The following is a 144,179-nucleotide window of genomic DNA, read 5'->3' on the forward strand; positions in this document are numbered from 1 at the left end:
ACCGGGAAAGGATCCGTGTGATTTTACATTTTTGCGTTGGCTATTCAAAAACAGCAGCTATACAAGCTCACAGCGCATAACATCGCACCACGCTGGGAGCTTGTACATCTGCTATTTACGATGCTGTGTAAAGCGTGAGAACTACTGGTTTAGAAGGCATTTGTAGAATTGGCCTCGGGTCTTAATGGGTTTTAAGAAAAAGGAAAACATAAATAGATCTCTAGTTAATTAGTATAACAAATGAGCTGCCACGTGATTCGACTCCGTCAAAGGGGATCAATCGCCCGTTCGCCTGACAGGCGTCGTCGTAGCCAATAACAAAAAAACAAAAACACAAAATGTATCTTTCCTCACCTCCCCCCCATTTCTCTGGGTCCAAGGGCGAGGCGGAGAGTGGAGTGAGTTAAAAAGAGCACCCGTCAGTCCATTATAGGGTGCACAACAGCACGGATGGATGGGTGAAAATAACACTTGTCCGATCCACACAGGGTGGGTGTACAGTATCAACTGTTTGATCCACACAGGGTGGGTGTACAGTATCAACTGTTTGAAGAGGTGTTGCTTTGACAACACAAGTCTGTTCGGGGGGGGGGGGGGGTACAAGTATCCCCCACAGGAGAAGGGGGGGGGGGGGGGGGGGGGGTTCACTGCTTCTGAATGTCGAGACCATCCTACAGACCAAGGGGACCGCACACACGCATACCTTTACCGGCCCACTTTGCACGCACTCTTCAGTCTACGCTGGTGATTTTACACTGTAGACTGATTTGTTGAATTCGTAAGCCAATAATTTCATGCCTATACGATTTTAGATGACTAGGATAGCAGATCGACAAGCTCACACGACGATGCGCTGCAACGCGTTGTGAGCTTGTAGATCTGCTATTTCCTGCCAAAGCTTTCCCTACCATGCAGATGCTGGGGTTTCAGTGGTTAAGTGATTCTCAGCCTTTTTTAATGTCAAGGACCCCCACAGCTTGTTATGCATTATATACCATCGTTCATCCCTGGGTTTGATTTAGAGCAGAAAGTGCATATCAATTTGTACACTCTCAATCAGTTACAGAGCTCTGTAAGGGTCCATTTTGAACCCTTTAAGAACCAGTGATCGAGTGTTAATTTGACCACTTGTGCTCCGCTTTATAGTTTGTCGACAACGGTCCGCACACTGGTGTAGATTATTAATATAAATAAAGAGTTATGACTTGATAATCACTGCATATTATTGAAACGAAATATTATTAATTACATCATTTCAATCATAGAAAAACTTAGTTTTTCATTCTGCCCTAAAAAACTACATCAGTCAAAAGACTAAATTGGCATGTTTGTTTATGCTTATTATTTAAATGTACTTCTGTACATACGTTTCTAAAGCAATAACAAAGTACAGATACTCAAACAATGTACTTAAATACTCAAATAAATGAACTGAAAAGGAAAGGAAGACCGCACAAACAGCTTCTGCCGAATGTTTCACCTATTTCTTCTGCCGAAATTCCTCGTATCGTGACTATTATTGAGCTCATAACATGAGAATAAGGACACTCAGTGTTCATGTGGTTAAATTAACAGGACGACTTGCTGTGCGGATCACAAGGATCACCTGGCGGTAGTGGTGGGTGGGGGTCCGAGGTTGAGGTCTGTTGGAGGTCTGCGGACCCCCATTTTTATCTCTGGGATCCCCAATCCACACTGTAAAATCTTCAGTTCCAATAGGCTATATGCACATACGCCATTTTGGAAAGAACTCCTCCTTCCGGGGCCGCTTCCCTACTTTCTTCACAGGCGTTACCGATGATACCAATTAAGGCTCTGTTCCATTTAGTGGACCCACATAACTCCAAGGGTGTACAAATAGACCCCCATAACTCCTAGTGTACAAATGGTTAAATTTGTACACTCAGAGTTACAGACCCATACAGGGCCATTTGGAACAAACTCAAAGATACTTTGATACCCACTGGTGTAGCAGTGTTTCCAATGAGCCAACACGCACAATAGCAGCACCCTGACTCTGTTTGACCAGAATGGAACAGAGCCTTAAATGAGTTATCGTCGGTGACACCTGTGCAGGAAGTAGAGAAGGGGTCCGGAAGTAGGAAGAGTTATTGACTTAGTGTGCATAGAGCCCATTTAACTTGGAGTGTACAAGGCCCTCTGAATCCCCCCTCAAAGACCCTCGTGGTCGCACCCCTCGTGGCCTCTCAGTCCAGCGAGATGATGTCCGAAATGCCGCCGGAGCCGCCACTGCTGCCCAGTGGCTGGCCGGCACTCCCGGCCCCGCCCCCCGTGATGACGCGGGTCTCGTGGTGGGTGGAGCTGGTGGCGACGTGGGCGGAGCTCTCGTAGTGGCTGGTGGAGGAGGAGACCAGCGCAGAGCTGGTGGAGGAGGCCGAACTCTGCAGGCTGCTGCTCAGGTTGTCCAGGAACATGGGAGCACGGTAATGCTGGAAATATAATTCACATAAGTTCAATAATATAATGTTGTCCAGGAACATGGGAGCACTGTAATGCTGGAAATACATGGAAATATAATTCATACAAGGTAAGGGTAAAGTGATGATAATATAAGGACATATTCAAGTATCTGTATAAAGGTAGGTACCCTCACAAAAAACATGCAGTAATCCTGGTCTCTAAACTACCTCCCCCTGGCCAGCCGGGGTGCCTGATGGAGGGGAAAGGAACTGGTGGGAATAACGTGTTCCACGCGCTATGTCCGGCCGGGGAAATTCCCCCGTCAGGTGAAAAGAAGCAGCTTGGACTCCTCAGGCATAGAAGGAAGCATGAGGTCAGTCCGCTGCCCCCCCTGGTTGGCAGAGGAAGTGTAGCGCCCAGGATTACATTAAAAAATAAAATAAAAAATTGGGTGAAAAAGATGGGGTGCAAAATTGTGGGATAAAAATGTAATAAAAAAAAGTATCTGTATAAAGTCACTGTACCAACTTTGATGAGGGAGTATCGTTCTAAAAACATTTTTTTTTCTTTCCTGAAAGGTTTATATTTTTGACATAGCTGGTTTCTGCCCGACAGCAGAGATATACTAATGGTAATGCTGAAATAATTTTAATAAAACTCATAAGTACAATAATAGCCATAGTTCATAGTGCACTTTAAATTTGAAACAAAACTTCAAGTGACACAGTACATCAACTGGTTGTTCAGTTCAGTAGCAGTAAATAGAATGCAGGGTGTTTTTGCACCATCTCCTGGAAATGATGTGCAAGTGCCCTTGTCTCATGACAGATGATATTCAATTATTCCACATCTCGGCACATTTCTGCCTATTGTTAGACTTTGCTTGTTGTGTAAAGCTGACACAGTTTCTGATATAGAGCTAGTTACAGAGATTGTATAACCTTCCTGTGTCTATTAATACATACTGTCTAATTTATAGTCCTCTGTTAGTGGAACTAACACAATACCATCCCTGGACTGGAAATTACCAACAAAATCTTCATGAGGTTAAATAATGACAACGTGCTAAATTCAAGACAAAGTACCTGAGAATCTGCTTGAAGAAAAGAAAGCAGATCCAGACCTAAGAGAAACCAAAACAGACATTTTGAAATGTTACACAAGGATTATACAAATAATTTGCAAACAGTAGCAGATGTGAACCAGCGATCCAAGGACTTAATGCCCATCTTGTGCCGCATTCTGTAGGAGCAGTGGTTCTCAAAGTGGGGTCCGGGGACCTACAGGGGTCCTTGAGAGAGTTCCAGTGGCAACTCGGCAAGATAATTGAGTACCCCTGGTATAGAGGGTGTTAAGTGATTCAACTGAAGAGATATTGATGAATTCCAAATGTTATCAGAGCATTCTGCAGCACCGCTGGACTTGTGTCAGGGCACCCACTTTGAGAACCACTGGCATAGGGGTCATATTTACTCCTTATTACTGGGGAGACATGCAGTCATAGAGGGTCATATTTACTCCTTATTACTGAGGAGACATGCAGTCCACTGGCATAGAGGGTCATATTTACTCCTTATTACTGGGGAGACATGCAGTCAGCACATGGGGTTACATTGCCACTCACTCTGCATGTCAGCAGGTATGGTAGCCAGGGTGGAGTGGTGGAAAGGGTAGTCTGACAGCGAGGACGTCAGGTAGGGCGTGTCCAAAGTCTGGACGTTTGGCACTCGCACCGTGGAGGGCTGGTAGGTCAGTACCCTGGAGAGACAGACAGACAAACAAACAATAAGATATATTGTGGGTAAAGACATGGTCCGATTCAATCATCCATTATTTGTGCGCTGTGGATTGCACAGCCTTATACTGGTCTCAGCTATCCAATAGTAGAAATAAAGGAAATTATTTAGTATGCATGTAACTCGTATGCAACGAGTTTGGCTCAACATCGCCACATCCTTTTCTACAACTGGTATATCTATAACTGTATAAAAAGAACCACATACAGTCGTATAAACAGATTAAACACCTGGGAAAATTGTCCCTTGAATGCTATTAAATTGTAGTCATTTTGGCAGTGTAGTGTTACGTGAGTAACACTACACTTAGGGTGCGTTCGGAAATGCGCCCTGAACGCACTGGTGTGCTCTCTTGTCGTTCGTTTATTCAGTGCACTCGGTGCGTTGTCGTTCGAAAATCCAGTGTGCTGCGCACCGGGTGTGTCGAGTGCCCGCACTGAGTGACCCTACCCTGAAGCTGGGGTCGTCCGGTGTGAATGCGTCACAGCTGTGGTCGTTCGTAAATAAGGCACACTGAACGCACTCTGTGACATCACCGCCCACCACACTCAACAAACTACATTCCCGGTGCGCATTTCCGAACGCACCCTTAATCTTAATATTTTGGAATCTCTGTGTGGAACCTGCATTTCCAGGGGCCGGATTAACAAAAACGCCTCTGGTGATGAACCCGCCGCATAATTGCACGCTGGTCCCCAATTGGTGCCCCACACAATTTCGGGGGCAGCTAAATCTAATCACCAAGCGGGGCCAGACTAATTCTGCCATGGGCAATTTTTGTTTTTGCACTGGCCGTTTTGTCTGGTTTCCAGGCTAACTAGCTAGTGCAGCATGAACCTATAGATGGGGTGTGGAAGTGGTTGATTACTACAACAGCTGGCAATGAGTGTGACTCTGCCGTCTGTTTCTGTATAACATGCCAACAGACCATATTCACAAATTGCGGCCATCTTGCCATCAAGTTAATAGCAGGGTGGCAAGTTGGCAACTCGCCACCCTGCTATTAACTTGATGGCCGCTGTGTGAATACGGTCTATATCATAGATATATATATAAGAAAGCTAGATGGCTCACCCGCGCAATGGCCAATGGAGAGCGACGTTGCTACGTGGCGGCCATCTTACCTCGGGGCAGCATAACATTGTGTCTATGGGGCATGTGCTTTTAAATAACCATAACTTGCTCAATTTTCAAATGGTTTGGTTTGTTATAAACATCAGAGACGTCCGCATACTTATATGCTTTTATACGACGTTCATATAAAAACAAAATTAAGCAGATAAGCTGAATCATAGCCACATTGACGTTTGTAATAAACCAACCCGTTTGTAAATCAGTCAAGATTTGAGCGAGTTATGACTACTTGTTTGAGCTGCCATTGAACATACTGTACTGTAGCCCCGAAGCAAGATGGCTTCCGGCTGAACTACGTCAGAGACTCCGCCTTGAGCCATCTAGCCTTTATATAGGTCTATGGTCTATATTGCCTGTTTGTGTCAGACCTGATCTGAGACACAGCTTCCCCCTTTCTCCAAGGTTTGGAGACAATGACGAACACCACTGACCCCTTGCTGTGGATCTCCTCCGTCTTGGTCATGTACACGCAGCGCTTCTTCATGGGCAGGTCGGGCTCCTCGTCCTCTGACGACGACGAGGTCTCCAGCGTCAGGTCGATGACGTCGGCCTTCTTGGCGGAGCCGGACTCGCCCGTGGGCAGCGCCATCGCACACTGTCGCACGGGAGTGGACGCTGTGGGGTGATGGAGGGGGAGGTATGGGACCCATTAAGGCCTGAGACCAGATTCTACAAATGTCTTCTAAATCATGACAGTTTTCTGAAAGACCTATGTTCCTATATCAGCGGTGATAAAAAATATTTCATGTCAAGGACCCCGTAAATGATATGGATTCGGCCGCCGACCCCCATCAAAACATATGTTGTTCCAGGGACCCCCCAGAAGCAAGTGAAAGAATATAAATTCAAAGAATTGCTCACATTTTCACAATTGTTCAAAAATAGCAGAGCTACAAGCTTGTAGATCTGTTATTTTTCAACAGCTAAAGTATAAAATAAGGGTTCATGTGGTCGCTAAGGTGATACAGATGCGTTCCAGGTCTTAGTGGGTTAAGACAACTATGACTACAGTTTCCATGGACGAGAGCAAAGAAAATCTCACAACGCGACTGAAAGATTATGTTGGGCTAATATAGTCTAAGTCTGCCATTTGTGAAACCGTGTGAAAGGAGACCCCTCCCCCACAAATTAGTGCTCTGTTTCATAAACAATGACCACAATATGTCAAATGATGTTTTGGTAGCCATGCAACCAACCAAATGCAGACTGTGGCCTTAAACCTTTGCTTTTATTAAATATACGAGATCAATAGGGTCTTTCTGAATGTATTCTATTTCTAGTTTGACCGTCACCACATCAAATACTCTTATGTTAAAATAACGAATAACTAGAGCACCGCTGGCCTAGCGGTTAAGGTTATAGGTTCTAAAGCAGCCTGATAGTGAGTCGCAGGTGCAATTTCTGAGCCCGGCGACCATGGCTGCGTGCCACTGTCCCAGTTTCCTGTCTCTCTCTACTATCAATAAACACACACAAAAAAACAACAACAAACAACCGAAGATAGGCCATCTTGTAGATAGCAGAATTTCGGTGTGTGAGGCGCCTTCTAGGGAATGGCCACTGACAACTTAAATCTGTGAGTTTCAACAAAAACATAAATAAAGTTGTACTTACGCTCAAGTTTTGGAATGGACTGGGAGGACACCTTGACTGACTCTTTCTTGGGTCTCATGGGACACCAGCTGCCATCCTCCTGGAACTTGAACCTTTGCTTCTGTAGAACGCCACAACGGTAAGGCCTTCCGGTCTTTTCGGATATGTTATAGAGCTCCCCGAGACGCACGCGTGGAACTGTAGTACGTCCTCGGGCGACCTTTCTAGTCAACATGGCGTGCGCGAACGTAAAAACCTTTGCCTCTATAGAACGCCACAACGGAAAGGCCTTCCGGTCTGATTTTCGGATATGTTATAGAGCTCCCAGAGACGCACGCGTAGAACTGTAGTACGTCCTCGGGCGACCTTTCTAGTCGACATGGCGCGCGCGAACGTTCCACTACACCGAGTGGCGCGCTACGAGCTTGTAGATCTACTATTTAAAACCTTTGCTTCTGTAGAACGCCACAACGGTAAGGCCTTCCGGTCTGATCTTCGGATATGTTATAGAGCTCCCCGAGACGCACGCGTGGAACTGTAGTAAGTCCTCGGGCGACCTTTATAGTCGACATGGCGTGCGCGAACGTAAAAACCTTTGCTTCTATAGAACGCCACAACGGTAAGGCCTTCCGGTCTGATTTTCGAATATGTTATAGAGCTCCCAGAGACGCACGCGTAGAACTGTAGTACGTCCTCGGGCGACCTTTCTAGTCGACGTAGACGCGCGCAAACGTCAAACCTTTGCTTCTGTAGAAAATAGCAGACCTACAAGTTCACCGCGCGGCACTCGGTGCCGCACTGTGAGCTGAAAATCAGGCCTTCCGGTCTGATCTTCGGATATGTTATAGAGCTCCCCGAGCGCGGCACTCGGTGCCACTTGTAGGTCTGCTATTTTTCAAAAATAGCAGACCTACAAGTTCACAGCGCGGCACTCGGTGCCACTTGTAGGTCTGCTATTTTTCAAAAATAGCAGACCTACAAGCGGGAAATATTGAGAACCACTGATAGAGAAACATGAGGTTTTTCATTTTCACCATTTTTCAAAAATAGCAGACCTACAAGAGGGAAATATTGAGAACCACTGATAGAGAAACATGAGGTTTTTCATTTTCACCATTTTTCAAAAATAGCAGACCTACAAGCTCGTAGCGCGGCACTCAGTGCCGCGCTACGAGCACCCTGGAGTCGTTTTTATGTGCAATGGTTTCTTCCTGGAGGCTGAACCCTTGACAGTCAAACGGGCCAATGAAATAAACAGTAATATAGTGACATCACACTATCAGCCCCTCCCCTAACCACTCCCCCTTTATCATACAACTACAGCTGTGGGTGTGGCTTCAATTTAGGTGGATCACCACCCATCACCACCCACCAGGCAAACTTAATGAACTGGTGGGCGTGTAACGAATATTGTACACTTTTTGGAAAAAGTTCTTCCTCCTTATATTGTAATAATACCCGATGATCATGTTTTAGGGAGGAAAAAAATCATGGCACTCCATCTTTAAACTGCATGTTCAACTACACAAACATATTTATGCACACATCTACAATATGTTTAGATTTGTGAGACGCACACACGCAAATGAAGGTGCGTGGTATGCAAATTAAGGGGCATGGTATGCAAATGAAGGGGCGTGGTATGCAAATGAAGGGGCATGGTATGCAAATGAAGGGGAGTGGTATGCAAATGAAGGTGCGTGGTATGCAAATGAAGGGGCATGGTATGCAAATGAAGGGGAGTGGTATGCAAATGAAGGTGCGTGGTATGCAAATGCAGGGGAGTGGTATGCAAATGAAGGGCATTGTACGGATATAACTAAACTTTGCTGTTTCATAGCTTTGCTTAATTACTGATTCAGACCCTCCGCAAAGGGGTTATAACAAACAGGTCTGGTAACTGTGATTTAACACACACCAAGGTAACATTTATATTACTCAAACACACATAGCCTCGACGTTGCAATAATGCCCGTAAACAATCACTTGATTTTGGCCATTTTATTACTATTATCTCATAACACACTCACACACGTACAAACATACTTCTACTACACTTGTGTACAGTATAAAGCCTTATTTGCCTTGTCTGGCCCGTGTTAGATCTAATACAATAGCATGATGATCATTACAACAAAGGAATCTGAGACCGTGGCGTTTAGGTAATAACTGCGAACACAAGGGAAACACAAGATACATACTATTAATTCACAGATATAGCGACTGCATAGATGCATCATTTATGACTGAATTTAGAGCATTTAACGAACATATAACACATTAAAAGGACTTACTTAAACGCGTCATCCCGTTTGCTACATTGTTTCTGTAGGAATGAACGAACACATCGTGCCCCCTGGTATAGCTCGCCCCTTCCTCTGTCACCCGACACTTCCTATCCCCATACCATGTCCTGTCCTAGTATGAACTCGCATTCCTGGTATATAGTATTAGTAACACATTGGTAACACATTTACCCCCCAATTAGCTGTATTAATATCTACATCCCTGAGATATACTGCAATTGGTTGATAAGAGGATCTCTGTTCTTATATAACACAGAGTATTTACTGTATAGGCAGTGAACTTCATAATAGCACCAACACTCTATACATAAATGACACAACATGAAGTTACAAATATAAGCTGGGCCGGCACTTAATATTATAATGATCCCACTCACGGAATAAACTCGACACCTCCCACTTTTAGGCTACGGTTTGAAATAAACCCAGTAGGCTAAATAGATTCCCCACAATCATTTGCAAACAAAAACATTCAAACAAAAATAAAAAATAAGTATATCAATCATGCTTCTAATCGATGAACGCCTCCGGATGGCACTCACCAGTTGAACTTATGAAATAATAAACCTAGTTTACTTTCATGCACTGAATTAATTTTGATCTCAATCTGACTGTAGGAGGTAGGCACCACCGCTTTGCTCCTTACTGAGTGACAAGTATGCCTCATCACCCAGCTGCCTCAAGTAAATACCCAACTGACTAGTCTTACTCGCGCAGCATGCATATGGAAGAGTTCGTTAGGGTATTTCTCAAGAGGTCTTTCTAGTCTAATTCACTGATCTTCAACCGGGATTAGGACAACCAGCCGCCGCACATCACGATGGAGGATGACGGATGGCCATGCCACCACGTCTTTCACCACCTGCGACCAACTGATGGGCAGACTTGGACATGTCCGCACCTTTACGTCCCTGACGACACCCTGGTTATCTGGATTCACCTCCACGACACGACCCATCCGGAATCGACCTCGTAGAGCATTCTGGTCCGCGACCCACACCAGGTCGCCGACGGCCACGTTCCGTGCTGGAACGTGCCATTTCTCTCGGATGAAGAGATGAGGGCCCGCCAGCTGGCTCCACCGCTTCCAGAACTTGTCCACCTCGCGCTGGACCGCCCGAAGACGACTGTACGGGTAGCTAGGGAAGTCAAAGCCCAGGATGTCTCCCCTGGGCCCTGCCCGCCCCAACAGCAGAGAGTTGGGAGTGATGATGTCCACGGAATCCTCGTCGACTTGAGTTCTGGCTCCGATGGGTCTTTCGTTGGCCAGGTTAGCAGCAAGGTAGAGTAGAGTCTGGAACTCCAACGCCGACAGATCATCGGTGTCGCCGACGCTGCTCAACGCCCTTTTCAGAACATGGACGGCAGCTTCGGCCGCCCCGTTCCGATGCGGTGAGTCCGCTGGGCTAAACTCCCATGCCCAGTCGGTCCCTGCAACTGCTGCTCTTTGCTGGATCTGCTCCTTGTCAATGTCCCCTAGGAACTTGTATAGATCCTCCAGTGCTGGCCTCGCGCCAACAAAGTTCGTACCCTGATCAGACCACAACTTTTTTGGATGGCCTCTCAGAGCAGTGAATCGCTGGTAGGTCTGCAGAAAGCCTTCTGTAGACAAGTCCTCAACTAGGTCTGCATGGACAGCCCGTGAGGCCATGCAACTGAAGACCACGCCCCAGACTTTTCTCTTAATGCGTCGCTTCACAGTGCCCCTGACAGTGTAAGGACCGAACAAATCCAGCGTTGTGTACTCGAACGGAGCTGCTGGACTTGTGCGCACTGTAGGAAGATTAGCCATCACTTGACTGGATAGCTTAGCCCCCCGTTTGCGACAAAACAGGCAAGAGTCGATCACCTTACGTGCGACCCTTGGCCCCTGAACCACCCAGGCTTTCTTCCTGACTCGCAGGAGTGTCCCAGCCACGCCCTCGTGGTTTGCACGATGGGCCTCCTCACACAGCAGTGTGCTGAGTCGTGCCTCGTAAGGAATGATGGGCACGCCCTGGCTTTCTTGGTCAACGGTCTGAACCCGGCCTCGGCATAGCAAGAGACCTGTCTTGTCGTTCTTACTAACTACAAGACGGTTTAGTGTCGTTGTCGGGAAAGAAATTCCCTCTTGGGCGGCAAGGCACAGCTCCTTAAATGCTGTGTCCCGCTCTCCGACAGAGAGCACCGCCCCCCACTGTACACGACTGCCGGACTTGAATAAGCCTCCGTGGCCGTGCAACACTCTGCGGACGTAGCCAACTGCCCCGCAGAGTTTTGACAGTGTGCTGCATCTAGCCAAGTCCATTTGGTTCACAAGGCCTGACCCCCACAGCTGTTCAGTTTCGTCATTAGATGCTGCCACAGAACCCCCATCACTGACTGGTGAAGGACCCCTGCTGACCGCTGGAGACCCCCCATTGTCTGGTGAAGATCTGCCACTGACTGGTGAGGACCCGCCACTGTCTGGCAGTGGCACGGACCCCTGGTTCTTAGTTTGGGATCTAGTAACAGCAGCAGAGAATGCTTTCATTTTGAACACTTTTCTCTGCAATGTACTCACGATTTCTCGCGAGGAAGCAGCCACCTCAGCAGCTGACTTCATAGGCCATTGGTCGACTGGTCTGGCTAGGAACTCTGGTCCCTTTTGCCACAGGGAATCACTGTCTAATTGCTCAGGAGAACCCCCCCTCGTGACTAGATCAGCTACATTTTCCACCCCGGGAACCCACCACCAGTCAGTCACAGGCCCCGCCTTCTGGATTTCCCCAACCCTATTGGCGAAGAACGTTTGGAACCCATAACTGTCCCTTTGAATGGCACCCAGCACTGTCTGGCTGTCGACAAAGTGATACCACTTCTCGATTGTCAGCCTGCTATGCTTCAGCACGTACCCTTTCAGTCGTGCGGCAAAGACAGCACCGCAGATTTCAGCTTTCACTGCATCACCCTTTTGGTCTAGAGGAGCCAACTTGGCCTTTGACTCCACCAGACGAGTCTCCACCCCGCTAGCAGTTTCCCACCGCAGGTAGAGCACCGCTCCGTAGGACTCTGAGCTCCCGTCGGAGAAGGTGATGCCCCAGGGTTTCCCCACCCATCCGGGCGGAGTGATACACCTGGGGAACGTGATCGCACTCAGCTTTGCGTATTCCTCAAAAAGTTCAACCGCTCTCACGCGGAGATCGCTAGACAACGGTTGATCCCAAGTGTCTTTGGTCAATGACCCCGCCTCTTGGAACGCCCTCCTGACTAGAATAACGCCTTTCTGTTTCAGAGGCGTCACAAGGCCAATGGGATCATACAGCCCCGCTACTTGACTCAGCAACATACGCCGAGTCAGAGGATCTGGCGTCTTCTCCGCCACCTCCCCCAGAGCAAGGTTTTCCTCGCTCCGCACTTTCTTTTTTCTGGCGGAAAAGTTTATGGCAACCATGATGAAGAGGCTGTCCTCCTTCACATGGTAACCAACCCCCAGAGCCTTATTGTCCTCCTCTCTCATCTGATTCGGAAACAACATAGTCTCTGGTTTCATTTCTCCATCTCCTTCCCTCCCACTTTGGCCTGACCGTACCCAGGGCTTTAGGTGAAACCCCCCGGTAGCCAGAATGGTTTTAACCCCCGCCAGTACCTCCTCCAGCCTCTGGGGGCAGTTGTGAGATAGAAAAATGTAATCTACGTAAGCGTTCTCCACGATTACGTCCCTCTCGTCAACCATGTGGGTGAACTGAGGTAGATACGCTGTCTCGCGCATCGCTATTTGAGCTATGCTACCCGCTGGACGGTCTCCCATATTGACCCGTACAACTGCATAGTCTTCAATCTTGCTGTCAACTGAGTCTCTCCATAGGAACCGGTGCAAATGTACCTCCCGCTCTTCTAGCCAAACGGAGTGGTACATTTTGCTTACGTCGCCAATGGCGGCGTATTCCCCCTCCCTGAAACGCAGCAACACTGCTCGGATCGGGTTCAAAACATCGGGCCCCTTCAGCAGGATACTGTTCAAACTCACGCCCCGGAATTCTTGACTACTGTCCCAGACTATCCTAACTGGCGTGGAAACTGAGTGTGGGTTTGGTGCCATAAGATGGTTGATCCACCAAACAGCCCCGTTCCACATGTCCATGGCAGCTTTAGACAGCTTGACAGCAGCACCTCTTTTGAGCATTTCATGCACCTGGCTAGCATAGGCCTGGTACCACACGGGATCTCGCCTGAGACGTTTCTCAGACTTTAAGAACGTGGCCTCAACCGCCGCCCTATTATTTGGTAAAGTCGACGGGTCCTCTTTCCAAGGATAGCTCGCGTCCCAATGCGACTCATCGCTGTGAGAGTCGCTTGTCTTAAAAGTCAGGCCCCTCTTGACAATCTCCATTTCTCTCTCGTCAGCGAGAGACATCTCTTTGCCACCAGGGGCGCATTTTCCACAACGACAACCCCCACACAGGGGATCGCATGCCGCGCCAATACTGTCCCAACGCCACCAAGACAGTGCCGCGCTGGTGTCGGTATGGCATGTAGCAGCCTTAATTTCAACGGCTCCACCTCTCATTGAAAGAGCAAAATGGGTTGACGCCCACTGTCCTGTGATCATTTCACTGGCGTCGAATAGAGACGGATGACATCCGCTAACCGTCTTACCCAAAATCCCCGACCACAGTACCAAATCTCCACATCTAGCCAACCGCTGTGGGGCTAAACGACCCTCACGCGCACTGATAAGTATTTCCACTTCCAGTGGACGTCTCAACTCCTCCGGATCGGTGCCCGGGAAAAGATCTGCAATGCGCCTAGGATTAACTGGACAATTGATCTTTGCAATCTCATTCAGACCATAACAAGTCATGTCATGGTCCAGTGGAGAAGAGCCCTTTTCCCCCATTGTCTTCAACTTAATGGAGTATTTTTTCGTCTTGAATGTCTTTCTCATCCCCCCAACGCCCTGCACGCTCAGAGTGACAGGTCTTCCTTTCAGCCCGAGCCTGTCTGCAGCTTTGTGGGTGATATAATTCGTATCAGAGGCGAGGTCAATCAAAGCCCCCACCCAATCACCGCTTTTCGTGGTTACTTCCAGCGTCATCATCAGAGCAGGCATCTCTCCGCCCTCAGTGCAGCCTGTCGCGGCTGTATTGTTCGTGTAAGCTTTGCGCACTATAGCTAGTTGCTTTGGCGTCAACTCGGCCTCAGCAAGCTTAAGTTCAATTTCATGTGTAGGCCCACGTGAGTCCCTCCCCACGCTACTAGCCCCCCCTCTCGCGCTGTCACTATTATTATTATTACTAGTGCTACTATCCCCATTACGTGGACGCGCCTTGGGGCACAACTTGAAATTATGAGGAGGCGACGAGCCGTCCCTTTTGCACTCACTTAACCTACACAGGAAATTGTCATTGCGCACTCTGCATTGGCCGTCATGTAGATATAAACACTTAAAGCATGCTTTATGTTTTTTCGCATACGCACGCCGGCCTTCCACGTTGGCTTTCATGAACATTTTACAACGGAACAATGCCCCTGAGTGATCGCTCTCCCCGCAGATTACGCACGAACCCCGCGCCTCCTCGCCGCTAAACGTAGCCCTTGTCGAAGCACGCTTCTCGCGCGCCCCGTTCCCCGGCTTATCATTCTGTCGGTCATTATTACGGCTACGTGGGCTCGGATCACTTCGTTTGGTCCCTATGCCTTTTGCATTTAATTGTTCTTGTTCAACGAGCACCTTTGTATGCTCGCGTAAGAAGGCAATGAAATGCGGGAACCTGTTTTGGCTATCAATATTATTATTTGGATTACAACGCATCACAAGCCACCGTTCTTGCATTTCTGGCGGCAATTTAGCCTCTAAATTGTGAATGACGAGCTGATTCTGAATGACGTCGCCAGCATTCAGATCCGCTAGATCCAGCACCGATTGCTCTATTAATCTAACAAGATGTAATGTCTCCTTTGGCTGGCCACTGCTTACAGCGGGCACACTTTCCAACTTCATTATAATCTCCTTGACAATCTGTCCTACGTTTCCGTAGTGGAGTTCTAATTTCTGGTAGACCTCATCTGAAGTCTGGCAATAATCAAGCCTTAATTCATCATTTATCCTTTTATCAATGGAATCAATCAGTAGCTGGTAACGCATGTCATCACCCCATCCAGGATTGTCAAAGAGTGCATAAACCCTATGCCACTGTTTCTTCCATCTGAAGTATTGCATGCGTTCCCCACTGAATTGGGGTAATTTCATAGGCTGAGCAGCCAGTTTGCTACCGGCTGACTTCTTTCCTCCATTGTCAACGGCGAGAGGTACACTTTCTTGTTTAATTTCCTCTTTCATTTCTATTACTATTTCGCCTTTGTGCTTTAAATCCTGGAGATTGGCACTCTTAAGTGCTTTCAAAGCATATATCTCAGCTAATACCTTGGCCAAATTCTCGTCAGAAATGCAACCTTCCCAAGAGTTTAGTAACGTCTGCATGTCTGTTAATGATCGCTCGATTACACTCTCTAGCCCGTAAATAAGACTTAGGTTAATATCCTGTTCTTCGTAACGGGCAGGACGCGCTCTGTCTGCTGCCTCTGCCGCCCACTTGAGGGCGCGCCGCACAGACTCTTCTATGAACCGCTTCCATAAGTTTTCCTGCAATTCTGTCCGAGCCAACAGATAGGATATCTTTGCGGCATTGAGTCTCGTACTAACGGTAGCTATGTCCATAGCGTTTTCATCAGCCTCTTCCAGTGCACTTTTATAATCCGTGCTACAGGTTAGAAGCTCATCAAAACCTATATCCATGTCTTTCAGTAAAGCCTTAAGTTCACTTTCGGACTTATGGGCAGCCGTACTTTTGGCTCTGGTCGTTAACCTTGTTAACGCGCCTTGGCTCGCCGAGCGCGCTTTCTTTAACGCATCTAAGGCTGCCATGGTTACACGAGGCTACTCGCTCGCCCCCCCCCACCAACCTTGTCTCTCTTTTTAGATGGCCGGTTCGGCGTTCCTCTCTGGCGGCCAGTCGTGCTGTGAAACATACACAATGCGTAGCCCCAATTCCTATGCTATTAGCGTTAGCATTGGCTAGGCTAGCCCCAACAACATCCAACTGGAGTTAACCTCCTTTAGCTTAGCATTAGCGTCAGTCAGCCCTCCTTTAGCTTAGCATTAGCGTCAGTCAGCCAGTTAGCCACCGTTAGCCTAATGCTAGTTGGTTGCTAGGCACAATGCAATGTCAATGGGAAGGTGGCTAGCTTGCTTGTTTACAATTTAGCTTGGTCTGGTATACCCCCCAAAGTCAATGCACAGTTCCTTTCTGCAACACACAATCCCAGCGATATTCCCCCCAATGCACAAGCACTCATGTGGGCACTGAAACTCTTTATTTAGGTCGGCAAAACCGGATGCTTCCTAGCACCCAGGGCTCAACCTCCTTAGCAGCAGGATCACGCCACTAGCATCCTTTCCCGAGTTAACTCAGGTCACCTCAATACGGCAACGGATGATTCCCGCAGATATCAGCTACTCCGGCAGCCTACGGGTTTCGGTCGCTGGTCCTTGGACACGGCGATCGATGACGGGTCAGCGGTGCTCCGCAAACGCTGGATGGCCGTCTCTCGTTGTCTTGCTTCACAGCTAGCGTCACGCTAACAGCAGACAACCACCATTGATCACGTAGTAGCTAAGCTAACAGCTAAGCTAACACGGGCCAATGGCTTTCATTAGCATTGCGGATCACACAATGCTCGTATTACTTTGAATAGCTACGGTGAATTAAGTACCGTTGCTTCAGTAATACGTCGGTGGGTTACACCGCAATGAATTATTACTCACCGGTGATTACACACGGTTAATTATTACTATGGTGAATTACACCACATTTAATTATTACTCTGGTGAATTACAGAGCATTTAATTATTACTGTACGGATATAACTAAACTTTGCTGTTTCATAGCTTTGCTTAATTACTGATTCAGACCCTCCGCAAAGGGGTTATAACAAACAGGTCTGGTAACTGTGATTTAACACACACCAAGGTAACATTTATATTACTCAAACACACATAGCCTCGACGTTGCAATAATGCCCGTAAACAATCACTTGATTTTGGCCATTTTATTACTATTATCTCATAACACACTCACACACGTACAAACATACTTCTACTACACTTGTGTACAGTATAAAGCCTTATTTGCCTTGTCTGGCCCGTGTTAGATCTAATACAATAGCATGATGATCATTACAACAAAGGAATCTGAGACCGTGGCGTTTAGGTAATAACTGCGAACACAAGGGAAACACAAGATACATACTATTAATTCACAGATATAGCGACTGCATAGATGCATCATTTATGACTGAATTTAGAGCATTTAACGAACATATAACACATTAAAAGGACTTACTTAAACGCGTCATCCCGTTTGCTACATTGTTTCTGTAGGAATGAACGAACACATCGTGCCCCCTGGTATAGCTCGCCCCTTCCTCTGTCACCCGACACTTCCTATCCCCATACCATGTCCTGTCCTAGTATGAACTCGCATTCCTGGTATATAGTATTAGTAACACATTGGTAACACATTTACCCCCCAATTAGCTGTATTAATATCTACATCCCTGAGATATACTGCAATTGGTTGATAAGAGGATCTCTGTTCTTATATAACACAGAGTATTTACTGTATAGGCAGTGAACTTCATAATAGCACCAACACTCTATACATAAATGACACAACATGAAGTTACAAATATAAGCTGGGCCGGCACTTAATATTATAATGATCCCACTCACGGAATAAACTCGACAGGCATGTTTCGGCTACTTTGTGGGATTATCTTATGCAAATGAAGGGGCGTGGCATGCAAATGAAGGGGCGTGGTATGCAAATGGAGGGGCGTGGTATGCAAATGAAGGGGCATGGTATGCAAATGAAGGGGCGTGGTATGCAAATGAAGGGCATGTTTCGGCTACTTTGTGGGATTATCTTATGCAAATGAAGGGGCGTGGTATGCAAATGAAGGGGCGTGGTATGCAAATGAAGGGAATGTTTCGGCTACTTTGTGGGATTATCTTATGCAAATGAAGGGGCGTGGTATGCAAATGAAGGGGAGTGGTATGCAAATTAAGGGGCATGGTATGCAAATTAAGGGGCATGGTTCCGGCTACTTTGTGGGATTAGTTTATGCAAATGAAGGGGCGTGGTATGCAAATGAAGGTGCGTGGTATGCAAATGAAGGCGCGTGGTTATGCCAAGTAGCCGACACACGCCCCTTCATTTACATGAGCCACGCCCACAAAGTAACCGAAACACGCCCTTCATTTGCATACCATGCCCCTTCATTTGCATACCACGCACCTTCATTTGCATACCACGCCCCTTCATTTGCATAAACTAATCCCACAAAGTAGCCGAAACATGCCCTTAATTTGCATACCACTCCCCTTAATTTGCATACCACTCCCCTTCATTTACATGAGCCACGCCGACAAAGTAACCGAAACACGCCCTTCATTTGCATACCACTCCCCTTCATTTGCATACCACTCCCCTTCATTTGCATACCACTCCCCTTAATTTGCACAACACGCCCCTTCATTTGCATACCACGCCCATTCATTTGCATAAACTAATCCCACAAAGCAGCCGATACATGCCCTTCATTTGCATACCACTCCCCTTCATTTGCATACCACGCACCTTCATTTGCATAAGCACTCCCACAAAGTAGCCGGAACCACTCCCCTTAATTTGCATACCATGCCCCTTAATTTGCATACCACTCCCCTTCATTTGCATACCACTCCCCTTCATTTGCATAAACTACTCCCACAAAGTAGCCGGCACCACGCACCTTCATTTGCATAAACTAATTCCACAAAGTAGCCGGCACCATGCCCCTTAATTTGCATACCACTCCCCTTCATTTGCATACCACTCCCCTTCATATGCATACCACGCCCCTTAATTTACATACGACGCACCTTCATTTGCATAAACTAATCCCACAAAGTAGCCGGAACCATGCCCCTTAATTTGCATACCACGCACCTTCATTTGCATAAACGAATCCCACAAAGTAGCCGGAACCATGCCCCTTCATTTGCATACCACTCCCCTTCATTTGCATACCACGCACCTTCATTTGCATACCACGCCCCTTCATTTGCATAAACTAATCCAACAAAGTAGCCGAAACATGCCCTTCATTTGCATACAACCCCCCTTAATTTGCATACCACTCCCCTTCATTTGCATACCACGCCCCTTCATTTGCATAAACTAATCCCACAACGTAGCCGAAACATGCCCTTAATTTGCATACCACTCCCCTTCATTTGCATAACACGCCCCTTCATTTGCATACCACGCCCCTTCATTTGCATAAACTAATCCCACAAAGTAGCCGAAACATGCCCTTCATTTGCATACCACTCCCCTTCATTTGCATACCACGCACCTTCATTTGCATAAGCACTCCCACAAAGTAGCCGGAACCACTCCCCTTAATTTGCATACCACGCCCCTTCATTTGCATAAACTACTCCCACAAAGTAGCCGGCACCACTACCCTTAATTTGCATACCACTCCCCTTCATTTGCATACCATGCCCCTTTATTTGCATACCACTCCCCTTAATTTGCATACCACGCACCTTCATTTGCATAAACTAATCCCACAAAGTAGCTGGCACCATGCCCCTTAATTTGCATACCACTCCCCTTCATTTGCATACCATGCCCCTTCATTTGCATACCACTCCCCTTCATTTGCATACCACGCATCTTCATTTGCATAAACTAATTCCACAAAGTAGCCGGAACCATCGGAACCATGCCCCTTAATTTGCATACCACTCCCCTTCATTTGCATACCATGCCCCTTCATTTGCATACCACTCCCCTTCATTTGCATACCACGCACCTTCATTTGCATAAACTAATCCCACAAAGTAGCCGGAACCATGCCCCTTCATTTGTATACCACGCCCCTTCATTTGCATACCACGCACCTTCATTTGCATAAACTAATTCCACAAAGTAGCCGAAACACGCCCTTCATTTGCATAAACTAATCCCACAAAGTAGCCGGAACCATGCCCCTTCATTTGCATACCACGCCCCTTCATTTGCATAAACTAATCCCACAAAGTAGCCGGAACCATGCCCCTTCATTTTCATACCACTCCCCTTCATTTGCATACCACGCACCTTCATTTGCATAAACTAATTCCACAAAGTAGCCGGAACCATGCCCCTTCATTTGCATACCACGCCCCTTCATTTGCATACCACTCCCCTTCATTTGCATAAGCCAATCCCACAAAGTAGCCGAAACACGCCCTTCATTTGCATAAACTAATCCCACAAAGTAGCCGGAACCATGCCCCTTCATTTGCATACCACTCCCCTTCACTTGCATAAGCCAATCCACTAAAGTAGCCGAAACACGCCCTTCATTTGCATACCGCTCCCCTGCATTTGCATACCATGCCCCTTCATTTGCATACCATGCCCCTTCATTTGCATACCACGCCCCTTCATTTGCATACCACTCCCCTTCATTTGCATAAGCCAATCCCACAAAGTAGCCGAAAGTGCCCTTCATTTGCATACCACGCACCTTCATTTGCATAAGCCAAACCCACAAAGTAGCCGGAACCACACCCCTTCATTTGCATACCACGCCACTCCCACAAACTAGCCGGAACCACGCCCCTTCATTTGCATAAGCCACTCCCACAAAGTAGTCGAAACCACACCCACAAAGCAGGTGGGACGCAGCCCACTAATTTGCATAAGCAAAATGTGAGGTGTGTGAAATGCCCCCGGAAATATGATCCATCCATCCATCATCCATCCATCCATCCATCCATCCATCCATCCATTTAATTAATTAATTAATTAATTAATTAATTAATTAATTAATTTATTTATTTATTTATTTATTTATTTATTTATTTATTTATTTATTTATTTATTTATTTATTTATTTATTTATTTATTTATTCATTCATTCATTCATTCATTCATTCATTCATTCATTCCCCCCGGAAATAAATAAATAAACAAGGATAATCATCCATCCATGTGTGACAATTGTTTGACACACATCATGTCATGTCATGTCAAGTCATGTCTGTCTATAGCAAGAGGTGGGTGGGGGGGGGGGGGCGCCAAAGCATATTTTAGACTGATTCAGTATTGACCATATTAAGCCAGGTATCACGGCAGACAGCACTAATATAATAAACAAACGTGAACGGAGCACTGCTGCTCACGCATATAGTGGCCATACTGGCATACTCACCATAGCCTGGTCAAGGTTTCCCCTTGGTGGACGTGACATTTCCAACTATTGCCAGCGAGAGCCCCGGGAGCGAACGAGTTCGAACGAGATTCCCCCCATCCGAAACGGACAAGGGACGGCCGAGATAGGGCCGGGGACCCCCACGGACCCCCTCCGCGGACCCCCGGCGGACCCCCTCCGCGGACCCCCGGCGGACCCCCTCCGCGGACCCCCGGCGGACCCCCGGCCCTATGGAGGGGCCGGGATTGATTTATCCTTAGTCCTTAGTCCTTAGTCCTTGTCTTGACTTTTGACTTGTTGAATAAAAGGTAAAGAGTGATTTATTTTGATTTATTTATTCTGGATCCTTAGTCCTTGGTCCGAGGTCCCGAATCTTGACTCGAACCAGCGTCCTCTGGCAGGCACCGTAGAAAGCTGCCCAAACCACTGAGCCATCGTGGAATACTCTTAACCATGCATTTTGGGTAATTTTATCTTTTTGTTTTTTTGGAAGGGAAGGAAAAAAAAGAAAGTCTATTTTACCAATGCAAAGGGTGAAATATTGTCATAATGTACGTTGTGTTTGTTTTGGAAAGGAAAAAGTGTTTAATGTACTTTTTAGTGACGTTAGGGTAGAGTTCTTTTTAACAGTACTTGTGAGAACTCTCTCTCTCTCACACACACACACCAGAGACTGACAGCTGATTGGCTCATTCAGGGTTGCCAGGTTGGTGGCTGTCAGGTTGTCTAATGCCTGCTGCATTGTGTGTGTGTGTGTGTGTGTGTGTGTGTGTGTGTGTGTGTGTGTGTGTGTGTGTGTGTGTGTGTGTGTGTGTGTGTGTGTGTGTGTGTGTGTGTGTGTGTGTGTGTGTGTGTGTGTGTGTGTGTGTGTGTGTGTGTGTGTGTGTGTGAACCAGCTACACTGGCATTTAAACACATTCATATTGTAACTGTTGCCACTATAGGTGATATAGTTTGCTTTATTCCTAAAAGGTCATAATTAAGTCACATTTACGTTTAAAACATTATTTCATGTATTTGTGTCAAGTTGTTGTAATGCTTTTATTTTGAAGAGTCAAAGTCACGTTCCGTGTCTCCTTTGGTCTGCTCATGTAAATTGGGTACACAGGTTTTTTGTGTAAGCAATCAAGCCACAAGCAGCTAGCAGCAGCAGGATGCAGCAGCTCCGTTTGCACTGGTCACACAAAGAGACCAGGGGCTGTATTTTGCGTGTCTTAAGTACCAGGTCTTATTACATAACTGGAGGCGTGATCAATGCCATTTGGCTATTCTGAGTGGCCAAAGAGCATTAACCACGCCTCCAGGTCTTAAGTTATGTAATAAGACCTGGTACTTAAGACACGCAAAATACAGCCCTAAGTTACAAGAGACTGTCATAAGAAAGGTGGTACCAGGTCGACTCGCCCCTTTTCCAACTCGCCCTCACGAAAAGTGAAGACGGCTCGCCACAGAATTTCGAAAAGTGAAGACGGCTCGCCACAGAATTTCGAAAAGTGATGACGGCTCGCCCCGAGCCGTGGAGAGCCCGCCCCCATAGTGTGGACAACATTTTAGGTACTTTTACTTTACTGGAGTATTTCCAATTTTCACTACTTTTACTTCTACTCCATTACATTTCAGAGGCAAATATTGACATTTTACTCCACTACAATTATTTGAAAACTTCTGTTATTTGTAGATTTTGATTATTATGACAAAACATACATTAATTAACTACTTCAGCCCTAGACATTTCGGCCATTTGAAAATGTACAAGCTCAAAAGGAGTCACGATGCGATGCATGTGAGCTTGTAGATCTGCTATTTTCAAAAATAGGAAAAATAGGGTATAGGCTACTTTTACTTTTGGTACTTTAACTACATTTTGATGGCAATACTTTTGTAGGCCTACTTTTCCTCAAGTACATTTTGAATTCTGGACTTTCACATGTAAGGCCTCACTCAGACCTTTACTGCATTGCTGTATGCTTGTTGGATGAATGTTGTGTAGTGTCATGGCTGCCCAATGCATTTCCAATGGAGGTCACATGGTTTGACACAACATTGTGTTGTATGAGGGGGAGGGGCGCAGTCGAATGCGCCCCTCCCCCTCACACAACACAAGTGTGAGTTTCAAGAAAATACAATGAAACTGAAATATCAAAAATGCATTTATTCAAAAATCTTAATAATACATGCAAACATAAACCCCTGCCCATCCCATATGCAAAGGGAACATGGTGCAGTCCAATTACCCAGCTCCTTATGAGCCAATCTGAAGCAGCTGGTCATTTCTGTGGCCAGCATTTAAACTCCAGTACTCAAAACAAAATAAACTTAAATACAAATGAAATAACTCCCGATTATACCACAGATATAGTTTCGAGGAAGCAATCTGATTGGTTGAAATACCCTGCTTCAAACCAGCATCACCTAATCAAAACAGAAAAATCACACCAATGTGAAGTGAGCGGTGGCTTTGGAGTCAAGCACGGTTGTTGAGTTAATAGAATGTTCGACCTCTGGATGTAACGCAAAAATTAAAAAAATCCGTACTCAGTCATACAGACATACATACACACATTGCCATAATCAGACATACGCTCTTCTGTGCTGCTTACGGAACTTGCCTATCGGCTCCTTCCTGCAGCAACCAGCAACGCAGGTGTGCAATTAATGACGGTAACGCACACCCTGTCGTGTAATATTGCTTTTTTCTTTAAAGATTTGTTTTTGGCTTTTCTGCCTTTATTGATAGTTGAAGTAAAGATGGACAGGAAAGATGCAGAAAGGGTTGTCATAAACGGGACTCGAACACACGACGCGTCAGATCAGAGCCTATATGTGGCATGCGCCTGGACCGCTAGGCCAGCAGGCGCCCCCATGTAATATTGCTTAATTGAACAACTTGGCATTGACAAAATATAACTTATGGATGTACACCCCAGTCCGCCAGAGTCTTGAGCTCATCCTGATCCTTCACATACTCCAGGCCTCCTCGGATCTTCAGGGGGTTGTCCAGGACCTCGATGCTGCACGTGTACGGATCGAACCTCACGGAGAATGGTCGCTTGATGCCAGCCAAGTATGTCCTGTCGGAGAACGGTTTGATTTAGTTTTAGTCATAGTCTTTTGAATAAAATGTAATTTAGTTTTAGTCACGTGAAATATTTTAGTGTTAGTCTAATTTTAGTTGACTAAATATCATACAATTTTAGTAGACTAAATCTACAAAAAAGCATTTTGGTGGGCCTTGATGCGTTGTAAATGGAGATTTTAGACTTTTCATGATCTCTTCTCCACTAGTCCCCCCCTAAGATTTGAGTCTAGTTTTTATTTGTTGATGAAATTGTCAGTATTTACTATTTAGTCTTATAGTATTAGTCATCATGGCAATTTTTTTCCCAAAATCGACACTGGTGGTCAAGTTTAGCATACTGAAACTGAATATTCTTTTCATCATGGCAGAGCCATGGTTTCAGGTGTGGTCAGGCTTAGCATATTGAAAAAGCACCGTAAGCACCCGTGCTTATATGCATCTTTCAGGGGGAAGTACTTAGATTTAGCATGCAGCCTCCAAAAAACAAATTATCATACAAATGCATGGCCTCAATTATCATATGCATGGCCTGGAGAAAGTTTGTTAATTAGAACCTAATTGTTAATTAGGCCTTTTAGCGACGGCACGAAGACTGCTCATAAAAATGCTTAAATAACACTGTGCGCAAACTGCACACACAAGGACGGAAATGTCAAACGTTAAGTCAAATGTTCACATGATTCTGGTCTTTATAAATCTCAATCATTGTGTTAGTGGCCACACCTACAGCCCGACAGCACATTTCACTATACATGATATAGAATCAGCATGACATTTTAATTCCATGAGAGACATGCATGCACAGTCAGAGAGCAAATCCGTTCACACTAAAACCCTATAGCATTAAAGTAGCACAGTCTACTGTGCCAGTCTTGTCACAGATTTTGCCTGTCTTGTCTAGGTCTTGTATTGTCTATGACTGTGTTATGTTCATGTTCTAGTTTTCATATAGTTCTATGTTAAATTGTTCATGTCTTCCCCAGATGTATCTCATTTGTAATCATCCCTGTTCCCCAGTCAGTCCTTGTCAGGTCGTTGTTTATTGTCACATGATGTTAGTGTATGTTTGTGAAGCGTTCTCTGTTCACCTGTATTAAAAACTCTGAAACTCTAGAAAACAAATGTTTAATAAGTAGCGAAAATAGTCGATTTACAAGCTCAGAATGCATCACAAAGCGACGGGTTGCGCGCTTGTAGATCTGCTTTCTTCACTAGTTTGGGTCCCATGCTAAAGTTGAAATTTCTCTTTTAGGTCTCGAGCTAACATGTTTGGGAACTGCTGGTCTGTTTGACACGCGTAGCAACACAAGAGAACTCAAATAGGCTACAAGTGAGTTTGTAGATTTTGGTGAAGAGATTTCTATGTGGGGGGGGGGTGGACCTAGCACAACCCTGGGGGGGGGGGGGGGGGGGGGGGGGGCAACTATACGCAGTATATGAGGTTTTTAAGCAGTTACAGGCAGCCAAACAAAGAGACAAACGGAATGAGGCGAAAACCGCAACCCAACCGCCGGACGTAACGTTAAAAACAAAAACGTATAAGTCGGTCAACCTACAGGATTCTCTGCTCGAGTGCATTACCGGCAAACTCTCTGAAACCTTCTTGTAAACCCAAATATTTGTCTTAGCCGGGGGGAAATTCCCCCTTTAGACGACCAGTAGATGTTTGGGTTCCCCGTGTCAGAAACCTGGATCTTGAATCCTGTCTGACCTCTTACATCCACAAAGGCTGTGCGTGCGTGTCTGTGTATGTGTGCGTGCGTGTGAGAGAGTCTAGGACAGGTGGTATGTGTGCGTGCATGTGAGAGAGAGTCTAGGTGGTATGTGCATGCGTGTGCAAGCGTCAATGTGCACCGTGTACCTGAGTTTCTCCTTGGCGTCTGCAAAGCTCTCAGAAACAAAGTAGACACTGTTGTATTCCTGATCCTGGTAAGGCTGCACCGCAGCCGCCTCAGGGTCAAACTCCCTCCTCTCAGGCTCATCGGACAGGGCGTGCTGTCAAAGACAAAGAGAGGCAAAGAGAAAAAGATTCAAAGTTCCACTTCACCCATTTTCGCTCTGTGTCTCAGAAGAGGCCTGAGGACAGGTTCAAAAACCCACCGACCAGTGACATTATCGGTAGGCAGCTTTGTTAATTTTGAGGTTTCAAACCTTGTTTTATTATTATTATTATTAAAATGGCTTCTATTTCAGCCTGCTAACTTTCCAAATGACTATGAAAGGCTGTTGTTTCTATTAGCTTGGAATCCCCGTCCATGATGTCACTGATAGGCAGCTATTACTGAACTGGACTATTACTGAACTGAACGGACCAATTTGAAGATCAATTTGAAAATGGATTGGGAAAACTTTGAATTAAGAAAAAGAAAAGAAAGTGGGTGAAGCGCTCTCCTTTTAATGTTCCGGACAGAGAGATAAAATCACAGGACGAAAAGAGAAAACGTGTTGGGCACTGGACTGTACGTACCTCGAGCTCCCCAAATGAGGAGAGCAGTCCAGCTCCGTACGCCTTCACCTGGCCGTTCTGCTTGCACAGGCCAAACTCCACCGTGAACCAGAACAGCTGAGGGACAATCAGACATGTAAACATTAAGTTAGCTGATTTCACTTTACTTTTAAAAAGTAATCATTGCTATAGTGTTTCTTCAGTACCAGGGGTTTCCCCTTCTCTCCAGCTCTTTAGGAAAAGTAGAAAATACATTTTCTGGTGGGACACCAATTTCATCCAGTTAGGCGAGAGAACAGTTCATAACTCGTGATCTAAATCATAATGTCTAATTCTAAGAAAAGATCATGTGTTAGATGGCCCACCGTGGTCCAGATGCTAGTAGCGGTAGATTTAATCATACCTCCCGTTGTTGTCGATCGCCTTTAGAGTGTTTTGGCTACATTTAGCTGCTACATCCACATCCGGGATAACATCCAATCCGTCGGTAAAAGTGCTCCGCTGCTATAAATCGCTGGGCCCACTGATTTAATGGATTAAATAACCCTGGGCAATTAATGTTTTATTATATTTTTTAAAGAAATCTCGTGTTTGTTGTGGATGGCCCAGATGGTAATAATAGCTTTCCTCGAGATATTTCGCGGATGGCTTGGATTGGGTTAATTTATTGGATTGGATTGATTGGATTGATTGATTGGATACAATTTTTACCCCAACCTGAAAATGTATTTTCTGTTTAAAAGCTGGAGAGACAAGAAACTGTTACTGAGCAAACACTCTAGTAGTACACTTTAGACTAGAGTGATTATTCAGTAATAGTTATAGAGTCTATAATGTGATTGCTATGTTAATGTAGAGCTATTTAACACTTGTTTTGACATAACATATAACTTTTACAGCACCTTTAACTCTGAGGATATAACATTACAAATGGGAAAATGAACAGAGGATTTTACTAAACAGAAATACAGCATCAAATTGGAAAGGATAGCCACTCACTGTGGACAGCTTCTTAATATCTTCCTCTGAAGCGCCCAGCGATGCCAGTCCGATGTTCTACAACACACATTTGGCAGACGTTATCACACACCTGGCTCTCATCATATCAACTTCATCATAACAAGTGCACGGAGCGGCAAGAAAAGAGTGAAATGTTGGATGTAGCGAGTGGTGGAAAGTTACCTAAGTACGATACTTAAGTACAATTTGGAGGAATTTACTTGAGTATTTCCAATTTCCAATAGGCCTACTTATACTCCACTACATCTCAGATACAAATATTGTACTTTTTACTCCACTACATTTAATTGAAAACTTTACTAGTTAACTTTGTAGATTGTGATTATTATTACAAAACAAACATTAACCACTTCAACCCTATCAGCCATTTGAATATAGCAGATCGACAAGCTTTCATAGTGATTTGATGCATTGTGAGCTTGTAGATCTGCTATTTTCAAAAGATTTGTATACATTTGAAAACTTGAAATGGGACATTCTGCTTTAAGTACATTTTGATGCCAATACTTTTGTACTTTTACTCAAGTCAATATTGAATTCCGGACTTTTACTTGTAACGGAGTATTTCTACACTGCAGTAAGAGGAATGTGAGTACTCACCTGTAAAAACTGGGCGAAGGTTCTGTCTGCCAGCATGGGCACATGGCCCAAAAGCTCATGGACACAGTCTCTACAGAGAGAGAGAGAGAGAGAGAGAGAGAGAGAGAGAGAGACACACCACAACAACATTATGGCCCCAGATGAGATGAGAAGATAAAGCAACAGAGACAGAGAACATCTGAAGAGCAGCATGATCGGATTTAGAGCATAGCAGACCTAGAAATATCTGTCTTGGAAAACTAACAAAACAAAACGTGCTTGCACGTGCATGTGTGCTGTGTCAGGCCAACTCTACAAATATCATCTAAATCCAATTTAAAAACACAAAAAACAACATATCGCTATAGACGCCAGACGACGTCACACTGATAAGCAACAGCATGCGCGCGCATGCCGGCAGCACAAGAACACCACTAAGATGCAATGGAAAGGTTCTAGCTCATGTAAAAACATGTCTCATCAAACTTTCTGATGCTGTTTTCCTCCCAGTGTGGAGGAAGAATGATTATGATTTTTATTGTGATCTCTCACTCTTGAAATATATAATCCATTGGTTTCTGTTGTGTGTGAACAATAATAGCAATTCAAAGAAGTTGCAGACCTCTAAGCTCACAACAGTCACGTCCGCGACGCGATGTGAGCTTGTATATCAGCTGTTCTCTACTGTTGCGCAATGAAGTATAAATGTCTCCTAGGGCAGGGGTTCTCAACGTTTTTGGCCGGGGACCCCCGGTAATGCTTTGGCAATGTCTCGGGACCCCGCCCCGCCCCCTCCCGACCCCCAATATAAATTGACTGCTACAATAACCTTAATAAAAGAGACAATACACCATAAATAAATACTGAAACCAGATATAATCATTAGGGAAGGTGTATGCATGTACTATGTGTACTATATGTAAACTCTTCATTTCCACTTTCCAGCCATTCAGTTGCAAAAAGATTCTTTTTTTTTTTTTTTTTTTGAAAATAATTTGGGACCCCCCAAAATAATTTGGCGACCCCCCGAGGGGTCGCGACCCACGGGTTGAGAACCCCTGTCCTAGGGTGCACCTCACTAGTCAACACACAAGAGGAGGTTGAATGGACTGAAACCAGTGCTCCTCAAAACAACAGGCTTGGAGATCTGTTGGGAATTGATTACATGAAACAGTCACCCTGTGCCCAGTCCCAATGTTTGTAAACAAATAATTGGTCTATATAGCTAAAATCTAAAATGACATAGATGCTTTCCTGGTTCATATTTTCAATTGGCCCCTCTGGCGCCCCCTTGTGCCTCCTGTGGTTTTTACAGCGTGATGTGACTTGATGGAGCGCACAGAGGATTGGTCCTCAAAGTGGTGACCAGTTACCCTCAGCATTCCTTGAGGGGGTGCGACATAGACCCTTACAGATCTATAACTCTGAGAGAGTACACACGGAACTAAATGGACCCTTACAGGTCTGTAACTTTCAGAGTTATGGGGGTCCTAAATATATTTTCTGGGCTTTTTATGCCTTTGATACAGTATATATAGAGAGAGTGGCACAGAGGATTGTCCTAATTGGGGAGAACAGCCCAAAGTGTAAAGATGATGATGAAAGAGATGAAGGCATGAGGAAGAGGAGGGTGGTGTGTAGTGTATTCACAGCTCTGGGGAGTGCATGGCGGATGTACTGTAGTGTACTCATGGCTCTGGGGAGTGCATGGGAGAGGAGGCATGGCGGATGTACTGTAGTGTACTCACGGCTCTGGGGAGTGCATGGGAGAGGAGGCATGACGGATGTACTGCGTGCACTGGAACACCCGAAACGCCAGACTGGCCAGGAAATCCCTGGCCGAGATCAAACCTGCGGCTGGACGCAACTGGAACCCTGTGCGCTCTGTGTGTGTGTGTGTGTGTGTGTGTGTGTGTGTGTGTGTGTGTGTGTGTGTGTGTGTGTGTGTGTGTGTGTGTGTGTGTGTGTGTAAGAGAGAGAGAGAGAGAGAGAGAGAGAGAGAGAGAGAGAGAGAGAGAGAGAGAGAGAGAGAGAAGTTAGTGATCAAGGGAAAAATTAAACATGACATTATAACTAAGGATTCATCCGAATAGGGTTTTCTCTATGCAGTTAAGAAATTAAAATGAGATGAAAATGTTAGGGAGGGACTAGTGGACAAGAGATCCAGTCAAACGAAGACAAGTCATTTTATGCTTGGCTGCGCGTGGGTGCCGCGCTCCGAAAATAGCAGATGTACAAGTAGTAGATCAGCTATTTTCGGCACACACCTATAAATCAGGCATTACAACGCCCGGCAAAATAAAAAACATTTCAGATGACTAAAAATATTACTACAACTAAATCGATTCAAAAGAATACGAGTAAAATTACAGCAAAGTGTGCCGTCAAGTATGTACCTTTGAGGAAGCGCGAGACGTCCTCCAGCTGAGGGATGTTGTCTGGGCTGTACACACCATGCCTCTCCAGCAGACGGAAGGCCTCCAGGTGCTCTGTGCAGGCGTGGATGTTGTACAGATCCCTCAGGGTGTTGTACACCGTTCTCCTGCACAACACAACCGCGCAATCCATTCATGAGGATTACAGATTGCAGAAATGATTTGAACGTACTAAAAAGCATGTTATGTTATTTTGTGAGTGAGTGAGTGAGTAGTAGGGCTGTCACGATTACAAATTTAAGTTGACGATTGGATTTAATTGTGTTTTTAGCATTGAACATTGGAACTTTACAATTGTATTTCTGTTTGCCTTTTGGGCTTCTTAATCAGAAATTGCACAGTGCAGATATGACAAAGAAATCACTGACACATTTAATAATTTGTAATGTTTTTGTTTCCAAAAATGTACAAAATAGCAGAAATAGTTGATCTACTAATTCTGCTATTTTTGAAAAATCTTAAATTTTTTGAAACGATTGACAATTAATGCAAAAATAATTGTAATTATCTCAAATAAATAATTGTGATTAGGCGATTATGTAATAATTGAGTGAGTACAGCGTCTGATTGCTTGATGTCAATCTAGACATTGGAATGTTGGATACAGCTAGGTGTCAATGTGTCTTTTAAGTGATGACACATGCTCAAACCCTTTTAATGCTACATCCACACAACCCAAACGGAGTTGCACCACTTACTTCACACGCGTGTGATTTTTTAGTTAACGGATGAGCAGTGGTTTATTTCACAACTCTTTAAAAAACAAATCTGTGATTATTTTTTCCCAAAGCAAAACAACACCACCATTTGCTACACTGAGTGGCAATCCATTCAATCACTGCACCCTCGCTGACATTTTGCACTTAGATGATCTAAAGCTGATGTCTAGATTGCTTTAATAGCACCCTCCACCTGTAACTAATTTATCAAAATAACCATGGAGGCCAAATCATATTGCCATGACTCACAAGCATGTGTGTAACAAAGAAGCTTATGAAGCTGACTCATTGAGGAATAAATTGGCGCCACATGGGGAAAAAACAAATTGCCCGTAACATAAGATTTAACATAACATCTTTGCCAATCCCATTGTGTCACTGACCCATATATATATACATATATATATATATCTATATATATATATATATATATATATATATATATACTGTATATATATATATACAGTATATACGGCCAATTTGAGAGAGAGAGAGAGAGAGGGAGGGGGGAGAGCTACCACACAATATAATTATTAAACAATAGTGGAATTGTACTAAACGTTAATTATGTAAACACACAAGCAGAAGGATACATAATAAATCTCATAAATCAAGTACCAAGTGCTTATCTCCTCTTCTGTGTACTCCAGTTTGGGAATGATCTCCCCGCTGAGGACAAGAGCAGACAAGCACACTTTTAGTAAATCCTCAGGTTATGTCTAGTCACTAGTCACTAGTCACTAGACCAGACAACAACTAGACTAGTGGTGGACTACGTACTCAACAACAGTACTCGAGTTAAATATTACTACAACTACAAGTGCTCATTCAAAGTACTGCAGTACTCAATATTAAAAAGTATACATGCTTTTAAAATTACTCAATTATTCAAAATTAAAATTACAAAGTAACTTACATTGAATTGTTTTGGGAGTATTTGTCACTATACATTTATTTATATTGTGTGAAATGTGTCCCCTGCATTCCAAATAACAAACGGACAGCATCTGAATGACATTATCTAGTATGTATCTGAATAGGCAGCACTAATAAGTAAGGAGCGCCAGGGGCATGAGGTTGAGTGTGAAGAGATTATAGTGTCTTACTATCTGTATCTGAAGGCAATCTCTCCAATCATCTCCCGCCTCTTTCTGTAGACAATGTCTGTGAAGCCCTGTCCACAATGGATAAACAATGGGGTCACGCCACAAATCTGTATGTGTAGAGCCCCTCAAAAAGGGATAATAATACTTTACATAGTACACATAGTGCATGCAATTTTCCATAATGATTATATCGGGTTTCAGTATTTATTTATGATGTATTTTCTCTATTATTAAAGTTATTGTAGCGGCCAATTTGTATTGGGGTGGGGAGGGGGGCGGGGGGCGTGAGACATGGCCAAAGCATTTTCGAGGGTCCCCAGCTAGAAACGTCGAGAACCCCTGGTCTAGACAACCACATGTCCACTGATAGACAGTGAGGAGTTTCACCAGTGTATAACATAATCTAGGTGTAATGTTAGAGTCCACAGAAGTGAACCTTTCAAGCCTTTCTCAACTCGCTGTTTTCTGCAAGACATTACTCTATATATATACGCCATATCTCCAAAACTGGTGGGTCAAACTGAACAACCAATATGTCAATTTGAAGCTATGATTCCCTGCTTTCATATGACATGAAAAAACGAAAATTCTAAAAAATCCAATGGCAGTTCTTCAGTCAAATTTGGACACATATGTGGAGGAACACGCTATAAACCAAATGAATCATCAGGAAATCACCACAACCAAAAATGTATTTACAGGTTGAAAACTCTGGTGTTTGCATTGGAGCAGTATTCAATAACCCCATTTCTAGACAAACGGGACACTATTTTTACTATTAGAAATACATTATTTTTATCTTCAGGTTGACAAACTAGACATAGCTAATGTTCTGGACACTTTATTTTATATTGAGTAAATATCCATAGAGATTCTACCCATAAATACCTGCTCTACATGTCTGTTTAAAACATTCTGATGTGGTCTATTCCTCCCAAATCCTGCTCTCTGCTGAGCAGGCACTCCGACTGGGGACCCCCCAAAATAATCATATTAGAACTGGACCCCAACCCTGAATTTCCGAGCGAACATAAGAAAGAGACATTTTATATACTCACGGGATGTTCTTGATCTAATTCCGGATTATAGTTTGTGACGAGGTGGTGACATTTGTCCAACTCAGCTATTCTCTTTGGGAATAATTCTCTCTCTGGAGGAGAAAAGGGAAATTGGGCACAAATATGAATGTCTCCAGGTGGACAGTTGGATATTCCAGTGACATAAAGCAGTGCTTCTCAAAGTGCTAGGAGAGATGCCTCATTGGCCGCTGCAGTTCATTGGAGCGACGTGTCTCCAATGAAGGCTGGAAGTCAAGCGGAAGTGCAGTTTTTTTCCCTTTTTTTTTAAACAAATCTTTACAGTCATGACAATACATTACAATACAAAACAAGACAAACAAACATCATGCATAAAGTAAGGCTGCACCCTAGCCCTGTTTTTAGGACTCGAACTTCGGCAGGCATTTTCGAGCGAACATCCGAACCATTCGTTTCTAATTCATTTAAAAAATAACCTTCGAGCTCCGAACCTCCGCTTTTAACCAGGCTGCAATTCATAAATAGATCCTATGGGGTGGCGACATTGCATACAGACTATCAGTGAAATATGGCTTAAGTTCACAACGTGTCCCTGGGAAGGATTTAAGCACCATTATTAATAACATCTAAATCTTATAAAAGCCTATATAAATCCAAAATAGTATTAATAATAAGACAAGATATTTCCAACAGCCTTAATAACAGTTAATTAATGAACATAGTACTCTTATTATGCATATCGCATTCTCGCCAAGATATATTTTCGAGTTATTTAATGGGTTCAAGCCCATTAATTAAGATTCGAGTGCCAATCCTAACGAGGGAACGTTCGAACCCCCGAATGTTCGGGGACAGCCTTAGCATAAAGTGAATGGCAGATCGAGTGGCAAATCAAGTGGCAAAGTGAGTGACAAAGTGAATTTAATGTTGTTTAAAGTAATTTAATGCAATCAAATAGGACTTTGGATGTATAGGCTGTCAAGGCCAGAAAGTAGCTTTTTGCCACTCAGTAGGCATTCCCGCATAACTTCCGGGTATGATGATGATGTCACACGCATACCCTCTATAGTACAATTGTATAGCATCACTTAATAATTCCAAATACAAACGGGGAGGGTCTTACCTTTGACCTCTTTGGTGGTCTTGACGTCGTCTGCAATCCGCTTGATGGCGCTGATGAGCGTGCTGACGTCATGCTTTGTGATTAAAACCATATTTCTCTTAGTCATGACACACAATCAAGCTACGTACGTACGACACACCCTATGAATAGAAAATTAAGCTAAAAATAAATAAATAATAATCTTACACTTACAGATCTGCTATTTTCACTTTAAATAGGGCTTTATGTGGCTAATGAGTGCATGTGAACAAAGCTGTTTTTCTGAAAATGCCTTTTTTTAACTGCCAAATGGAGAGAATAGCCTATTCATTCCAACAGTTAAAAAATGATATATATATATATATATATATATATATATATAGTAAAATATGCGTCTTTAGTTGATATGCACTGCAACTTGATAGACTGAATTCCACCTATTTCTAAGTCATGGAAGAAAACCTCTCAATCATTCAAAGACCATGCTTTACGCCGATGGAAAATAGCCTATATCTGAGATAAGATTCTAAGCGAAAACACCCCGACAGGCTCATCATGCTTACAGGTACACACTAACACAGTGTGTTAAACACACACACACACACACACACACACACACACACACACACACGCGCTAAAAAACCTACCAAAGTGTATCACCTGTGCTGCTGTGCGTAACAGGCGCATGATACACCCATTGCACCGCACCTGGGCTTTGTATACGATTTCAGCAGCACTGACTGTCTGGCACAGATCACATTTTTGGGGGATCGGATCGACAGATTGGACATGCATGTCCATGCATGTCATAATATATTAGATTCAAAGCAAAAAAGATCAGTGCGGTTCCCAAAAAGTGGGGCCAGGAAACCCTCAGGCTTCCATCATCATAGCAGGTCCTTATCTCGGAGCTCGTGTAGCCTACAAGTGGAACCAAATGGACCCGTGAGGGTCCATTTGGTTCCACTTGTAGGCTACACGAGCTCCATGGGGATAGCCTACTTTTGGAAATAACTTAAAACATGTTCTAATGAAACTTACCTTGGTGTACTGGATCTCCGCGTTGGGCACCGGCTGGGGCATGAGGTGGAGCTGTGCCATGAGCGCAGCGGGGTCACTCTTCACTCCGCCGGGGATCTCTACTTTACTGGAAGTCATAATAATTATAATAATGCTATGTTCTGTTATACTACAAGTCCGTCCGTCCGTTCCGTGCGTCTATCTTGTTTTGCTGTGGCAGCCAGTCAGTCAGTGTAGTGTTTGTAGTGTGGCGTCTTTTCTGTTTCTGTTTTTTTTTTACCCTTAACAATTTCTCCGGTGTAGGACTTTGGAAGTTGGAACCCTTCCTGGCGTTTATAACCAGGTGTCAACTGCGGTGCATTTATATTGGGTGAAAAAAGTAGGCCGTCCCTACTCTTGGAAAATTAAATCCTGCATTTACATAAAGTAAATGCAGGATTTAATCTCTTGTATTGAGGAGGAGAGATACATGTCTACACCCCACCCCCTCCAGACGAGAGAGAGAGGATTTTACTTTCACTTACAGCGCTAAAAGGGACATATCTTAGATAGCCTATATAATATTGTATAAATGCTATAAATGAAACCACAACTCAACAGTTATTTAGATGTAGCCGGCCTATATCTAAACATATAGTTGCCGACATCAATTTAGCAATCAAAATAATTTGTCCTATGGCTTGAAGAATAATTTGGGACAGTCTATAACGTGAAACATGAGAATTAGACTGTATAGGGCATATAGGATATTATAGTTTTTATTTGTTGTTTTGGTGAGACAAAAAAAATAACATTTGTGTGGGTGAAGCAGATTAATGTATGATCTTCGCATTGGTGTGTATAATCATCGCACTCGCAGGATATCTTAAATGAACATTAATTGCTTGACATGATTGTGCTAAATGTCTTTGGTTGGCTTGCCACTGCTTAACTGCTATGATTTAGCATAATCGACACGCCTCTGTGTGTGTGGATTAGCAGTCCAAACTATTTCCTATGGTGTGTTGATCTCTCCCCAGCCAGGTGAGTCAAACCGGTATATAAAAAAGCAAGTACATTACTTTCACTAACATTTCAAATAGAAATATTGTAGGCTACTTTTGACTCCAGGTGAAACGAATCAAGCTAAGAAACAGTGTAACTGCCATGACCAAATCAGCTAAAAGTAACTTCATCAATGATAAAGCACAGGAAAACAAAAACATTAATTTATTACAGATTCAATGAGCCATGACAAAGTCCTCAAACTCTCTAGTGGTAGTAATAAATAGGTACTACTGTCACTCTTCTGGTCAGTGGTCCGGGGACCACCAGTGGTCCTTGAAGGGATTCCAGGTGGTCCCCAGCTATATGAAGAGTTGGTAACCAAATGGATCCTTATAGATCTTTAATTCTTGAGAGCGTAACATGTTGTCAAATGGACCCATAAGGGTTAAATTATTGTTAAACATCTGCATTACCTAATGTACATCTACACAATTAGAGCATGTAGAATAATTATTATTTTGATCAACGTTTGTTATCTCTCTTAATGGTACCACATACAGCATGGAATTGTAGACAAATTATCTCCAACGATAACAAAATATTCCAAGTCTTAGGACTGAGAGGCTAAATCTCATCAAATGGTGATCCGTGGCTCAAATGCCGAATAAATAATGGATCTTGATATGAAAAAGGTTGAAAACCACTGTCATAAAATCATACAGGACAGGAAAAGAATGGATGTGGTATACTGTAATATGTCCACGTTTATTCCCCCCAGGAGGTGTGGCTGGTGAGGTCGTGATTGCGCTTGCAAAGTGTGAAAATACAGCTGCCAAGTGGAATGGTTAATCACACTTGCTCATCCATTAAGCTGTTTATGGGTAAGTAACCTTAGAGTCATATATCCAACCATTTGTTCTGTTGCTTGGGTCAGGGGAGCAGCTTTAATGACATTGCCCCCACCCCTCCAGCGGTGACACGCTGCACTGTGAATGGATAGATTCCTGATTAGATTTACCTTTGTCAGCCACCTGCCCTTGGGGGCACAATTCTAGATCCACCACGTGATGTGACAACATCCACCCTGCTGAAGCCCATGCTGTGTTTACTGTGTCACTCATGTACACATACAGCATAAAAGAATCCTATAATAAAAAAGGAGCGGGCCCAGAATAGAGCCCTGAGGGACGCCGGTCGGGTCAACCAGGCTTCACAACCTGGTTTGGAACAAAGGGGGTTCCATCGCGCCACAAGCCAAATTCAGGCTGGTCAGGTGCATCTCAGGAGCAGGACTGATAAGAGTGATGTCAATCAGGCCATGACCTGATGAAGATGTTGACATTGAAACACTCCCCCCCCGAGAGTAATGACTGCAGCTGGCCACTCCGTCCGTGTGTGTGTGTGTTTGTGTGCGTCCGTCCGTCCTTCCTTCCTTCCTTCCGTCCGTCTGTTACCAGCTAATCTCCGGCACCGTTGGCCCGATCCATGCCAAACTTTGCACACACACTCTCTGGATGCCAACGACGAACCTCTGCCCCAAATATTCCTCAACGGCCTGTTATAGCGCCACCATGAGGCCGATTTAGGCAAAACACATTTCGTACACATTGTATCCATACATCACACAATTCGGTATACACTGTCTCCATAGTCATGTGATCAACACGGATCTGCACCATTTCCCATCTTCCTTCCTGATTGACTAAGATTCGCTTCCAAAGCTCACATGATTGGTCGTTTCGAACAAAATGCCACAAATCACAAACACAGTGTACAAATTTCCGTGAAATTATACACGCACATTTCCACTAGGCTGAGGACGACATGACACAATTTATTTTCCAAACCAGCCTCATGGTGGCGCTATAACAGGGCAATTCCTGTTTGTACCTTTAACTGCATCGATCTGTGTACAACTTTGTATGCGCACTCCCTAGAGGCCATGGAAAAACATTTTCCCTGCATCCCTCCACATCTGCCGGTTATAGCGCCACCATGAGGCCGATTTCTGCAAAACACATTGTTTATATTAGTCCCACAGATTTCATCCAAATCTCATGCAAATCAGTATACATGATCTCTGTAGTCATGTGATCAAGACGAGTCTGTTTGATTTCTCAGATTCTACACTGATTGGCTAAGATTGCCTTCCAAAGTCTTCAGGAGTGGCCCGTTTTGTACAAAATGCTGCACATGTCCTGCTCATCCAGAATTCTATCCTCAGAGATGCTATGAGTGATCTGGCTCTGCATTTCCTCAACAAAATGAAGAAAATTGTTGCAAAAAACAAACAAACATGTTTATATCACATTTTGCCAAACATCACACACACTCCTATCCTCCTGGTGCAGACCTGTGCCCAGAAGGGCACTTTTTCTAGTTCCTTTTCTTTTTCTCCTGTGTGTGGGCAGAGTTTATGGTACTTCCTTCTTGGCAGCTTTATAAACCATGAGGACCTCCTCTTGCTGCTCAGAGACCAGTGGCTGAGTTTCATCTTCCCTCCATCCTCGTCAGAAGTCCCCTATCAGGATGCTGCTGCTGAAACCAAAGCATGTGTTGACGGCCCTGGTTGTCTGCTGCGTGGTCACCCTACATGGTGAGATAATGTTATCTGCCCTTTTCATACATTAACAGCTCACATTTCTGATTAATGACATAATTAATATTATTGATGACTTTGATGTACTTAGGCCTACTGTAAATACAATAGATTATTTATTTTTTTTACAAAGAAATGTGATTTAGCAATCAAGAGCCAAGAACCACAGAAATATTTAATGAATTGTAATGTCTTCCAGACAGTGGTAGAATAAATGACCTCTCTGACCTCCAGCCTTGCATCAACAACCAGGATATAACATCAAATCAGCGTTTTGCTTTCCTGTCTTTTTCTTTTCACAATCAAAAGAGATAAAGCACATCAACAAATAAAGCTTACAGCCTTAAATATAGCCAGCTGAATGCGTGTCCCATCAGTGTTTAAAGGCTATGGAAGTGTTGCTGTGTACACATTTGTAAATAGAAAAGGTACCTATACTTCTGTTGTCAAAATCTTAATACATTCACAGGCTAGTATGCCTTTCAAAAACTAATAAATCACACTTTGGAAGAGAGATTGGCCCTTTTTCAGTTGTGGACCACACAGTCCCTTCCTGCAACCCAAATAAGGGTCTCGACCCATAGTTTCTCCGTTGCATTATATAAACGACAACTCTACACCTGAGCCACTAAAGTTAGTTCACCCAAAAAGTGACTTATTTTCTGTCAATTACACACCCCATGAAGCCTTGTATTCATGGAGTATCAGTTGTTGGAGCACTCATGCTCAGACTACACCAGACTAATCCTCCCACAGCTGTCACAGTAGGGCTGGAAATATATAGAAACCAATAAGTATGAGCAATAACCACCTTAATCTTGCTCATGTAGGTTCATTGAATAATAGCCTCGGAGAATCGATTAGTCCGATTAACAACTTGACCCTGTAGTGCTATAATTCATTGTGCAATGGCAGCATATATACAGATAGTAAAAATAGACAATCTGCAAGGTGACAATGTATTGCACCGCAACACATTGTAAACTAACCTTGTAGATCTGCCATTTCACCTTTTCTAAAATAAAAACAAAAGGAATCATGCATTAATTGCAATCGAGGCATAGGTTTGAAATAACCGTCATATTGATTTTACGGACTTTCTTCAAAGTCAGTGCAGTTGCATTGAGCTTCATTTGTCAAAGGCAACATCTATTTTCGGCATCCGTCACCGTTGTATGGCATGGTATAATTTGGGCTTCTGTGATTACTGGATGTCAGATGTCCATAAAGCAAAAAAAAGGAAAAAAGCAACAAGAGATGACATAGCATTTTAAAGATACTTTATAACAAAAGACGGTATCAAAACAAAAAGGTAACCAAGAGTTCAACTGAAACTGTATTGTGACGCGTGGCAACACCACAGGCCAGGTCGCTACAACCAACATGCTAGCAACGGCTCGGCCACTTGATGGTGCACAGCAAATTAAAAAGTGTTCATTTTACTCAAGAGTTTGCTCTCAGAGAGGGTGGGCATCCGGGTGGTACAGGGGTAAACCTCCTGCCCACCACCGTCGAGTCTGTGGTTCCATTCCCCCTCCATTTCCAAATATCGGCTTCAACAGATCTTGGGTTCATTTCCCAGAAGAACTAGGTGGCATTGCATTCCGTTTTCCTGATATTTCATTTGATTGGCTCTGCAGTAGATTTGAACAGTAAACGCACAAAGGTGTGTTTCCCGTTCAAATCCGCTGCAAAGCCCATCAAACCAAAGCTATGGAACACTAAACGGGGATCAGGGAATGGGTGTGCCACCTTCTGGTAACCTGGGAGGGATAGCGTGTCCCTCTGCATGCGTTCACGTCCTCTGTGAAAAGCAACAGCTGGTGACTCCATAGCCAGATCCCGTTAGTCTCAAGTCTGCTTACAGCAGCGGTTCTCAAACCTTTTCCACGTCAAGGACCCCCAAATTAACATTCCATTTGGCCACGGACAGCCATCTGAAAAGATGACGTGACCCCCCCATAAACGATTTGCGTTTGTTACAATGTTCACAACAAATGTGTTGCAGTGACACGTTGTAGATCAGACTATTTTTCAAATTTTGAGAAGCACTGCCATGCATTCCCCGTCGGGACCCAGCTGATGGGACGGAGAGCTTTCAAAGTGGCATCTGAGTCTAGCAAGTATATTCAAACTAAATTAACTCCATCTAAACATCTTTGTTCAAGAGATGGTTCATCAGTTAAAATGTCACAATGATGATAATTGCATAATTAAAGGCTTTCTAAAGATTACCCCCCATATTCATTTGCAAATATCTGACTTAAAAAGGAAAACAAAATAGAATGTAAATGTAGTGTAAGTGATATTTACTTTATGCTCTATATTATGACAGTCAATATAGTAATCATTGCTATAGTGTTTGTTCAGTAACAATAAACGTCTATTTTACAGCATCCTGTAGTCCTGAGTCTTCTCTCCCAGGTAGACGTAATTGGTAGCCTCTCAGTCTGAATTTTCATTTCGTTTCACTACATAATTGCCAGAACATATTTTCTTAATGGGTATGGATAGTGATTCAGGGCTGGAGCCAGGCAATGCATGTTCCATTTACTAGAGACCCTTGCTCCTGAAAAAACACTAGTCTACAGCGATGATTACCTTTAGAATTAGTTTCAACAGTTAACAAAATCACTCACAGCACCTTTAAGTTGCTTCGATTGCTTTAATTTGCGCAATAAAAAAAAGGAAATAAACAATACTCAAGGTTCTGATACCACAAAATGTCCTAAAGATAGCCAGCCTTAGATCAGGTGAATTAACCCATTAAAACCGGGAAAGGATCTGTGTGATTTTACATTTTTGCGTTGGCTATTCAAAAACAGCAGATATACAAGCTCACAGCGCATCACATCGCACCACGCTGGGAGCTTGTACATCTGCTATTTACGATGCTGTGTAAAGCGTGAGAACTACTGGTTTAGAAGGCATTTGTAGAATTGGCCTCGGGTCTTAATGGGTTTTAAGAAAAAGGAAAACATAAATAGATCTCTAGTTAATTAGTATAACAAATGAGCTGCCACGTGATTCGACTCCGTCAAAGGGGATCAATCGCCCGTTCGACTGACAGCCGTCGTCGTAGCAAATAACAAAAAAACAAAAACACAAAATGTATCTTTCCTCACCTCCCCCCCATTTCTCTGGGTCCAAGGGCGAGGCGGAGAGTGGAGTGAGTTAAAAAGAGCACCCGTCAGTCCATTATAGGGTGCACAACAGCACGGATGGATGGGTGAAAATAACACTTGTCCGATCCACACAGGGTGGGTGTACAGTATCAACTGTTTGATCCACACAGGGTGGGTGTACAGTATCAACTGTTTGAAGAGGTGTTGCTTTGACAACACAAGTCTGTTCGGGGGGGGGGGGGGCGGGGTACAAGTATCCCCCACAGAAGGAGAAGGGGGGGGGGTTCACTGCTTCTGAATGTCGAGACCATCCTACAGACCAAGGGGACCGCACACACGCATACCTTTACCGGCCCACTTTGCACGCACTCTTCAGTCTACGCTGGTGATTTTACACTGTAGACTGATTTGTTGAATTCGTAAGCCAATAATTTCATGCCTATACGATTTTAGATGACTAGGATAGCAGATCGACAAGCTCACACGACGATGCGCTGCAACGCGTTGTGAGCTTGTAGATCTGCTATTTTCTGCCAAAGCTTTCCCTACCATGCAGATGCTGGGGTTTCAGTGGTTAAGTGATTCTCAGCCTTTTTTAATGTCAAGGACCCCCACAGCTTGTTATGCATTATATACCATCGTTCATCCCTGGGTTTGATTTAGAGCAGAAAGTGCATATCAATTTGTACACTCTCAATCAGTTACAGAGCTCTGTAAGGGTCCATTTTGAACCCTTTGAGAACCAGTGATCGAGTGTTAATTTGACCACTTGTGCTCCGCTTTATAGTTTGTCGACAACGGTCCGCACACTGGTGTAGATTATTAATATAAATAAAGAGTTATGACTTGATAATCACTGCATATTATTGAAACGAAATATTATTAATTACATCATTTCAATCATAGAAAAATTTAGTTTTTCATTCTGCCCTAAAAAAACTACATCAGTCAAAAGACTAAATTGGCATGTTTGTTTATGCTTATTATTTAAATGTACTTCTGTACATACGTTTCTAAAGCAATAACAAAGTACAGATACTCAAACAATGTACTTAAATACTCAAATAAATGAACTGAAAAGGAAAGGAAGACCGCACAAACAGCTTCTGCCGAATGTTTCACCTATTTCTTCTGCCGAAATTCCTCGTATCGTGACTATTATTGAGCTCATAACATGAGAATAAGGACACTCAGTGTTCATGTGGTTAAATTAACAGGACGACTTGCTGTGCGGATCACAAGGATCACCTGGCAGTAGTGGTGGGTGGGGGTCCGAGGTTGAGGTCTGTTGGAGGTCTGCGGACCCCCATTTTTATCTCTGGGATCCCCAATCCACACTGTAAAATCTTCAGTTCCAATAGGCTATATGCACATACGCCATTTTGGAAAGAACTCCTCCTTCCGGGGCCGCTTCCCTACTTTCTTCACAGGCGTTACCGATGATACCAATTAAGGCTCTGTTCCATTTAGTGGACCCACATAACTCCAAGGGTGTACAAATAGACCCCCATAACTCCTAGTGTACAAATGGTTAAATTTGTACACTCAGAGTTACAGACCCATACAGGGCCATTTGGAACAAACTCAAAGATACTTTGATACCCACTGGTGTAGCAGTGTTTCCAATGAGCCAACACGCACAATAGCAGCACCCTGACTCTGTTTGACCAGAATGGAACAGAGCCTTAAATGAGTTATCGTCGGTGACACCTGTGCAGGAAGTAGAGAAGGGGTCCGGAAGTAGGAAGAGTTATTGACTTAGTGTGCATAGAGCCCATTTAACTTGGTGTACAAGGCCCTCTGAATCCCCCCTCAAAGACCCTCGTGGTCGCACCCCTCGTGGCCTCTCAGTCCAGCGAGATGATGTCCGAAATGCCGCCGGAGCCGCCACTGCTGCCCAGCGGCTGGCCGGCACTCCCGGCCCCGCCCCCCGTGATGACGCGGGTCTCGTGGTGGGTGGAGCTGGTGGCGACGTGGGCGGAGCTCTCGTAGTGGCTGGTGGAGGAGGAGACCAGTGCAGAGCTGGTGGAGGAGGCCGAACTCTGCAGGCTGCTGCTCAGGTTGTCCAGGAACATGGGAGCACGGTAATGCTGGAAATATAATTCACATAAGTTCAATAATATAATGTTGTCCAGGAACATGGGAGCACTGTAATGCTGGAAATACATGGAAATATAATTCATACAAGGTAAGGGTAAAGTGATGATAATATAAGGACATATTCAAGTATCTGTATAAAGGTAGGTACCCTCACAAAAAACATGCAGTAATCCTGGTCTCTAAACTACCTCCCCCTGGCCAGCCGGGGTGCCTGATGGAGGGGAAAGGAACTGGTGGGAATAACGTGTTCCTTCCACGCGCTATGTCCGGCCGGGGAAATTCCCCCGTCAGGTGAAAAGAAGCAGCATAGAAGGAAGCATGAGGTCAGTCCGCTGCCCCCCCTGGTTGGCAGAGGAAGTGTAGCGCCCAGGATTACATTAAAAAATTAAATAAAAAATTGGGTGAAAAAGATGGGGTGCAAAATTGTGGGATAAAAATGTAATAACAAGAATTGATTCAAATCAATTAATAACCAGCTGATTACAATCTTCAGAATTGTGCTATTATCTGAAATGTATATCTGTGTCTGTTTCTGTGTGTGTGTGTGTGTAAACAACAACAGGATCTGTCCAGGTGAGTGTAGGCTAGTACAAAATGGAGCCAAACATTGGTGACTCTCAAGTCATTAGAGGAAATGGAGGTTATTTGGAATGTGTTGTCTGTAGCTTGATTTAACAGACCGAAAACAAAGTAGAGGGAACATTGCCGCGGACCACCGCACCAACCTCCGCAGGGACCCCCCTTATATTCAATCAATTCAATTCAAGAATTGATTCAATATGAATAATAACCAGCAGCTTCTGTATAGATGTGTGTTTAATATAAGGGGGGTCCCTGCAGAGGTTGGTGCGGTGGTCCGCGGCAATGTTCCCTCTAATTTGTTTTCGGTCTGAGTAAACACTCAAACCTCCTGAGCAGACATCAGCAACTGCTGAGCAAACATACATCACCTTGACACCAACTAGCCCAACATGAGAGCCAAATGGATTTTGGGAGTGAATCAATGAATAGTTAGATAAGGCAACAAGTTACAACAATTTTTTTGGTAATATCAAGGTGGTAGGCTAGCAATTTTAGGAGCCTTTTCAGGCTGTGACCCGCCAAAGTAATCATATTTGAACTGGGGACCCCCCTACCCAGACAAGCAACAGAATGGTTCCACAGATAAATGTTGTGAAATAGCAGATGTCCAAGGTCGTTGTGAACTTGTGGATTGGCTATTTGCACAATTGTTGCCTCTGTCTTATATAATAATAGGGCTGGCAATCGATTCAAATATGTAATCGCGATTAATCACATGATTGTCCATAGTGAATTGCAAATTAATGGCATATTTTTATCCGTTCTAAATATACCTTAAATCAGTGGTTGTCAAGATTTGTCATATCAAGGCCCATTATTTATTCTGCATTTGAGCCACGGACCACCATTTGATGACATTTAGCCTTCCAGACCCAAACTGAAGAACGGTATTGATGTTGGTACCATTAGGAGAGATAACAGGCCAATGTTGCTCAAATTAAGTTGGCTACATTCTCAAATTGTGTAGAAGTAATGCAGATGTTTAACAATTTTTCAACTGTTGAGTGTGAAATTGAACCAAAAGGACCCACTTGGTTTAATTGTACTCGCAAGAGTTAAAGATCTCTAAGGGTTCATTTGGTTACCAAGTCTCCATCATTACCACAGGTTCAGAAGCACTGCTTTAGTGCTTTTCAAAATACTCTTATCAACATGGGAGAATGGTTTTTGTGTTGCAAATGCCATGGAAGAGGGCAGAAATTATCAAAGCATAAACGCCACACACACGCTGCGCGAGACGAGACCCCTCCGCTCCGCCTGCCTCTCTCTCCTGCAAGGCATAGCTGCAAGCACGCAAACACACAGGCTGTCAACATTAGCTTTAGCAGGCATTAGCATGGTGCAAAAGTAACTGCTGTTTGTCTCCCGAAACTGTTCAGTTCAGCCTGCATGAACAGCGCTCGAGCGCTCGGTTTCTGCCCCCTCAATGTCGTAACTCTTCTATGAGTTGGCTCTGGGTCAAACCACCGCGCTGGGAAATGGCTGTGAATGTGCGTGGCAATGGAATTGGCCAATGCGAATTATATAATCGTAATACTTTGGCACAAACCAACTATTGGCGAAGAACAATATTGATGTAACTAAGAGTTTCGATGAGTTAGCTATATTTTATATACAGAGATTTAGAAGGAATAAGCTAAATCGTGAGGCGACAATTCCTCCTCCTCCTCCGCTGTTTCTCTTTCTCTTTCTCTTCTCCTGAGGAGAGATCACAGTGGGCGGTGGCTTCCAGGCGTGTGTGTGTGGGTGTGTGTGAGTGTGTGTGTGTGTGTGTGTGTGTGCGTGTGCGTGTGTGTCTGAGCCAATGGCGCGAGGGGAGGCAGTGTTGCCAGGTCCGCGAATTATAAGCGAGTTGGAGTGTGTGTAAGTGGTGTGTTGAAAGGTGTTTTTTGTGGGCTTGTGAAATATGCAGACTTGGCAACACTCAGCAAGAAGTACTCGCAGTATGGTTGCCAGTGTTGCCAACTGTCGTGACAGAAATAAGCTAAGCAGCCTCCACGTTAGGCTGGAACTATGCAGGCAGGAAATATGCAGACTTGGCAACACTCAGCAAGAAGTACTCGGAAGTATGGTTGCCAGTGTTGGCAACTGTCGTGACAGAAATAAGCTAAGCAGCCTCCACGTTAGGCTGGATGGAAATATATGCAGACTTGGCTGGAAATATGCAGACTTGGCAACACTCAGCAGAATGATCTACGTGGACTACCAGTGTTGCAAGCAGTGTTGCAAGTTTCCCATGCTAATATAGACCTGCCGATACTTCGTATCAGCTGGTAAAAAAAAGTATCTGTATAAAGTCACTGTACCAACTTTGATGAGGGAGTATCGTTCTAAAAACATTTTTTTTTCTTTCCTGAAAGGTTTATATTTTTGACATAGCTGGTTTCTGCCCGACAGCAGAGATATACTAATGGTAATGCTGAAATAATTTTAATAAAACTCATAAGTACAATAATAGCCATAGTTCATAGTGCACTTTAAATTTGAAACAAAACTTCAAGTGACACAGTACATCAACTGGTTGTTCAGTTCAGTAGCAGTAAATAGAATGCAGGGTGTTTTTGCACCATCTCCTGGAAATGATGTGCAAGTGCCCTTGTCTCATGACAGATGATATTCAATTATTCCACATCTCGGCACATTTCTGCCTATTGTTAGACTTTGCTTGTTGTGTAAAGCTGACACAGTTTCTGATATAGAGCTAGTTACAGAGATTGTATAACCTTCCTGTGTCTATTAATACATACTGTCTAATTTATAGTCCTCTGTTAGTGGAACTAACACAATACCATCCCTGGACTGGAAATTACCAACAAAATCTTCATGAGGTTAAATAATGACAACGTGCTAAATTCAAGACAAAGTACCTGAGAATCTGCTTGAAGAAAAGAAAGCAGATCCAGACCTAAGAGAAACCAAAACAGACATTTTGAAATGTTACACAAGGATTATACAAATAATTTGCAAACAGTAGCAGATGTGAACCAGCGATCCAAGGACTTAATGCCCATCTTGTGCCGCATTCTGTAGGAGCAGTGGTTCTCAAAGTGGGGTCCGGGGACCTACAGGGGTCCTTGAGAGAGTTCCAGTGGCAACTCGGCAAGATAATTGAGTACCCCTGGTATAGAGGGTGTTAAGTGATTCAACTGAAGAGATATTGATGAATTCCAAATGTTATCAGAGCATTCTGCAGCACCGCTGGACTTGCGTCAGGGCACCCACTTTGAGAACCACTGGCATAGGGGTCATATTTACTCCTTATTACTGGGGAGACATGCAGTCATAGAGGGTCATATTTACTCCTTATTACTGGGGAGACATGCAGTCCACTGGCATAGAGGGTCATATTTACTCCTTATTACTGGGGTGACATGCAGTCAGCACATGGGGTTACATTGCCACTCACTCTGCATGTCAGCAGGTATGGTAGCCAGGGTGGAGTGGTGGAAAGGGTAGTCTGACAGCGAGGACGTTAGGTAGGGCGTGTCCAAAGTCTGGACGTTTGGCACTCGCACCGTGGAGGGCTGGTAGGTCAGTACCCTGGAGAGACAGACAAACAAACAATAAGATATATTGTGGGTAAAGACATGGTCCGACTCAATCATCCATTATTTGTGCGCTGTGGATTGCACAGCCTTATACTGGTCTCTATCCAATAGTAGAAATAAAGGAAATTATTTAGTATGCATGTAACTCGTATGCAACGAGTTTGGCTCAACATCGCCACATCCTTTTCTACAACTGGTATATCTATAACTGTATAAAAATAACCACACAGTCGTATAAACGGATTAAACACCTGGGAAAATTGTCCCTTGAATGCTATTAAATTGTAGTCATTTTGGCAGTGTAGTGTTACGTGAGTAACTTAGGATGCGTTCGGAAATGCGCCCTGAACGCACTGGTGTGCTCTCTTGTCGTTCGTTTATTCAGTGCACTCGGTGCGTTGTCGTTCGAAAATCCAGTGTGCTGCGCACCGGGTGTTCCGAGTGCCCGCACTGAGCGACCCTACCCTGAAGCTGGGGTCGTCCGGTGTGAATGCGTCACAGCTTTGGTCGTTCGTAAATAAGGCACACTGAACGCACTCTGTGACATCACCGCCCACCACAGTCAACAAACTGACTACATTCCCGGTGCGCATTTCCGAACGCACCCTTAATCTTAATATTTTGGAATCTGTGTGGAACCTGCATTTCCAGGGGCCGGATTAACAAAAATGCCTCTGGTGATGAACCCGCCGCATAATTGCACGCTGGTCCCCAATTGGTGCCCCACACAATTTCAGGGGCAGCTAAATCTAATCACCAAGCGGGGCCAGACTAATTCTGCCATGGGCAATTTTTGTTTTTGCACTGGCCGTTTTGTCTGGTTTCCAGGCTAACTAGCTAGTGCAGCATGAACCTATAGATGGGGTGTGGAAGTGGTTGATTACTACAACAGCTGGCAATGAGTGTGACTCTGCCGTCTGTTTCTGTATAACATGCCAACAGACCATATTCACAAATTGCGGCCATCTTGCCATCAATATAATAGCAGGGTGGCAAGTTGGCAACTCGCCACCCTGCTATTAACTTGATGGCCGCTGTGTGAATACGGTCTATATCATAGATATATATATAAGAAAGCTAGATGGCTCACCCGCGCAATGGCCAATGGAGAGCGACGTTGCTACGTGGCGGCCATCTTACCTCGGGGCAGCATAACATTGTGTCTATGGGGCATGTGCTTTTAAATAACCATAACTTGCTCAATTTTCAAATGGTTTGGTTTGTTATAAACATCAGAGACGTCCGCATACTTATATGCTTTTATACGACGTTCATATAAAAAACTAAATTAAGCAGATAAGCACCCTGAATCATAGCCACGTTGACGTTTGTAATAAACCAACACGTTTGTAAATCAGTCAAGATTTGAGCGAGTTATGACTTTTTGTTTGAGCTGCCATTGAACATACTATACTGTAGCCCCGAAGCAAGATGGCTTCCGGCTGAACTACGTCAGAGACTCCGCCTTGAGCCATCTAGCCTTTATATAGGTCTATATTGCCTGTTTGTGTCAGACCTGATCTGAGACACAGCTTCCCCCTTTCTCCAAGGTTTGGAGACAATGACGAAAACCACTGACCCCTTGCTGTGGATCTCCTCCGTCTTGGTCATGTACACGCAGCGCTTCTTCATGGGCAAGTCGGGCTCCTCGTCCTCTGACGACGACGAGGTCTCCAGCGTCAGGTCGATGACGTCGGCCTTCTTGGCGGAGCCGGACTCGCCTGTGGGCAGCGCCATCGCACACTGTCGCACGGGAGTGGACGCTGTGGGGTGATGGAGGGGGAGGTATGGGACCCATTAAGGCCTGAGACCAGATTCTACAAATGTCTTCTAAATCATGACAGTTTTCTGAAAGACCTATGTTCCTATATCAGCGGTGATAAAACATATTTCATGTCAAGGACCCCGTAAATGATATGGATTCGGCCGCCGACCCCCATCTCAACATATGTTGTTCCAGGGACCCCCCAGAAGCAAGTGAAAGAATATAAATTCAAAGAATTGCTCACATTTTCACAATTGTTCAAAAATAGCAGTGCTACAAGCTTGTAGATCTGTTATTTTTCAACAGCTAAAGTATAAAATAATGGTTCATGTGGTCGCTAAGGTGATACAGATGCGTTCCAGGTCTTAGTGGGTTAAGACAACTATGACTACAGTTTCCATGGACGAGAGCAAAGAAAATCTCACAACGCGACTGAAAGATTATGTTGGGCTAATATAGTCTAAGTCTGCCATTTGTGAAACCGTGTGAAAGGAGACCCCTCCCCCACAAATTAGTGCTCTGTTTCATAAACAATGACCACAATATGTCAAATGATGTTTTGGTAGCCATGCAACCAACCAAATGCAGACTGTGGCCTTAAACCTTTGCTTTTATTAAATATACGAGATCAATAGGGTCTTTCTGAATGTATTCTATTTCTAGTTTGACCGTCACCACATCAAATACTCTTATGTTAAAATAACGAATAACTAGAGCACCGCTGGCCTAGCGGTTAAGGTTATAGGTTCTAAAGCAGCCTGATAGTGAGTCGCAGGTGCGATTTCTGAGCCCGGCGACCATGGCTGCGTGCCACTGTCCCAGTTTCCTGTCTCTCTCTACTATCAATAAACACACACAAAAAAACAACAACAAACAACCGAAGATAGGCCATCTTGTAGATAGCAGAATTTCGGTGTGTGAGGCGCCTTCTAGGGAATGGCCACTGACAACTTTAATCTGTGAGTTTCAACAAAAACATAAATAAAGTTGTACTTACGCTCAAGTTTTGGAATGGACTGGGAGGACACCTTGACTGACTCTTTCTTGGGTCTCATGGGACACCAGCTACCATCCTCCTGGAACTTGATTTCATCCACATCCGAGCACTCATTCAGAATCTCCATGAATAAGCTGAACACAGACAAGACAAAAATTGATAATAATTTGACATTTAATAGAACTGGTGGTGAATAATCATTAATTTCATCAAGTCTGTCTATTTTTGCCTAATGTTCGGAATCAGGGACGCTACGTTCCAAAATGGTCACCACAACAAGCTTGTAGACAAGTAAACGAGCCCACTGACCCGTCGATGATGAGGCTCTCGTACGCTGCCTTTTTGTCACAGACGGGACATATCCACGTTGGCTTCTTCTCGTTCATCTGCAGGTAGAGGGCGGCGTCGAAGCACTGCAGGTGAGAGCAGGTGACCGCTCTGCATGGCACCGTCAGGCGCATCTTACCTAGCTGGACCGGTCACACAGTCGACAGTAACACACAAACCAAACAAAAAAACATCACTTACAGCAGTGGTTCTCAACCTTTTCAGGCCGCGAGAATGCAGAAATAATCATATTTGAACTGGGGACAGCCCAAAATGATCATATTTGAACTGGGGACAGCCCAACATGATCATATTTGAACTGGGGACAGCCCAACATGATCATATTTGAACTGGGGACAGCCCAAAATGATCATATTTGAACTGGGGACAGCCCAATATGATCATATTTGAACTGGGGACAGCCCAATATGATCATATTTGAACTGGGGACAGCCCAACATGATCATATTTGAACTGGGGACCCCCCCAAAATGATAAGATTATATTTATAGTGCACATTTAAACATTTGAACAACAAGCACTTGGAAATGTGGGACATTACATTGTCTCATTCAAACAGATAAAGCTTGCAAGGCTAGAGGTTGTGACTGTGAGCTTGTAGATCGGCTATTTTCTTATATTATTTGACAATTTGGTCATGTTTGACCAGATTTTATAGTATAATTTGTCGATTACTTTTGATGCAGTAATGGTCTTATTACTTCTTTCTTTCATTATAAAGGCTTTAAGTCCTTAAATTGTCACTTCACTGTCATCCGGGGTCCCCCCCCCCCAGAAAATTCAACCCACAGGTTGAGAACCACTGACGTTACATTAATTTTGTAGAGAATGTGATATGGTTGTCTTACCGGGCACATGAGCGACACTCTTAGACTGGTCGTAGCGATCTCACTGTCTGGGTCTGCAGTAAGCTTCTCTTTAACTGAAACACAAATTGAACTGAATTGAAAACACACTTTAGGCAAAACATTATGAGATCGGTAGAGGTAGGATTTTGTTCAGTGACCAGAGTAACCAAATGCAACTGAAGACTGTCACCATTGTGGTTCATGGTTAGGCAAAATTTAACAAAGGCCATTCATTCTATCTAGACCCAATATTAGACAATACATGAATACAATATTACACATACATTTCTTTTTTCCTTCTTTTTCATCTTTCTAAACAATAGCTAGAGGAACAAGCTTGTAGTTTGGCTAGTCTCGCCATTTGTCATACAAAACAAGTATATATAGGGCATGTCCACTTATGCATTTTCTCTGTACACCAAATCTCATTGCTGATAATATACAAGCTTAAGTGTTGCATCATCACACATTGAGGTTGATGCTTGTAGATTGACTTTCGACTATTTCCAAAAAACTTTTAATTAAGGAAAAAATATGTAACAACTTCACTTTTAAAGTGAAAACTGAATTTGAATTGAAATATTTTTTTTAATTGAATTTCCCATCTTTTCTAACTGGCCTTCCTGGCGCCCCCTGGCGGCCGTGGCCTCACATTGAAGAGCACTTACTCAATGCTCTGGAGTGATCAGGGTTTCGGATGCCCTTCATTCGCAGTCTTTGTAGAAGCAGTGGTGACGTCAGCTGTCTCACCAGATATACAGACATGGAGTACGTCTGCAGGAAATAAAACACACCATCAACACAACCTCACATATTTTCATCGTTTCAGGAAATGGAAGAATAACCTTTAGTTATTTATTGAGTCACAAGCTCGTGTTAATTACATTGTACAAATAGTACACTTTCCCTTTCAAGATTGTTCAAAAGTAGCGAAACTAGCAGATCTACATTCTCACAATGCCTTGTGAGCATGTAGACTGTCCATTTCCCCTACTTTTCCCTGAAACTGTCTGAGAAAAATCCAAGAGAAAATGTAGAAGAATTGATTTTATGAGTAGCTAGTTTTTACTTTTCCGATTTCAGGTGCCCACGTAACCGAAATCTGATTGGGTACGGCAGACGACAGTCTGACCAATGAGGTGATGTTCAGAGGTCTTCCCGGCCTCTTCTGTTCCACTCCGTTTTTAGGTGGCGGTGCATAACCCTACACACACACACACACAAACACGTTTGACTTTGTACCCATTGTTAGTATGCATGAGAAATTACTATGAATTAAGTCCAATGTTTACCACGGCCAATGTGAGCACTTACTGGCAAAGGAAAAAGTTTCCCGTTGACTTTTATACACAGACTGTTTGGGTAATTGTCCTCCTGAGGACAACTCGTCTCCGACAGGCAAAATCTAAAAATAGAAGAGAAACTTTAAGCAGGTCAAGCTAACAAAAAACCTCAACCACATAAACCCCACACGTTGTAGACACATACTAGGTCATTCCCCTCGACACCAAATGTGGGAACGCAATCGTAATATCTCGGATTCTTCTTTTTGGATCAAAAGCTTGATTTGTGCCTCATTTCTCTAAACGATATGATCGCCGGTTACAAAATGTATGTTTTGGGTGAATTAACCCAATCAGGCCTGACATCGAAATTTAAAAAAAAAAGTTTTCTAAATCATGACAATTTTCTGAAAGATTTGAGGCACATTTTAACAATTTTTCAAAAATAGCAGACCTACAAGTTCATAGCGCGCTATGAGCTTGTAGATCTGCTATTTTTCAATAGCTAAATTATAACATAATGTTTAAAACACCAAAAGGGGTTCCCGCCCAAAATGGGTTAAATAACATTCGCAGGACCTGTTACATAGCGATTATTCACTTCCTGATCTTGGTTTCCGAGTGAAACGGCTTTCAAAATAATAGGATCCCAAATAGAGAGAATGAACTAGCCGTGGTCCTGGAGTATACAATTAAGCCACCAGATGAGGTGATGGCGGCGGGTGAGTTAAAAGTAATTAGAAATCATTACAACTCGGCTGCATAATTGCGGACACAGATCACACAAAAAGTCAAATAATGGCTGATATGTCAGCCAAACCCAAAATGCTGCTGCCAGGCTACTGACCAGGTACACATCACTCCCATTCTGGCCTCCTTGAACTGGCTCCCAATAGATTTTAGTATCAAGTTCAATGTTCTAGAAAAGGTAGAAATGGTGAACCATCCATGGTACTTACATGGGTCTGGCTGTAATGCATATAACGTCAGTTTCAAGACGACAACGTCGTCAAATCCCCATTATGACAATATAACGAAAGCAAACCCGGTGGCCTGTGAACACTATGGAGGTTTAAAAAAAAAAAAAAAAAAAAGGCTGGTCACCGTGGATATGTACAGCAGTCAACATTTCACACATTCTTACCTCATTTGAATTTGAACCATGTAGTCCCTCCTGCCACCTGGTAGGAAGTCCCTGAAAAAAGAAAGGGAACATTTCAGACTTACCTACCATACCCTTACCGGTTCTGCATTAAGTAAACCACCCCGGTCACGTGAATTCACTGTATCATTGTTTTCTGCAGACCAGTCTGGCCCCAAGTGCTGGGTGGGCATTTTTACAGAAACCAAAAAGTAAAAGATCCAGTCAACGTACGTCAATCACAGGGCAGTGAGCGCAGATGCTGATTGGCTACTTATCCAACTAACTATAGCGATTATTTGATCAATTACTTTATCAATTGAATAATTAGTGGATCAATGCAGAAAGATTGTAATGGACATTTCATAATTTATTGACTATGTAGACGACCTAGAGATGTGGATTGTTTAGTCTAATTAAACACTTACACCCTATTTTATACATCTTTGTACAAGGGTGTGAAAAAAAAGCATATCTATAAGCACACAACAGGTCGAATCATGATGAGTTGTGAGCTTGTAGATCGGCTATTTTCTATTTGATTATTTTAGCGATAATTTTTATAATCAATTATTTGATTAGTTCAATTGGCTGTTGCATGTCTAGTAATGGCATGATTAGGTAGTAAGTAAGTGGTGTTGAGGAAATTATACCTGGATATGCATACTTCTCGAACTTGTTGCGGCGTCAATGCAAAGATGAAGTACTTTTCTTGGTGGTATCTCTGAACTTGGCTTGCTCCTGAAAAATTGTCTCAGTTACAATCACACCTTGACCAGTTCTGCAGGTTTCATTCCATTGAGCATCAACATCTCAGAAATGTCTTTTACCTATGACATAGCACAAATTTACTGAGAACATTCACCTTGGTTTTCCAAAATTATACACGATCATACATTTTCTCTTTTGGAACAGATTAAGCTCAATCATTGTATGATTGCAAGAAATCAGCCATTAATATAAAGGTGCTCCAGGCTCAAGATTGGTGATTTGTTTATGCTTAACCACTTGAATAAAAAAAGAGAAAAAAAGCTCACAATGCTATTTTCCCAAATGTTTGCCCCAGAATAGGCTCTGTGTGTAATTGTAGCCTCAGGTTTGTAGAAGCTTTGTTTCATTGGCTCGGCAGCAGATTTGAATGTGAAACACAGCGTTTCATTTTGAACATAAACAACAAAAACATACAACTCAAATCTGCCCCTGGCAAAGAATCGTTCGGTGTCCGTGGCAAAATACACATCACTCGGGGATGGGGGACCCTGCTGCAACAAGCCTAAAACAAGAACACCGACCTAGGCTTGAAGGTTTGATGAGAACATCCAGGACGTCATAAAAGGGCAGCGACTTCATCTGGACGTCCGGGTGGACCGGGGGGATGAGGGGCGCGGGCTGCTGCAGATTCATGCTGAATTTGGATTCGTGGAAGACGAGCGGTCTCCCACTTCGAGAAGGGACGTCAGAGTTCGCCAGGCTTCCGCCGGCGCCCTCCGCAGCGGCGAACAACAGCGACTTGATGGTGGCTAAGTCGGGGATGCAGGCGTCCAGGATCCTGGGGTAGCGGTGGCGATACAGCTCCCTGATTTTGCCTCGCACCGCGGGGCTGCAGTCACTCTTCAACAAATGCAGCGCCCTCACCTGGAGCTCCTCCTTACGCCCGCTTTTGTTGTGGCCGGCGAAGCCCAGTAACACTTGTAATTCAGACACTCTGAAACTTGATACCATACTCTGGGAGAAGAAAAAAAACGCAACAGAATTAATAGGTACAGCAAAAACGTGCGGCAAGTGTATATTAAAAAAACTGTTGAATACTACAGAAAAGTGCAAAAAGCTACAGCAACAAAAGAAAAACGCTTCAGCAGCACCCAGACCAAGTTAAAGGTTTAGTCCAAGCTTACTTTGTAGAATGTGCCCAAATAATCAGGTTATGTTAGCAAGCCAATTAAGAAGCTACAAATCAATTGCAAAAAGGAATATAACAACCCGATACATCTGTCATGTAGAAACCTTGTATGTCCAGTACTGGAGAAAATCTGGCTTAGTGTCATATATATTGGATTCGCCGTGGTGTAATGACACTTTCTAAAAGCAAATTTGTATGTTGCTTCTATCGTTTTGTTACTTGCTGCTAGTTCATGTCATCTTTGGAACAGTCTCACCTAGCCAGACGATCACTAGATCTCCCAAAACTATACAGTAAACAAAAATAGCAGCTTTAAAAAAACAATACAAACTGCACACACATTGGGGTAGATTTTTTTTGTGTGTGTGTGTGTGTGTGTGTGTGTGTGTGTGTGTGTGTGTGTGTGTGTGTGTGTGTGTGTGTGTGTGTGTATTTTGCCATCCAAGCCCATTCAATGTAATTTGATTTCCCCAGATGTATCAGTAAGGCCATCTCTGATAGTCTGACTAGGTGAGAGACTATCGCTTGGATTGGAGAAGTATGCAACAAATAAGGTTTCTGCAGGACAGCAATGACTGATGAACTGATAAAGAAAACAATGCCAGTTAACCTTAAATTATATGAATTAGCAAGAGTTAAGCAAAACCTCTCGTGCAATTTGATGTACCAAGCAATATTTGATAAGTCAACACCCTCCCACAGAGTGACCAACCCCAGAGAAAGGTAAGAAAACCCCTACTGACCCTTCATTATATGGTCCATGCTGGATTGGTCTTACGTGAATATCCTTTTCTCTTAACATATCATGTGCCCGTTACGAATCTAAAATGTTGAGAATAATTGTGAGACCCATTAGATAAAAATAAAAAAAACATGGAGAGCATGAGACAAGGCAGATAAATGATAAGCAGTGGAGCAGCTTAAGTTGGGGGTGAAAAAAGACAGGTATTATAGTTATAAAGCAACAAGAAACAGGCACAGTATGCAACTTTGCCTTGTGTTACATACCGGTATATATATATATATAACTAATTGTTTCCCTCTACTCTATACCAGCAGTTATCAGCCAGTTGTAGTGTGGCGGTGTTAGGGCCGATTCATACTCCTATTTTAGAGCCGAATAAAAGTCGGTTCGGCTCTGTAGAGCCTATAATGTGAAGTCATTTGAGTTTCGGGGGTACTGAAAATGTACGGCACTACAGTGCCGAAACAGCGGTAAAATAGGAGTATGAATCGGCCCTTAACCTGCACAAACACATTTCCGTCTCGCTGTGTTTTAGTGTTTTCACTGTTTTGGTAGACAGGGATGTTTTTGGAGCTAACACAACAAACAGTGAAAACTAAGACCAAAGGTTAACACTGCAGGTTAACACCGCACAGCGGCGCACACTCACTAGTCCAGTGGCTTCTGACTGCTGGCATAGAGGGAAACTGATGGGTAAAAATGTATTTATTGTTTTGTTATGCAAGCAGAGTAACACAGGGCCAAGTTAAATACTATGCCGTTAAAAACAGTGTATAGATGGAATCGTATTATTGGGTCGGCAAAAGTTTCCAGCTAGAATCATAATATAAACAGTGCATAGAAAAGGGGAATTACCACACGACTGAATGTTCATGAAACTAATGATGGTTTAAGTCTTAAGACTAATAACTCAATATCTGTGAACCTGGGAAATTCCTGAAAGAGGGGAAAAAAGCACTAACTTCAACCTTTGTCCCATACAATGTTTGAGCAGCAGTTAGCTTAAGGTAAATTTCGGTGCTTTCAACATAGAAATAAAATATTATGGGTATAATAAATAAGGATAACTCAGTGATGTCCTAATTGCATTGTCAATAGTCTGGGCAGAGCCATTGAGTTATACAGAGTTTCGCCATGAAAGGGGTGGGGGGGGTGGGCAGAGAACAGCGCTCATGCAGCCCTGGAGAGTGACAAGCTGGAGTTTGAAATACATTGTTTTTAACGAGGGCGGTGCGAATATCAGCAATTGTAGGCATGTGCGCAACATGACAACTGTTTTAAAGTATTGTACAGTAACAACAAAATCCCCCGTAATGTTTATGTTGTACCATTACTAAAAAACTATCTAAAATAAAAGGGATTTAAGATCCAGTGCATTCTGCCAACTTCCGGTACAGAACGTTGTCACTCTTCGCAATGCTCTTCGCCAAAGGAAGACTATGTAGAAGAGGCCATTGGACTGGCCTCATGAAGTGAACGGAGATGTCGTAACTCTGTCGTCTTCAATGGCTCCGAGTCTGGGAGTCCTTGAGGGGGGTTGAACTTCCATGGGGTCCCAGCTAAATCTGGAATAGTTTACTTAGAGAAATATCTCAAATAGGCCAACTAGCTATTTGTGGCCTAGAACTTTTTGTTCTCCAATTATATGCCCAAAACAGGGACACCAGCATGTTGAGTTGCTACTTAATACCATTGCATTCTTTAACATTTTCGAAGAAATAGACAATTTAACTTACATTGCTCGGACTAAAACTAATGGTGTTATTCAAAAGACTAAAAAACTGAATTTGCTGTCAAAATTTGAAATACTCCCGCCTACAGATGACGCTTAGTTGTGACATCACTGTCGCATATCCTTCAGCATTTACCGCTATGTTCTTCTCCTCATCCACTTTTCAACATCTCTGCAACACAAGTTACACAACCAACTGTAGCCTGCTAGCCTACTCTGCAACGACGTTAACTACGATTAGTTCAATGGCACATACACAAGTGTAAATACAGCAACAACAAACAATGTCAGCTCGGTAGCTAGCAGGTTAGCCGCTGGTGAACCAGGAATATTGTTAGCACAACAGCTAGGCGGCTAGCTAGCGGTCGTCTGGGCTGAGCGTGCGTTTACTTTACATGAACGTTGGCTCGTCGAAAACGTTGTTGTCGTGCCGCGCGTTACGTTATCTGGCACAATGTCCGTGTTTTTTAGGGGCCGCGGCGCGATCGGAACGGCCCGGCAGTGTTGTGTTGTTCTTTTCGCCTACCCGAAGCTCCTCACGATCCGCCATCTTCTCGTCGCGGTCATCGTCGTTGAGTGACACGCGCGTGCGCAGTGCGTCGCTTGTTGTACAAGTAGCACAGGGTAGTTTTTGGCCTTTGACAACAAGCTCAGCAGGATTTGCCAGATGTAGGCCAGTCAATCTATAGATTTGACCCAAAATAAATTGCAATAGTAATCGTTCAAGGTTCCTTGGGGTCACCTTAGGGCAAGTGGCTATGGCCTATTTTAGCCCAATTAGTGTTTTTCGTGCAAAACTAATGCTTGGAATGGATTCAGAATCATGAAAACCCCCTAGTTTGACACATTACATGCTTTCAACCCCTGAATTGACCATGATCCAAAATGTATATAATACTCAATTTTTAATATCTTATTTGGATGACGCTAAGGATCATAAAAAACCTTGGAACGATTACTATTGCAATTTATTTTGGGTCAGGCCATTTGTTTAGCTTAGATTGACTGGCCTAATTGTGTCAGAGAATTAGCAACCAGATCTATGAAAAAACAAGCCCAAAGGCTATTAGGCTATTTGAAAATAGCCGATCTACAAGCCCTGCTAAAAAGAAGAAGAAGAAGAAGAAAAACGTAACATTTTACACAAATCTGGTTTGGGCTCCCGTGGTCCCTAGTACAAAATATTTGTAGATGTATGTACTTCTTGAACAACATTAATCTGGGGGTCCAGACTCCACAGAACCTCACCTGAAAAGATTTTCTGCCAGGGACCCCCCATACAAAATGTCACCTGCATACAAAAATATAAATAATGGGGATAGCCATAAAGTGGTTTTGCTGGGGACCCACTGGAACCCTCAAGGACACCTGGCGTCCCTGGACCCCACTTCGAGAACCACTGCCATGGGGTAATTTTTGCCTTTGACAATGTCGAGACATACTGGTAGGCCCAGAGCCACAGAGTTACGCAAACTCTGTTCACTTCATGGGGCCAGTCCAATGGCAGCTCTTCTACATAATAATAATAAATAATATTCTATTGGTTTGTTCCTATTTGAAGGCTTCAAATAGGGACAACCGGAAGTTTAATGCATTGGAGTTTATGGGCTCGCACGAGTACATGAACCACGTGACCAGGCTGTTTTCTGCCCCTTCTAGGTCGTCCTCAGACGAGCCCTCCATCGTTGCTTCCAGTCATCCCGGTTCTCCATACATCTGGCCAGCTCGTTGGTGCTTTGCGCTCCTGCGTTGTTCTTGAGTACATCCACATATGTTAGTGTAAATGGTAAATGGTGCATTTGCTTTACAGAGATTGTGCATTACATTCACCCATTCACACACACATTCATACACCGATGGCAGCGGAAACCATGCAAGGCATCAACTAGCACATCGGGAGCAATTAGGGGTTCAGTGTCTTGCTCAAGGACACTTCGACAGTAACTCTGGGGGAGCCCGGGTTCGAACTGGCAACCTTACGGTTACCATCCAGGCACTACAATTTACAATTTAGGCATTTAGCAGACGCTCTTAATCCAGAGCGATTTACATTAGGCAAGAACAAAAGCATGGGAATACATCACATATAAAATGCATTTATCATGAAACATGCGAAAGCTAAGAACGTAACTAGAACATATCTATATAATGACACTATACATATAAACATATAAACTATACATATACATACATATGCTATACTATGCTATACATATGTACTATGAGGTGCTATGACTACATACAATGCAATTATTGTGCTGTCTACATGACATGCTATAAGTCTGTTTCAAATGCTATCTAAGTCTAAAAAGTGCTATCTAAGGGGGTAGGATAAGTGCTATGGGCCATGATGGAGTCTGAAAAGGTGGGTTTTCAGACAACGGCCGAAGATCGGGAGTGATGCTGCAGTTCTGATTGCAACGGGGAGTGCATTCCACAGTTTTGGGGCCAGAAGGGAGAAGAGTTTGGGACGTGTGGAGCGTTGTCCCGGCGTTTTTAGTGAGGGTACTTCCAGCTTTCCTGCGTTGGCTGATCTGAGTGCGCGGGAGGGTTTGTAGGGTTCAATCATGCTTGCAAGATATGGGGGAGCCATACCTTTGGTTGCTTTGAATGCCAGCATCAGAGTTTTGTATTCTGTGCGGGCAGCGACCGGGAGCCAGTGCAGGGAGCGGAGCACTCTACCCCTGAGCCCTGTGGGACGTCTGTGGGACGTCCTCGTGTGTTGGTTCCCACAGCACTACTTTGCTGGCTGGCAGCTCTTGGTGTCTTTGGCAGTGTCCTGCTAGTCTCATTCTCCTGGCTGCTATTTTCTGGCTCACCCTTGGAATTCCATCATACAGAGTTGTGTTGGTAACATGTGTGTTCTTACTGATGTTGAGTGCTGGTGTAGCACCCGTCTAGAGACTTCTGCATGGTTGGCTTCAGGGTCCAGCACTCACTGCCGTATAGGAGAACAGACTCTACCGTTGCATAGCTGAGTTTGGTTTGACGGGGGAGGTTGGAGTTCCATACACTGGCCATGTCGTTTAGGGCCCTCCATGCAAGTGCCTTCCTCACTTTAAGGTCTTGTTCGGTTGAGTTGACCCATGAGCCCAAGTACTTGAAGTCCTTGACTTCCTTCAAAGCAGTGCCTCCTGTTGTCAGAGGTGGATGCTCTGATGGGAAGCCCCCTCAATATCGCAACTGGCCTAAACTGCACTCATCGCTTTTTTTCTGTGATCATTTGGGTTGGTTTTCTTTTAATGAATGAGGTCTGTTTCACAACCTGAGTCTACTAGGTAGGCAGTAGTAGGCTACATTTACTTACATAGCATATAGTAGGCTACTTAATAACATTTTGGGGTCCTTTTACTTTACTGTCCATTACACTTCATAGACCTATACTTTTACTCCACTCCACTCCACTCTCAGAGGCTATTTTTTTTTTTACCTTTTACTCCACTACAATTATTTGAAAACTTGAATTAGGGCGTTATTATCTCTCTCTGTAGAGGCCTATACAAAACATACATATGTTTACATATGGAGTACATTTCCTAATGTTAAAATGTCACAGACCGATAATAATATGAAGAAAACACAAATAACAACTCAAATAAGTAGAATAAACCTTACCTTTACAAAACAGTAGTTTGTGGCTTGTGAAAATACCTCTTTTAAAAATAACACCACTAGCTCCAAAAGGGGGTGGGGAAATGCTGTGAGATAGGCCTAGTGTGGTTGCCTTGCCTATCTATACATATTGTGATGTCACCATATATTGTCCAATCATATGGGGCAAAAAGGTGTATCCTGTGGAATTATAGGCAGGGGGTGTAATCGTCATCTAATCAGAGGAGAGAAAAAATACTATTTTGCCTATCAGCAACCACACTAATAACAAGAAATGATCATATAGTGATATTTGTCAGGTGAAACAAGCTCTGTCTCCGTCTCCCCCTCATATTAGTATGATTATTATTTTAGTAACTTATGCTTGTGTGTCACAGCCTCACGTTAATGGCTTAATGCACATCGGACCCGCATTTTCAAACCGGATAGCTGTAGTAGGCAGCATTGGCTCCGCCTGTAGCAGTGCTTGCTGTCCCATCCCATTGGGTCCCATCCCATTTAGTGGCAGCGGTGGCCGAACGGATAGCGGCGCGGTCTTGATACCGGAAGGTTCCTAGTTCGAATCAGCCGTCCGACACGTTAAAATTACCACCGCTGAAGTGCCCTTGAACAAGGCATTGAACCACTATGATGAAATGTGTTCTATGAGCAGGGCCTGGCTGGAAACAAGTTCTTGAGCTTAGCCCAGATACCCTGGGTAAATATAGATTTCATTTAATTTCATTTCATTTCATTGGCCAGAGGTGTGTGTGTGCATGGATGCAGACGGTAGGCAGCATTGGCTCCCCGATTGGCTCCCGCCTGTAGCAGGAGTGCCTGCTGTTCCACCCCATTGCCCAGAGGTGCGTCAGTATGACTAGGGCAGAACAGGTCGTCTAGTTTTCATGAGCTTTCATTAAAGTCAGGTGGTTTCACCTGACAATAATAATGAAACCACCTGGTTGGACCAGGACCACCCAAACCTTGCCCAAGTATGGCGTCATACGTCATAGATGGCTGACAACACGGACTAGCCTCATGAAGTCAGAAAAACACATTGGACCCGCACCATAATTAGACGCCAACTTCTCCAAAAGTAGTTCTTCCCCTTTATATCTAAATTAAAACTTTCAGGAATGAAAGCTGAGAAATGTATTGAATGATTCGAAGACACATTTTAGCTTTAGTAAATATAAATAGATTTTTGAGCCTCAACTGCACCTGTCGTCGACAGCTGTCCGATGGGAACGCAAGAGGTAGAAAGGGATTTTGTGGATTTGGCGAATGGCCTACTGAGCAGGTGTCACATGCACCATGTATGGGTGAGGAGGTTGACGGACTGCGATGCCAATCTGTTTGTTTGTTTGTATGAGAAGATCCTCAAGGAAGAAGTTCCAGATTACATTGCTGCCCCGGACAGTCAGGAGGACCACACACACAACGTTCAGTCTGTCATCGACTCCCTGGCTCTCGACTTCCTTCAGACCAGCCTGTCGCACATCACAGGGGAGAATATTGTCAGAGGGGACGAGCAGTCCATCAAGAACCTCTTGGAGATCTTCGATGGCCTGTGGGAATTTCTCAACGAGATGCGTGACAGAGAGATAGCTGACGAGATGAGTGAGTGCCTGCCAGAAGATCCCAGTTTTCAAGTGGACAGTTGGCTGTCACAGAATGGACTGTCTACTGGAGAACTGGGGTCTTCAAGTGAGGAATCACCAAATGACCCCAGTTCTCCGGTGGACAGTCCGCTGTCACAGAACCGAGAACCGTTCAGTGACAGCAGTCTGTCCGGCAGAAGACCGGGGTCTTCCAGTGGACAGTCCGCGGACTATTCCCACCATTCATGGAACACAGAAGACATGGGATCACTCGATAAACTTGTTGGGTCAGGGGACACTGCGTTCACATTCACGGCCAAACAAGATGCAGTGAATGTCCCTCCCTCACCTTTCGCCCCCTCTGACCGCCTGGACCATCAGGCAACTCCGCAGAGGGAGCCCTCTTTACAGTCCCTTTACCAGACCTCGACGCCCAACAGGTCCAACGCAGCCCCACACTCCCCCAGCCAGTACCATCCAGACAACAGGCTCAGTCATGGACACTCGGAGGAGGAAACCACTCCTGTCACTACAGAGAGGTCAAGGCGAATGGCCGACACACTTTATGCAAGTGGACAGCTGTCTCCTATCCTGAGCCACTCGCCTGTTCTGAGTGAGACTTTTGCCTCCAGTCAACAGAGATCCAGGGCAATGGCAGAGGAGGGTGAGCAACTAGAGCCAGCTAGCAGTGGCCCCAGGAGGGCCCTGTTCGGAAGCCAGTCAGACGTGCACTTCCCCACCCTTCAGGATGACATGGAGGCCACGGCGCAAAGCTTGGCCATGTATGAAGCCAAAGAGAATATAAGGCCCTCACTATACCAGCAGGACAGCTGGACACCTTATGCGGAAAGGAGCGGCCTCTACAGTAGCAGGGCAGGGGAGGACAGTTCCAAGGAGCCTCTGTCGGAGCAAGAGCTGCATGACATGTCTGATGAACTAACTAGGCGGCTGGACAACCTCGACCAAATGGTTAATAGGGTGCTGGGTGAGAAGGAGGAGCTGCGGTCCCACCACCACAGTGACAGTGTCATGGAGTATCACAGGACCCCCGGACCACACATGGGTGCATCTCAGCTTCAAGCCACTCATCGCTCACCGTCTCCACAACGGGCTCATCGTTCCCTGGAGGGTGTCACGAGGGAGTCGTTGAGCCTGAATGACAGGAGACAGGAAGCCAACCATATGCTGCGACAAGAGCTACGGACACGTGAAGACAGTCTCATAAGATACAGTGAGCCGGTGAGTACGGCCTACGAGGAGGAGCTGAAAAGGGGAAGGGCACACTTGGCCGAGGACCAACTGAACGCCCAGGAGCGGGAGTATAGAGGGGCCAGATTGAAAGACATGTCCCAGACCCACAAACTGCCCCCGGCTAAAAGACAAAGTCATCGATTGCCACACACCAGGCAGGCCACACAGGGTCGCAGGCAATATACCTACCCCAGAAAAACTCAACCAATGAAGGTGAAGGAACATGACCTCCTCCTATCCCTACTGGACGAAACTCCCAATCTCCACATCTCGCCCCATACCCTGGGCCATATGTGGGAACAGCAGCTGGAGCAGGTGGACAGACTCCATGCCATCTCGTCCCCCCACAGACACCATCGCAGCATACGGGACTTGGAAGAAGCGCAGAAGAAAAATGACCTTATGGAAGACATAGCCCGCAAAGAACAAGAACACAGCAAGCGCCTGAGGGACTTCAAACAGAGTTTCCAGCAGCAGAAATCAGCACAGAACAGACTTAAAGAACAGAAGCAGCAGGATATCAGAGCCAAAAAGTACCACGGGCAATTCCACATGCAGTTCCGCGCACACCTCGTGCGGGAACGCACAAGGGAGGAGGGTATGTTTCGCAAGGTGTTTGAGGATGGCCTGAAGCTGCAGAAGACTCAACTGCGGGAGCGGAGGGCCCACGAAAAGGACCTGCAGCTGCAGCACCGGGAGCGACACCAGGACAAGATCATGTCAATGGAAACCTACTACAAGGACCGGCTCTCGTTATTGGCTGAATCCCTTGCACAAGAAAGGAAGGAGATCGAGATTAGGAAGAAGGTCCAAGAAAAGAGTCTGTTCAAGATGAAGCGTGAGCTTCGTTCCAGGATGGAACAGGAGATCGGCGAGCTGCAGAAGATCATGATTCACAACGACGAGGACGACTACGTCCGAGATATGGAGGTCGAGAGGCTCCGTAACCGCATTCAGACGGCCTCCTTTCAGTTCAACCACATCGCAGGTCTGCACTGACCCCACAGGGGCTGCAGTGCATGGCTCAGGGGGTAGAGCAGCCATCTTAGAATCCGAAGGTTCCACATTCGATCCCCTGGCTGTGTGTAAATAAATAAAATGCCACAAATGAGCGTATCAAATTTTAATCACACGTTAAGGACCTTTAAACCAGGGGTCCTCAAATGTAAATCCACAAAGAAAATAATCAATAACTAACGTCAGTCTAACTAAGGTTAGTCATTAAGCTGCTTAAGATCGATAAATGTGTGTTTTTATACTACAACGAAGTAACATTAATTAATATAGGCCTATAAAGTACATTGTATGTTGATCTATTTCATTTTATTCCCATTAGACTGCTTTTTTGTTTTATTTTTTTATCGTTTTATTACTAGCCTGTTGCTGCAATGCCTAATTGAATAATTTATTGGCGGTTTGCAAAAATCAATACAAGGTCTGTTAAATTATTTTAAACCCAAGAAAGCCTATGGCTTTTACATGCTGTCATGTCATGTCTAGTCATGTCAAGTTATAACATCCCGCATCATCGGGAGGAGAGCACAGTGCGTACTGTGTAACAAGTGAGAGGAATTAAGTGCTGTTAAACACACAATTGATAAACGGTTATTGATAAATTATGCCTCCTTATATCCTTTCCGCGCTGTTTCAGCCCTGACACAAACTGACAAACATAATTTGTTCCCGTGAAATTTGAGGAGGCTACATTTCCATTATTGCTCACTTGCCCAGGGACTACAGATTATCTTCTGGCACATTTATACATACATGTGAAAACTGAAATATTCACTGATGTGCATTTAACAAACAAACAAACAAACAAACAAACAAACAAACAAACAAACAAACAAACAAACAAACAAACAAACAAACAAATAAATAAATAAATAAATAAATAAATAAATAAATAAATAAATAAATAAATGATGATAGATAAAATAAATAAAAAAGAATCTCCCAGAGATTACAAAATAATGCATATCAAACTATGGTTGAGGTTGCTCTAGCTGTCTGCCACACACTGTTGTCACTTTTTTGTTTGTTTTGTGAGAGGACGGAAATGAGATTGTAGATCACTATACTTCCACATTTTATTTTTTTCAACTTTTTTACATTTTGAAAGTTTCTATCTATCCTGAGCAGGACGTGCAGGGCCCACGTTAGGTTCGGGGCACCCTGGCCAAGACCTACGCTGAAAAGACTATCAGCGGAAGTGGCGGAAGTGTTGCGTGTAAGATAACTACGTCACGCGGTGCGGCTGTGTTTACTAGTCCCCACCCAATGATCATTTCAGCGGGAATACATTTTCGGGAACACAACGCTGCGATTGGTCAAAAAACGTTAACTTCCGGGGGGGGGGTTACACGGCGGAAGTCCTGCCTTAGATAGCTTATTTGTCCTAGGTTGTGACCAGGCTCTTCTTTTTCGCAGTTAAGTGAGCCTGGGACCGAGGCTAGGTTCGGGGAAGCTTATCTGAAACTGAGCCGTATTGGAAACAAATCCAGAACCTAAATAAATATACTTTAATTACACCACATCGCATGGTTCACCTATAATTCTTCAAAGAGCCACCTGATTAACCAACACAACCTAGCGCATTGCAGTGGCCATTTTGTAGTGCCACAATTTGAAAGCCCATTCATTTTTTCCATGAGATTTCATAAAATATTTATATTCATTATTTCAAGCCTGGAACCATGCCATCTAGGCTCCTGGTGAATTATTATGACCATAAATCATTCTGTGTAAAAAGGTTTGATGAGATCACACCCATGTGAAGTGAGGGGCGCTCTTATCATTATACATCATCATACATCATCTCATGAACAACTGAATTTATGTGATTGGTTAGCCGATTTGCTCATCTACATACATTTACATACATTTTCCCTTCATTGTCAATGGCATTTCATGTTTGTGTTGACACAAATGTTATGTATGTCATAGTTGGCGGACATTTGACCTAATTTCTCCTTTCATTGTCAATGGCAAATATGTGTGGACAAAAGCTGTATATATAGGGGGCCACTCATATGAAGTGAAGGGCGCCCGCCACTGCCCACTTTGATGGTATTGACAGAGTGGAAAGTGCTGAAAACGGGGAGGGCCTGCTTAAAGAAAACATTACAAGTCCATAGACTTGGTTGCCACATGGCATCACGAGTGAAAACCATTTGAGGGGATAGTGAACTCTCAAAAATCACACTTGTGAAGTGAGGGGCATGCACAATATGTCATAGTAAAAAGTCCATAGACTTGGCTGTCACATGACGTCACGGAGTGGCACACACAAAGCCAGGCGTTGGAGGGGTCCCTCAAAAAATATTTTAAAACCGCAAAACAAAGGGTATATTTATTAAATATAGTAAAAATGCAACTATAAATACACAAAGTCTCTTTCTGTCTGTCTGTCTGTGTGTGTGTGTGTGTACTGTTATAATCCATGTAACTCGAGAACCGTTCGCCCCACCGACTTCAAATTCGACAAACGCGTTCCACACCACCACAGGGAGTGCAGTGCCCGGTGTCGGTCGGACCCACGGTTGTCCAGAACCGCCCCAAAAAATGCCTCTGCCTGGGCTCTGGACAGAGCCCCTGCAGCGGTGGCCGAACGGTTTGCGGAGCGGTCTTGATACCGGAAGGTCGCCAGTTCGTATCCCCGGACCGGCACGTTAAAATTACCACCGCTGAAGTGCCCTTGAGCAAGGCATTGCACCACTACCATGAAATGTTCTATGAGCAGGGCCTGGCTGTAAACAAGTATCTGATGCTTAGTCCAGTTACCCTGGGTAAATATAGTAACTTTGCTTAACTTTGCTTTGCCCATGGTCCATATATGGAGCTGGCCTGTTCTGACATCATTCTGACGTCTGCATAGATTCCATGCCTGACAAAGAACTCCATATATGGGCATAAAAATGGACACAGACATAATATTTGGGTGGGGCATGCATTTCCAACTTGCATCGTTCCAAGTAGGCCAGTGCCCAATGGGCACCGCTGTAGAGGCTCCAACGCTCTAGTATAATTAAATATTAAAATATTATTGGCCAGGTGCCAATACTCACCTGGCTTTTGAAATTACGTCATATGGCAGCCAAGTCTATGGACTCTTAATGTTTGTAGAGCACTTTTAACAAAAATCTATGGACTTTTAATGTTGGTTTAGGGCACCACACGTGATGTCTTGTGGCAGCCTAGTCTATGGACTTTTAATGTTTGTTCACAGCAGTTAAACTTACAATAAATACATCTTGTGACTGGTTTCGTTTTAGCCTACAATAACACACTGCATTTATGTCTCATAATGTAGTGGCAGTGAATCTGCAATGAATGAAAGTGACTCGGTTCTAAAACTCAAAATGATGCTTCATTTCATACCTGCATAGCTCTGGTGTGATGTTTGTGTGATGTTTTTTTTTCTTCTTCTTTTTACACAGAATCAAATGTTTTATGGTCATGATTCACCAGGAGCCTTTCGGAAATCTCTATTGAGGCACTCTATTGTGGCACCACAAATTCACTATGAGGTGTGGGCTATGCCTTATTGGCTTTACAGACTGGCCAACCTTTGTGTGACGTTTGTGTGCCACTGTACCAATATAAAATGTTTGTGCGTGGAATCTAACTCCATCCTTTTACAGAGCGACACTCGCACAACTGTGGTCAACCACAACAGTGTCGGAGTGAGTCTGTGATGTTGTGCTGGGCGGTGCATCTCAAAGGACGACCGAAGAGGGAGCACCATGCTGCAGTGGCGGTTGGGCACAAGGTGTACTCGTTTGGAGGCTTCCATTACGGGGAGACCTACCGGTACGACGGTCAGATCGAGATGCACATCTTCAACACGATATCGTTGCGCTGGGTCAAGTTACCGCCTGTGACAAAAGGAAGGGGAGGACATCCCCCTGAGGTTCCCTCCATGCGCTACGGCCACACAGCCGTGCTGATAGAAGACATCATCTACATCTGGGGGGGCTTCACGTACACGGGCGAATACTGCAACGTGCTTTATGCGGTCGACGTCCACAACCACAGATGGTTCCAGCTCAGGGCTTCTGGGTCTGTCCCGGAGGCGAGGCGAGGACACTCGGCCTGTGTCTTGGAGAACGTCATGTATATCTTCGGAGGATTCAACATGCTGACCAGATACACTAATGACATTCACAAGTTGGATGCCACAACAATGGTGTGGACTTTAATTGACACGCGAGGCACTCCCGCACCGGCTTCGTCATGTCACTCTGCCACCATCGTTGGGACGAGGATGTTTGTATTCGGGGGCCGAGGGGACCAGTTCAACTACAACAAGAACGCCAGCGTGTTTGACACGGAAACAAACCGCTGGATGAGCACACCTTCTGTACAGCTTCTCCCAAAAGGACGCGGGGCACATTCAGCCTTTGCCTACAATACAGAGCTGTACATATTCGGTGGTCGCAACTTTCTTCTGGACCAGAGCTTCAATGATCTGTGGAAATTCAATACAGAGACCTTCTCCTGGACGAAGGTTGAGCCCAAGGGGCAAGGCCCCTGTTGGATGTCTAGGATGTGCTGTTGCATGGTGGGAGATCGTATCATCCTCTTTGGAGGCTACAGATACACATACACGCCCATTACAGTGGAGGATCTTGAGGATGAAGATGACGGCGAGGTGTCTGACATGTACATCTTAGACTTAAGTCCTAGCCTGAAGACGCTGTGCAAGCTAGCAATTATTCAGTATGGTCTGGAACAGTCAGGACTCCCACACGACATCAGGTGGGAACTGGCAGCCATGTCTAACAACGGCAATAGAAAAGAAAGATGGCTATGACTCCAGACAATGGAGCAGAAAAGAGAAAGAGGAGGATGTTGTCTCTATTAAAAAGGATCCCTTCATTCGGATGTGAAAGAAAGCAGAGCACAGGAATGTGCTCGGTTGACACCATGCAGCCAGGAACTTATCAGCTGCAAAGACGAACCGTTATGGGAGAGTTCAATAACTAAAGACGAACTGGGAAGGAAGGGGAGAGGAACAATTTATGCAAAAGTGGAGACCTTTGGGTTTTATTGTGTTTCTTTTTTATTAATTTATAGGGGAGAGAGAGAGAGAGAGAGAGAGAGAGAGAGAGAGAGAGAGAGAGAGAGAGAGAGTTTGTAATCTTCAAATAGCGGAGACTGACACACGAGAGCACAGACCATTTTGGGGAGGGGGGGGGGGGGGACGTGTGTGCTATGTGTTGCAGAATGTGTGCATGCATTTCCACACGAGTCACGACACATGCTCAACTGTTCTGGGCTGCATGAAGTGATATTTTACCATGTCTGCTCATAACCTAGAATGGGTTTTTTTACCCCTGCACCAGCGCCTTTGCCAATCTGGGAGACATTGCTGGAGGAAGGCTTGTTCTTTGCATGCCTAAAATGTGCAAATTGCCCTTTCTCCTGACATCAATTATTATCAACCCATTAAGAGGCAGATTCTACAAATGCCTTCTAAATCAGTAGTTCTCAAATATTCTCGTGCCAAGGACCCCACTAATTGATATATATTTGGCCGTGGACCCTCATCTGAAAAGGTTTTGTACCAGGGACCCCTAGAAGAGATTTGTTTTAAACATTTCAAAATGATTCAAAAATGCCAGATGTACAAGCTCACAGCGTGGCACAAAGTGACGCTCTGTGAGCTAGCTGTATATCAGCTACTTTTGAATAGTCTTAAATGACAGATACTTTACCCGGATAATTTTGGTCCAAGCGTCACGTGTACTGTTTTTTCATGCAAAACAAGTGTATTTGCTCACACCCTTTATGTCTATTATATTATATACACGCTTAACCATATTTTACACTTTGGCTATTTGAAAACCAGCTCAGTGTGGCCTTGTGATTAGAGTGTCTGCCCTGACCTCTGAGACTGGAAGGTCATGTTTTGATCCCTGGACGGGCCATACCGGGAACCAGTGCCTTCCCTGCTTGGCACTCAGCATCAAGGGTTGGATTGGGGTAAGTCCCTGCGACATACTAGCGTCATGTCCAAGGGGTGTACTTGTACATGATATCCAGGGGGTGTCACTCTACAGAAACAGGAGAGGCTCCTGCCCTATGGGCCTCATGGCTCGGCAAGGCTTACTTAATACTTTATTATTTGGAAATAGCATAGGCCTATATACAAGCTCATGCATCGCATTGAAACGCGTTGCACATTTTTTTATAAGAATACCTATTTTGATGCCAATAATCTTGTACTCATGTCAAATAGTGGATACTTTTACTTGTAAAAGAGTATTTTTATATTGTGGATATTTGTTTTTAGTTTTTTTTAATATTGCTCAGACACAAAATGTTCCACCACTGCATGGTTCCTATATGTACGTTTTGTCAGTTAGTATAGGCATTGTAGGGGTTAACCTCAAACAAATTGCAACAGAAACTCTTTCAACTTTTTTTGTTTCATGAATATGTTAGTAACAACATATCAAAAGTCCTAAGAAATCCCAGTAGGGGAACACACACACAAAAATGCTAAAATAGGTGATGGTGTACCATTTACAACCTATATAGGCTAAGGCAAAATTCTGTTTTAAGTAGCATGTGACGTGTCAAACTAGGGGGTTTTCATGAATGTGAATCCTCCTTTGGCTAAAAACGTCCATAGCCGTCATCACAAATGTGATGGTTTTCACATTTGGGCAAGTGACTACATGGCTTTTAGCCCAAGGAGTGTTTTTCGTGCAAAACAAATGCTTGCAATGGATTCAGAATCATGAAAAAACCCTATTATTGGCATTATTATCATTATTGGCCTCCAACGAATTGTTTAGTGAAGGTTTTAACGCCTCAAATCATCCTGAAGTGAAGCCATATTGGGATTTTGAATGGCCAGTGCCTGAGAGTGGAGTATTTTGCCAAATGTCATGCTTGCATTACAAAGTGAATAATTCTTATGAAAATGAATCTGCTGCGCTATGAGTGTAAAAGTGAAAAGTCTTTGGCATAACGGCCAAACCCATGGCAAATTGGCAATGTATAGAAAGTTGGAAACACTACAAGGAAACACTTAGTTCAGGTGTACTTCAAAACAATACAAATAAAATAATCATGTTTAGTAGGCCTAGCCTGGCTAATAAGCCAGACTAATATCACACAACACTGTCGCGGTATATTAGTCTGGGCTGGCTCCACTTGGATTTCATTTCCCGGGGGGCGGGTTCAAACATTTTCTCTTTGACGCAATTGGTCAGAGCTACTGTCAGTCAAAGGTCTCAAGCGTTGAACGTCACTGTACCAAAGCCCGCCCATATTGCATACCGTGTCCCGATTGGCCCGACCTGTTCTCTGTTGTAGGAAAGAGGCGTGCTACTGAGCCTCGCCAGACCCTAATCCGCTGGCAGGCAAAAAAAAAATTGCCAACGGCTGATTCGGTCTGGTTTATTAACCAGGCTATAGTAGGCCTACTCGAGCAACCACTGGAATTGGACCATTAATATCCAATGCAATTTAGTTGTTTTAAATATATGGTGGTTCACATAATGATTCTTCTTCTTAGTGTTGCCTTGAGTTTGATTCTATCGTGGCTGTCGGGTGGAAACCTTGTATGCCATGTCTTACGTTTCAGGAGATGAAAACATAACCGGTGTTCCAAAGGATCCAATGTAGATATTATAGTCACAAGCTCTTGTTAATACTTTTCATTCATTATTCAGAAAAACCCACAGACTCACTTGACCACTTTCATAATGTTGTAAACTCATGACATTGTGAGCTTGTAGATCGGCTATTTTCTTTACTACTTTAAGACGAGGCAGGGCACTAATTTGCAGAAAACCACAAGTTGAAATATGTCGATGACAAGGTTTATGTCCAACAGCATAACCCAAATAAATTGTATAAATTCACCACCACATCAAACACAGTAGAACGTGCTATACTTTATTTGCTGTTAGAATCAACTTGGCACTGGAAGGACTATTACAAATGTATATTGATTCTCTCCGCTATCTACAAACCTTCATCCCATCTGTGATACCCACCCCACGTGTAGGTGTTAATTTACATGTTATATTGTGTACGTAGTATTGCATTGTCAGCAAGTGACCGGTTGCACTTGGAAGCTGTCCAGACAGCAGTCTACATTTTGTCCAGGTAGTTGTCGAGGGCGGGGATGCCTTCCTTGAGGCCCTTGCGGTGACGGGTTTCTTTCACCACCTCGGCAGGCCGGGTCTTCTCGTCGAAGGGGTCGCCTGGCAGGACCTGCCAGTGGTCGAACACGCACTGAGGGAACGCCTGGCCTCCCGTGTTGGACCTCAAGTCTGCTGTGAAACCTGCCGGACACAAAGATGAGGTTATAAATCAATCAATCGAGCTAATAACATTTATTGTCACAAAAACACAAATACAACGTAAAAGTTAAATTCTTCTAGGGGGCACTCGCTGCGTGTCACTCCACGTCTCTCGCTCCCTGTTTCCTGTCAATGTCCACTGGTACTATCAATAAAGGTAGAAAAAGCCCCAAAAATATTGTAAAAAAATAAAATAAAAGTTTTCACTGTAGCAGTTTGAAAGAAAGTAGTGTCTTCCGTCTTCCAACCTACTGATTAATGACATGTCCACGATACATTTTTTCCTTTTCCGAACAAACTTTTATGGTTTGGAACATACTCATTTTCATACGAAACACTAGTCGGGAAGAAAGAACTGCTCCGGTTCAATACCGGTCAGAGTAGACAAAAACGGTATCATATTATTATGAGCATTAGTTAGGAATCCTAACTAATCCTAACTAGGAATCCTAACTAATGCTCAGGATATGAAGATAGGTTGAAAATGGGTGAATTCATCCTTTACTTTAAGACGGTGTCAATGGACCGTCTCACGATGACAGCTTTGTTTTCTACTGGTAATTACCAAAGGATTCATTGACAGGGAGATATGCTTTCACCACAAAGATGTTGTTGGTTTTTTTGTTTGTTTTTTATAATATTTTATTATTTTTATGACATACATTACATAAACTACATCCACACTCAGACACATAGATATTGCACGTGCACTTGCGTGATGAAGATGATGTTAGTTAACTTACCAAAGGATTCATTGACAGGGAGGTATGCTTTCACTATAAAGATGGGCGTTCCGGTGACCTGACACTCTTCAAACACATGTCCCCTCTTCCTGTTCAGCACACCATAGATTCCTCCCACCACTTGTTCCGGACACTGTCACAATGACATCGTTTAGGGGACATTTTTTAGGACAGTGTTTCCCAAACATTTTAATTTCTAGGTCCCCCAGATTGATATGCAATAGCCCCCATCAATTATTTGATATTTAATTATGACAGTTAATATCTGGGACTCCAAACTACCCCAAACTATGTGAAATCCTTAGTGTTACTCCAACTGCGACAGTGTACCAAACGGGTCCATTTGGTTCCATTTGAAAACTGGCAGAGTTACAGACCCCTACGTTTTGGTTAATAAAACATTGGTTCATAGATATCAGTCATTTAGCTGGGGACACCCTGTAACCCCCCCAAGGACCCGTGGGGATTACCAGATTCCACATTGTGAACCAGGGTTTTAGCAGATCGTACCGTCTGATTGATTGATTGATTGATTGATTGATTTATTATTTATTTATTTTCTGTTTACTCGAGACCCCTGTAACTGATAGCAATGATTAGGCCTACTTTTAAACACAAAAATATAACATACACCCCCTTTGATTTAAACTTTTGGCCAAAAAATAGCCGATCTACAAGCTCACAACACACTGCGCTATGAGCTTCTATATCTGCTATTTCTGAATAGCCAAAGTATAAAATAATGGTTAAAGTGGTTAAAATCTAAAATGCCACAGATGCTTTCCCGGTCTTAATGGGTAAAGTGGTTAATTCATTAGAGTTGGAAAGAAACTAAGGACATTTACATTTACTAAGTTCTTTTGAGGTATTTGTAGCCTACTTTACTTGCTTATTTCCAATTTCCAATACTTTTGCTTCTACTCCAATACATCTTAGAGGCAAATATTGTACTTTTACTACATTTATTTGAAAAAGTGAGTTACTTTGATTATTATTGCAAAACATACATTAACCACTTCAGCAATATATTTATTTTAAAACTTGAAATGGGACATATTCTTCATAATGACTTTATATAATGACATTGATTGAATTCTTAACCTGTAACAAAGTATTTCTACATTGCAGCGTCGCTCATTTTATACTTAAAGTTAACACATTTGAGTACTTTTTGAGTTGTGCAAACGACTCCAATAACCAGCTTTGTCTGTATCTATGTATGTGTGTACCTGTACATGGGGCCACGTACAGATGAGCATGGTTGCTATGGTTAGTGTGTGACGTAGTGTGTGAACAGTTGCACCACTCAGTTCACACGGGTGTGATTTTTCCCCCCACCACTGATGAATTGCGGGTGTATATACCTGGATCTCCACCAGGTAGACGGGCTCCATCAGCCTGGGCTCGGCAGTGAGCACGGAGGCGTAGAGGACGCGGCGTGCGGTGGGAATGATCTGCCCGCCGCCTCTGTGGATGGCGTCCGCGTGCAGGGTGACGTCATGGATGTCGAAGCGGACACCCCTCATGTTCTCCTCGCACAAGGTGCCCTGACGGTGCATGGTAGGATAGGGGGGGGGGGGGAATGACAAAATGACAATGCTTTCTTTCACCGTGGTTTCTTGAGTGAAATTGTGCCACTTTATAATAATGAGCATTAGTGAGGACCAGTTATACTGTATGAAGATAAGGTTGAAAACTCACCTCCTTGGTGGCCCACTGGAAGCCGGCCACAACGCTGTCCTTAATCTCGTTCAGGTACTGCACGCCCTTGGACACGTCAATGACCATGTTGGGTCCCGTGCCGTCGGGCCCGAAGCACCAGATCTTGCGGGCCTCCGACACCTCCCACTCGTACTTCTCGGTCAGGTAGCGCGCTCTCAGCTTGAGCTCCTGGCGGGCGCTCACATCTCCTTTGTCTATGTCCTCGGCAAGGCCGTCAGGGAAGGGCCGCGCCTTCATGAACAGGCGGTTGTGCTTGTTGGGAGACTTGGACAAGCACACCTGGTTGGACTCCTCGGTCACAGTCTCGCGGTAGGACACCACAGGGTCCGATTTCTGTCGAACAATGAACACCCAAGATGTGACAGATTTTAATGCACAAACGTATTTTATGCGTATAGGTAACCGCCAACCAGTGTTAATTGTGTCACCTAAAGCTATGAGGACTGCCTTTTGTTTGTTTAGTTTTTATTTACTTACTGTAGTTTTAGACAATGAAAAACATTGTCTAAAACTACAGTAAGTAAATAAAAACTAAACAAAAACTAAGCTATGGTGTAAAAGTAGATTTGCTATTTTCAGCACTTTTTTCTCTCAGCAAAGTGTAAATCAAGCATTACAGTGTCATATCATGGCTTGCCAAAATACATTTTACCAGGCTTAAATCAATTGATTCTAAGGAAGGAAGCATCACACAGTGCTTACCTTCAGGGGGATTCCTGCATGGTCCTCCTCCAGATCTTTCAAACAGATCTCCAGGTGCAGCTCTCCAGCTCCAGCCACGATGTGCTCCCCTGACTCTTCAATGATACACTGTTGGATTGATTGATTGATTGATTGATTGATTGAAGAATTTATTAACAGTTTGCAGAATTACAGTACATTTCAAGCACAAACTCAATACAAAGGCTGTTAACTGTGAGTGGACGACCCAATTAAGCATTACACTTGTTTCCAACAGGGTCCACCATGTTCAAATCATCAAAACATTTAGAGACGTACAAATAGACACTTCTATAGACAGAACAGGAATTCATCAAAAAAGAATTCATCAAAAAGGAGGTAAAAAGGGAAAAGAAATATATACAGTGAGGGGAAAAAAGGGGGGGGCGGGGGGGGGGGGATTCAGATTTTACGGGGGCCAGTTTCGAATTGCAGCCATCCGTAGGTGCCCTTTGAGAGCGGTTTTGAAGGAGTCAAGGGATTCGCATGTCTTTATGACAGTTGGTAGGGCGTTCCACATTTTGGTGGCATAGGAGCGAAAAGACACAAAGTCACAAGGATTTCAAGCTGCTTTCTCATTTGAAAAGTGGAAAATGGTAGACTTTTTAGACAAGAGGGTGTCATTAATGGCAGTAATTAATGGCATTAATTAATAGCCTTTCTGAAAAAGCTTGACACATTTTGAAAAGGTTTAGCTCATTTACATTGGTGCTTGAATAAAGGCCTTCAGTATTTCTACATTGAGGTATTACTACTTTAACTTGAACCCCAGCATGCCTATTCTGGGGGAAATATTCAACCAGAAATATTAGATCTACAAGCTCACAAAACGACAGACCACAAATCACATAATCTCTGCTATCGGGAAGAAACCACCTAACTCCAATTTTTTTCAAAACATTAAGAAAACCTTATATTTTGAAAACAAAGGAATATTGCCTCATCACCAAGTTGGGGTTGTGACTTTTTATATTGTTAATTACTTGCATGAGAGGGGGAGAGTTGGTGGAGTTAGCTGTTTTAGCAGACAGTTGAGTGTCCAATGGAGTTAAGAGGTTTTGTCCAAAGCACTTTTTACTACTTTTCATTGGTTAAATATTGTTTTAACCAACACACAGACGGAAAGGGTGTTAGAACTGCTTTGTGTGTGTGTGTGTGTGTGTGTGTGTGTGTGTGCGTGTGTGTGTGCGTGCGTGCGTGCGTGCGTGCGTGCGTGCGTGCGTGCGTGCGTGCGTGCGTGCGTGCGTGACCCCAATGCGACCCCAATTAGCTGACTGCTCAAAACGGGTGCAGGGGTCAATAGGTCGTACTCGGACATAAAGGGACAGATAGACATCCAGACCTACACACACACACACACACACACACACACACACACACACACACAAACACACACACACACACACACACTCTTGGGGAGCGCTTGGCACCGTTCAAACACTGCGCATACCTGAACCATGGGGTCTGACTTGGCGAGGCGCTTGAGGCCCTCCACCAGCTTGGGCAGGTCGGCGGGGTTCTTGGCCTCCACGGCCACGCGGACCACGGGGCTGACGCTGAACTTCATCACGCGCATGTTGTGGGCGTGCTCGAAGGTGGTGATGGTGCCCGTCTTCACCAGGTACTGGTCCACGCCCACCAGACCCACGATGTTCCCGCAGGGCACGTCGTCGATGGGCTCCGTGTAGCGGCCCATCATCAGGATGGTCCTGTGCGTAGTGGTTGGGAAAAAAAGTACTCACGTTTCTTAACCCATTTTAGGACTGAGACCACGTTCTACATGTCTTCTAAATCAGACCCCCTTTCCACTGGTTGGTTCCCAATGGGAACCGGTTCAGTTCTTTTTGGTTCTTAGTCCATGAGCCAGAGCTCCAAAATTGGTGGGAAAAACTAGACCTATATTAAATTGTTTATAGAATCAATACAAGTAAATTAATACATGATAACCCTTCCACAACCCTTCCACAAATAAATAAATAAATGCCTCATTTGCATATTTAAAAATGTAAAATTTGTAATACAATAAATCATTGTCTTCGTGTAAATACTCAATTTTCATGGTGATAACAATCTAATATAGGTATGGTTTTGCCCACTCAATTCATAATTAACGTTCCAATTTTGGAGCTCTGGCTCATGGACTAAGAACCAAAAAGAACTGAACCGGTTCCCATTGGGAACCAACCGATGGAAAAGGGGCGGGCCTCAGTGGTTCTCAAACTATTTCATGTCAAATGTCTGAAAATATGTTACGCTCAAACCTCTGAATGGGTTTCAGATAGAGGTCGTCCTTCTTTCCAGGAGAGTAGTTGGGGCCCATGATGCGAACCTTCTGCCCCGTGGACACCGTGCCGGAGAACACGCGGCCGAAGGCGTAGAAACGGCCTTTGTCGTTGGTGGGCACCATCTTGGAGATGTACATCATGAGGGGAGCTTTGGAGTCACAGCTCTTGATTCCTGATGAGGGGTAAAGACATTGTAAATAAGACAGAAAATCTATCTATGTAGTGGTTTCTGAGGAGCGCAATGTGACAAGAAAGAAATGAGTTCCTTTAGCATTTATCTCGATAGTTCTACTGAAACAGCAACTCCCGACTCCGTGAACCCCTCTTTGCAGAGGTTATTGTAATATTTAAAGGCATTGTGTGAGCTTGGAGATCCATTGTCAGCTGTTATCATCAATGATGGACAAAATCTCCTAACTCCACTTGAGCTAGGTTTGGGTGGTGATAATATAATGCAAATGCAAATATCATTATATACAGTCACAATACCAACAACTTTGAAGAGGCAGGTATTAGCATTTGTTATTCTCCATTCGTTTTCAATGGGAATTTAATGTTTGTGTAAAACGAAAATCTACACTAATAGCTGAATATATAGGAGGGGCTAGTGCCCCTCAAAAATAAAAATAAAATAATTTCCTGAAACATTTACATTTTGGAGTTAGCAGTGCCGAACAGCAGAGATATAGGCCTATAGTAGGGGTCTTTTTTCAGCCAAAGGACCCTTTATCTGAGAGAGAGAGAGATGTAGCAGCTAGGGATCCCCCCACTACATATTGTATAGCATATACATATCGTATCATATGCCATATCGTGGCAGCGGTGGCCGAACGGATAGCGGCGCGGTCTTGATACCGGAAGGTTCCTAGTTCGAATCAGCCGTCCGACACGTTAAAATTACCACCGCTGAAGTGCCCTTGAACAAGGCATTGAACCACTACGATGAAATGTGTTCTATGAGCAGGGCCTGGCTGGAAACAAGTTCTTGAGCTTAGCCCAGATACCCTGGGTAAATATAGATTTCATTTCATTTCATTTCATTTCATACAATTATGTTGCAGATTAAATTCGTAGATATCTCTGCTGTCGGGAGGAAACCTCATAACTCCAAAATGTTCATTTTTCAGGAAATTAAGAAAACCTTGTATTTTTTAAACAAAGCAATACAGCCTCATCAAAGTTGGTGTTGTAACTTTATATATTGTCAATTACTTCCATGATAGGGGGAGAGGTGGTGGAGTTAGTTGCTTTAGCAGACATTTTGAGGGTCCAATGGAGAATGGTTTTGTCCAAAGCACTTTTTACTACTTTCAATGGTTCAATATTTTCAAAACAACACACAGATGTAAAGGGTGTTCAATAGCACTGATTTATGTCAAAAATTCAAAAACCTAAAAAATTTAGTTATGAGGTTTCCTCCCGACAGCAACGATAAATAGCTTCATAGACTTGTTTGACAAAACTGTGACACAGATATTGGCGGCCCCCCTGTAGTAGCCTGGAACTCACCTATGCTTTTTATGGCATATAGGCAGCTCCCGGCAGGATCCGCCGGGAGAAACTATGCGCAGCTGCTGGACAATTAGAGCGACAGAGAGAGAGAGGAGTGTGTGTGTGTGTGTGTATACGTGTGCGTGTGTGTGTCAATTTAACAAAGGTGCAGACGATCAGAAATCAGCAGAGAGTGAGTAATGTTTGCGCTACTCTGCCGAATTGAAGTGGACTCGGACCCAGACTTTTTTTTCCTCCCTGGAAATAAAAACGTCTGGGTTTCCGAGGCTACCCCTGTAGTAACACTGAGGACCCCCCAGGGGTCCCAGAGCCTTTGTTTAAGACCCCTTAGTATTTCTATAGTATGTAGGTAACGAACCCATGGCCGCCTCGTCGTCCATGGGCCCCTCGTACAGCAGCTCACATCGGTACTTCTGTGACGTCACTGGGGATGGGAGGTGGATGGTGATCATCTGGAGCAGAGCATCCCCTGCTGGCAGCCAGCGGCGCATCACCGCCTGAGGTGTAAAAACATAAGCAGTTAACCTCTTAAACCCTAAGATGCTTGGCACAGAGCAGACGATGTGCATGGAGCCCTCCAGTTCCCCGGTATAGATCCATCTTATAAACAAGGCCTGTCCAGGACCTGTTTCGCTTCCTAGTTTATGTTCACTTCCGGAAGTCTGGAAATGTGGCTTTTCAAAATAAGAGCTCAACTGGGAAAAATGCTGGCGTGAATTAGATCCTAATTTGTCAATAAATGCTAGCGGGAAAAGTGTTAATTTGACGTTATTAAATGCAAACTCTAGGGGTGGCAACCAAACAAAATGTGCTGTGAGGTGCAATGCTATGATGATAAATGCCACAGCTGGGAAATGGTAATTATCGTATTTGAAAAAAATTGTATATACACAGCCAAAAAAGAGAAATCACTGGTGTAAATAATAAATATGTAATTTCACAAAAAAAAAGAAAAAAAGCATATTTATTGTAAGAAACAACCTTGTTTGAGACACCTACATGACAAAAACACGGCATCACATATGCTGCGTGGAAGCAGGCAACTTCCTGGACCTTACACAAACAAAAAGCTGAAACTGGACTGCATGTTTGTAATGCCTTTGTAGTGCCTGACAGATCTAGGGTCAGATTGACTGATTTATTTTGAAAGGCCAAACCGGATCCCGAATCAGCCGCCATGGAATTTATTAAACATGCTGTTTTTGTGATATGCGAAATTATCGTACATTTGGAATTATTGATCGTATACATCGTACAGACGGTAAAACGCGATAATTTTTGTACATCTGGTAGCTAGTGCGTGACAAGCACCTTCAGAAGGGGTTTGCCTTCTTTCTCTTTGTCTTCCGCATCCAGCTTCACGTCCAGCTTCTCAATCAGCTTCTGTGTTGCTTCTTTGTTGAAGTTCATGATGGCGTCGAAAACCTGGTGAATATCAGAGGCAAGATACTTAACCATGCTTAATCCTTTTCTTCATGTAATACGACTTTGGCTGCTTATATAAATCTGAGCTATTATTATTATTAGACATACATTTGACCAAACTTTTGTTAAAAAAAAAGAATTAATAATAATAATTGGCGGCGGACCTTGAAAATGGGGTCCAGCACCAGTTGGCAGAATGTTCTTGGGAGCTTGGCGCCCTCTGCGTTGGTGGCCGTCTTGCTGAATTTACCAGTCGCTGGATCAAAGTACCTGCACAAATGGCATGTATGCACTCCTCAATCAGTGACACTGCTTATATCTTAGTCTGCGTAATCTCAGTGTGTATGCCCTACATCGTCTTAGCTGGTGACCCAAAAAAAGAGACATTTTAGACTTTTTTTATAGGGACCCAAACTATAGTGAAAATAGCAGATCTACAAGCTCACAACATCGCCTCATGCCGCGTTGTGAGCTTGTAGATTGCCTATTTTCACGTCCGCTTAAGTTACATTTGTGGAATATCTGGAATAAATGTCTTTTCATTGTTGTAATGTATTCATGAAAAAAATATTTGTTAATGCATGAAAAAGGAGGGGTGTATTTACTCGTGACCCACAAAAATCGTTCTGCGACCCACACAATTGGGGGTAAATATCTTTGGTCCGACGTACTAACAGTCCAACACTACTTTGACACTATATATATCATATAGGTAATAGGCCTATACAAAAATATATTACTCCAGGATGAAAAAAAAGGAAAGAAAAAATTTCCTTAAACCAGAAACCTGACCGTAACCCTGAAGACAGGGTTGAGTCTTAACCGGCCACGCATGTCGGAGCCACGGGTGAGTCTTAACCGGCCACGTACTGTAGGTCGGACTGTTGGTACGTCAGACTAATGTCTGTCCCCCACAATATTGGGTCCCATGTCAGAAACACACAGACTCACTTGTCTCCCCACAGCTTCTTCATCATCTCCTCGACCTTCTTGGCGCGCTCTTGTGCCGGCAGCGGCGCCTTCTTTTCAGCCTTGGCCGCAAACTTGGCTACGTACATCTCAGCGAACTGCTTGAGAGTGAACGCCCAGCCGTGGAGCCCTGAGCCGAAACCCACGGTCCCCACCACTGGATCCAACTGCAGAGAGAGAGAGACAGAGAGAGAGAGAGAGAGAGAGAGAGAGAGAGAGAGAGAGAGAGAGAGAACCATCATCAATATCCCACCTCAATGGCTACTACGTTATGCAACAACAACATAACAGCTATAGTGGTTCCACTGCTGTAGTGCACTCCAAATTTGCATTCATTTATTTTCAGGTTTGGTTTTCAGAGCAGTGGGCATAGGTTTGTGTGTGCGTATTTCTTTGCACATGGAGGGATGTTTTTCAGTATAAAAGTGGTGGTATTAGCCAGGGCTTGTTTGTGTGCCTCGACAGAGCGGGGCGGTAGAGTATCTGCCATCTGCTTGCGCCGTGTGGTGGGCCGGTCTGGGCCAAATGTCAGGGCCGAATTTTTGACCCAGTCCAGCCCTGGTAGGACCTATCAGTAATCAAGACAGATGTGAGATATGCACCATTTGTGGACTGGAAGTACTGAACCCCTAGCCTGGTTTCCAGCCCATATAGACCCCACCCACTCACTGAGTGAACTGCTCGGAGTCTGATAATAAGACTACTGAACCCCAGTACTTTTGTTAAATCCTTTTTTATTTTTTTAATCTTTTGATATATAATAATTTTTATTTTGTTTTATTTTTTTTTGAGTGGTGCAACCACTCCAAGGAACAGCAATGTCTGTTAACCTATGTGACTATGTGTGTGTTAACCTATGTGACTATGTGACTATGAGTACCAGTAGGGGCAAAAGTGGCGCTGTTGTGCCAGAAACAGAGAGAGAGAGAGAGAGATAGTGTTGCACTGTAGCCTAGTGCTAATTACACACAGAGAGAGAGAGAGAGAGAGAGAGAGAGAGGCAGGGGGAGAGGGGAGTTGCTCAGTTACTGAGTTGCTCACTCAGTTCACACAGGTGTGATTTTTTATTTAGGAAACAGGGGAAACTAGAAAAAGTGCCCTTCCGGGCACAGGTCTCCACCAGGAGGATAGGAGTGTGTGTGATGTTTGGCAAGGATGTTTAGGAGGATGTTTTTTTGTTTTTTTGATGATTTGAGGCATTTTGTTCCAAAAATGTGTTTTGCAAAAATCAACCTGTTGGTGGCGCTATAACAGGCCAATGTGAAAAGGGTGGGATATATTCCTCAGCCTAGTAAGAAAAAGTGTGAAAGATTTCACGTAAATTGCATGCTGCGTTCATGATTTGAGGCTATTGTTCAAAACGGGGCAATCTTGCAAACTGTGAAAGCCAATTATAGCCAATTAGGATGGAATATGAAATATCGGACAGATCCAACTTGAGCACATGACCATAGAGATACTGTGTAACGATTTGTGAGATTTTTGGACAGAATCTGGAGGAGTAATATCAAAAAATGTGTTTTACAAAAGTCGGCCTCCTGGTGGCGCTATAAAAGGCAGATGCGGAAAATGCAGGTCAAAGGTTTGTCCTTGGCCTCTAGGGAGTGTGCATGCAACGTTTCACGCAGATCGGTGCAGTTGTAGGTCAAAAATGTGAAAAGCTGCCTCATGGTGGCGCTATAACTGGCCGTTCTGGAAAATGTGGGGCAGAGGTTCATCGTTGGCATCCAGGGAGTGTGTGTGCAAAGTTTGGCATCGGCCGGGTTAACGGTGCCGGAGATTAGCTGTACACAGACGGACGGAAGGACACACACACGGACGGACGGACACACACACGGACGGAGTGCAAAACATACTCTCTCCCCATGCCTTCGGCCTGGTGGAGACAAAAAGGAGATATTATACCCACTGTTTGGGAACCAGTGTGCAGAAATGCCTCTCGCCTACAACAACTGCAGACAATTTTTCGGGCCGATAATGTATATATTTTGACCGCAACATTCGGCATGGCAACGGTTACTGTACGACATCTCTGTGTTTGTGACATGTATGTGTGTGTGTGTGTGTGTGTGTGTGTGTGTGTGTGTGTGTGTGTGTGTGTGTGTGTGTGTGTGTGTGTGTGTGTCCGTCCGTGTACAGCTAATCTCCGGCACCGTTAACCAGGTTGATGCCAAACTTTGCGCACACACACTCCCTGGATACCAACGATGAACCTCTGCCCCAAACGGCCTGTTATAGCGCCACCATGAGGCAGCTTTTCACATTTTACCTATAACTGCACCGATCCGTGTGAAACGTTGCATGCACACTCCCTAGAGGCCAAGGACAAACCTTTGACCTGCATTTTTCACATCTGCCTTTTATAGCACCACCAGGAGGCCGACTCTTGTAAAACATTTTTTTTTATATTACTCCTTCAGATTCTGTCCAAAAATCCCGCATTGGCCCATTCTGAACAAAAAGCCTCAAATCATATGCCTCAAATCATATTTTTAGTAATAGTACAACATAAACATAAAACAGTTGGCCTGTTGCACACATGCCTAAAATTGCTGATATTTGCACCACTCTCATTGAAAACAATGTATTTCAAACTCCAGCTTGTCACACGAACAGCGCTCAAGCATTTTTTCTACCCCCTCAATGACGACCTCAATAACGACCGACCGTCGGACTTACCGACCGCCGCGTCGGACTACCGACCGACGCAGCGGTCAGCTCCATTGGATTTCGCCCTTGCTGCCCTCAATGACGCCACTCTCTAGTCTACACCTGCTTACTGTAATTCGCTCTGGATTAAGAGCATCTGCTAAATGCCTCAATTGTAAATTGTACACCACTCTGGTGGTGCCTCACGTGGCTCAAGTTCAATTGAGCCGACATTGCACAATTCGCGTTGCGTCCCGATAGGCACAGAATAGTAAATCATGTTTTGGGGTGAGCGTTTGCCCCAACTGCCACTCAAAGTGACTACTGGCCAATCACAGCACATCCTTGCACAAGTGGTATAGGCTCTGGGTTGTCACCACTGATCATGATGTAGCCACGCTATGCTAGCGGGCGGCGGCAGCACTGACCATGATGTTGCCCATGGGGCCGTTCTCGGACTCCCCGTAGGTGCAGATGATGACGTTGACATTCTCCACGATGCGCTGGAAGGTCTGGAAGAGCGCGTCGGGCTCCAGCTGCAGCTCCAGCAGCGCCCGGTCCATCTTGTTCATCATCAGGACCGGTTTGATCCGCTCGGCGATGGCCTGCCGCAGCACCGTCTCTGTCTGGACGCACACGCCTAAAATAAATTAAAATAAAACGCCATCGCAGGCCACCGTGTTAGGTCAGGTCTGGAATAGAACACTTTATATATACTGCCCTACAAAGCCAAACGTGCAGAAACTATGTTTTTGGACACTTATTCGTGTATCCCAAATTTGCCTTGGTGATTTTGGGAGATAAGCAACTTATTATTAACTTAAGCAACATATTTACAATATCACTAATTTGCCGATATCTCATTTGGCTGACCAGTTGAAACACACGTAAACCTATCGGCCATTTTGTCCCCTGTATAGTTTGTAGGGCAGTATAGTCCTCAGTGTTAAATGAACTCTGAGAGGGTCCAAATGGGTCCATTTTGGTTACATTCTATACAATCTCAGTTAAGGTCCTTGCAGGTCCTTTTTCTGCCATTTTTTCCACTGTTTTTCCGAAAACGCACCAATATGCAAGGACCTTTACAAGTGGATAGATTAACACTTGAGGATTTTACCGTGAACAATATAGGATACATATGAACATGGAAAACAAACAAACACACACAACATAACTACTGTGCAATGCAATGCAAAATCATGTAGTAACACTGGAATAATACAAGCTTTAATACTATGGACAGTTAACAGACAGATCATGCACATGCAGCATGGAGTCCAATGGGGTTTTCATGTGTATTTTATAGTAAACTTTCCGGGTTAGCATAAACACAATATCTTAATAATAATAATAATAATAATAATAAATAACCCAACGCAACAGCACACTGTCCTTCTCAGTAGCACGATATGCCTTCCTCCCTGATAATAACTCACAGATCAAATATTGGGGCGCAACTAATCGATTTAATCAATTATTAAAAATAGGAATAAAATAGGAAAATACTCAATAGTTGCAGCCCTAAGTCCCCTTGCACTCAAGAAAGTGCCCCCAGGCCGTGCTATTAACACAGCCGCTAAACATGTTCCAGTTTGTCTCCATACCACGGAGCTGTGTTTGTGCATTATTGCTCAAGTTTCAACACCAGCTGCAATGGCGTTTCGGCACCATTATCATGACGCATTCCCTAGTGCAGGGGTGCCCAAAAGGTAGATCACGATCTACCAGTAGATCACAAAGGTTGTGCAGGTAGACCTGCATGACATGGCCCTAAAACATATATAATTTAAATAAAAATATATATAATTTGGCATCTGACACATGAATTAAGGTGACTTGATTGATAGACATAAAAAATGGCCTGTTAACCCACAACAGAATACTTTGTTTTCAAGAGTGTTGAGCACAAATATCCGTAGCATTAGAAAGTTACATACAAAAACAAAAACTATTTCCATTTTCCCCCTATATTTCCCATTCCAAGTGTGTTTGTCATGTTCTTTAAACTATTTTCAGCAATGAGATCCTATTTTTTTGGTGGGTAGATCTTGTTGCGCTGGTCATTTGGAAAGTAGCTCTCAAGTCAAAAAAGTCTGGGCACCCCTGCCCTAGTGGAACGGGAGCTGGGAGCTTCTCTGCCAATCACAGCGATGGGAGCGGTGGGGGGCGGGGTCTGTTCACTGCCTGAACCAGATTCAGCCGACTCACTGATGCCATGGCATTTCAATTCCGTGCACAACGAGGCAGTGCTGCATCAAGCTCAAACATCAGTGTATGGGTTGGCTGCGTCTGTATGTAAAAGATGGCGTCCGACTTTTATATTATTCAACGGAGTAACACTGTCCTATAGTGGGGCTTGTCATCATAGGCCTACTATTGGTTGAAAAAAATGTTTTTAATATGAAACCTTTAGTAACTTTAACATTCCTTTGGGTGCATCTACTGTTAATTAAGACCACAGTTAAGACCAAAGTGTGAAAAAACAAACAAACATATTTGTTTCATTTCAGCTGGTATGTTACAGTAACTGCATGTCTTGCAAGCCAAAGCTGTTTTCTGGAAGCGTTACAAAACCTTAGCCTCGTAGCATAATTGCCTAAGACCCTAAGTCATATTTTAAGGTTTTCTGCCTAAGCTAAAATTAGTATACATATTTGATCTGCTTTTATTTATATCGGCATATCACTGCTGATTCATCCTGCCTTATCAGAATGCTTGTTACATTCTATGTCATCAGCCTATCAGAATGCTTGTTACATTATATGGCCTCAGCCTATCAGAATGCTTGTTACATTCTATGTCCTCAGCCTATCAGTTTCCTTTACATTCCAAAATCACTTTCTGCCTAGCCCTAATGCTGCGTTCACTTGGGCAGATGCAAAGATATAGTCCATTCTTTGCACGTGCATTTTGCGCACCCCCTCCTAAACGTTCAGCACCTGCTACTGCAAATACCGTCCCGCGGCCCTGATTGCGGCGGTGGCGGCGGTGGCTCAGGGGTAGAGTGGCTGGATGGTAACTGCAAGGTTGCCTGTTCGAACCCCGGCTCCCCCAGAGTTAGTGTCGAAGTGTCCATGAGCAAGACACTGAACCCCTAATTGCTCCCGATGTGCTGGCTAGTGCCTTGCATGGTTTCTGCCGCCATCGGTGTATGAATGTGTGTGTGAATGGGTGAATTGATGCACAATCTATGTAAAGCGCCTTGGATAAAGGCGCTATATAAATGCACCATTTACCATTTACCATTGTCAATGGAAGCCAGCGACATGAAGATACAAAGATGCATCCGACGTTTGTAGCTGCTGCAAAAGCTACAAAGTTACAACTGTAGCTGCAATGATACACGTCACTACGGACGCATGCTTGATGGCGTCAATGACCGTGTGAGCAACAGATATGCAAAGTGACAAATGTCCTGTCTCCTGTGATTTTTGCATCTTTGCATCTGCCCGTGTGAACGCAGCATAATGGTGCATTCAGACGGGCAGATGAAACGGAAAAAAAACGACGCATCACAGCATAATTTGCTGCAGCTTCACGCGTCATAGCTGCTTCGTAGCAGGGGGCACGGTGGGACAGTCGGTAGTGCTGTCGCCTCACAGCTAGAAGGTCCTGGGTTCGATTCCCGCTGGGGACGCTGTGGGCATGCTCTCTCCCCCGTGTCATCAGTGCCCATAACCGAGGCGGGGTTGGCGAAAGGGCCCCTCTGTGTGGAGTTCTCCCCGTGTCCCCCAGGGTAGGCACAATCACAAAAAACATCCTGGTCTCCAAACTACCTCCCCCTGGCCAGCCGGGCGCCCGATGGAGGGGAAAGGAACTGGTTGCAAAAAGCGTGGGATAAGAATGTAGGAATAGCTGCTTCGTAGCTTCATGTCGCTGGATTTCATTGACAATGAATGGTAGAGTGCATCGTTTCATCTGCCTGTGTGAATGCAACATTAGTCATCTCTTTGATTTAGGCAGAAAGTGATTTTTGAATGTAAACAAGCATTCTGATTGGCTTAGAACAGGGTTATTCAACCAGTGGTGCATCCCAGCACCACTGGTCTTTGAGGGGGTTCCAGGTGGTCCCCAGCAAAACGATGGAGAGTTGGTAACCAAATGGACCCTTTAACTCTTGAGAGCATAAAATAAAACTTTAATTTTACGCTCTCAAGAGTTAAATAATTGTTAAACATTTGCATTAGTTAATTTACAAGAAGTCTACTCTACCCAATTAGACAATGTAGAAGAATTGTTATTTTTGATCAACGTTTGCCTGTCATAATATCTCCTAATGGTACCAAGGTCAATACACAGAATTAAATTGTGGACAAAATCTTATCCAACAATAACAACAATATGTTTGGCTCCGAGAGACTAAATCTCATCAAATGTGGCTCAAATAAAATAATGGACCTTGATAAGAACAGGGATGAAAACCACCGGACATGGGCAATAAGGCACAATGTGATGCAGCAGTGTCAGGAGAGTAGAGTTAGGCAAACATGTCAATTTGGCCAAAAAGTGACTTAGTGGCAAATATGCTATGAGGCTAACGAAATATACGACTACAGCACACACAGCAGCGTGTAGCGATGCGCGGCCTGGCAGTGTGTATAGCGTGGATAGCGGCCCAACTAATGCTCGCTGTCGACCACCGTACCTGAGACACAGTCTAAATGTTTTTTAATATGAAACCTTTAGTAACTTTAACATTCCTTTGGGTGCATCTACTGTTAATTAAGACCACAGTTAAGACCAAAGTGTGAAAAAACAAACAAACATATTTGTTTCATTTCAGCTGGTATGTTACAGTAACTGCATGTCTTGCAAGCCAAAGCTGTTTTCTGGAAATATACGACTACAGCACACACAGCAGCGTGTAGCGATGCGCGGCCTGGCAGTGTGTAGCGTGGATAGCGGCCCAACTAATGCTCGCTGTCGACCACCGTACCTGAGACACAGTCTAAATGTTTTTTAATATGAAACCTTTAGTAACTTTAACATTCCTTTGGGTGCATCTACTGTTAATTAAGACCACAGTTAAGACCAAAGTGTGAAAAAACAAACAAACATATTTGTTTCATTTCAGCTGGTATGTTACAGTAACTGCATGTCTTGCAAGCCAAAGCTGTTTTCTGGAAATATACGACTACAGCACACACAGCAGCGTGTAGCGATGCGCGGCCTGGCAGTGTGTATAGCGTGGATAGCGGCCCAACTAATGCTCGCTGTCGACCACCGTACCTGAGACACAGTCTACAACTACAAGCGCCCCGTCGGTGACCCGCAGGGCAGCCGTCACCTCGGACGAGAAATCGACGTGACCGGGAGAGTCAATCAAGTTTATGAGGAAGCCAGCACCGTCCTTGCTCTGTTTGATGAAGGCCAAGTCATTTTCTGGGAGCTCATAGAACAGGGAGATTGCGCTGCAAGGGGGAGGAGGAAGAGGAGTTGGAGGGAGGGGGGGGCGACACAATCACATAACAGCCTTTCAGTTCACTGGAGACGTGGTGGAGGAGGCACGTTGGTTGTCAGTGGTGGAAGAACTCAGATTGTTTTGGTTTTTTACTAAAACAAAGTAAAAGAAATAAGAGAATGTGGAGATGTGCAGCAAGTTCAAAGGTGCTGTGATCAATATATATTAAAAATATAAGTAAAAGTACTCTATATGTACAATATGTCCCATGTCGCAGGTGTTTCAAGTTTTTAAAATGTGACAAAATATTGTGGTAACCCTACAAGCTCCCATAGAACAGCTATTGTAGTAGTGTAGACGAGGAAATGGAGGAATAACATGGTTGATGTATGTTTTGTAATAATAATCTAAATCTGCAAAGTAACGAGTAGTAATTAATGTGATCAAAATACTTTTTGAGTAAAAAAAAAAAAAACATTTTGACCTCTAAGATATAGTGGAATATCAGTATGAAGCCTACTGAAAAAAGTACAAAGTAAAAGTATCTCAACATCAAACGTAAGTACAGTGCTTGAGTACATTGTACTAAATTACTTTCCACCACTGTTGGCTATGCTGCGAAACAGGGCAGCTGGCAGTAGTGCAGCGACCAACGCTAGCGTGCAAGTCTCCAGTACGCTCCAAGAGAAACGGTCACATGATCAAATGGCTGAGACTGACACACACACTTCCTGTCGTAATATTTCTTAACCACTTGAGCCCCAGCATCCGTATACTATTCGGGGTAAAACCTTAGCAGAAAATAGCTGATCTACAAGCTTTCAATGCGTCACCAGGTGACACGTTGAGAGCTTGTAGATTGGCTATTTTAAGAAATATTGAATGTAGAGCTAAAACAGAAACATACTGTACACTAGCATGTTTGTCTCCATCGGCCTCACTGTAAGCAGATTTACAAAAAAATACATTTATCTCTGATTCTTTTCCCAGATTACGTTTTTGGTCAAAACAAGCTGTGAATTCCCGCCTTCAAGATAGGCGTTTTCACTGACAGTGCAAGAATTAATGAATTAATACCTGGCAGTGATTGTGTTTTCTCAACCAAAGAAATGGGACATGCCATGTTCTGATGGGGTCGTGACCTAAGAACAACTTGGAAATGAATGGACCCCAATGGGGCACCTATATTTACATGTAAAGGAGCTAGAACAACTTTAGAAGTGATATTTTGTGTTAAAATAAGTGTTAAATACCTCCATATTGTGACGGTAACCATTTGCTCTAGTTTAGAGAGTTTGTTCATTAACGATCGCTCATCAAGCTCTTAGCAAACAGAAAACACAAATTGGGATACCAATTTAATCAGTGTCAAAGTAATGAAACAACTAAATGAGCAGACAAAATTGGAAGTGGAACACAAGCACATAAATGCTCTGTGTGTGATCCTGATTGGATACATTTCGTAAACCCATCTGAAAACTGCAACAGCAAGTGTGATGACAATGTTTTGTTAAGCGCTCTTACGTGGATTTGATGGTGATGCACCTCTCCTGCTCGTCCTTTCGGGTGTCTGTGAATCGGGTCTCCCCCGCCCGGGCCGAGGCGATGATGCCGGCCTTGCTGACCAGGGAGTCGGTGAGGGTGGACTTGCCGTGGTCCACGTGGGCGATCACGGACATGTTCCTGATGTTGGACTTCTTGTCCATGATCTCTCGGATCTGGTTGACTGTAAAGTTCACCTGAGAAGAAGAAGGGCACAACTTTGATTGATTGATTGAAATATTTATTAACAGTTTGCAGAATTACAGTACATTTCAAGCACAAACTCAATACAAAGGCTGTTAACTGTGAGTGGACGACCCAATTAAGCATTACACTTGTTTACAATAGGGTCCACCATGTTCAATTCATCAAAACATTCTATACTTCTATTCTATACTATACTTATTAACCCATTTAGACCATAGGACGTGTGGAGCCGTCCTAGCTAATCCAACCCATGGATTGCGAGGACGTGTACACGCGTCCTAGCGCATTTTCATTGATATCAAACGTGAGAAAAATATTCAGATTTTGTTTCTTTTTTTTTGGGTTGGACTCTCCTCCTGCACCATACTCCTTGCTGTTCGCGCATGCGTGCTGCCGTTCACTTCCCTGTTTACTGCTCAGAAAGAAAGGCTCGTATCTCCTAATCTAGGGCGCTCCCCGTGGTTTTGACCAGATGGATAAACTAAACTCTTCAATTCTGACTTCAACAAGCCTCTCACCCGGAATATTAACGCTTCTAGAGAGACTCGATCGTAATCATAGCGAGGTAAGCAAGCAACATTATGCCTCCCGGTTTTTGTACGGAACGGAAGCCCCAGCTGGCTTTCAGAGTAAAAGCTGCCATATCTGCCCGGCACCCCGAGCTTCTATTTTGAAAGAAATCCCGGCGCTGATTGTGTTTTAAGAAACTCGCTTACCGGTAATCACAAGCATTATACTGTGAGGACCAGTTACAGTATATGAAGATATAAGGTTAAAAATGGGCGAAGTCGTCCATTTTAAGTCAAATCAAATCCCAGTATACTTCTCCTTCCTGCACTGATTATGAAGTCAGAAGGTGCAGAGAGAGATTGCAGACTTTTTTAAACATTGTCCTTCTGTCAAATGGAAGCATTGCCGCAGTGCAGCGATACACTGCATGTGATCAAGCAGCATATACTGAGATATGCTGTAATGTAGGTTACAGGCTGCATCCTATAGCAGTGGCCAGGGACGTGCAGAGAGAGAGGGGCAGGGGCTGAAATCCCGTAAGAGGGCACTTATGGACAAAAATAGCGAAAATAGCCGATCTACAAGCTCACAGCACGACACGTTGAGAGCTTGTAGATCAGCTATTTTCGGGGCTGCATTCGTAGTCTGGAAAGGGCAGTTGTCTTACAGACGGGTAAAAGGGCAGTTGTTTTATAGATGGGTAAAAGGGGCAGGGGCTGAAGCCCCCTTTGATGTCTATGTGTGCACCCCTGAGCAGTGCTTTTCAACCCATTTCATATCATGTTCCATTATTTATTCGTCATTTGAGCCACGGACCACCTTTTGTTTTGTCTCTGGGATAATAATAGATAGTATAGGCCTAATAATAGCCCTAGTAGTAGGATTATAGGCCTATTAATAAGAATAAATCCCACGTGACTTCTATGACTCACACATATTATGCATGCATGCTGCTGTCATATTAAGCAGGCCGAGTCGTCCAATCGTGGCGCCCATGGGTCATTTGAGGCTTTAGTGCTGGGCGTGTTCGTTCTATTCTATTAATAACATTGAGTAAGGTTATTGCAATATGTGCAGTGCACCCCCCTACAAGGATTATATGACACGCTACGGTATAGGCTACGCACTTGTATAAGGCCCAATAGACTATATTATATAGGCCTATATTATATAAATATAGCCTATATCATAATTTATATGCTACCTATATAGGTGGCGTTTGCCGACAGGATCAGATCAACTGTAGTAGGCTTGTAGATCAGTTATTTGATATCCTAATAAGTAATATAGGCCCTATACATGAGTCAACATTATAGGACCATATTATACGCTTGTTAGATTAGATTAGATTTGATTCTGTTGTAAATATCCACACAGACAGGCATTATTGACGATGTTGTTGTCTGTTGTTAATAAAGAATGTGCTAGGCCTATTGCCACTGCCAGCATATTTAAGTGACACACGCGCACGCACATATACAACTAAGTCACTGACATAATCGATATTGAAACAATCACAATAAGAAAGTACAGGGCTGTCGTTACCATTTTGGCGGATGGATGGTACTGCCCGGCTCAGTGCGGGGTCGTGTAGTTGTGTGCGTGTGTCTCGATCCTGTCCTCTCCGTCGGAGGATCTGGGCGAGAAGAGAGCGAGAGTGACGCACTGTGTTGGCTTTTAATGCTGCGTGCGTGCGTGGACGGACGGATGCAGGTGGGAGACGCTCGTCGTGGCGTGGGTCATGTGGACCGTGGTCATATGGGACCCGAACCTCCAGTCCTGAGGCCGAGAGGGACTCTGGGTGGGATAGTCTGTCATGTCATGATGATGACTCAGTCTGCCAGGTTTTAGAGGCTACTTGGTTGGCTGCGCGCTGCAGCTGGCGGTGCATGGTGGTCGCGCACCCGAAATGTCTATAGGCTGTATGGCAGGCTGGCTGACAGCTGATCTATACGAGTAGGCTACAAGCTCACAACGTGTGGAAATACCGTGCTATTAATATTTGATACTGCCAGAAACAGAGAGAGAGAGAGAGAGAGAGAGAGAGAGAGAGAGAGAGGGGGGGGGGATATAGTCCAGAAATGTGATATGCTCAAGTATAGCCTATACCAACCTATATTTCCTGATGTCTTTGGTGTAGCCTACTTGAATTTACTTCATGTGCATTTGGCTGCAGAGTGCAGACCCCCATATGAAATTATTTTGTGTCAGGGAGTGACTCCCCAATTTTCTTGGTTACAAGGTTTCAAAATATTCCAATTCTTCCATATTTTGAGTGGTGCAAACCACTCCAACAACCAGCTTTGCCTGTATGTTTGTGTACCTGTATGGTTAGTGTGTGACGTCACTGACATAGCTGATCAGACTATATAGGTAGCTGTTGCAGTACGGAATGTGATGATTTGAGTGGCTGTCGCTGATGTATAATGATCAAATTAATGATGTAAGTATGATGATAAGAGCGCCCCTCACTTCACAAGAGTGTGATTTTTTATGCTATGCGCAGCTTTGTGTGTTTGTGTGAATCATTCATAGTAATGATTTGATTGGCTGAGCACAGAATTGAGATGATTTGATTGGCTGAGTAAAGTATGTATTGAGGATAAAAAGTGAGGGCAGAAAAGTGAAGACAAATAGTGAGGACGCAAATTGTGATTGGCCGGTGTGATGATGTATGATGATGTAAGATGATAAGAGCTCCCCTCACTTAAGTTCACACGGGTATGATTGCTATAGCAGATCTACAAGCTCACAATGTGTTGCAACGTGCTCTGCTATAGCGCCTCCTATATACAGCTTGCGAATGGAAGCTGTCTGCTCGTCGTTTCCATTCACAAAAATCACACCTGTGCAAGTGAGGGGCGCTCATCCTAGCCCATACATCATCTCATTCTGGCCAATCACAATTTGTGCCCTCACCTCATCATCAATGTTTGTGTTACATAATGTTTGTGTTTACACTCTACACTCAACACTCAAAATTGTCCATTCATTGTCAATGGAATTTAATGTTTGTGTTAGGACAACATTTGGGTTACACACACCGAAAGCTAATCACACCCGTGTCCGTGTGAAGTGACTTATCCACACCTTCGTCTTCAATGCTTGTGTTATGCAATGTTCGTGTTTACAGAAACACAACAAATTGTCCATTTATTATCAATGGCATTTAATGTTTGTGTAGGACAAAGTTTGTCTTAGCACATACACAAAAAGATGGACAGCCCCTCAAAATTCATTCATTCATTTCGGCTAAGCAGCAAGCTAGATATGACTCAACTAATGTGATTTACAGTAGGACCCGTTGACACGACCTCAGAGGTGAAACGAAAGCGGGGAGGTGGACATTTGATGCTGATCAGTGTAGTAGTTTGTGAGTTAAGCCACAGACAGACACACAGTCGGGGAAAGATCTTCCTCCTGCCTTCGGTTTGGAGGTAACAAAAAAGTATTGTAGGTGTAGTGGTTTGCCACAAATTTCCAGATGATCTGCAGGCAGGCAGGCAGGCAGGCAGACAGACAGACAGACAGACAGACAGACAGACAGACAGACAGACAGACAGACAGACAGACAGACAGACAGACAGACAGACAGACAGACAGACAGGTGAACACATTGATCTCCCCCTGCCTTCCGCCTGGCAGAGTTCATTACATTTTGCATCATCGGCAGAAGGCCTAGTCACAGGGCATTATTTGAAATTTAAATACATCCAATCATCTACTAAGGTCATTGGTTCTCAGCAGTGGGTCCCGCGACCACCAGCTGTCCCAGGGGACCCTTAAGGCCAGTGTATGCTCAGAACGACACATATCAAACGACACAGCGCATGCATGACAAAAGTGGTGTCAAAATTACAACAAAAGTCAAAATAATTACGGCTGTCGGAAGTAGCAGTCAGTATAAAGTGAGCCACTTGGTGGAAAACATTGCAAGACACTTTCACTCCAAGCATAAATTGGCCTTGTAACTGACCATATTTTGTACACAGACCTGTGATCCAAGCATAAATTGGCGTTGTAACTCTGATCATATTTTGTACACAGACCTGTGAAGGGTCCATTTGACCTGTGGTGGGCGGCGGACCTGACCTTGAGGACCAGGGAGCTAGTTCCTACAGAGAAACCATGGCAACTGTCTAATGCTGCATTTAAAGCAGGCAATGAAGATGTGTCTTGCTAGGCTATATACACTATACAGTAGCCTGTAGCTCCCTATATTGCTCCCTTAGGGGTCCTCGAGGGGAGTTCGGCCCCCAGATAAATTATTGATATAGTTATAGCAACAAATGGACCTTTGTCCACTCGGACTCTCGAGTTAAATCAACACTAAGAGCATCTCTGGATTGGGGTCCCAGAGATTAAAATACTTGCATCAAATGGTGGTCTGTTATGGCCTAATCAATGCATACTCGGGGCTCCTTGAAATGAAAACGCTGGATCACTGGTATATTAAATTTATTATCTGTTTTTATTGTTGTTTTGGGAATTCTGGACCATATTGACGGAGTAGGATCCCGTGTCGGCATCCTGGTTGACCTGGAAGTTGTTGGTGGACAGTCCAAACGGTCGCAGGAACATGTTGCCCAGGTCCTTCAGCTTACCCAACACATCCTCCTTCATCCTCTCATTCCTGTCGTGGATCTGCCGTGGGAGCCTCATGCAGGCCTCCCTGGCCGCGCGCTGTCCCGGATCCTTCTCCAGGACCGTCTTGTAGTCTCCCAGAGCCTCGTCCAGCCTGTCCGTCTTCTCGTAGAGCTCGGCCCTCCTCAGGATGGCCCGCACGTAGTCCGGTTTCAGCTCCACGGCTCTGGAGCAGTCGGCGATGGCCTGGTCCTTCAGACCCAGGTGGAGGCGCGCGGCGGCCCGGTTGGAGAATAGAACGGCCCTGTCGTCGCCGAAGCACACCGGGCATACGCCCAACGCCTCCGCGTAGGAGTGCTCGGCGTCCAGGTGCTCCGCCGCCCTGAACTGACCGTTTCCTTTCTCTTTCAGAGCCAAGCTCTGCCGTCGGCGACTTTCTCTCTCCTCTTCGGTCAGGTTCTTCTCCACTTCCCTCAGGTAGTCGTCGTCAAACTCCGGAGGAGCTTCGGCCTTTTCAACCTTCGGTGCAGCGTCAGAATCCATCCTCCCTCCAACCTCATCGTCCCACTGCAGTTCTTCCTCTGTGGCTCCCTCATCAGTTCCCTCCTCCTCTCCTGTGCCATCGTACACAGACTGACCTCCCACACCCTGTCCAGGCTCTGGGAGGTCAGTCCGTGTGTGATGGCCGCACACTAATCCTCCCTGATGGGTTACTCCTCCCTTCAAACACCTCTCGGTGTCATCCTCTTGTTTTTTCTCCTCCACTCCTCCCTCTATTCTCTCCTTGTTCAGAACCTCCAATGTCTCCTGGCAGTCATAGAATTCCTCCTCGGTCTGCTCTTGCTCCTCCTCCTCCGCCTCTTCCTTCAGGTCCCGGAAGCTGGGGGCAGGACCTACAGACGTCATACAGCTGTCTGTAGGACCAACGGGTCTCTGTCTGTCGGCGGAGTCGGACTGGCCTTCACCCAATAATGTGCATTCCGGGAGACCTTTAGACCCTACTGTTGAAGGATCCATGAGCACTTAATTCGTTCCAATTGCCAGAATAGGGTGAATTTCAGCTGTTCAACTACGGTTGCCTCAGCTCAACACGCTGTGTCTTCTCCTTTAAATCGAGCTGGCTCGCATCTTGCGTCGCCAAATATGATGTCAGTTTGGCCAAATATGGAGTTCCACGCAGCTCCCGGCTTCATCGCTCGACCAATGGGCTCAATATAAGTCATGACGTAAATGCATGCAGGGCACTAATGCACATGTGGAAAACACAACGACCCTCCTGGGTATTACAGGATGGCGCCGGATGGGCAACTCCGTTGAAATAAATGGCCTCGAATGCTAGTTTTTCAGCAGCGCCAGCCCCTCCAGTGCCTGGCATTGTGTGTGCCCCCCAGTGACGTCATGTGGCAGCCAAGTCTATGGGCTTTTTGTTTGTCTTATTCATGCCAGCCCTGTGATGTCATGTGGCAGCAAAAGACACAAGGCGCCCCTCACTTCACACAAGTGTGATTTGTATATGCTCCAGACTGGGTTAGGACCACAATGTCAGGTCATATCGGCGCTAACATTAAAGCACAACTTCACCCATTTTCAACCTCTCTTCATATAACTGCTCCTCACAATGCTCATTCAAGTCATCACAAATGTCATTCCGGCCAATCACTTTGGGCGTCTTCACTTTTCTGCCCTCACTTTTATCCTCAATATGTACTTCAAATCAAATCATCGCTATGGGGTGATCAGCCAATCAAATCACCGTGTTTGTGTTCACACACACAGATAAAGCTGTGCATAGGAGAAACCTGCCTAAACGTCACTGGTAGTAATCGTCCTTTAAGTACTGCGAGAAGAAAAATCTTCCCTATGAAAAATGCGGTGCCAGCCTGATTTACAGTACGCTAATTAAACAAGTTTGAGGTATTTGTACTTTACTTGAGTATTTCCAATTTCCAACACTTTTACTTCACTGCACTACAATTATTTGAAAACTTGAGTTAGCTACTTTGTAGATTTTGATTATTATTACTTGCGCAAGCAGAGCGTGCAAGTAATAGTTTTCGTCCAGTGCTTCGATGCGTATGTCGCCGGTTGATGTGTATGCGCCGTGCCAGCGTATGACATAATGACTACTTGTGCTTGATATGGCAGTGGTGTCAGATTACATACATGTATACATAGGGGCATTACCTTTAATCCTCCCGACACAAAAACATATCGTCATTACGTCACCATCGAAAACCAATTACACCCTGGCATTGGGTTCTTTAATCCACATATTTATTACGTCATCATTGAGAGCTAGTTATACCAGTTATACCCTGACGTCATATGCTGCTACGATACATACGCATCAAACGGGGCATACGCAAAGTAACCACATTATACCGCTAATCAATTTACAAATGACATATACATACATAGAGGCATTTCCTTTAATCCACCCGACACTGATCGACATATACGTCACCGGCTGAGATTTGACAGTTTGTAGCGGTCGACAGTACTTGCGCGCTCTGCTTGCGCACTAGTAGGCCATTTATAGCCTACTTGTGTGCAACAAGCAAGTAGGCACTCGACAGAGTGCAGTTCTAGTTACTTGCGCAAGCAGAGCGCGCAAGTAATAGTTTCGCCCAGGACGATGCGTATGCACCGTCCCAGCAAATGACGTAATGACTACTTGTGCCTGATACGGCAGTGGTGCCAGACTACATACATGTATACATAGGAGCATTACCTCTAATCCTCCCGACACTAAAACATATCGTCATTACGTCACCATCGAAACACTCTGGCATTGGGACCTTTAATCCACATCTTTATTACGTCATCATTGAGAGCTAGTCATCATTGAGAGCTAGCATATGACGCCAGTTATACCCTGACGTCATATGCTGGGACGGTGCATACGCATCAAAAGTAACCACAGTATACCACTAATCAATTTACAAATTACATATACATATACGAGGCATTTCCTGTAATCCACCCGACATTGATCGAGATATACGTCACCATCGAAGGCATTGGGTCCTTTAATCCACATCTTTATTACGTCATCATTGAGAGCTAGTCATCATTGAGAGCTAGCTATACCAGTTATACCCTGACGTCATATGCTGGGACGGTGCATACGCATCAAAAGTAACCACAGTATACCGCTAATAAACTTACAAATTACATATACATATACATAGAGGCATTTCCTTTAATCCACCCGACACTGATCGAGATATACGTCACCATCGAAGGCATTGGGTCCTTTAATCCACATCTTTATTACGATATACTTCATAATACTACTTTTTTACATGCAAAAAGTAGGTACGTAGCAAATAGCTAAACCTAATAATTCAATATTTCAATCGTTCTTTCAAAGAGAAGCTGAGATTTGACAGTTTATAGCGGTCGACAGTACTTGCGCGCTCTGCTTGCGCACTAGTAGGCCATTTATGGCCTACTTGTGTGCAACAAGCAAGTAGGCACTCGACAGAGTGCAGTTCTAGTTATTATTATTATTATTATACATTAACCACTTCAACCCTATACATTTTGGCGATTTGAATATAGCCGTTCTACAAGTTCACGATGCACGACTGCTTGTTCTCAAGAGGTGAAGGAGAGGCCATTTCTGAGGGACGCTTGCCCCTCATATGCACAGCTTTGTGTGTCTGTCTGTCTGAGCACGGAATGTGCTCAGCTGATTGGTTGAGCATGTGATGCTCAACCAATCAGCTTCTTTTCCTTTTTTTTTTTACTATTTTGAAAAACATTTTTGAATAGTTCAACTAGCCAATCTACTTTGACACGTTGTGAGCTTGTAGACTGGCCATTTTAACTATTCAAAAATGTTTTGCACAATAGTAAAAAAGGAAAAGAAGTTTAGGGATAAGGGGTTTAGCGGTGACGAAAATGGAGCCCAAGATGTCTTGGGAGAACACTGAGGATATGTGACTATGAAGTGTCATCGAGCTCAGAAGGTGGATGTGGATTGGTCATGTGTGCAGAATGGACCCAAGTGCCATCCCAAGGGTAGCCATGAGGTGGACACAACCAGATGAATCCATCCAGAAAAAGAGGCAGACCATTGGTGAAGACCTTATGTCCTCAGCATGGAAAGGATTAAGTAAAGTAGTTCAATAACATTGATGTAATTGTAATGTGATGAATATGTGACCTTTCTATGGGCCAACAAAATGTAAGGTAAGTAAGGTTTTCATATGACCTCAATTTGAAATAAAAATCACACTTGTGTGAAGTGAGGGGCACCCACTGTATTTATATCGGCCACATGACGCCTTACGTCGCCATTTGGTGCCCTAAACAAACATCAAAGTCCATAGACTTGGCTGGCAAACGATTTACATCACAACTCACAAGAGCTCTAAAACAAACATTAAAAACCCCATGACGTAATCTTCAAAAGGCATGCATTGGAGGGGCTAAGCCTCTACACCTCTGCATTATAAAGTTAATGTTAAAACCTTCGATCCGACCGATATGCCCATACTATGTGCATAATATGATCAGGGATCCCCAGACATGGACAGCAGCTACAGAAATCTACCTATATGGGCATATACATTATGCCCATATAGAGGGAACACAAACAGAGAGACCAATACAATACTGTGACAGTGGAGGTGGGGATGCACCGATGCACCGAAAGTTTTGGCCGATACCAATACAGATATGTTTTATTTAGTTTTTGTCTTTTTTTATTTCTGCCTTTTGTGCCAGGGAAACAAATACATCTTCAATACAAGAAATATATGTTCAGAATCTACAGCTTGGTACTAGGCTGCAGATAACCAACACACCAACATAGCCAACACAAAATGTATGCTTATCCACAACAGATACAAATCAGCTACTGCCATTGGTTAATGTCAGTTAACCGATATGTGGCCGATACATCGGTGTGCATCCCTAGTAAAAAAGTATCTCATAACCAGGTTGGGCATGCACTCCCAACTTATTGCCAACTTGAAAGGTTGAGAAACAGTGTCACTGTCGTAGATAATCTTCACTGTACACAACGTGGTTCCTCTTCTCATCATAGGAGCCTTTGGCGCCGTTCTGCACAGCCAAGTAAGACCACGCAGATTTACCGGTGGCTGCGTCCAGCATGGGTTGCTTCCGGGCGATGCTGACCTTGATGCGGACGTCTTCCAGGGTGCTCCCGTTCAGCTCGGCAACGGCCTGGTCGGCAGACTCCATCTTCTCGAAGGTGACAAACGCACAGTTGTGCACGTTGTCCACCCTCAGGTCGATGATGGTGCCGTGTGGAGAGAAGGCGGAGCGCAGGCTGTCCTCCGCGAGACCACCGTACACGTACACCGTGTTTCCCCTGTGCACCACCCGCCTGAATTGTCCATCTCTGTCTCTTTCTCGGTCCCGATTGTAGTGCTCCCGATCTCGAACTTGGTGGTCCCTGTCTCGAAAGCGATGGTCCCAGCTGTCTCGACTCCAGTGGTCCCTGTCTCGAAAGTGGTGGTCCCTGTCTCGAATGCGGTGGCCCCTGTCTCGAATTAGGTGGTCCCCGTCACGACTGCAGTGGTCCCCGTCTTGGCTGCAGTACCTGCGTTGCTCTGTGACTTGACTACGATAATACCTGTCTCGGTGGTCCCTGTCTCGACTGCGACTGCGACTGCGACTGCAGTGGTCCCCGTCTCGGCTGCCGTACCTGCGCTGGTCCCTGACTTGACTACGATGATACCCATCTCGACTGCGGTGGTCCCTGTCTCGACTGCGATGGTCCCTGTCCGGAATGGGGTGGTCCCCGTCTTGAATGGGGTGGTCCCCATCCTGAATGGGGTGGTACCCCTCCTGAATGGGGTGGTCCCCCTCCTGAATGGGGTGGTGGTCCCTGTCCTGAATGGGGTGGTCCCCCTCCTGAATGGGGTGGTGCCCCTCCTGAATGGGGTGGTGGTCCCTGTCCTGAATGGGGTGGTGCCCATCCTGAATGGGGTGGTCCCCCTCCTGAATGGGGTGGTCCCCCTCCTGAATGGGGTGGTTACCCTCCTGAATGGGGTGGTGCCCATCCTGAATGGGGTGGTGCCCCTCCTGAATGGGGTGGTTACCCTCCTGAATGGGGTGGTGGTCCCCATTTTGAATGGGGTGGTCCCCCTCCTGAATGGGGTGGTTACCCTCCTGAATGGGGTGGTCCCCCTCCTGAATGCGGTGGTTACCCTCCTGAATGGGGTGGTTACCCTCCTGAATGGGGTGGTGGTCCCCATTTTGAATGGGGTGGTTCCCTTCCTGAATAGGGTGGTTCCCCTCCTGAAAGGGGTGGTTCACGTCCTGAACTGGGTGGTTCCCCTCCTGAATGGGGTGGTTCCCATCCTGCATGGGGTCGTGGTCCCCATTTTGAATGTGGTGGTTCCCCTCCTGAATGGGGTGGTTCCCCTCCTGAAAGGGGTGGTTCCCCTCCTGAAAGGGGCGGTTCACGTCCTGAACTGGGTGGTTCCCATCCTGCATGGGGTCGTGGTCCCCATTTTGAATGTGGTGGTTCCCCTCCTGAATGGTGTGGTTACCCTCCTGAAAGGGGTGGTTCACGTCCTGAACTGGGTGGTTCCCCTCCTGAATGGGGTGGTTCCCGTCCTGAATGGGGTGGTTCCCATCCTGAATTGGGAGGTTCCCGTCTTGAATGGGGTGGTTCCCCTCCTGAATGGGGTGGTTCCCGTCCTGAATGGGGTGGTGGTCCCCATTTTGAATGGGGAGGTTCACGTCCTGGATGGGGTGGTCCCCGTCCTGAATGGGGTGGTTCCCATCCTGCATGGGGTCGTGGTCCCCATTTTGAATGGGGTGGTTCCCGTCCTGAATGGGGTGGTGGTCCCCATTTTGAATGGGGAGGTTCCCATCCTGAATGGGGAGGTTCACGTCCTGGATGGGGTAGTCCCCGTCCTGAATGGGGTGGTTCCCATCCTGCATGGGGTCGTGGTCCCCATTTTTAATGGGGAGGTTCCCATCCTGAATGGGGTGGTTCCCCTCCTGAATGGGGTGGTTCCCCTCCTGAATGGGGTGGTTCCCGTCCTGAATGGGGTGGTTCCCCTCCTGAATGGGGTGGTGCCCGTCCTGAATGGGGTGGTCCCCGTCTTGAATGGGGTGGTTCCCGTCTTGAATGGGGTGGTGGCCCCCATTTTTAATGAGGTGGCTCCCGTCCTGAAAGGGGTGGTCTCCGTTTCGGCGGTCCCCGTCTTGACTGCAGTGATCCATGTCTCGGCCGCAATCCCTCTCTCGATCTCGGTCCCGACCGCACTCCCCGTCCCTGTCCCTTCCCCGGTCATGGTCTCTATCCCATTCCGGGTCTCCGTGCACCTCTCGGTCACAGCCCCTATAGTGGTGGTCTCCGTTGGGGTGGTGGCCGGATGACATGGCCCTCCCATCCTCCTCCTCCTCCTCCTGTGGTCGTTCAACACTGGCAAAGCTCTCGTACAGGGGTTCCCTGTGGGACTCCACTTGACCTTCCTCTGTAGGGGTATCCCTACGGAACGGTAGGAAAGCTGCGACTGGACCTTTCTCCGAGTCCTTGGGTTTGATGGATTGTCGAGAACGTTTAAAGCCTGAGCTTTTGTACTTGATGGCACTAATGGCCCCGGATTTGAAGAGTTTCTTTGCCTGCTCCGTCGCCTTTGCTGTGTCAACCACCTGCTGGTCAGTCAAGGTTCGTCTCAGTCCACTCTGATTGGTCTGGCTGCTGCAACTCTTGTTCTTCAAGGAATTGAGACATTTTTTCTTCTTTTTGAGTTTATTGTATTTCTTCTGCAGGGCCTCCTCTTCCTCAGTCAAAGAGTTTGGGAAAGCAGCGATGGCGGCAATCTCTTCGACAGGCACAGTTGCTTGCTGCTGCTTCTTCTTCTCTCCTTTTGGTTTCTTTTCCGTTTTATTTTCTGTCACGGTGGTCTGCGAAGCCATGGTTTACCCAGCAACACACAGATTTGTGACTCTTTTAAACCAAAACCAGGTCAAACACGCATCACCAAACATGACGTCACTCTTGACAAAATATGGAGTTCCAAACAGATCTTGGGCAATTGTTCATTCATGTAGGTTTATCGATTAATAGAGATGGCGATTTATTTCTTGTTTTAGAGCAGTGCTAGCCGCTCCAGCATGGCTTTGTGTGTATGTCTATCAAGCCTGAGGAAGGTTGCAAGACCGAAACGTAGCTTCTTAAATAAATGCTCTGAACCTAGCAAGTGGCGGTGTGCAGGTGTCCCTCCTTTCTACATTGTATAATGCCTCGTCATCATCACACCTGCTCCAAATTACCTACCGGGTGTGTGTATGTCTATCCAAAAGTGTGTCTGTGTAGTTGTTCATGAGATGATATATGATGATGTATAATGATAAGAGTGCCCCTCACTTCACACAGGTGTGATTTTTTTCACATCATATATCATTGCCTCATAAAAGTGAAATACTATTTGAGGGCTAGCCACTCCAATGCCATGCCTGGGTCTTTAAAGGACCACTTCACCACTTTTCAACATCTCTTCATATTATTGGTCCTCACTAATGTTCATGATAAAACACCACCATTTTTTCCTACTGAGTCTGTGTCTCATAGGAGGGCTTTGGGCAGTTCGGACACCCGTCCACCAACATCATCATTAGGCAGATTTTTTTTTAAACAAGATTTAAAAAAATATATATTTAGATTTGTATTACCGCGAGAACGATGGCTTCAACTTTTGCATTGCAACTTTTCAGGAAAAGAAAGCCTGCCGTTTCTATTAGCTTGGATTCACCATCGATGATGTCACTGGTGGACGGGTTTCTGAACTGCCCACAGCCTTCCTATGAGACACAGACTGAGTAGGAAAGAATTGTGGTATTTTATCATGAACATTAGTTAGGACCAATTATAGGAAGAGAAGTTGAAAAGTGGTGAAGTGGTCCTTTAACCACTTGAACCTTTTATACCCTTGGTCGCCTGTGTACTCGACCCACTCATTTTTGAGGGCCCAGCTTTGAGGGTTTATGTAAACACAAACATTGTCCTAACACAAACATTGAATGCCATTGACAATGAATGGCCAGTTTTGAGTGTTTGGGCAAACACAAACATTGAATGCCATTGACAATGAATGGCCAGTTTTGAGTGTTTGTCCAAACACAAACATTGAATGCCATTCATTGCCATGTCAATGAATGGCCAGTTTTGAGTGTTTGTCCAAACACAAACATTGAATGCCATTGACAATGAATGGCCAGTTTTACACATACATTGTGTAAACACAAACATTGAAGACAAAAGTGACGACGCAAATTGTGATTGGCTGGAATGAGATGATGTATGATGATAAGATCGCCCCACACGGGTGTGGTTCAGATGACTATATGGTCTATGACCAAAAGCTTAATGCTATATATAAAGAAATAAAAATAAGATTTTGCACAGTTCTGAGGCTCCCTATAATTGTTCATTTGGTTTCCTTTTGGCTACATCACTTCACCCAAGTCTACTGGCAGATGAGAGGTGGGGTTTTTGAGTGGTGTAAACCACTCCTACAACTGGCTTTGTTAGTTTACGTGTCTGTCTGTCTGTCTGTTCGTACCAAAAAATGAGCATGGTTGCTATGGTCACCCAGTTCACACGGGTGTGATTTCATTACGTCAGACATTACGTCAGACCACAGCTGATCAGTCTATATAAGACCTTACACCACTCAGTTCACACGGGTGTGATTTTTCACTATTCCGTAGGGTTCAAGTGGTTAAAATGTCTTCAACATTCACGTTGGGTCTGGGTGAAACAGGGCTCTAGATCAGGTTATCAATGTGGAATCTTCCGTTCTGTTCACTGGCTCCCCATCTCCTTCAATCAGGACTGAATACAAGATGTCCCTATACTCACACATCAGTGCATCTACGGCACAATTCTCCATTCATTGTCAATAGGAATTTAATGTTTGTGTAAGATGAAAATCTACACTAATAGCTGAATATAACCCCTCAAAAATTTTATCAAATCATCTCGTTCGGGTTGAAACCTCATTATGACCTAAACTGTTTCTTTCCTTTCAGGATTCAAATTCAGAAATCACACCCGTGTGAAATGAGGGGCGCTCTTGTCATCGTACATCAATTTATGTTAGTGGACATTTGACATTGCTACATAAGGTACATAAGGTGGTCCCTTATTGGCCAAGCGCTCCTCCCACCAACATGTGATTGGTTAGCCGAGTTGCTCGTTTACATATGACGTAAGTTTTCCCTTCAATGTCAATGGTGTTTAACGTTTTGATGTTTAATTTACGTCATATTTAGCGGAATTCTGACACCATTTCTCCGTTCATTGTCAATGGCAAATATTGAGACGTGTGGGGACAAAAGCTGTTTATAGAAGGTGCTAGCGCCCCTTAAAAATAAGGTGCTGTATGGTTATCAATTGAAAAAATGCAGGTTGATCTGTGTGAAAACAGTAAAACTCATCAATATTTTCACTTGTCATCTTTCATATTGTATGACATTTGTTCAAAATATGTATTTAAAACATTTTCAAAAAGTAATGTTGGTAACAGGGTTGACAAATTGCACAATGCACATGCATGCTCATTAAACGTGTGAAAAAAATAAAATAAAAAAATAGCCTGAGATGGCACGCCTCATGGCATGGCATGCTGGTAGGTACCGATCTATATCCAAAAAAGGTCTTAAAAGCTTTTTAAAAATGGTATTTTAAAAATCGAACACTGAAAATGGAAAATGGCACGTTTTCGTAGAATGACCCAAAAGTAGCCGATGTACAAGCTGCTTAAAGCAAACATTAAAGGTCCATAGACATGGCTGTCACAGCAAAATGGTCCTAATGCAACTCAAAGTGGGGGTCCATGAAAGAACAAATCACACTTGTGTGAAGTGAGCGGCGCCCTTTATCATGCTGATTATGTATGGTGATGTTGGCCTGAAAGTTTGTTCGGAAGAAATTGTTACGTAAAAAGTAGTCCATATAGGCTTGGCTGACACATGACGTCACGGGGTGGCGCACCCACAAAGCCACACGTTGGAGCCGCTAGCCACTCAAAAAAAAAAAGAAGGTTAAGCTGTGAGTAGAAACCGAGGATCACTGAGGTTCCATGTCCGCTTCCGCCTCAGTCTCCGTCTCCAGCTCATATGCAACGTCCCCCTGGAGCTGCTGCAGGATCAGACCTCCATCCTGGGCTGTGTTGTAAGAGCCACAGCTGCCGCATTTCATGCCCAGAACGTGGAAGGGCACCGTGCCGCGAGCCTGGCAGTTGTTGCACATGACCTGGACGGTGGCGCCCCGGTACTCGGCGGGCATGGGAGACTGGGCGATGTCCTCGTCCATCTCCTCTATCAGTCGCCGGGAGACCTCCGGGGTCAGCGTGGTGTGCATGCACAGAGGGCAGCGGTACCCGCCGGACGCGTACATGCCGTCCAGGCACGTTTTGTGCAGGAGGTGGCCGCACGGCATGGGGACGGCGTTGATCCGGGACGAGTGCATGTCTTCCAGGCACACGGCGCAGTTCTGCCGCGACACGTTCTGGACGCACTTGTGTCTCCCGCGCATTTGGACGTGCAGACACAGGTTGCACGTCTCGCAGTGGAAGTAGTCCTCTCGTGGCCCGATCCGGCAGATCCCGCAGGGCTCGCAGTGGTACTGTAGCCTGTCCTTGTCGAACAGGTGGCAGACGTCGCAGTAGTACTCCCCGAACCGTACGCGACACTCCCGACAGGTCTGCTGCGCCCGCTGCAGCGTGTGACACTCCATGCACTCCACCTCTGTGACCCGGAAGCGGTCCATTTCGTGGTTCTCCTCCGCATCGTGGCACAGTCTGCAGACGTACAGCTTATCGCAGCAGGGCGCCTTTAATAAACATTTGCGTTCGTAGTGCTCACAGTCGGCAGAGGACGCCATCCCGGTGAATCGCTCGTTGTCCTCGGTTTTGTTTCTTTTAACAGAGCTGCCTCCGGTCTGATGACATGAAACACCTGATTACATCACTATTAACGCCCCAAAAATGGAGTTCCACCCAGCTCCATCGTCAGCTTATTAAAATATTGGCCTAAGTAATTTTATTACAATTTTCAGGACACAGAAAAAACTGATACAAAACAAACAAGTATTCATCTTATTTTATATTGTATGACTAGATTCGGAACTATTGCAACTTTATAACTATACTACACGTTATGATTATGTCTGAATACTGAATGGGGTGCCATAGAGCATGGGGAACGTAAACAAGGAAGATAAGGAGCCATCTGCATTAGCGTTCACTGGGAAAGGAGAACTGCTTATCCAAAATACTGAACCAAGGTCGTCTGATTACATTGGTATTCTTGGGGTTAACCTTTTATCCTCCTGGAACACTGGGGGTCAGTCTCCGGTTACCTTCTGAGACTTACTACTCTCTTAAGGTGCGTTCAGACTTGAATTTAAATATTCGCCTCGGTTCATCCCGTTTGTGCTGCGCCAGGTCGCGGCGCTCGCGCAACTTCTCGTCTTTGCATCGACTTTGTATGTAATCGCGCCGCTCTAACCATCTGAACGCACCTTTACTCTTACTATTCATCATTATCATATAAAATAATTCCAAGACATTTAGTTGTCTTTTTATTATTATATTATTATTTAATTATTAATTCTCTCACTGGGGAAATCTCTTAATTTCAAATGAACGTGTGTCAATACATCATCATGGAGTAGCTCGCTACTTGTACATGTTTATTTCCAGGGTCGTTTGCCTGCTGGGCTGTGACGTCACATGGGTCAATACAGTAGAGAGCCCGCACCGTTTCTTCAGGAACAGTGTTCTTTTTGGCAGCAAATATTTTTAAACGTTTTCATTTAGTTTTAGTCACATTTTAGTCACCCGGTAGGTATGTTTTAGTGTTAGTCTAGTTTTAGTCGACTAAATATCATAAGAGTTTAGTTGACTAAAATGATCTACAGGTGATCTAATGGCTGAGTTTACACTTGCTGAAAATAGCCGATCTACAAGCTCACAACGTGTCACGTTGTGAGCTTGTAGATCTGCTATTTTCAGCATGCAACCAAGTGTAAAATGACTTGTCCACTAGTCCCTTCCTAACATTTTAGTCTAGTTTTTATTTGTTGACAAAATCGACAGTATATTTAGTCATCATAGCTTAGTTTTCATTTAGTTTCCATTTAGTTTTCGTCAGTGAAAAAAGGTAGTCGACGAACATTTTTCGTCATAGTTTCAGTCTACGAAAACAACACTGTTCAGGAACAGTATTGTTATTGTTAGTTTTTGGTATCGTTACATCCTTAGTATCCTAAGTTCTGAAAAGATATAACAAGAGTTAGCTCAGGAACTAATCAACACCGGTGCAACTTACTGTCGACTGAGTTAGCACAGGAACTAATCAACACCGGTGCAACTTACTGTCGACTGAGTTAGCTCAGGAACTAATCAACACCGGTGCAACTTACTGTCGACTGTTAGCTCAGGACCAAACAACACCGGTGCAACTTACTGTCGACTGAGTTAGCTCAGGAACTAATCAACACCGGTGCAACTTACTGTCGACTGAGTTAGCTCAGGAACTAATCAACACCGGTGCAACTTACTGTCAACTGTTAGCTCAGGAACTAATCAACACCGGTGCAACTTACTGTCGACTGCCTGCAGAAAGATATAACAAGAGTTAGCTCAGGAACTAATCAACACCGGTGCAACTTACTGTCCACTGCCTGCAGCAAGATATAACAAGAGTTAGCTCAGGAACTAATCAACACCGGTGCAACTTACTGTCCACTGTTAGCTCAGGAACTAATCAACACCGGTGCAACTTACTGTCGACTGTTAGCTCAGGAACTAATCAACACCGGTGCAACTTACTGTCCACTGTTAGCTCAGGAACTAATCAACACCGGTGCAACTTACTGTCCACTGCCTGCAGAAAAGTTACTGGCCTGACCCCAACGACCGTCTCTCGTGTATGCCACGAGAAGTCAACAGAAAAAATAAGTGATGTCTATAACGTTCAAGTCGGGATGACGACAGACATGTGGACTGATGACTACCATATAAGGTTAGTTGTGTGACGATCACGTCATTACATATTCTTCAAACTGAAGAGTAATGTAGGCCTACTCACCATGCCAATGATTCCCCATGATAGACAGGAGTATCTGCAGGGAACGCACGCACCCTGCAGGGAACGCACGCACGCACGCACGCACGCACACACACGCACGTCTCAGCTTTGTATAGGCTTTGTTAAGGGTCCAAAAGACTAGAGCAGAGTCAAAGTTTTGACCATAGCAAGCCCTCGCACAGCCAACGTTGTTGGGGGTCCTTGGAGATACTACAGATGTGGCTTACTGTTTGGATTGTTGCTTTAGTTGGTGTAATTATTGATGATGTGCGCTTTGTTGATTCAGGGGATTTTCTTGGGAGTGACAACTGTTCTTTCCCATTTCTCTGCCTGCAGTATCAAGACATCAACCAAGAGGTACGTTTTTACTGTGTTTACTGTAAATTTGAATAGAAGTGTAAGCAGCTACAATTGCTTTAACTGTCTGTCCTTTCTTAGTGTATGAGAGGCAAGAATTAAACATAGTGCGACAAGGATGTAATATGTAGCTCAATACAGATTTTAACAGTGGCCAGGTTAAACCAACAACAGATATTAAACATATTAATCTGAACAGATTTAATGAACACCAGGTAAATACAGATTCAATTAACGCCATGTGGTAACAGATTCAATCCAATTCAGCTACAAGTAACAATTGATTCAGGTATTCATTGAAATGTACATATTCAATCAAACCTAGATAACGTATTCATATTATACAATATTCAATAACAATTCAGGTACAGCAACATATTCAGTCAAAACTAAGTAACTTACATATATAACATATTCAACAACAACTGATTCATATACAACACACCAATGTAACAGCAAACGTGTCAAAATAAAATCATCCAGGTATAACGGTCCCGGATGCAAAACGGGAAGCTGCAGGGACAGGGCTACATACTGACGGACAAGCTACACCAGGCTTTTCTTGCGCGTTTACCCTTAACGCGAACCCTGCGTGTGCGTTTTTTAAAATAGGACTGGACCTAAATTCAACGCACGCATTTAGGGTAAACTTGCGCGTTTTGTGCGCGAAAAGCCTGGTGTAGCTTGGTCGTGAAATTAACTGGTTGAGTTGAGAGAGTGAGCTCAGGTGGAACTGAGCCTTTTATAGACAGCAGATGGTTGTGATTGGATGAGGGTGGAGTCAGGTTTGATGGGCTGATTGGCAGAGCACTTTAGGGAAGGAGAGACAGATGGAGGAAAACAAACCTACCTATATGTGGCACGTAACACCATGGTGCAGTGCTACAGCAGTCTTTGCGAGGGGGGCGCATACGTTAACCGAGGTACTAACAGTCACACATGCGTGGCCGGTTAAGAAAAAGGAGGGAAAATAGTACAATGCCAGATGCAACAACGATGTAGGCTACCACACATGCCGTCTGATGGACTTGATGCACAGGGCATGCTTTCCACTTGTCATTATAAATGTGATGTTGTGTTTAAATAATACAGCTTAGAGCGTACATGATGGATTTGACCTGAAAATGACATTTTATTGATCATTCTCTCCAGGCAAGTGATATACTGTTCAGACGAATGTTCAGTTGCTGGCCCAGGGGACGACTTAATTGGTCCAAAACTACAGCAAGGCCTTGATGTGGGAGGGACTGAACCATCTGTTAAGGAGGGATGCAATTTGTGAAGGTGATGGTCCAGCCGTAGTTGGGCCTACTTCGGTCAGTAGGTGTGCAAAAGGACTTTATTATGTTTGTGATGCAGACATTGGTGTACTTAATATACTTGTAATAATTGGTAAACAACAGGTATTGTTCTTTGTTAAATAAGATCAAGCTTTTGTCTTTAAAGATGTAATTTTATCTGCACTGTAATGTGTTGATCAAGGCAACTGTTCCTTATATCTATGTACAATAATATGTATACAATTATAAAACATGTATGTGGAATGGCTGGACGATGGGACAAGGCTCCATAAAGCAGACAGGTCCACAAATACAGTTTTGGGTATTCTATTAGTGCTATTGCTATAGGATTCTTTTGGCTGCAAAGTGAATGTGCTCTTTGTTAACTTTTGCACAGCAGAAAAGTGAAGCTTATGGTCATGCTTCGACACACTGTTGTCATGCTTCACATACTATAAATGGTAAGAAGGAATTCAGTTCACAGGATTCCCATGACTCACTTGCAATTTCCCAGAATTGCACCTTTCTAGTTTACCTCTCGGAACTATATCACAGTGCAAGAAAATACAAACATAAATTATAAGACTGGCCATAACAACATTCCGGAAATAGGACAATTGAAAACAACACATAAGGAACTCAAGATACTGGTTACAGTTACAGGCTAAACCTTTCACAAAGGCCCTAGCTGGCAGCTCTCTCCTGCTGTTGTCTCTGACAAGTCTCAAGTCAAACTGAACTCCCCTCACCTGTAGTAATAGCATGCCTGCCTTTTAAAGTCTAGGTTTAGGCAAACCTAGCTAGACCCACGAGTTGATGTTGTATGTTGATGTTGCATGAGTTGCAATTACCTACTGCAGTGGTTCCAAGTGGGCTCCAGGGGTCCTTGCGGGAGTTCGGGGTCCCCAGCTAAATGATAGTTTGGAAACAAATGGACCCTCATGGGTCTGTATCTCTGAAAGTGTACAAATGGAACCGAATGAACCCGTTTGGTTCCATTTGTACACTCTCAGAGTTAAATTAACAGTGATTTTACAATACAAATATCACTGCTAAAGCCGTAGAAATGTTCTCATGGTCCCTGCAGGCATATATTTTCAAATGGGGGTCTGCGGGCTAATTAGTGTCAATTTGGGGGTCCTTGACGTGAAAAGGTTTGGGAACCACTGACCTACTGCTTTCCAAACTTCAATAAATTCAATAAATATTGTGCCAAAAACATACAATGAAAATGCAAGATAACAGGAACAAACAGCCCTCCTCCAACCTCCTCTGCAGTGCTTGGCCCCTTCCAATCAGCAGTGACCCTGCAGGTGACACACAGTTGTAACCCAGTAACCTTGCCCAAATATGGAGTTTTAAAGTACATTATACTGTAGATATAATAGATAACGTTATCAGATGCTTGTTTTTTCCACATTTTGTGAATTCATACATCTTCAGATCCATAGTCCCACAGACTCACCGCACAACCACCAAGCTTAGTAGCTTGAATTTATATAGCCTTTCATGAGCCCAAAAGGACGTGCGTTATAAAATGATGTACTGCCAAGGCTTGCTGTGGGTGAGATCTCTGGACATATTGGAGCAGGTAGTTAATGGTTTGGGAGCCCAAATATGGTAGCCTGGCTAATAAGCCAGACTAATATCACACAACACTGTCGCGGTATATCAGTCTGGGCTGGCTCCACTTGGATTTCATTTCCCGGGGCACATTTTCTCTTTGACGCAATTGGTCAGAGCTACTGTCAGTCAAAGGTCTCAAGCATTGAACGTCACTGTACCAAAGCCCGCCCATATTGCATACCGTGTCCCGATTGGTCCGACCTGTTCTCGGTTGTAGGAAAGAGGCGTGCTACTGAGCCTCGCCAGACCGTAATCCGCTGGTAGGCAACTTTTTTTTGCCAACGGCTGATTCGGTCTGGTTTATTAACCAGGCTACAAATATGGAGCCATCTGAAGTTGGAGTTCTCTGAGGGTTCTCTGTTCCCTCTGGATTAATGTTGCACTGTCACAGTGTCCTTGAGTAAGACAGTGCGCCCCTCACTGCTCCCGATATCTATTCATGTCTATTCCCCCTGTGACGTCATATGGGTCAATGCATCATCATCAATCAGGCTGGCTTCCAGGCTACAGGTTGGTGTGCCTTGCATGGTATCCTGCCGTCGGTGTGTGAATGGGAGAATGTAATGCACATTGTATGCACTTTGGATAAAGGTGGTACATAAATAACCCATTTTCCATTTACGTCAATATGAATTGAATCCCACATGTAATATTCTATGGTAAGAATTGGCAAACAAATGTCTAAATCGAGGAGACATTTTAAAAGGGGAGGTGGAAAAAAAAGGGAAAAAAAGAGAGGTTGATGTTCATTTTGCAGTTGTATTCTGCTTCCGCTTTCTGAGAAGCGACAAAGTGGTTGTGTTGTCTTTGGAGAAGCGTAAGCACCGACGTTACTGCTATGGAAGGAGGAGGAGCCAGCAAAAAGTGGAGCGGCACAGTTGAGAAAAAGTTTAACTTTACCGTGAGACAACCAGAAGCTTTTACAGTGTTAGATTACACTTTACAGTATATATAGTTTAGTTCAGTGTTTATCAATCTCATTGTTTGAAAACCCCCAGTTTGATGTGCATTAGGCCACGACGGACCCCAACTTGATGCAATTCTTCATCTATGGGACCCCAATCTACACTGTAAAATACTCAGTGTTAATTTAACAAATGTAAGTGTACAGATGGTCCCCACCCACACCAGACGCTGGAAACCAGGGATTTATATTACACCTCCCTGCTGGTGAGCCGCTGGTTTGTGCCATTCGGTGCGGCGGAGCTCTCACGACTTATTTATGAAGGTCAGAAGGTGTCATCCACAAGGGGGAAGGATAGAGGGGAAAGGACATTCAAATCTCACAGCTGGTCCAGATTTGATGTCACTGGTGTGGGAAGGGCAATACAATTGGAGAGATGAAGGGGAAAAGGTCTTGGAGACAGGTACAGGGGAGGGATGAATGGGTGGATGCATTAACTGCTGGGCAGTCTGCACATTTCACAATGTTGTGTGCCCGGCTGGTTCATGAAAGTGCAGTGGGGGCACGACCATACGGCCAAGGAGAAGGCGGGGGAAGGTGCTCCACCCATCAATCCATACTCCAGAGAGCTTGACGGCTGTCCAGCTATGCTGCACAGCTGCTCGATGGCGACCCACTGCTCGGACCTCTTCCAAATCTGTGCCAAGCCCTCACTGGAGGCCTTCACCGCGTCCAGCAGCTGACCAACGCTGTTCCTCGGCACAACCTCGTTGGTGACCAAGAAGAGGAGCAGGTGGAAGTCGGAGATGGTGTTCAGGAATGAGGAGGAGCCCTGGGCGAGGTATGTGGCTAAACTGTTGTCGTCTTGTCTCTCTCCCTGGGCATTACGGTTTTCGATGGGGAAGCCATGTGAGGAGGATGAGGAGGAGAAGGTGTATTGTGGGTCCTTGGGAAACGTGGTGGGGATATCTATGAGAAGATACTCCACCGGAAGAGGCTGAGCAAGAAAGGTGACATCATTTCCAAACTTGTCTTTGTCCTTGTAGAAGACATCTGGAACATACTGCTCAGAACTGGACTCTTTGGCGTAGCCCAGCTCTGGAGCATCTCTGCAGGGCAGTAGGCACTCATCTCTCACCAGAGCCATACACTGGTTGGAAACCTGATAGCCCTCGAAGTGCACCTGGTTGTCTGGACCACCTGTTGCCACCACTGTGACAAATTTAGATCCAAAATGGCCATCTCTTGAGAGCCTGCAGGGATTTGGATGTTGATTCTGGAGGAATCCAGCCGTGATACACTCCTCTGCACTAAGGAAGTAAGAGTCTTTGTTCCTACTGTAGCAGACGGTGCCTTTTCTCACATCCTGGGCAACCAGGTCAGTGAAAATCCAGCCCATCTTGCACAGGCCCAGCTTGGCAGCAATCTGCTCCACAGCCGCGGCGTTGGGGTCCTCCAGCAATTCGACACTGTTCTGCGTGCCGTTCTGTGGGGGCTCGTAGATTGCAGCCACTTCGCCACGTATACTCAGAGGGATGTCTTTGTGCTCGGTGTACCTGCCGTACAAGTATCCAATCCTTTGGTTACCCGTGCTCCTCCAGAAGTTCAGGAATCGCTCGGCAATGGTGTGGTTCTCAAACATGAGGTTGTCCACGTGTCTGTATTTTTGTCTGTTGAGGGTGATGGCACTGGGCTGGCACTTGGTGCAAATGCCCTCTGGCCATGGAGGGTGTCCCTCACAGCCCACTTTGATCTTACAGCTGATGTTCTCTAGTGCTGCAAACTTCCCTTTGTCGGCGCCACCAGTCAGCTTACGGATGTAGGCATGGAATGACATGTGCTTGACTGGGGGGTCGAGATGGTTTAGATAGTCCTCATCGAAAGGCTCCAACGGTACGCAGTGCACACACTTTCCGAGAGCGCTGTGTCGACACAGCTGTGAATCTCTGTTGCGGTAGATCCTGCCGTCCTGCTTGGCCAAATACTGGTCGATCTCATCTTCCTGGATCTGGGAGCAAGATGGAGCAGACCTCTCTGGAGACCTCCTGGAGACCTCTGGGGAACCTGAGGGGAAAAGGAACAGCATGGTGCCATGCTGAATCCTAAGAAAAGCGAGGGTCTTGTTCTGGGATAGGATCTCACCAGTCTTGTCCCGGTTTAGGTAAATGGAGAACCTGAAACCGTTGCAATTGGAGCCGAACTCCTTTTCCACCTTCCTCAAGAAAGCAGCTGTAGTCTCCGTCGTAGTAGAAATAATTCTCTTCGTTCCATCAGGGGACTGTACCCGAACGGTAATGTTGTCCGCCATTTTCATCTGTTTTTTTTAACATCTATCTTCCCGCCTGTCACTTGTTCTCAAAATAAGACAGGGTTTAGCTGCCTTATATTGGCTGACCAGAGCTAGAGTGTTGTGAGCGATACGAGTGACATCGCACACACAACACAACCTGTTGCCATGCATGCCCAACAACTGTGATTTGCGCAGGCCATACGACTAAGACTAGAGTGAACACAGGAAATCCTAGTCCAGAATTCATATCAAAGGGAGCTGTTCACCCCATAGATATTATTTACACTGGGAGAGGAAGTACGCCGGAAGTGTGGAAGGCACGTTACGTCACGCTGCCACTCAAGTGATTACTGGCCAATCACAGCGCATCTTTTCCGGGACGCTTATACTCTAAGGATGCACCAGGGGTGGACGCACGCTCATGCTTCGGCGGGGCTTCGCAAGGAATCTCGGGAAAGTTTGCCCCCTCTTGAGCACATACGCTCCAGAGCCGGAAAGGGTGTCTACGTTTATGTGTCTATGATTCACCCCAGCACATATGCCTGCGCTTGGGTGGTGATGTCGCCGGGCCCTATCGCATGCATGCGCAGTAGTGTCCGCGGGGCGTCTATGCATGCACAGTGCCGTCCTTTATTTGTCTGTCATGAACTACCCTCCACACGCAAGCTCGTGATTTGAGCCCATTGGTCGAAGCCGGTTTCGCTCGTTCATACAGCTGTGGTTAAGTTACAGTACCAGAATCAGCTACCAGGGGATTGCTGCTTCATTCAATTCACCTGCCTAATCGCTCAGTGGGGCAATTATTTTGCTATATTGTATTATACACAGACCCTCAGTTTGATATGACTTTGACCTCTGGGACTCCAATGTAAACTTGTCAGTGATGAAGTAACAATCTGCGCACTCTCGAGTTACAGACCCTCCTTAAAGGGGGTTCGGGGTAAATTAAGTATAATGTATGTTCTGGGACATATGAGCATATGTCGGCAATAAAGTGAAGTATACCTGTCTGATTTGTTTGAAGTTGAACATGCACGGTACATCATTTTCAGACCTAAATGTACTTCTTATTCATCCCCAAAATGACTGGATATCAGAGGTTTTGTGGCAATTTGTAGCATTTGCAGAACTTTTGGGCCTTAAATGTAATTTAAAGAATATATGTTTTCGGCCCCTCGTTTGTACATTTTAATGTAAATATAAAATCTCCTTGTGTGAAGTGAGAGCGCCCTCACTTCATCATCATACATCACATTCCGTGTTCAGCCAATCAAATCATCACAAATGTCAGTTTTCAGTGTTAACCACTAGGGGCACCTCCCAGTGTCCCCCTCCCCCTCCCAGTGAGCTGTGGCGTTCCACAAGGAAGCATACTAGGGACCTTTACTGTTCCTAATATATGTAAATGAACATGACATCAGCTTGTTCCTGTTCGCAGATGACTCTGCTCTGCTGGTCAGGGAAAAGATTGCAGGTTGAAAAACCTGTAGAACTGAATCTGCACCTGATGTGCCAGCGTATGACGTAGATAGAAACTTTTACCATACTTCACAATATTACTTTTTTTTACCTCCAAAAACTAGGTACGTAGCAAATAACTAAACCTAATAATTCAATATTTCAAACGTTCTTTCACAGAGAAGCTGAGATTTGACAGTTTGTAGCGGTCGACAGTACTTGCGCGCTCTGCTTGCGCACTAGCAGGCCATTTATGGCTTACTTGTGTGCAACAAGCAAGTAGGCACTCGGCAGAGTGCAGTTCTAGTTTGCATTGTTGCTACACTTAGAATATCAAATAACAATTGTGGGAACCCAATAGCACTTAAAATTAAGAGTGATATTGACTTGTTATTATGCAGTTTTTTAAATGTTTAGTTTCAACACTTAAAATATAGAATATGAAATTGTAACAGTAATATCAATAATATATCGATATCACAATATTTGGCATAAATTCCGAGATATGAAATTTTTTTCATATCGTGCAGCCCTACTTACTACCTACCTACCTAACATATAGATAAAGTGAGATTTTATACTACTCAAGGATATATGAAACATGGTCTTCTCCAGATAGACAAACTACGGCCGACGAATGGCCTTGTTAATTGAAGTGCAATCATGCACACTAGTCCTTTTGAGGTGCCGGTCAAACTGAAGACATCAAGAAGTCGCACAGGTAAAACAAAACAAAACAAAACAAAACAAAACAAAACAAAACAAAACAAAACAAAACAAACAAATAAATAAAAGAAAAAAGATCAAATAAAATAGTGTTGGCACTCGTAATTATTATTTCTCTTATGTTGAGGTTGCTAGTGCTGCTGACATCTTTATAGGCCTACATTGTAATGCCCTATTGCACAAGCGTGAATTCCATTTGTGTCCGAGCATAGGCATGATAACGCCCCGCCTGCCTGTGATTGGCCTACCGACACTGACCTCCGATGCACAACCGAAAATGACAAAACTCCCCCAAAACCACGCTCTGAAATAACGCTCCTGTGTCAGACACAACCCTCTCTGGAATATAACCAGGGTCTGTCTACCTTACAGAATGGTGCAAAGACACCGGCCCAGTAGATTTTACATACAGACATTACTACGGCTGTCTGTCTTGCTGAATGGACATTCATTCCCACTTCCAATGACCTTTATTTTTGGATGCATGATTCATTTACAATTTCTTCCTCTCTAAGAAACTCATTTTCTAACTTCAGTTTCTTCTTTTCCTTTTGGCTTTTCCCTTCGGGGGTCGACCACAGTGAATCATCTGCCTCCATCTCACCCTGTCCTCTGCCTCGTCTTCTTTCACGCAAACTTCATGTCCTCTTTCAATACATGCATAAATATCCTCCTGCCTCCTACCTGGCAGTTCCACCTCAGCATCCTTCTACCGATATACTCACTATCCCTCCTTTGTACCTCTGTACCTCCTATGTACATCTCAGCCTGCATGGCCTCTCTGGCTTTATCTCCAAAACATCCGCCATGTGCTGTCCCTCTGATGTACTGTACTCGTTCCTGATCCTATCCATCCTTGTTACTCCCAGAGAGGACATCAACATTTTAGTCTCTGCTACCTCCAGCTCTGCTTCCTGTCTTTCCCTCAGTGCAACTGTCTCTAAACCATACAACATAGTTGGTGCTCACCACCATCTTGTACACCTTCCCTTTCATTCTTGCTTATACTTTTCTATCACACATCACACCTGCTCCAACTGAAACTGTAGGCCTATAGCCTCTCCCACTCGAACCTTAATCAGACTAGCTCCATACACTGTTCAGATGACCAGCTGTCCACTGCCAAGCTGCTGTACATTTAATTAGGCCACCTTCTGAGGCTCATCCCTACTTCCTCTAATGTCTGCCTTTTACCTCTGCTCCTCTCCAGCCATCTACAGTAGCAGTGACTTTATTAGATAGCTGTAATCATCCCTCTGAGGGATTATACTTTGAGGTTGGACAGCACTTGCCAATCAATCAATATTGGGGATTAGGCAACATTCAGCATGGGGCCCAACATTGGCACAGGGGATGGTGATCACTGGCACACTAGCCTCGGTACCCAGCATTTCATTTTCGTCGCCGCAAAAAAATGATACTGGCACACTGGCATCAATAAGTGTGTGAGAGAGGGTTTTTTTGTTTTTCAGATAACTTGAGTCCCCTCACATCTATATACAAATTACATTACATTTTGCACATAATTCTACATTAATTCAAACTTTTAACTCTGGCTGGGAGATATGTGGGTTATTGTAGTCTGTCATTACATCCTGATATGAATGGAGAAAAAAAGTATTGTTATATATAGCGTATAGACAATCCCAATCTGTTGGAAATTTTTAATTTGTATGTGGTGTCATAATTAGTCTAAGCTAATAAAAAACTCACACTTGTGTGAAGCGAGGGGCGCTAGCGCTTTGCTTTGTTTACAGAGTTGTAGGCCTATTGCTTCTTTCCTTTTTCCATTCTGGCTCCTTTCTTTCTTGCTGTGTGTTGTCATGGTGTTGTGGCATGTGACAGTCATGCTTTTATTCTTTCCTGGCCAGTGCATGCGTGCGTGCGTGCGTGCGTGTGTGCTGAAATTAATGGCATTGAGACAGGAATTGACATGGATGAATCAATCCAATCGTGAATGTAGTGTGGCGACGCTGGTGCTTCTTCATATTTTCCAGCTGATTGAAACTCGTATCGCACTGTGTGCAGTGGTATGGTTTCTCTCCGGTGTGTATGCGCTGATGTCTCCTCAGACTGCCCAGCTCGTTGAAGCTCGTGTCACACAGCGTACAGTGGAAGGGTCTCTCCCCACTGTGGATGCGCTGGTGTGTCCTCAGGGTGCCCGACTGGCTGAAACTCTTGTCACACTGGTTGCAATGGTATGGCTTTTCTCCGGTATGGACGCGTTGGTGTATCCTCATACTACCCAGCTCGTTGAAGCTCTTGTCACACTGTTCACAACGGAAGGGCTTCTCTCCCGTGTGGAGACGCTGGTGAGTCTTCAGGTGACCCAGCTGGCTGAAAGTCTTGTCACACTGATCGCAGCGGTAGGGTCTCTCTCCGGTGTGCACGCGCTGGTGTGACTTCAGGTGACTTAACTGAGTGAAACTCTTGGCACACCGCGTGCAATGGAAGGGCTTTTCTCCTGTGTGGACGCGCTGGTGTGCCTTCAGATTACCTGACTCTTTGAAGCTCTTGTCGCACTGCTCGCAGCGGAAAGGTGCTCCAGCGTGGAGACGCTGGTGTGACTTCAGGTGATCGAAACATTGTAAGCCATTGTCGCATCGTTTGCAAATATGGCTTTTCTTTCCCGTGTCAGTCGGCTGATGTGACTTTACTTGAGTTGAAGTCTTAGATCTCGGTTGGTTTGTGTCTCCTTGTTTCTGGCTGGTTACAGAGCTAGAGTTATTTGCTGACGGGCTGCTGAGGGGATCTGTGCATTCATCATTGTGTCCGTTCAGCATTGGACAGTAGAGGTCACTGTGGCTGCTCTGCATGTGTTGATGGAGTAAGAGCTGAGGCTTATGACTACTAAAGAACAGCTGTGAAAGAGTCGGCCTTATATTATGATCTCTCTTTCCTCCCTGCCTCTATATCTATCTGTTCTGTTCTGTCTATTGCTGTTCACTCCCTCACCGATATGCGTTTCTATCACTCTGGATACGTGTGTAACTCCCTTGTTCAGATAGCTAGAGATAGAATAGAAATAGAATCTTTACATCTTATGTAGGATATGCATATAGGTCTGGTCTGATGTTAAACTCAAGACAAACTATTGCCATGCACGCATGCATAACAACCACGATTTGTGCAGGTGCACTGCAGTGCACCTGAAAAGAAAGATGTGGTTAGAATGAATGACCCCTGTGTTATCTCTTGGTCATTTCTTAGTTAAATTTGAGTCTAATTGTTTCAATAATTTGCTGTTATGTAGAACTGTCATTACTACACGCTGGTAATAATCTATGTAACTTTATTTGAATACTTCATTTTATCCTAAATGTAATAGGCTGTTGTTGTTTTTTAAGTACCGGTATGTTATTATTGTCTCCACCAGGCCGAAGGCATGGGGAGAGAGTATGTTTTGCACTCCGTCCGTGTGTGTGTCCTAAGGCATGGGGAGAGAGTATGTTTTGCACTCCGTCCGTGTGTGTGTCCTTCCTTCCTTCCTTCCTTCCGTCCTTCCGTCCGTCCGTTATCAGCTAATCTCCGGTACCGTTGGCCCGATCCATGCCAAACTTTGCACACACACTCCATGGATGCCAACAACGAACCTCTGCCCCAAATATTCCTCAACGGCCTGTTATAGCGCCACCATGAGGCCGATTTAGGCCAAACACATTTCTGTAGATTACTCGTACACATTTTATCCATACATCACACAATTCAGTATACACTATCTCCATAGTCATGTCATCAACACAGATCTGCACAATTTCCCATCTTCCATCCTGGTTGGCTAATATTGGCTTCCAAACCTCACATGATTGGTCCGTTTCGAACAAAATGCCACACATCACAAACACAGTGTGCAATTTCCGTGAAATTATACACGCACATTTCCACTAGGCCAAGGACGACATGCCACTCATTCTTTTCCAAATCAGCCTCATGGTGGCGCTATAACAGGCCAATTCCTGTTTTTAGCTATAACTTCATCAATCTGTATACAACTTATGTATGCGCACTCCCTAGAGGCCATGGAAAAACATTGTCCCTGCATCCCTCCACATCTGCCAGTTATAGCGCCACCATGAGGCCGATTTCTGCTAAACACATTGCTTACAGTATGTTAGTCGCACAGATTTCATCCAAATCTTACGCAAATCGGTACACATGATCTCTGTAGTCATGTGATCAAGACGAGTCTGTTGGATTTATCAGATTATACACTGATTGGCCCGTTTCGTTCAAAATGCTGCACATGTCCTGCTCATCCAGAATTCTATCCTCAGAGATTCGATGAGTGATCTGGCTCTGCATTTCCTCAACAAAATGAAGAAAATTGTTGCAAAAAACAAACAAACAAAAAAACATGTTTATATTACTCCTAAACATTTTGCCAAACATCTCACACACTCCTATCCTCCTGGTGGAGACCTGTGCCCAGAAGGGCAATTTTTCTAGTCTCATTCTCATTCCATTGTAAACTAGAAACTCCACCAGGAGGATAGGAGTGTGTGTGATGTTTGGCAAAATGCCTTTGATGGCAATTGGATGATTTGAGGCATTTTGTTCCAAAATGTGTTTTGCAAAAATCAACCTGTTGGTGGCGCTATAACAGGCCAATGTGAAAAGGGTGGGATATATTCCTCAGCCTAGTAAGAAAATGTGTGAAAGATTTCACGTAAATTGCACGCTGCGTTCATGATTTGAGGCTTTTGTTCAAAACGGGGCAATCTTGCAAACTGTGAAAGCCAATTATAGCCAATTAGGATGGAATATGAAATATCGGACAGATCCGACTTGAGCACATGACCATAGAGATACTGTGTAACGATTTGTGAGATTTTTGGACAGAATCTGGAGGAGTAATATCAAAAGATGTGTTTTACAAAAAAGTCGGCCTATTGGTGGCGCTATAAAAGGCAGATGCGGAAAATGCAGGTCAAAGGTTTGTCCTTGGCCTCTAGGGAGTGTGCATGCAACGTTTCACGCAGATCGGTGCAGTTTTAGGTAAAAAATGTGAAAAGCTGCCTCATGGTGGCGCTATAACAGGCCGTTCTGGAAAATGTGGGGCAGAGGTTCATCGTTGGCATCCAGGGAGTGTGTGTGCAAAGTTTGGCATCGACCGGGTTAACGGTGCCAGAGATTAGCTGGTAACGGACGGACGGAAGGACGGACACACGGACGGAGTGCAAAACATACTCTCTCCCCATGTGCCTTCGGCCTGGTGGAGACAATAAGACCATTACTACTGTGAAAGTGCAGTCTAAGTTGAAACTGCATGGTTTTAACAACAGATGGCAGCAATTCTCTCTAATAGAAAGCCAGGCCAGTCCTACCATGGGAGAAAAGTGGTAGACACAAGACGTTGAGATTGGTTAGGCCGCCGCCTACCTCGTTCTTTTTCGTGTCAAGGACCCCATATTTGGCCATGAACCCACATCTGATAATAGGAACTTTAAGCAACGACTGTTTTGAGGACGGCTCCGCTAGGCGGAAGTACAGCGGCTATGACGCAATCACCGTCCGTAGCTGTCAAAACCGTTAAGCTAACTTGCCCGATATTGCTTAATTCTTACATGTGCTGGACATGAACACCAGTGGAAAGAGGAAGGTGCTGGAGAAACCTGTGTTATATTATTCTAAAACCGTTTTAATAAGCATGGTTAATATGACATATGGTATTAGTGTTATTTCTTCATTCAGAGCATGCCAGCACATTGCACAGCATAAGAGAGGTGATGGAGCAATCTGTGTTATTCTAAAACAGTTTTAATACACATGGTTAATATGGCATATGGTATTAGTGTTATTTCTTCATTCAGAGCATGCCAGCACATTGCACAGCATAAGAGAGGTGATGGAGCAATCTGTGTAAATGTATATAAATGTATGTATATCATTTCAATAAACATGGTTATGACATGGCGTTGTAGACACTACGTGTAAGTGTGGGTTCTGCCGTAGTAGAAAGGGCTGCGACAGCAAGCAGGTTTATGTATCGAGCACTGATCCATTTCCGGTTGCTGGAGCCGACTGCCGTAGCCGTCGTTGCTTAAAGTCCCTAATGTTTTGTACCAGGGAGGGACCCCCAAAAAACATTTTAAATGTTTTAAAAGTATTTCAAAAGTATTTCAATTTTTTTTCAAGACTTTGGGGAACCCCTGAAACCAGCTGTAATTTTGAGAGCTTTGTGCGTGTTTGCGTGCGTGTGTGTAAGTGTAAAGGGCCGGCCCCTAACCACACCAGAGGGTGGAACTCCTTGCAACATGCAACTCCTTGCAACCATTATTTCCAAATGGCATGTTGCAAGGAGTTGCAGCGGTGTGGTTTGGGCCTAAAAAAGTAGGTCAAGGCTGGTTGTAAATAATCTAGGGAAAACGGCGCAGGGAAATAAACAACGGATTGAAAGAACATATCCGTAATAACAACTATAATATCTGGCACAAACAAACAGTAAGATACTAACTCTCTATCAAACTGCTGAAAATGACAGTTTTACTCATTATGGTTTTGTTTTAGTTTTCATTTCTGTGAATATTTGGGTCACATCACACCAAGGTGGAGGCATGCACTAGTCTAGAGAAGAGGAATGTCCATCTGTAAGCAGGGTGTAGTGGGGGACGCGGGTCACGCGGGGGAGCGCTATCCCCCCCACTTCTCTCACGTCTAAAATTATTTTTTTTGTCAAAAACATGTTTTTTGACTTGTCATTTACCCATTGTAAACCCTGTTTCTAAATTGTCTGCATGTTTTAATAGTGTGTCTGCGTGCGTTGCACACATGCACGCAAATGCACGTTCATGTGCGGATTGTGCGTGCGTACGTGTCTTATGGGCCGTCCCCCTCTTCTAAAAGTAGCACTACAACACTGTCTGTAAGTACAAGTATGACAGAATTTGTGCCTAAATGATATACAGACTTACAGTACGATGATGGCGCGAGGTCTGCGGAAAAATAACGTGGGCGAGATGGATTATGGGCGACGGTTACCCGAGGATGCAAGGAGTAGCCTAGAGGTGGTGAAGGTGAAGGAGTTTAAGGAGTAGTTCACCCCAAAAATGAAAGTTTAGAAAGATTTAGTTTTTGTCACATTCGACTTTTTGATTTGATTTGATGACCGGCCTGACATCATTACAGTACAACCAGAGTGACAGGATGTAAGAACAGGGAACACATTGAATAGTAGTAATGTACATGTTGTCACCACTAGAACATGATGTTACAATAATGTTAGAGCCTCAGGGCCATGCAGAGAAGGTGCTATACTTCCAAACACCTACTCCCCCCACCCCACACACGCACAAATTAATAAACGTGCAATGTGAATAAAAACTGTGTGCGTGTCCCGGGCGGTTAGCTCAACCATCTGGGTACCTACAGGCTGCTGAGCCAGCCTGACGGCGTGCCGCGGGTTCCACTCCCGATCCCTGACAGCCCATCTCTCTCCCCATTTCCCGTCAGATTACTTTCATCTGATCAATAAAGGCAGAAAAAAAATATATATACTGTATATATATATACAAAAAGAAACTGTGCGTGCATGCGTGATACAAGACATTACACAACCCAGTGCTATACATACTTACTTTGCCAACTCTCTGCACAACCCCTACATTGCATGCTTGTGAGGGACTGAGGTAACAATTACTCAACACACGAATAAATGCAAGAACGACATGGGTGGGTGGGTGTATGACTTTACACAACCTGTGTGTTTGAGAATTTAGGTTTTGTACATCCTTAACGCGGAAGCATTGTGCCAAACCAGCCACAGACTGGACACAGGTCATATTTTGCTAAGCCACTACAATTATGGTTATACAGTTCATGTATTTTTGATATGACTAATCAATATAGGCACAGCATATACAACATAGTTACTATTTGTACTACTACTACTCAATAGTTTATTTTCAAGGCTCTCATACTTGTAAGATGTCTACAGAACATATTTATGCAGAGCCAGACATGACAAAGGAGGTAAGAAAGAAAGATAGAGACAGAGAACAGAGAGGGGACACTGAGGACAGTGTAGAGATGGAGGAGAGAGTGGTGCACATCTACCAGAGTGTGGACGACTTCGTCACTGGACCACAGGAGGACATGACGGACAACACAGCAGGAAGACAGACTCAGGGTGAGTTTGATCAAGTTGTGAATCCTTGTCAAGGTGTTTTATTTGTTTAAAATGTAAAAATAGTACATGTAGCAGTCTGTCCTTCAAGAAAAGATTATACAGATTAAATTCAGAATTACTTGCAGCACAAAACATAACAATTAAGTGCATATCCTTGACTATAATTCCTTGTGTTTTAGAGAGATGTTGTTCAGTTCTAGCAGGGCTTTCAGACTAGTCTTGTTTTTCTCTCTCTCAGTCACTGCAAACCTAGTAGCTGTTTCAGGACAGCGCTCTAAAAGAGAGAGAAGGCCTCTCAGAGGGGTTGCTGTGTGTCTGTGGATGCTGTGTCTTATACTGCTGGGTGTGAACATAGCCCAGGCTGTGCTCTGTGAGTATTACATGTCACTAAACTACCACATCACTCACTCAGTGACTTATTTTTAATTTTCTCATAGTTTCTTTTTGTGTGTGTTATTGCATGCATCTGAAAAGTATTATGAATAAAGTAGTGCTGAAAATCAAACTTTCCACACAGATGCTTATCGACCTCATCATGAACAGTAGCAACAACTGTCTTTATCATCCATTTCTGTCCATCGCAGATCGTTCCCTCAGCAACATCATGACCAACGACACCCTGGAGCATCAATATAACACGCTGAAGTCCAACTACGATACCCTGACCCTGGAGTTTACCCAGCTAAAGATCAACAACACAAGAGGTAGGAAATCTTAACTCCTCGCTGCTGGTGTATGACAACTAGAATAATAATTCTTCTTCTTCTTTAAGAAGCACTTCACCCATTTTCAAGCTCATCTTCATATAATATATTGGTCATCACTAATGCTCATTATAACATAGACAGCAGGTGAGAGAAGATACAAAATAAATATGAAATAGTGTATTATTGATATTCTAATTAATATATGGGATATAGAAAATCTGAGTAAACTCATCACTGCTGGTGTATGACAACTATCATAGAACAATAATTATTCTTAAGATGCACGTTGTGCGTGCGTGCGTGCCTCGTGTGCAGGTCGGTTGTGTGCATATATGTGTCTGTGTGTGTGTGCGTGTGTGTGTGTGCATACACGTCCATATGTGTGCCCTTGTGTGTTGCGTGTGCGTGTGCGCATGCGTGTGTGTGTGTGCTTGTGTGTGTTTGCGTGCACATGCTCATGTGTGTGTCCTTGTGTGTAGGCATATGCATGCATTGTGCGTGGACAGTTCAGAAACCTGCCCACAAATGATATGATCAATAGGGACGGCTGCTTAAAATTCACATTAATAATCTAAATAAAGTAGCTAGTAGTAACTAATAAAGCTGTCAAATAAATGTAGTGGAGTAAAAACTACCACTGAGTGGAGTAGAAATAGGAACTAGGCTTATCACAAGATTGAAATACTTACTGTAACTGAAGTAAAAATGCCAGAAAAGTTTACTACTACTATTATTACAACTATGTGTTAGAAACAGTGAAAATATATCAGTAAATCTGTTTGATGTCTTTAGACAAGTGGTGTCCCAATGGATGGACGGCGTTTAGAAGCAGCTGTTACTACAGATCTACTGAACAGAAAACATGGCAGCAAAGCAGAGATTACTGTCTGACTCAAGGAGCTGATCTGGTGGTCATTAACAGTGGAGAAGAACAGGTTAGTGTGTGTGTGCGTGTGCGTGCGTGCGTGCGTGCGTGCGTGCGTGCATGCCCTTGTATGTGTGTGTGTGTGTGTGTGTGTGCGCACGTGCGTGCATGCGTGCGTGCGTGCGTGCGTGCGTAGGTTTGTGCATCCACATTGTTGCATGTGATCTAATTCTATGATGAAGAAGTGAATATATTGGATACAATTAATGATGATTCAATCATGTACAAATAATCAGGAATTCATCAGAAGATTGAGCCCTGGGAGTTCATGGTTTGGTCTGACCAGGACAGATCGAGTGGGCAGATGGACGTGGGTGGATGGAACACCACTGACAACACTGTGAGACATTTTACATGTTTTTATTGTAATTCTATCAAAGTCACTGTACATTGTTGTTTATTGTGCAGGTACTGGTACTGTATGTGAGTGACTGAGTGGATGTGGTTCAATACATTGTTGTTTATTGTGCAGGTACTGGAGAAGTGGATATCCCGTTGACTTTGAAGACTGGGACTGTGCAGAGTACTATCACAGGACTGACCCTAGGCCTAGACCATTGTATAATGTGTTATGTTCATCTACAGTGGCCTCAATCTGCGAGAAGTGATGGTTTTCATTTCATTGATCAAACTGCAGCTCAGTGTTCTGCTACAGCAGTAATTAGTAGTGAAGATCATATAAACCCAAACATTTTATTGTGCAGAAGTACAAACAGTGGTGGAAAAAGTACTCAGATTTTCTACTTAAGTAAATGTATCAATACTGCAGTATACAAATACTCTGTTACAAGTAAAAGACCGGAATTCAAAATACACTTGAATAAAAGTAGGCTTACAAAAGTTCTGGCATTAAGATTTACGTAAAGTACCAAAAGTAAAAGTACTCATTATGTAGAATGTCTCATTTCAAGTCTTCAGATGTCTAAAAATCATTTGAAAATAGCAGATCTACAAGCTCTCAATGCGTCAGACTCACAATAATGTTAGCTTGTAGATCAAATGATCAAAATGTATATTGGGCTGAAGTTACTTGTTACTGTAATAATAATACAAAATTACAAAGTAACTAGTAACTAAAGTTTTCAAATAAATGTAGTGGAGTAAAAGTACAATATTTGGATCTGAGATGTAGTGGAGTAGAAATAATACTATTTGAATTGGAAATACTCAATAAAGTACAAATACAGCAAAATTGTACTTAAGTGAAAGTCTCAATTACTTTACACCACTGAGTACAACTACAAACTGTTGTAGCCATAACAACTTTAACACATTAACACCAGGAAAGCATGTGTCATTTTAGATTTAAGCGTTCAAAAATAGAAGATATTCAAGGTGTCACAGCGCGTCACTTGGTGCCATGCACGCTGACGCTATGCGAGCTTGTACATCTGCTACAAGTGAGCTTGTACATCTGCTACAAGTGAGCTTGTACATCAGTGATTTTCACAAGTGTTGCCTCTTTCTTATGTTATAGTTTGTTGAAAAGGAAGGGTTGTCCGCACTGTGCGGACAACCCTTCCTTTTCATTGTACGTATATTTTTTGTTCAGCACCTGTAGAATGTCTGGAGATGTGTGTGCTTCCTTTTGGCTCCTATCTATAGTATAGTTTGTTGCATTAGTTTTGAGAGTGCTTTTCTTTTTCCAGGGGCACGGTGGCACAGTTGGTAGTGCTGTCACCTCACAGCTAGAAGGTCCTGGGTTCGATTCCCGCTCAGGGCGCTGTGGGTGCTGGCGGTGTGTTTCCTCCTCCTTTTTGGTTACAAAATCGAGTGCTTTTTTGTAATTCTTGTATTGGTATTTCTCAATTTGCTGTCATCTGTGTACGGTAGCCCCCAGGGGATCCTGACCCACAGGTTGGAAACAAGTTTAACTACTTGAGTCCGCTCTAAGCTCAGAGAGCGTGTTTTGAGTTTGTACATATGCTATTTTTGATCTTTTTGAAAAAAATTATATTTCAGAATAAATGTGTTTAGTGTATGAATATTCATGAATATGTTTAAAATGTATGAATATTCATGAATAAATGTTGTTCAGATGTTCAGCTAGAAAGACATGACTAAGACTAGAAAAAGTGCCCTTCTGGGCACAGGTCTCCACCAGGAGGATAGGAGTGTGTGTGTGATGTTTGGCAAAATGTTTAGGAGTAACATAAACAATGTGTTTTGCAGAAATCTGCCTCATGGTGGCGCTATAACCGGCAGATGTGGAGGGATGCAGGGAAAATGTTTTTCCATGGTCTCTAGGGAGTGCACATACATAAGTTGTCGATGGAGTTATAGGTAAAAACAGGAATTGTCCTGTTATAACGCCACCGTGAGGCTGATTTGGGAAAAAAATTGTGGCATGTCGTCCTCGGCCTAGTGGAAATGTGCGTGTATAATTTCATGGAAATTGGACACTGTGTTTGTGATTTGTGGCATTTTGTTCGAAACGGACCAATAATGTGAGTTTTGGAAGCCAATCTTAGCCAATCAGGATGGAAGATGGGAAATTGAGCAGATCTGTGTTGATCACATGACTATGGAGATAATGTATACCGAATTGTGTGATGTATAGATAAAATGTGTACGAGTTATCTACAGAAATGTGTTTTACCTAAATCGGCCTCATGGTGGCACTATAACAGGCCGTTGAGGAATATTTGGGGCAGAGGTTCGTCGTTGGCATCCAGGGAGTGTGTGTGCAAAGTGTGGCATGGATGGGGCCAACAGTGCCGGAGATTAGCTGATAACGGACGGACGGAAGGACGGAAGGAAGGACACACACACGGACGAAGTGCAAAACATACTCTCTCCCCATGCCTTCGGCCTGGTGGAGAATTCGGCCTGGTGGAGACAATGAGGGTTGGTGCCATAGAGAGTTTATATATATCCATGGTTGGTGCTGTCACTCCTCCTGCCTGCAATCTGCTCTGCCCCCTGCTGAGGTCACTGTTGCTCCTTCAACTCCTGAACCGGTTGATGTTCATCCCTGTTCATCATCATGACCTGTGTCAGGTGTTTAGTAACCTCGCGTCACCAGGCAGCCTGGTCTGTTACAAAATCGCTGTGTGATCCGGTCGGGAGCAGAATGCAGATGATATGTTACGAAAACATAGTCTCAACCACGCCTTCTGCCTAGCGGAGACAATAAACGTGGTATGAAATGAAATGAAATGAAATGAAATCTATATTTACCCAGGGTATCTGGGCTAAGCTCAAGAACTTGTTTCCAGCCAGGCCCTGCTCATAGAACACATTTCATCGTAGTGGTTGATGCCTTGTTCAAGGGCATTTCAGCGGTGGTAATTTTAACGTGTCGGACGGCTGGTTCGAACTGGGAACCTTCCGGTATCTAGACCGCGCCACTATCCGTTCGGCCACCGCTGCCACAGTATAACAGAAATGCACACAGAATCAAATGTTACTTACAGAAATGCTTACCGGTATGATCATTTTGAACAGTCATGCAGTCAGCTCTTTCTTTCATGGTTCAAGGTCTCTTAACAGAAAGCAACAATGCATAGTTTTAGGCATGCGACTGAAACGCAGATGTTTTTATTTGTCTTTTTATTTTTTGAATAGGTAGAGGCCGCCTGGGGAGCAGATGGCCCCAGCTGGTTCGATTCCCAGCCCTGGCTATGTGTCAAGACACTATACAGCCTACTGCACTCAAGTCTGATCACTTAGTTAGGGCTAGTTAGTGAAATCTGTGACCAATCTGCAAAATAAAATGCTTACCAATAACTTTCTACACAAATGTGTTCATAAAGTTCACTCACTCCTCAATTCCCCCAAACCAACTCCTTGCAAAGTTGGTTCCTATCATTAACAACCTCTGTGCTGGCAACATTTACACACCATTCATGCTGCTTTGTGCCGTCAAACTAGGGTTTTTTCATGATTCTGAAAGCATTGCAAGCATTTGTTTTGCACGAAAAACACTCCTTGGGGCTAAAAACGGCCAATACCATCATCATAAATGTGATGAGGTCTGGTAATCATCACATTATTTCCGTTAGCAGATATTGTTCACAAATTTCACTAATTAGCCCTATAACTAACTTGGACAGCTATGAGCTGGTTGAAGCTGTAAACTGAATTTATCTCAATTTACTGTGTCTGTGTTTCTTACATTAGAACTACATAGAACTGGCATTACTACACGCTGGTAATAATTTACGTAACTATATTTTAATACTTAGTAGCCTATTTTATTATCTCATTCTCACTCCATTGTAAATGAGGGTTGGTGCTGTCATCTAATTATAAGAACATGTTTAGGTTAGCCACTAGATGGCAATAGAGGCCTTCAAATTGGATATTATTGCAAGCAGTCCACTGGAAATGTCTATTTGCCTGTGACGGTTGTATTAGCCTATATGGCTATATGTATATGATGATGATTGATTGATGATTGATTGATTCTTTATTTAAGTGTCGTGCTTCCGAAGAAGCCCAGCCCATATGGACTTACAGGACACTTTACAGTTTACATGAACAATTACAATAAACCGACATGACGGTTTGCAAACAATGATCAATTGAATACCAAACTGACACTCCAGATCCTTACGAGGCAGATTACATAATATATAACATAAAATAAAATACCATAAAATAAAATACACCATTAGGCCTGTGACAGGAGACACATGTACCTACTTGAAGAGCTGGGATTGTCTTCTACTCCAGGCTCTGTATAGCTGTATAGTTGCTTATTATATAGAATTTCACCTTTGTGTCACCCTTAGGATATGTGGTTAATGGTTGTGGTTCATCAGTTCATCTGAATCCAAGTATCCCATTTAGGATACCTGACTACTACACTACAACATTTTGCTCACTTGGGCCCCTTTTCCACCAGGGTTGAACCGGTTCGGTTCTTTCCCCCCCCCCCACAAAATATTGAACCATTTCAGTGTTTCCACTGAAAATGAAGTGGTTCCTAAAAGTTGGTTCAGAACTGGAACCAAAAAATGTAATGCCGGTTCCATGAAAGCAATAAGAATCTAGAATGGAACAAGTTCTAGAACAAAAGTTATTTTGGTGGAAAAGGGGCATAAAAGAGACACAGACATAATATCTGGGTGGGGCATTCATTTCCAACTTGCATCATTCCAAGTAGGCCAGTGCCCAACGGACACCGTTGTAGAGGCCCCATGGACACCTATAGTTGTTCTAAATGCAAATGAAATAGGCTACTGCACTTGCGATTAGTACCTCTTAGGACTTAGGAGAAAGGCTTTGGCCATTACATTTTAGGTGTTGGTGTCAATATGTGCAAATAATGTGCAAATTAAGTATTGCTTTGCTTTCTATCCAATAAGAGCTGTAGTCTATAGTTTTTGATTTAACTTCATAGGTTCACACAAACTTCTATACTTCTATGTCTATAAACATAAATTAAAAACATTCTTTACCTTCATAGTAACCTGCACAATATGCCATAGGACTGATAGGAGTACAACAAGTACCCCCCATTCGAGCAACACTCCAAAATGAACCACAAAGAAAAACAACAACTTTGTTCCCCCTTTTAAAGTGTTTATTGAATCATTGGCGATCAGGACAAGACAATCTGACATGTTAAACGAGTGTCACTTGTGAGGTTGACACTTTGATTTAAAAAAGAAAAAAGAAAGTGTGTGTGTGTGTGTGTGTGTGTGTGTACGTACAGATATTACTATACTTGTGAGGGCCAAATGTCTCCACAAATATAGTAGAATTTGAGAAATAAGACGTTGTGAGGACGGGTTTCCTGCTCCTTACAAGAGAAATAGTTAGGCTTACAATTACAATTATAGGTAAAGATTCAAGGTTGGGGTTACGGTCCTTTAGAGGCATTTAGAGGTCAGGTGCAGGAGTTATAGGGTTGGAGTTATGCCCGATTTATACTTAGTTACACGCCAGTGTCATGCACTGGAAATAGCAGAGTTCACAAGGTCACCACAAGTTACTGTGACATGCGTCGTGAGCTTGTAGATCTGCTGTAGATTTTTCAGTGTGTGCCCCCGCACGAGCAATTTAGGTATACAGTAACTCCTGGCCTTAGTGTCAGGATTAGACATTTAGACGTTTGGGTTAAGATAAGACATAAAGACGTTTGGTTAGGGTTAAGATAAGACATTTAGAGGCGCATACCGTCTGCTAAATCAGGCTTTTAATATTATAGGGTTAAAAATTGCCAATAAAAAAGTAAAAAAAAACATTCATGATTCATTGATGTATTTCTGTAGTATTAGAATATGTGTGTGCATGCATGTGCTCGTGTGAATGTGTGTGTGTATGTCTACGTGAGGCCGTGCACGTTTATGTATATTTGCCTACGCGCATGCATATGTTTGTGTGTGTGTGCATGCGTGGCTCTAGCTTAGCAGTAGCGGGCGCTGTGCTGTGTGGAGGCCCAGCTGATCGATGCCCTTTCATTATTGCACTGCTCGCTGGCAGCTTCCCAGTAGTGCAACAGGGAAAGAGTGTCAAGCAGAGAGCGCGACAGCACAGGACGTCCCTCCTACTCCAGAACACAGGGTGGCGCCGCGCCGAACCACGGATCATCATCACCCCCACCCGTAGAGGGCTCCACCTACCGCTGCTGCATATCCTACACAGCCCCACCATAACCACGCCCCGCAAGGCATATTAGCTACATTATTGTAGCTGTCGGGTAGAAACCTTGTATCTCTCTCAACGTTTTTTAAGTATTTTATTTTTCGTAACTTAATGCCCTATTTTGTCGTACAAGAGTAGCGAAAATAGCTTATCTACAAGGCGGCGCCGAGCAATGCATTGTGCTCTTGTAGATCTGCTATTTTCACTATTATTGAAGCAATTTGACAGTGCAAGTGTTTAAGTGTGTCAGTGGGTTTTATAACCAATGAAAATAATTAACGAGAGCTTGTAAACTAAATAACTGAGCCATTGGTTATTGTTTTTGTTTTTTTCTTGTTTTTTTTGCATTGCCTAAAAATAGGTTTTGGGCGCCTATATTTTACAGTTTTGGATATACAAGGTTTCGACCCAATTACCAGCAACAATTCCATTATAACCATTATAATACAATAGTCACAAAACAAACACTTGAGTTTACACGCATTAATCGCATCAATCAAAATTATAGTCAACGTACCTTTCTACTAGGGCTGGGCGATGTGCAACAAAAGAAAATATTGCAATATCAACATTGTGACGATAATGTAAAAAATACATGTTTCAAACATTTTAAAAGAAATTGCAAAAATAGCCGATCTACAAGCTCTCATGGTGTTGCAATGTGATGGGTTGTTAGCTTGTAGATCGGCTATAGCAGAATCCAAGATGATAGCTTATATCAATATAATACGATATATTGTCCAGCCGTACATTCTACACCAGGGGGCAGTAAACAGCCATTATGGAAAATGGTGTGCGTTAGCTTCACTGTCTGAATGGAACCATGCAGGGCCATTTGTATTGTTTCATGGTTAAACTAATACTGTATTGTTGTTGTTTTGTTGTTTTTTTCAAGTCATCATCCCCGCCAAGTGGGTGTTTGTGGAATCAGATAATCAGATAATTTTGGAGTTCTGCTTTGGTGATATTGATTCCCTGCATTTTTAAGAGTCATGCCTTTCAAAATGACATTGTTGAGAAATGTGAATTTACTGGAGCAATTTGGGCAGTGATATGTGCTCCTTTATAGCCTTCACAATACAATCCTCAGTGTTCATTTATCTGTTTGAATACCCCTCAGAGTTGAATATACTGTAAGACTAGTAAGTGATATTCTTTGGGTCAAGTAGAACTGTTTCTTTTTTTTAAAGCTGCTTTGATAAATTGCCTTTATAAAACACATTGAAGATGTTTAACCTACCAATTTTTGGTATCATTCTTCTCAGCACGAAATCAAAATAGTTTCACATTATACTGTATCAATATATCGGACCCAAATGCTCTGATATAAATCAACGTTGTGTTTTTTCAATAACAGGGGTCTCCCTGTCTCTAGAATTCATTTTCAGGTGGGTCACCAATTTAATCCCAAACAATCATCGTACACTCCTTTAGATGAACACTGAACAGTGAGTATTTTGACTGTGTTCAGTTTGCACACAGCACAGCTCATCTAAAGTAGAGGGATGGGAGGGCTAGAAAGGTCAAAGTTCACTATGGGGTTTGAGGGACAAGGCACTCAAAAATGGAACGCTCGCCCCAAAGACACTTGTTTTTTGCGGACCGCTCGTCCCCCATAGTGGTTCTTATATTATTGTATTCATTTTACTGAGGTTAAGGTTAGGAATACATTTAGGGTTAAGCATAGTTTTACTAAGGTTATCGTTAAGGAATAAGGTTCGTTTTTAGCATAGTTTTACTGAGGTTAGGTTTGGAATAAGGTTAGGTTTAGACATAGTTTTACTGAGGCTAAGTTTAGGAATATGGTTAGGTTTAGGTATAGTTTTACTGAGGTTAAGTTTAGGAATAAGGTCAGGTTTATGCATAGTTAGTTTTACTGAGGTTAAGTTAAAGGACCATCATCCATAGGTAGATTTATTTTGTAAACTTTTCAGGACTAGAAAGCCTGCAGTTTCTATTAGCTTGTATTCCCCATCGATGATGTCACTGGAGGACAGTTTCTAAACTGCCCACAGCCCTCCTATGAGACACAGGCGCAAAACAATTGCGCCATTTTTTCATGATTATTAGTGAGGACCTATTATAAGAAGATAGGTTGAAAAGTGGTGAAGTGGTCCCCATTTTGGGCGGGAACCCCTTTTGGTGTTAGCATTATGTTATGCTTTAGCTATTGAAAAATAGCAGATCTACAAGCTCATAGCTTGTAGGTCTGCTATTTTTGAAAAATCGAAGAACGACTGACATAGAAACATAGCTTTTTCAGAAAACTGTCAGGATGTAGAAGACATTTTTAGAATCTGATCTCAGGTCAAAATGGGTTAAGGAATAAGGTTAGGTATAGGCATACCTTTACTGACGTTATGTTTAGGAATACCTGGTGGTGACCGTTCAGAGATTAGACCTGGGGAGAGTGTTCTTGTATTCCTCAAAAATAACAAAGCAGAATATACTTAATTTTTAGTCATCGTCAAATATAACATACTGTAAGAAGAAATATATTTCATGGGATAGGGGTGGAATTGTATTTGTAAGGGCTTTTAATTAAATTCTCGTGAATCAATCTCATTTGACTAAGACAATTTTATTTCACCCAAATACTACTGAAGTTGTTTTTGTATTATTTATTTTTATTTTTCTAGTTACACCTAGTTACACTAAAGCATGCTGTGCCCAAACAATCAGGAAACTATACAAAATAGTAGGATTATTTTAGAGTGGTTGTTAGTGGTTGCATAAAGTGAATACATTTGATTGTTCACAAATAGCACATATAACAAACTCACAACGTGACTGCTATTTTTGAATATTTTTAAAAGAACTCTCCTTCTGGGGGGTCCCTGGCACACACGTTTTCAAATGGGGGCCCACTCCGTGGCCAAATATATATCAATTTGGGGGTCGAAAAGGTTTGAGAACAATTGTCCTAGACCTAGAGGGTATTAACTAGGGCTGCAACTATTCATGATTTCATTAGAGATCACTCCACTTAACACAGACAGTACTGTATACACACTAAGAGCAACCGATAACATGAGCTGTGCACATTGCGTCTGCACAGAGGAGGATTATGGGTGTGAAACGACAGGTGAAGACTGAACCCTCCAAGTCAAGACCCTATAAGCAATATTGCACTACTCCCTCAACACTCTAAAAAGCAGAGGCAATATCGATAGGGTCTCGACTCAGAGGCCGCTCCGCACACAAACACACACAGCGAGAAAAACAACAATAAAAACCACATCGACAAAATCATCAACAACAACAAAGGCACCCACCACCACAACAAGCCAAGACTGTCCAGCAGGAGGGGCAGACGTTAGTCCGACGTACCAATTATTTTTTCATCTACGCCAAAACGTAGCAGATCTACAAGCTCACAAAGCGTTCACAGCATGCCGCGTTGTGAGCTTGCAGATCTGCTGTGACGCTAACAAATATAAATGGAAACAGATTTTCTCTCAACTTTTCCACATGACATACTGTATCTTAGAGGGGAAAGATTTACATATATGAACTGTAATATGACATAAATGCATGGTGCTGTATAAAGTATCAATAGTAGTTCAGGGGTGATTCAGGGTTACTTAAAAGGCGTGACCTGAGACTAAAACATTTGAGAACCAATGCTGTGTAGAGCAGTGGTTCTCAAAGTGGAGTCCGGGGACCCCTAGGGGACTGTGAAAAGTTATGGGTCTGTGACTCTAACTAAAGGTGCACTCACACACTAGACATGAAGATACCTGTTTGAGCGGCCTGATTACAAAGTCAATGCAAAGACCCTTCTTGGCACAAGGAGAAACCGGGGCGATGAGTACAAAGCTGTGAGGCGGTGTTTGACTCACCGATCGCGTCTCGACAGCCAATCAGTTTTATTGACCGGCCGTAATATCCTCTGCCGATCAGCATTGGATATGTGTTGTTATTCTACTGTGTGCTACCCCTGAAGACAAGTTGACTCCGTGATTCATCCGGCTCCAACCGACCGGGAACTGGGGTCCATTTATACACTCCCAGAGTTCAATTAACACAGGTAAGTTAACGCCGGACGTGTCCCTGACTGTGTACATTTTCTGTTGTATGCCGGCAAACCAAACAAAGGCCCAGAGTTGGTATCTGAGTCAACAAACTGCGTTCCATTTTGTCCCGGCGTGACATCCAACTGAGCAGGGCGGTCCTGCTCACACGTCCCGGGCAGTAGAGCTGCCGGTGGGGAAGGAGACTGCTGTGTGTTTTTGACAGCTTGAGTGCAAACGATCCAAATATTTTAGCCACGAAATAGAACCCCTCCCCGCTCAATCTGTCTTATTTTCACACCTTCCACAACTACTGGATTAAACCTTATTGTCATTAGAATTCGGTACTGATTCTGTGTTTATGTTTATTTATTTGATATGGACATCACAATCACATTGCACAATTGCACAATTGTACAATTTGTAGGTGTGTTGCTTCCAGTGTGTTAGCACAAGTGCTACAGGAGACTTTTCTAAAACACTTTAGTTTCAAAAACGAATTTAAGTGCAACAAAAAAGGAATATATACTAAATAATAATACTAAATAATATCAAAATTATACCCATTACATTAACTTGCAAAACAAAAGTAAACATAATCACTTAGGTAACCAGTCAGAAACTACCGTATACATGTGAGCACAGTTGATTTGATTTCAACCATAGTTTGAGTTTGAGTAAAACACGTTACCATCCGTCTCTAGTTTTAGAACTGCAGGCAAGGGGTTTCAAAGGTTTGCGCCCTTTACTGAGAAGAGTAGACTGTCCGAATGAGTTGTTACACTTGGGAACAGTACAGTTACCACTTGTTGAGGCTCGTGTAGTTGCTCTACCAGAGCTCAGAAGTCTATCAACCAGTCCAGAGAACAAAGATGAATGAGTACAGTGATTGACAGCATGCACGAAGAGACGGTTAATAGCCACGAACACGCCAGCAACCAAAATGGCGCGATTCAAACGATTAGAAAAGAGCTGTTTCTCGTTCAAAACCTTTTCGTCTTTACGAAGCACCCGAGCAAGCCGTTAGGCGAGCAAGGTGTCATGCTGAGTGGTGTGAGGTTGCATACTGTGAGAAAGAAAAATCATACAATCATCACTTATCATCAGCGAGAACAATGGGTCACAATGGAAACAAGCCCCCTGGGGCTTTTATCTACTATCCTTGTAGCGTAACTTTTGACAGTACTACCCGTTGACAAACTTTTTAATAAACTATCAATCAATCAAAATTCTCGTCAACACATTATACGGCGGGATGCACAAATGCACAAGCAGATTAGACACA

The 144,179-nt window shown here is 44.1% G+C and overlaps 8 protein-coding genes across 11 annotated transcripts; 2 read left to right on the top strand and 6 right to left on the bottom strand.

Annotated features, from left to right (window-relative positions):
* Positions 1-1,115: 1,115 nt before the first annotated feature.
* LOC306934257 (tyrosine 3-monooxygenase-like) lies at positions 1,116-36,201 on the bottom strand (the record flags this gene model as incomplete). The annotated part of the gene is made up of 17 exons (XM_079516829.1): positions 1,116-2,450; positions 3,507-3,544; positions 4,046-4,179; positions 5,783-5,966; positions 6,966-7,065; positions 24,441-24,591; positions 26,461-26,594; positions 27,067-27,162; positions 28,045-28,101; positions 28,666-28,735; positions 30,393-30,528; positions 31,041-31,186; positions 32,417-32,467; positions 32,905-32,972; positions 33,963-34,054; positions 35,065-35,137; positions 36,085-36,201. The coding sequence occupies 17 exons, from the start codon at positions 36,199-36,201 to the stop codon at positions 2,208-2,210; spliced, it is 1,890 nt and encodes a 629-aa protein (XP_079372955.1). The 3' UTR covers positions 1,116-2,207.
* Positions 36,202-40,925: 4,724 nt separating this feature from the next.
* Positions 40,926-60,401, bottom strand: pias2 (protein inhibitor of activated STAT, 2). Of its 4 annotated transcripts, none has more exons than XM_079516416.1 (15): positions 60,290-60,401; positions 58,030-58,108; positions 56,679-57,111; positions 56,040-56,127; positions 55,390-55,440; positions 54,277-54,367; positions 54,032-54,166; positions 53,631-53,736; positions 52,963-53,036; positions 52,076-52,236; positions 51,767-51,900; positions 50,584-50,767; positions 48,863-48,996; positions 48,324-48,361; positions 40,926-44,864 (listed from the first exon to the last, which is right to left on the bottom strand). In XM_079516416.1, the coding sequence occupies exons 3-15, from the start codon at positions 57,106-57,108 to the stop codon at positions 44,622-44,624; spliced, it is 1,869 nt and encodes a 622-aa protein (XP_079372542.1). In that variant the 5' UTR covers positions 57,109-57,111; positions 58,030-58,108; positions 60,290-60,401; the 3' UTR covers positions 40,926-44,621. The 4 variants fall into 4 exon arrangements, with proteins under 4 accessions (XP_079372542.1, XP_079372543.1, XP_079372544.1 ...); XM_079516417.1 differs by lacking the exon at positions 60,290-60,401 and adding an exon at positions 60,159-60,287; XM_079516418.1 differs by lacking the exon at positions 60,290-60,401 and adding an exon at positions 60,154-60,267.
* A 4,194-nt stretch (positions 60,402-64,595) lies between these two features.
* Positions 64,596-67,205, top strand: LOC306934258 (centrosomal protein of 95 kDa-like; the record flags this gene model as incomplete). Its single annotated transcript, XM_079516830.1, has 1 exon — positions 64,596-67,205. The coding sequence occupies one exon, from the start codon at positions 64,596-64,598 to the stop codon at positions 67,203-67,205; it is 2,610 nt and encodes an 869-aa protein (XP_079372956.1).
* Positions 67,206-70,902: 3,697 nt separating this feature from the next.
* LOC306934259 (kelch domain-containing protein 3-like) lies at positions 70,903-72,021 on the top strand (the record flags this gene model as incomplete). The annotated part of the gene is made up of 1 exon (XM_079516831.1): positions 70,903-72,021. The coding sequence occupies one exon, from the start codon at positions 70,903-70,905 to the stop codon at positions 72,019-72,021; it is 1,119 nt and encodes a 372-aa protein (XP_079372957.1).
* A 3,077-nt stretch (positions 72,022-75,098) lies between these two features.
* Positions 75,099-96,908, bottom strand: LOC306934587 (elongation factor 2). The gene is made up of 15 exons (XM_079517219.1): positions 96,760-96,908; positions 94,480-94,694; positions 92,784-92,965; positions 87,983-88,194; positions 84,888-85,072; positions 84,101-84,206; positions 83,823-83,936; positions 82,870-83,008; positions 80,976-81,171; positions 80,165-80,423; positions 78,697-78,804; positions 77,974-78,327; positions 77,637-77,819; positions 76,273-76,405; positions 75,099-75,511 (listed from the first exon to the last, which is right to left on the bottom strand). The coding sequence occupies exons 1-15, from the start codon at positions 96,760-96,762 to the stop codon at positions 75,318-75,320; spliced, it is 2,583 nt and encodes an 860-aa protein (XP_079373345.1). The 5' UTR covers positions 96,763-96,908; the 3' UTR covers positions 75,099-75,317.
* A 2,767-nt stretch (positions 96,909-99,675) lies between these two features.
* Positions 99,676-100,815, bottom strand: LOC306934260 (tetratricopeptide repeat protein 1-like; the record flags this gene model as incomplete). The annotated part of the gene is made up of 1 exon (XM_079516832.1): positions 99,676-100,815. The coding sequence occupies one exon, from the start codon at positions 100,813-100,815 to the stop codon at positions 99,676-99,678; it is 1,140 nt and encodes a 379-aa protein (XP_079372958.1).
* A 10,048-nt stretch (positions 100,816-110,863) lies between these two features.
* Positions 110,864-111,688, bottom strand: LOC306934261 (RING finger and CHY zinc finger domain-containing protein 1-like; the record flags this gene model as incomplete). Its single annotated transcript, XM_079516833.1, has 1 exon — positions 110,864-111,688. The coding sequence occupies exon 1, from the start codon at positions 111,677-111,679 to the stop codon at positions 110,864-110,866; it is 816 nt and encodes a 271-aa protein (XP_079372959.1). The 5' UTR covers positions 111,680-111,688.
* A 6,861-nt stretch (positions 111,689-118,549) lies between these two features.
* Positions 118,550-120,364, bottom strand: LOC306933484 (nuclear protein localization protein 4 homolog; the record flags this gene model as incomplete). Its single annotated transcript, XM_079515730.1, has 1 exon — positions 118,550-120,364. The coding sequence occupies one exon, from the start codon at positions 120,362-120,364 to the stop codon at positions 118,550-118,552; it is 1,815 nt and encodes a 604-aa protein (XP_079371856.1).
* Between the last annotated feature and the right edge of the window lie 23,815 nt (positions 120,365-144,179).

This window comes from Electrona antarctica (genome assembly GCF_951216825.1).
Source record: "Electrona antarctica genome assembly, chromosome: 12".
Classification (NCBI taxonomy): domain Eukaryota; kingdom Metazoa; phylum Chordata; class Actinopteri; order Myctophiformes; family Myctophidae; genus Electrona; species Electrona antarctica.

What these genes read in the sequence shown, in the direction of transcription:
- pias2 (XM_079516416.1), bottom strand. Translation starts at nt 57,108, where the DNA reads ATGGTATCAAGTTTCAGAGTGTCTGAATTACAAGTGTTACTGGGCTTC. An exon ending in CATCAAACCTTCAAGCCTAG is followed by an intron (nt 56,128 to 56,678) that starts GTCGGTGTTCTT and finishes ACAATTTTTCAG; the next exon opens with GAGCAAGCCAAGTTCAGAGA. An exon ending in CGAGAAGTATGCATATCCAG is followed by an intron (nt 55,441 to 56,039) that starts GTATAATTTCCT and finishes TTCTTTTTTCAG; the next exon opens with GGACTTCCTACCAGGTGGCA.
- LOC306934587 (XM_079517219.1), bottom strand. An exon ending in TCCAGTGGGCCACCAAGGAG is followed by an intron (nt 77,820 to 77,973) that starts GTGAGTTTTCAA and finishes ATGCACCGTCAG; the next exon opens with GGCACCTTGTGCGAGGAGAA. An exon ending in CCCTGTCAATGAATCCTTTG is followed by an intron (nt 75,512 to 76,272) that starts GTAAGTTAACTA and finishes TGTGTCCGGCAG; the next exon opens with GTTTCACAGCAGACTTGAGG.